Source organism: Oncorhynchus keta, chromosome 25, assembly GCF_023373465.1.
Source record: "Oncorhynchus keta strain PuntledgeMale-10-30-2019 chromosome 25, Oket_V2, whole genome shotgun sequence".
NCBI lineage: Eukaryota > Metazoa > Chordata > Actinopteri > Salmoniformes > Salmonidae > Oncorhynchus > Oncorhynchus keta.
Window position 1 is genome coordinate 29251692 of NC_068445.1, and position 144179 is coordinate 29395870.

At 42.0% G+C, this 144179-nt stretch overlaps 3 protein-coding genes across 16 annotated transcripts; all 3 read right to left on the minus strand.

Annotated features, from left to right (window-relative positions):
- Nucleotides 1–42948: 42948 nt before the first annotated feature.
- Nucleotides 42949–90815, minus strand: LOC118358503 (lysyl oxidase homolog 2B). Its single transcript, XM_035736402.2, has 14 exons — nucleotides 90642–90815; nucleotides 87404–87805; nucleotides 86861–87036; nucleotides 66116–66327; nucleotides 63185–63401; nucleotides 58520–58703; nucleotides 55794–55945; nucleotides 55456–55623; nucleotides 48762–48927; nucleotides 48161–48401; nucleotides 46546–46661; nucleotides 46122–46258; nucleotides 44469–44580; nucleotides 42949–43757 (listed from the first exon to the last, which is right to left on the minus strand). Exons 2-14 carry the CDS (start codon nucleotides 87762–87764, stop codon nucleotides 43687–43689), a joined length of 2313 nt encoding a protein of 770 aa, XP_035592295.1. The 5' UTR covers nucleotides 87765–87805; nucleotides 90642–90815; the 3' UTR covers nucleotides 42949–43686.
- Nucleotides 90816–91125: 310 nt separating this feature from the next.
- On the minus strand, nucleotides 91126–106431 carry LOC118358504 (lysosomal membrane ascorbate-dependent ferrireductase CYB561A3). 7 transcript variants are annotated; one of them, XM_035736405.2, is made up of 7 exons: nucleotides 106313–106427; nucleotides 104495–104645; nucleotides 103581–103788; nucleotides 96310–96518; nucleotides 95969–96123; nucleotides 93630–93798; nucleotides 91126–93305 (listed from the first exon to the last, which is right to left on the minus strand). In XM_035736405.2, exons 2-7 carry the CDS (start codon nucleotides 104630–104632, stop codon nucleotides 93282–93284), a joined length of 903 nt encoding a protein of 300 aa, XP_035592298.1. In that variant the 5' UTR covers nucleotides 104633–104645; nucleotides 106313–106427; the 3' UTR covers nucleotides 91126–93281. The 7 variants fall into 7 exon arrangements, with proteins under 7 accessions (XP_035592298.1, XP_035592297.1, XP_035592296.1 ...); XM_035736404.2 differs by lacking the exon at nucleotides 106313–106427 and adding an exon at nucleotides 106044–106217; XM_035736403.2 differs by lacking the exon at nucleotides 106313–106427 and adding an exon at nucleotides 106058–106216.
- Nucleotides 106432–122046: 15615 nt separating this feature from the next.
- LOC118358506 (tumor necrosis factor receptor superfamily member 10B-like) lies at nucleotides 122047–139392 on the minus strand. Of its 8 annotated transcripts, XR_004820471.2 has the most exons (12): nucleotides 139188–139389; nucleotides 127498–127660; nucleotides 127060–127188; nucleotides 126801–126912; nucleotides 126531–126640; nucleotides 126258–126344; nucleotides 125938–125978; nucleotides 125464–125730; nucleotides 123984–124017; nucleotides 122856–123863; nucleotides 122639–122735; nucleotides 122047–122288 (listed from the first exon to the last, which is right to left on the minus strand). XR_004820471.2 is itself a non-coding variant. In XM_035736416.2 (10 exons), the coding sequence occupies exons 1-10, from the start codon at nucleotides 139233–139235 to the stop codon at nucleotides 123571–123573; spliced, it is 1116 nt and encodes a 371-aa protein (XP_035592309.1). In that variant the 5' UTR covers nucleotides 139236–139392; the 3' UTR covers nucleotides 122047–123570. The 8 variants fall into 8 exon arrangements, 5 of the variants coding, with proteins under 5 accessions (XP_035592309.1, XP_035592308.1, XP_035592307.1 ...); XR_004820469.2 differs by having other exon boundaries at nucleotides 122047–122735; XR_004820470.2 differs by having other exon boundaries at nucleotides 122639–123863.
- Nucleotides 139393–144179: the final 4787 nt, after the last annotated feature.

Consider the following 144179-nt stretch of genomic DNA (forward strand, 5'->3'; position numbering starts at 1 on the left):
AGTGCCGTGATGCCCTGGACCAGAGCTAGTTGGAAAATGTAGAAAATTCACTCAAACTCTGATTCATTTTTTCCTATCATGCTTACTGTGAATATAAGATTAATAAAGTCTATCTATAAATTTGATAGCAAATTAGATATTTTGGGTTTATTATTCCCATAATTTTTTTTTATCAATTTGCTGGCCAGGAACCTTGTGAATTGGATAACTTGTATATGGACACATTAGTAGCAGTACTCAGCTACTAATCACTAAAGATGGAGCATAATTGAATTTTAAATTGTTTTGTATCAAATTGTATTATCTAACTTGTTCTTGGTGTTATTTTTCTTAATGAATGTGTGAGGCAGATTGCAAGATGAGCTGCTAGCTAGCTGGCTAACCATTTTGACAAATGCAAATTTTAACTAGCTAGCTAGATAGTCAGCTAGTTAATCAACACATTGATAACTTAATTATGCTTCTGTTGTTCTTGAAGTTGAGTTAGCAAATTAAATGTGCGGTACCACTTTAAATCTGATGAAACAATAATACATTCCCTCATTCCTCTGTCTTCTTTTGAGTTTGAAGTTGAAAATGTTTCACCCTAATAACTATTCACGTATTAGCTACAATGCAATGTCAGTGATTCATTGGCCCACCTTGTAGATAATTGTAGGGTAGAGAACTTAGACAAGTCAGCATATGAGAGTAGATATTTAATTGTGGGTTTGATTGTGTTTGCACACTTTAGCTTATCAAAACTCTTAGGACAGAGTTAAATGCCCCTTATCTAAGCCTGTATATGCATACTTTACAATAACACTATAGTTAGCTAGATAGCGTAAGCTAGTTAGTTTTAGTCATGATGAAGGCTGAAGCATTTCATGAGGGTAAGGAGGCTTATATAAAATTAAGCATAGCGGTAGCTCTTATTTAGCATTTTCTGGTCCTCATTCCTATTTTCGGAATGCTATGTTGAGAACAAAACATATAAGCTGTTTGTTGGTGCTTGATTTAAAGTTGTAGTTTTAACCAACCTTTGTGTGTCAAACTTTTACACACACACACACACACACACACACACACACACACACACACACACACACACACACACACACACACACACACACACACACACACACACACACACACACACACACACACGGAAGCACTTCATAAACTATATTAGCCTATTCCTCTTCTCAGGCATGTTAAAGCAAATAGATTTTTCCTTCAGAAAAAAATAACACTGAAATGGCTATAGCTAGCTACTCCTACTCTCCCAGCAATTAAATCATAATTGCTTGGATAAATCATGATAACCTAGCTAGATAAACATGTCAGATTAGAGTTGATGTTATCTGCTGTCTGAGGAATAGCCAGAGACCTGTGTTAAAACAGCTTGTCAGAGTGATGGATTATCACATAATAGCTGTAGGGCCTAAATCTTAAATGGAAGACAGACAAAGTTAGTTTATGTATTTTGAGGACATTTTATCCGTAACCAAACAAAGTTGTGATGAGCATAATAGATCATATAGGCTGTATCCTGTTCCTAATATGTATGCTTCAGTAGTCGAAGACACTGACTTACTGTACGGTTTATGAAGGATCACAAATTATATCCTGTTAGCACAGCACGCTGTAGGTTAATCATGAATCAGAGGCTATGTCCCAAACGGCACCCCATTCCCTATGTAGTGCACAAATTTTACCAGGGCCCAAATAGGGCACTATAAAGGGAATAGGGTGCCACCTGGAATGTAAAAAAAAAGCAAGCCATCCCTCCTACTCCACGGTGGTAGATGGTCTCCCAGTCTGGTAGTGGTTTCCATTATAAAACCGGATAGGATTATGAATGATTAACGTTAGCTGTCCTAATTCATTGTCTTCACTTCATAGATCAGTGTTTCATGTCATATGTTTCCTTGTTCATACTATTGTTTAAGCATAGCCTAGTCTTATTCGTGATGCATAGGCTACATATTTTGTTTTCAACTGTGCTCCATTTGTTAACATTCATTATTTATTAGTGTTCCTGTGCAAGATAAAACAAGCTTCATAGCAGACCGAGTCCACACTGTAATGTAATCTTTGCAACAGGAAACTACAATCTGTTTTTCATTCTGACAAAAATGGCAGCCATGTTATTAGATGGCAGCTATGTTATTAAATGGCAGCCATGTTATTAGATGGCAGCTATGTTATTAAATGGAAGCCATGTTATTAGATGGCAGCTATGTTATTAAATGGCAATGTTAAGATGGCAGCTATGTTATTAAATGGCATGTTATTAGATTAGTTATGGCAGCCATGTTATTAGATTATGTTATTAAATGGCAGCCATGTTATTAGATGGCAGCTATGTTAAATGGAAGCCATGTTATTAGATGGCAGCTATGTTATTAAATGGCAGCCATGTTATTAGATGGCAGCTATGTTATTAAATGGCAGCCATGTTATTAGATGGCAGCTATGTTATTAAATGGCAGCCATGTTATTAGATGGCAGCTATGTTATTAAATGGCAGCCATGTTATTAGATGGCAGCTATGTTATTAAATGGCAGCCATGTTATTAGATGGCAGCTATGTTATGAAATGGAAGCCATGTTATTTTGTAAACATAATAGGTTAATCAGTTAATCAAATAAATGAGGCTTATTGATATGGTTGTTGTTCCTGCTAATTCATGCAATAGATGTTAAATAATTAGACTATTAGGGCTAAATCATTTGTTTGTGGTAGAAATCCAAATTGCCTGGTGTGTACATCTCAAATCAAATCAAAGTTATTTGTCACATACACATGGTTAGCAGATGTTAATGCGAATGAAGCGAAATGCTTGTGCTTCTAGTTCCGACAATGCAGTAATAACCAACGAGTAATCTAACCTAACAATTCCAAAACTACTTCCTTATACACACAAGTGTAAAGGGATAAAGAATATGTACATTACATTTACATTTACATTTAAGTCATTTAGCAGACGCTCTTATCCAGAGCGACTTACAAATTGGTGCATTCACCTTATGACATCCAGTGGAACAGCCACTTTACAATAGTGCATCTAAATCTTTTAAGGGGGGGGGGGGGTGAGAAGGATTACTTTATCCTATCCTAGGTATTACTTAAAGAGGTGGGGTTTCAGGTGTCTCCGGAAGGTGGTGATTGACTCCGCTGTCCTGGCATCGTGAGGGAGTTTGTTCCACCATTGGGGGGCCAGAGCAGCGAACAGTTTTGACTGGGCTGAGCGGGAACTGTACTTCCTCAGTGGTAGGGAGGCGAGCAGGCCAGAGGTGGATGAACGCAGTGCCCTTGTTTGGGTGTAGGGCCTGATCAGAGCCTGGAGGTACTGAGGTGCCGTTCCCCTCACAGCTCCGTAGGCAAGCACCATGGTCTTGTAGCGGATGCGAGCTTCAACTATGTACATAAAGATATATGAATGAGTGATGGTACAGAACGGCATAGGCAAGATGCAGTAGATGGTATCGAGTACAGTATATACATATGAGATGAGTAATGTAGGGTATGTAAACAAAGTGGCATAGTTTGAAGTGGCTAGTGATACATGTATTACATAAAGATGCAGTAGATGATATAGAGTACAGTATATACATATACATATGAGTTGAGTAATGTAGGGTATGTAAACATTATATTAAGTAGCATTGTTTAAAGTGGCTAGTGATATATTTTTACATCAATTTCCATCAATTCCCATTATTAAAGTGGCTGGAGTTGAGTCAGTGTGTTGGCAGCAGCCACTCAATGTTAGTGGTGGCTGTTTAACAGTCTGATGGCCTTGAGATAGAAGCTGTTTTTCAGTCTATCGGTCCCTGCTTTGATGCACCTGTTACTGACCTCGCCTTCTGGATGATAGCGGGGTGAACGAGCAGTGGCTCGGGTGGTTGTTGTCCTTGATGATCTTTATGGCCTTCCTGTGACATCGGGTGGTGTAGGTGTCCTGGAGGGCAGGTAGTTTGCCCCCGGTGATGCGTTGTGCAGACCTCACTACCCTCTGGAGAGCCTTACAGTTGTGGGCGGAGCAGTTGCCGTACCAGGTGGTGATACAGCCCGACAGGATGCTCTCGATTGTGCATCTATAGAAGTTTGTGAGTGCTTTTGGTGACAAGCCGAATTTCTTCAGCCTCCTGAGGTTGAAGAGGCGCTGCTGTGCCTTCTTCACAATGCTGTTTGTGTAGGTGGACCAATTCATTTTGTCTGTGATGGGTACGCCGAGGAACTTAAAACTTACTACCCTCTCCACTACTGTCACATCGATGTGGATAGCGGGGTGCTCCCTCTGATGTTTCCTGAAGTCCACAATCATCTCCTTTATTTTGTTGACGTTGAGTGTGATGTTATTTTCCTGACACCACACTCTGAGGGCCCTCACTTCCTGGGTAGGCCGTCTCATCATTGTTGGTAATCAAGCCTACCACTGTAGTGTCATCCGCAAACTTGATGATTGAGTTGGAGGCGTGCATAGCCACGCAGTCGTGGGTGAACAGGGAGTACAGGAGAGGTCTCAGAACGCACCCTTGTGGGGCCCCAGTGTTGACGATCAGCGGGGTTGAGATGTTGTTTACCTACCCTCACCACCTGGGGGCGGCCCGGGTGGATCTAGGCTGTCAACTATGTGTGCGATCTAGTCCTAAACATGTATTCATTATGTGTTAAATCCTCACTGAGCTCTTCAAACTAAAGCAAGTTTGCCCTCTCCTTCCTTCCTTCCTTCCTTCCTTCCTTCCTTCCTTCCTTCCTTCCTTCCTCACTTCCTTATTGACTTCCTTCTAGACTCACAGCTTGCAGGATATGAGGCGGGCAGGCAGCTACTGCTGCCAAAGTGTTCATCCAGTGAGAGTACAACAGTGGCACTGTCTGCCATTTCCAGAACATGTTCCCTTCTGAACTTGAGAACAGGCTACGCTATAGCACTCTGATAGCACTGTGATCACAATAAATACGATTGCATGGACATGGGTCCAGGGTCCATATCTAAGCATCTCAGAGTAGAACATTGGTCATAAGTGCTCAGAATATCTATTTTACTCCTACTCTTATGAGTAAAAATAAAAGATATGCATGAAGCCTTTTTTAGTCATAAGTCCAACCTAGTTAGCTGATATTTAGGAGACCTCATGAGGTTAAGAGTTAACAGCATGTGTCTTGATAATAGAAAAATTCAGTCAGGAAGTCAGTGGATGCAATTGCTTTGGAGTTGTTCAAATAATATGTTTATATTTCTATATGATCAATCCATTAATAATCTAGGGTTACATGTAGCATAATCTCTTTTTTCATACGAGGCCTATTTCACATGATATGCCTAAATACTTTTTGCCACTAGGCTAATAAATAAACATATTTTCAAATATTTAATGACCTACATCATGTTATTTCATGTTATCATTTTGGAGCACGACATCACGTTGTTAAAAGAAAGATGCCTAAATTAGGCATGCCTATAAATTGGTCAATTAAAGGCCCTTGACTTTTTTCACATTTTGTTACGTTACAACCGTATTCTAAAATTGATTAAATAGTTTTTTTCCCCTCATCGGTCTACACACAATAACCCATAATGACAAAGCAAAAACAGGTTTTTAGAAATGTTTGCAAATGTATTAAAAAAAACTGATATCACGTTTACATAAGTATTCAAACCATTTCCTTAGTACTTTGTTGAAGCACAATTCAAAGTGTTTGAATACTTATGTAAATAAGGTATTTCAGTTTTTTTTATTTTATGAATTGCTTCCATTTCTTAAAACATGTTTTTGGTTTGTCATTATGGGGTATTGTGTGTAGATTAATGAGGGAAAAAAATATTTAATCAATTTTAGAATAAGGCTGTAATGCAACAAAATGTGCAAAATGTCAAGGGGTCTAAATACTTTCTGAATGCACTGTATGTTAACTTTGATTGTGTTAGATGAAAATAATAGACCTTCCAAACGTTGTCTGCAACGTCATTGGCAAGTGACTTGATGTACTGTGCCAAATCTATTTAGAGTTGTTAAAGGGGAGTGTGTTGACTATTGTATTATTGTAAAAATTCAGCTTTTAACAACCCTCAGAATTGGTTAAAACAAAGGTTATGCATGCCAATGGTTTGGGAATGAGTAAGAGTCTGCAACATTATTGTGTTAGGTAAAACATTTTACAAATGCAACATTTGATGTACAGTCACGTACAGTGTCTTCAGAAAATATTCAGACCCCTTGACTTTTTCCACATTTTGTTACATTATAGCTTTATTCTAAAATGTATTAAATAGTTTTTCACCCTCATCAGTCAACAGACAATACCCCATAATGAAAATCAAAAACAGGTTTTTAGAAATGTTCTCAAATGTATATGGATATCACATTTACATAAGTATTCAGAACCTTTACTCTGAAAATCCTCTCAAGCTCTGTCAGGCTGGATGTGGAGCGTCGCGCCACAGCTATTTTCAGATCTCTCCAGAGATGTTCGATCAGATTCAAGTCCGGGCTCTGGCTGGGCCACTCAAGGACATGCTTAGACTTGTCCTGAAGCCACTCCTGCGTTGTCTTGGCTGTGTGATTAGGGTTGTTGTCCTGTTGGAAGGTGAACCTTCGCCCCAGTCTGAGGTCCTGAACGCTGTGTAGCAGGTTTTCATCAAGGATCTCTCTGTACTTTGCACTGTTCATCTTTCCCTCGATCCTGACTAGTCACCCTGTCTCTGCCATTGAAAAACCTCCCCACAACAGGATGCTGCCACCACCATGCTTCACAGTAGGGATGGTGTCAGGTTTCCTCCAGATGTGACCCTTGGCATTCATGCAAAATAGTTAAAATGTGGTTTCATCAGACCAGAGAATCTTGTTTCTCATGGTCTGAGAGTCCTTTAGGTGTCTCTTGGCAAACTCCAAGCGGGCTGTGATGCGCCTTTTACCGAGGAGTGGCTTCCATCTGGTCACTCTACCATAAATGCCTAATTGATGGAGTGTTGCAGAGATGATTGTCCTTCTGGAAGGTTCTCCCATCTCCACAGAGGAACTCTGTAGCTCTGTCAGAGTGACCATCGGGTTCTTGGTCACCTCCATGACCAAGGCCCTTCTCCCCCGATTGCTCAGTTTGGTTGAGTCTTGGTGGTTCCAAACTTCTTCCATTTAAAAATGATGGAGGCCACTGTGTTCTTGGGGACCTTCAATGCTGCAGACATTTTTTGGTACCCTTTCCCAGATCTGTGCCTCAACACAACCCTGTCTCGGAGCTCTACAGACAATTCCTTCGACCTCGTGGCTTGGTTTTCGCTCTGACATGCACTGTCAACTGTGGGACCTTACTTAGTGTGTGCCTTTCCAAAACATGTCCAATCAATTGAATTTACCACAGATGGACTCCAATCAAGTTGTAAAACATCTCAAGGATGATCAATGGAAACAGGATTCACCTGAGCTCAATTTCGTCTGTATAAGCTATTTCAGTTTTTTTAAACTAAATGTGCAGAAATGTCTAAAAAACTGTTTTTGCTTTGTCATAATGGGGTATTTTGTGTACATTGATGACAGGGAAATTTGATTTAATCCATTTTAGAATAAGGCTGTAACATAACAAAATGTGGAAAAAGGGAAGGGGTCTGAATACTTTCCGAATGCACTGTACACAGTGGGAGTCTGAAGCGTGCTATAAAGTTCACAGCTGGTGATGCCTCATTGCCATTGTTTTTTTCCCCATTTGCAAAAATGTCAACGAGCGTCATCACTAGCTTTCCTTTGCGGTACATAAAGCTGTCGTGATTGCCAGCTGAGAAACTTTTATGACTTGCTTTTACTCCTGGCTCAGAGTGTGTTTGAGCAGTATTTTAACATCATCCTTTAACCTACTCTGAGCTGGGAGGTTTTGTAGTCTTAAAACAGGTTTTAACAGGATTCCTAGGACTTTTTTCTGAGATTCTTTGTGGATACGGGCCCTGATCCTAGATCAGCACTCCTACTCTGAGATGCTTGATACCTACGGCCCCTGATCTGCTAAGGCTCCTGCTGGTCAGACCCATTTGCTCTATAAATCATTTTGAGACACATAACATGTTTATGTCCCGTGTCCAGCTCCTCTGTTCTCCTGCTTTTAGTTAGTGCCTTGTGGGGCTTTGTAGACTAGGCGCCGAACACGCCAAGAAGTGCCGCTGATGACTCCAATGCACTCTTCACTGATCTGGTCTTTATCCTCAGTTGAACTGTCACACTTGAGAGCAGAAACTGGTTTGAAAAACAGGATTTGGTAATAATCCAGGGAATGGAGTGAAGCAGGTCCATGTGGATAAACACTTCTGCTATATGCCCACATTAAAGAATGTGCAGCGAGCTAAATGGTTAGAGCAGAGTTCACAGGACAAAAACATTTTTCTTGCCATGCATGTGCCACATGAAAAAGGTAGCTTTAGAACACAGCTTTGTGGTTTAATGGCACTTCCCTCTTGATTGGGTGGTCTCTCTTTAGCACACTTTTTTTCCCTGTAGGATGCACTACACATGCCACTGCTGAAGAAATACAGCGTGCTACTCCTCAGGGAGTCCATCCACAGCTACAGTGCCTCATCATAAAACCTTAACAACATTTCTCTCATCCCCTTGCTAGCAGTATATCATAGGAATTGTAATGGCAAACTTTTTAAGTGAGCTTGTAATTTTTTATACAGTCATATTTATTTCACCAGATTTTATTTTTCTTCCTTTTTTTCAGATGTCCAAGTGACAAAATACCAAATGCATAAATTCATAAAATACTTTATTTTATTCAACTTTTGGATCCATGTTGGTCTTTTATCTGAAATAGATCATGGGGCAGAACATTTTGTTGATGATTTCCACCTCTATTGAAGAATATTGACTTATTATTAAATGTTATTTTCTATTCCAAGGTTTAGTACAAGAACATGTCTGGCGAAGCTCTAAGCATTCAGTGTATTTGGCAGGTAGCGAGCCTGACCAGCCAAGGACAATAAAATAAATTGGTAATGCTGTCAAATTTTCTCCACATCCCCTTTCCCTTTAATTTTCCTTATTCACATATCTACAGTAGATCGCTTGACACAAAGTAGGCTAAATAACATGTTTAAGATGGTATCTATCCTCAGAAACTCCTATCGTAGCACACTCTTATCCTAAAGCCTGTGTGCCGTACACTTTTTAATGTTCAAATTACTGCATCCAACGTAATGGAAATATGTTCAGTCGAAGGAGAAATGTGGTTTGAATCCTAGCCTTTAGATGGGAAATTAGAGGGAGAACAAAGACTCCTCACGGCGGGCACCAAACATGCCTAAGACAACTGATCTGTTGGCGCTTGTTGTTACATTCCTTGGGCAGTGGGTGCATGGGAACATAACTTGGAGGCTGTTCAGAGGCCCGAAAGGCCTGGCTGCTCTCCTCATCTGGTCTGGTTTGCAGGACACTGCAAGTCCCCTCTCTTATTTGTGTCCCAAATGGCACCCTATTCCCTATATAGTGCAATACATACTGTGCTAACTGAATAAAAAAAACAAATGAAACAAATATTTTCCACAATTGTTCTACATATGATAATAGGATTATTACACCTACTTATTAACAAACATAACTTTTTAACATGATAATCAAAATATAGTGTACTATGAGCGCAGCATTAATTAATAAATTAATAACATGAGTTTCTATTTTACCATTATGAGTTCTTAAGTAACCTAAGTAATTTATTCAGGCAGCTATAGGCTGCAAATGCAATAGGTAGCTTATGATTCTGTAATTATGTATAAGTAGGCTTTATCATTATTATAATATAAATTATAAGCCAAAGTGCCTTAAAATGTAACACATACCAATTGCAAGGTGCAGCCTGTGTCCAAAACATTGGAGTCTGGTCCAGTCATTCAACGTGATGACCTTTACCACATTTGCACCGATATCGTTATGCACCCTTGCTGCTACTTATTCAGATCGGCTAAAGCTTCTCATCAATAAAGTGTTCTGTAAAATGAATGTAGGGCTCGGTTGTTCTACTGGACCAAATGTTCGTTGTAGTCACGTAATAGTCAACATGTGAGCTCCTTCAACTTCTCCCTAGAGTCCAATGAACTCTCGGGATTCCCCAGAGTCCAATGAACTTGTGGATACCATTTGTATGTCTGTGTCCAGTATGAAGGAAGTTAGAGGTAGTTTTGCAAACCAATGCTAACTAGCGTTTATGCAATGACTGGAAGTCTATGGGTATACCCATGGACATCCGGTCCTTGTGCTAATGATAGTTAGCAATTGCTCTCGCGCTAGTAAGCAACATCCTTCAAACTGCACACAGAGACATAAAAATGGTATCCACGACTTCATCTTACTCTGGGGAATCCTGAAGTATGCATTTAAGGGAGAAGTTGAAGGAGCTCACATGTTTACTATGCTGCTGCTACTCTCTGTTAGTATCCATGCATCGTCACTTTAATAACTATACCTACATGGACATATTACCTCAATTACCTCGACACCGGTGCCCCCGCACATTGACTCTGTACCGGTACACTCCTGTATATACAGTGCCATGCGAAAGTATTTGGCCCCCTTGAACTTTGCGACCTTTTGCCACATTTCAGGCTTCAAACATAAAGATATAAAACTGTATTTTTTTTGTGAAGAATCAACAACAAGTGGGACACAATCATGAGGTAGAACACCATTTATTGGATATTTCACACTTTTTTAACAAATCAAAAACTGAAAAATTGGGCGTGCAAAATTATTCAGCCCCCTTAAGTTAATACTTTGTAGCGCCACCTTTTGCTGCGATTACAGCTGTAAGTCGCTTGGGGTATGTCTCTATCAGTTTTGCACATCGAGAGACTGACATTTTTTCCCATTCCTCCTTGCAAAACAGCTCGAGCTCAGTGAGGTTGGATAGAGAGCATTTGTGAACAGCAGTTTTCAGTTCTTTCCACAGATTCTCGATTGGATTCAGGTCTGGACTTTGACTTGGCCATTCTAACACCTGGATATGTTTATTTTTGAACCATTCCATTGTAGATTTTGCTTTATGTTTTGGATCATTGTCTTGTTGGAAGACAAATCTCCGTCCCAGTCTCAGGTCTTTTGCAGACAGGTTTTCTTCCAGAATGGTCCTGTATTTGGCTCCATCCATCTTCCCATCAATTTTAACCATCTTCCCTGTCCCTGCTGAAGAAAAGCAGGCCCAAACCATGATGCTGCCACCACCATGTTTGACAGTGGGGATGGTGTTCACGGTGATGAGCTGTGTTGCTTTTATGCCAAACATAACGTTTTGCATTGTTGCCAAAAAGTTCAATTTTGGTTTCTTCTGACCAGAGCACCTTCTTCCACATGTTTGGTGTGTCTCCCAGGTGGCTTGTGGCAAACTTTAAACAACACTTTTTATGGATATCTTTAAGAAATTGCTTTCTTCTTGCCACTCTTCCATAAAGGCCAGATTTGTGCAATATACGACTGATTGTTGTCCTATGGACAGAGTCTCCCACCTCAGCTGTAGATCTCTGCAGTTCATTCAGAGTGATCATGGGCCTCTTGGCTGCATTTCTGATCAGTCTTCTCCTTGTATGAGCTGAAAGTTTAGAGGGACGGCCAGGTCTTGGTAGATTTGCAGTGGGCTGATACTCCTTCCATTTCAATATTATCGCTTGCACAGTGCTCCTTGGGATGTTGAAAGCTTGGGAAATCTTTTTGTATCCAAATCCGGCTTTAAACTTCTTTACAGCAGTATCTCGGACCTGCCTGGTGTGTTCCTTGTTCTTCATGATGCTCTCTGCGCTTTTAACGGACCTCTGCAACTATCACAGTGCAGGTGCATTTATACGGAGACTTGATTACACACAGGTGGATTGTAGTTATCATCATTAGTCATTTAGGTCAACATTGGATCATTCAGAGATCCTCACTGAACTTCTGGAGAGAGTTTGCTGCACTGAAAGACTATGGTGGTATGTGGTCTTGTGAATGTTAACCCTTTTTAAAGGCCTTACTCACATCGGCTACGAGGAATTAGATCAAACAATTATCTGGAACAGCAGGTACTCTCATCCATGGTTCAGTGTTGCTTTCCTCGAAGCGAGCATAGAAGGCATTTAGCTCGTCTGGTAGGCTCATGTCACTGGGAAGCTTGCGGCTGGGTTTTGTTTTGTAATCTGTGAAAGTTTGCACGCCCTGCCACATCTGTTGAGCATCAGAGCCGGCATACTAGGATTTAATCTTAGTCCTGTTTTGACTTTTTCATGGATCGTTGGAGGTCGTAGTGGGATTTCTTATAAGTGTCCAGATTAGTGTCCCACTACCTTGAAAGCAGCAGCTCTAGCCTTTAGCTCAGTGTGGATGGTGCCTATAATCCATGGCTTCTGGTTGAGATATGTACGTACTGTCACCGCGGGGACAATGCAATGCATGTATTAATGAAGCTCGTGACTGATGTGTTAAACTCCTCAATGCTATCAGATGAATCACGGGATATATTCCAGTCCAGTAGCAAAACAGTCCTGTAGCTTAGCATTGGCTTCATTAGATCACTTCTGTGTTGAGCGTCACTGGTACTTCCTGTTTGAATTTTGCTTGTAATCGGGAGGATAGAGTTATGGTCATATTTGCCAAATGGAGGGCTAGGGAGAGCTTTGTATGAGTTTTTGTGTGTGGAGTAATGGTGATCTAGAGTTTTGTTGCCTCCTAAAACGGATTTCAGTTTCCCTGCTTTAAAATCCCCGGCCACTAGGAGTGTTATCAAGGATAACTCTCTTGATAAATAGTATGGTCTGCAGCTTATCATGTGGTATTCCAAAATCTCAATACTTCCTTAACATTTGAGATCGCGCACCAGCTGATAACAAAGAGACACGAACCTCCCGCTTAACCTTACCTGAAGCTGTCATTTGGTCTTGACAGGCCTGGTCCGGATGGAGCAGCAAGTCCAGAGCTTCTGACTCGTTGAAATCAAAATCTTAATCCAAATCAAGGTTAGTGATCGCTGTTTTGATGTCCAGAATCTGTTTTTTTGGTCATATGAAATGAGGGTGGAAATATCATGTAAAACAAAAGTTAAGATCAGTGTAAAAAAAAGACACAAAATGGCCAGGAGCCCATAAGACGGCAGCTATCCACTGCAGTGCCATCTTCATCGCGTTACAACATTTTTACGTTTGAAGTAAATGTCGTAGTTGTACATTGTCGGTGAAAATCACTACAATAAATGTTCTTTAGCTGTCACCCTGGCCTGATGTTGGCTACACTATCTAGCTACTTCCCTTTTCTTAGTGCTGCCAGTGGGAGAAAATTACATTGCCAAGTGTTGTAGTGTTGTTGGCTTGCAGCGCAAACTCTCCACATTGAGCAGTGTAGACTGTATGACGGTGACAACAGATGGTTACTACCAATATTACAAGTTATTTTTCATGAAGGCTGCTTTCCTACTAAAAATAAAATCAAGTGGGGTGGAACAATTTGGAGATTTGGAGACCAAATCCAGATGGTGATCAATATTACAAGTAATTTCTCCCTCATCAAAAAATAAACATCACGTTCTTGTGCAAGTTTCGACGAGCACCATGCTGTTGCCAGCTAGACAGCATAAACTAGCTGGGAAGGACAGCAAGGGTTTATCAGGACCGAATCCATTCGTTTCTACACTCGCCTGCAGGCGTATCCGTATAGCCTCTCCTCACCAGCATCTAACTGCGGGCTATAAGTAGGGACGCTTGTGATTCACCAGTATGTGCATGCTATGCAAAGAGTGAGAGAGGTTGCTTGTGATTGGTCTGCATGCCCTGTGCATGTAAAGTGTGAATAAACAGAGTCTAGCACATCTCATTGGAGGAGGTACCGTATAGTTTTTGTTGTATTTTCATTTATCAGACACACTTATCCTGAGTGATTTACAGTAGTGAGCACATAGATTTTCATCTTTTCATACTGGTCCCCTGTGGGAATCAAACCCACAACCCTGGCATTGCAAGGGCCATGGTCTACCATCTGAGCCACATTGGACAGTGGTATAAATTTTAAAAACATTCAATTTTCACCTAAAATCTTTTGTAGCTCAGGCCCTGAAGCAAGGGTGTGCATATTCTTGGTACCATTTGAAAGGAAACACTTTTTAAGTATGTGGAAATGTGAATTGAATGTATGAGAATATAACACAATCGATTTGGTAGAATATAGTATATACAAAGACAAAAACAGTACAACATTTTTCTACACCATCTTTGAAATGCAACAGAAAGGTCCCAACTCTAGCCATCACTCTGGTTGTAAGTCCGATGGTGTCCACAAGATGGCAGCAGTGTATGTGCAAAGTGTCAGATGGATAACTTGAAGTATGAGCAAACTACATGACATTTAGTGTGAAGTCACCCAGGTACATTTGGCCGAATCGTGAAGGAGACATTTACATTTACATTACATTTTTCTGAAAGAATATCGTCAAATCTGTCTACTTGGACTTTGATTTAGCTTTCCAGTATTAGTAGCCATATTATAAGTTCAACATTTGCAAAACACCCAGTTTTCATGACTTCATAACTCTCCATATTCTTATAATTTTTGTCCAAAAGGAAAAGGCTTGCTGTCGCATAAGGTTAGCAGCAACATCTTGCGACAGATACAGGGTTCCCGTAAAGCCCAACTCTTGGCTATCTAGCTATCATTGTTTGACCCCGATTGGTGCTTATTTGACAAAGTTACAGTCAATCAAGTGAAAACTGCCCGCGTCATCGGCGTGCTTTGAAGCCGTCGCTCTCTGACCAAATTTGGTGTCCTATAGGATAAACTACACTCCTAATGATATGGAGAAGTCTGGTTACGTTCTAGGATCTCTGAGGAATAAATACAAACGTGATTTGACTGGTTGAAACAACGTTTAGGGTTAGATTTTCACAGATTGCTTTCTTTGCAAATTGAATGAGTGAAAATACAAAATCGATCGTGCATGCTATATGGACCTTTTTAGGATATGACAAAACAAGTCTTCATGTTATCTCTGGGACCCTTTGGATGATAAATCAGAGCAACATTTCAGAATGTAAATATACATTTCACCGTCAGAGGTGAATTTATCACACCTATCACATTGTAAAAAGTGTTTTGTTATTAGGAGCTCTCCTCAAACAATAGCATGGCATTTGTTTGCAGTAATAGGTACTGTAAATTGGACAGTGCACTTACATTAATAAGAATTTAAGTGTTCAGCCGATATGAGACACTTATATGTACCGACATTTGTTTTTTCTCTCAAATCTGCAATTGTAACAAACGACGCTGCATGATTTACAACTGTCCCGTTGATGGGACTCGTATCCCTAATTAACAGGGATAGGCGTGTGTCAAAAAAAGGAGAAAATCGCAGCCTGGCTATTGGCTATTGCACATGTCAATATAGCAATTTCGATCTGAATTATATTAATCCTGTAGCCCTAGTGCACAATATAGGTGATAGGGTGCTATTTGGGACGCAACCTCAGTCTCTTACATTTACATTTACATTTAAGTCATTTAGCAGACGCTCTTATCCAGAGCGACTTACAAATTGGTGCATACACCTTATGACAACCAGTGGAACAGCCACTTGCATCTAAATCTTGTTGGGGGAGAAGGGGGTGAGAAGGATTACTTACCCATACTTACCCTATCCTAGGTATTCCTTGAAGAGGTGGGGTTTCAGGTGTCTCCGGAAGGTGGTGATTGACTCCGCTGTCCTGGCGTCGTGAGGGAGTTTGTTCCACCATTGGGGGCCAGAGCAGCGAACAGTTTTGACTGGGCTGAGCGGGAACTGTACTTCCTCAGTGGTAGGGAGGCGAGCAGGCCAGAGGTGGATGAACGCAGTGCCCTTGTTTGGGTGTAGGGCCTGATCAGAGCCTGGAGGTACTGAGGTGCCGTTCCCCTCACAGCTCCGTGGGCGAGCACCATGGTCTTGTAGCGGATGCGAGCTTCAACTGGAAGCCAGTGGAGAGAGCGGAGGAGCGGGGTGACGTGAGAGAACTTGGGAAGGTTGAACACCAGACGGGCTGCGGCGTTCTGGATGAGTTGTAGGGTTTAATGGCACAGGCAGGAGCCCAGCCAACAGCGAGTTGCAGTAATCAAGACGGGAGATGACAAGTGCCTGGATTAGGACCTGCGCCGCTTCCTGTGTGAGGCAGGGTCGGTACTCTGCGGATGTTGTAGAGCATGAACCTACAGGAACGGGACACCGCCTTGATGTTAGTTGAGAACGTCAGGGTGTTGTCCAGGATCACGCCAAGGTTCTTAGCGCTCTGGGAGGAGGACACAATGGAGTTGTCAACCGTGATGGCGAGATCATGGAACGGGCAGTCCTTCCCCGGGAGGAAGAGGAGCTCCGTCTTGCTGAGGTTCAGCTTGAGGTGGTGATCCGTCATCCACACTGATATGTCTGCCAGGCATGCAGAGATGCGATTCGCCACCTGGTCATCAGAAGGGGGAAAGGAGAAGATTAATTGTGTGTCGTCTGCATAGCAATGATAGGAGAGACCATGTGAGGTTATGACAGAGCCAAGTGACTTGGTGTATAGCGAGAATAAGAGAGGGCCTAGAACAGAGCCCTGGGGGACACCAGTGGTGAGAGCGCGTGGTGAGGAGACAGATTCTCGCCACGCCACCTGGTAGGAGCGACCTGTCAGGTAGGACGCAATCCAAGCGTGGGCCGCGCCGGAGATGCCCAACTCGGAGAGGGTGGAGAGGAGGATCTGATGGTTCACAGTATCGAAGGCAGCCGATAGGTCTAGAAGGATGAGAGCAGAGGAGAGAGAGTTAGCTTTAGCAGTGCGGAGCGCCTCCGTGATACAGAGAAGAGCAGTCTCAGTTGAATGACTAGTCTTGAAACCTGACTGATTTGGATCAAGAAGGTCATTCTGAGAGAGATAGCGGTAGAGCTGGCCAAGGACGGCACGCTCAAGAGTTTTGGAGAGAAAAGAGAGAAGGGATACTGGTCTGTAGTTGTTGACATCGGAGGGATCGAGTGTAGGTTTTTTCAGAAGGGGTGCAACTCTCGCTCTCTTGAAGACGGGAGGGACGTAGCCAGCGGTCAGGGATGAGTTGATGAGAGAGGTGAGGTAAGGGAGAAGGTCTCCGGAAATGGTCTGGAGAAGAGAGGAGGGGATAGGGTCAAGCGGGCAGGTTGTTGGGCGGCCGGCCGTCACAAGACGCGAGATTTCATCTGGAGAGAGAGGGGAGAAAGAGGTCAGAGCATAGGGTAGGGCAGTGTGAGCAGAACCAGCGGTGTCGTTTGACTTAGCAAACGAGGATCGGATGTCATCGACCTTCTTTTCAAAATGGTTGACGAAGTCATCTGCAGAGAGGGAGGAGGGAGGGGGGAGGATTCAGGAGGGAGGAGAAGGTGGCAAAGAGCTTCCTAGGGTTAGAGGCAGATGCTTGGAATTTAGAATGGTAGAAAGTGGCTTTAGCAGCAGAGACAGAGGAGGAAAATGTAGAGAGGAGGGAGTGAAAGGATGCCAGGTCCGCAGGGGAGGCGAGTTTTCCTCCATTTCCGCTCGGCTGCCCGGAGCCCTGTTCTGTGAGCTCGCAATGAGTCGTCGAGCCACGGAGGCGGGAGGGGAGGACCGAGCCGGCCTGGAGGATAGGGGACATAGGGAGTCAAAGGATGCAGTAAGGGAGGAGAGGAGGGTTGAGGAGGCAGAATCAGGAGATAGGTTGGAGAAAGTTTGAGCAGAGGGAAGAGAAGATAGGATGGAAGAGGAGAGAGTAGCGGGGGAGAGAGAGCGAAGGTTGGGACGGCGCGATACCATCCGAGTAGGGGCAGTGTGGGAAGTGTTGGATGAGAGCGAGAGGGAAAAGGATACAAGGTAGTGGTCGGAGACTTGGAGGGGAGTTGCAATGAGGTTAGTGGAAGAACAGCATCTAGTAAAGATGAGGTCAAGCGTATTGCCTGCCTTGTGAGTAGGGGGAAGGTGAGAGGGTGAGGTCAAAAGAGGAGAGGAGTGGAAAGAAGGAGGCAGAGAGGAATGAGTCAAAGGTAGACGTGGGGAGGTTAAAGTCGCCCAGAACTGTGAGAGGTGAGCCGTCCTCAGGAAAGGAGCTTATCAAGGCATCAAGCTCATTGATGAACTCTCCGAGGGAACCTGGAGGGCGATAAATGATAAGGATGTTAAGCTTGAAAGGGCTGGTAACTGTGACAGCATGGAATTCAAAGGAGGCAAAAGACAGATGGGTAAGGGGAGAAAGAGAGAAAGACCACTTGGGAGAGATGAGGATCCCGGTGCCACCACCCCGCTGACCAGAAGCTCTCGGGGTGTGCGAGAACACGTGGGCGGACGAGGAGAGAGCAGTAGGAGTAGCAGTGTTATCTGTGGTGATCCATGTTTCCGTCAGTGCCAAGAAGTCAAGGGACTGGAGGGAGGCATAGGCTGAGATGAACTCTGCCTTGTTGGCCGCAGATTGGCAGTTCCAGAGGCTACCAGAGACCTGGAACTCCACGTGGGTCGTGCGCGCAGGGACCACCAGGTTAGGGTGGTCGCGGCCACGCGGTGTGGAGCGTTTGTATGGTCTGTGCAGAGAGAGAGAACAGGGATAGACAGACACATAGTTGACAGGCTACAGAAAAGGCTACGCTAATGCAAGGAAATTGGAATGACAAGCGGACTACACGTCTCGAATGTTCAGAAAGTTAAGCTTACGTAGCAAGAATCTTATTGACTAAAATGATTAAAATGATACAGTACTGCTAAAGTAGGCTAGCTGGCAGTAGCTGCGTTGTTGACACTACACTAATCAAGTCGTTCCGTTGAGTGTAATAATTTCTACAGTGCTGCTATTCGGGGGCTAGCTGGCTAGCTAGCAGTGTTGTTTACGTTACGTTGAGTTAAAAGAACGACAATAGCTGGCTAGCTAACCTAGGAAATCGCTCTAGACTACACAATTATCTTTGAAACAAAGACGGCTATGTAGCTAGCTATGTAGCTAGCTACGGTCAAACAAATCAAACCGTTGTACTGTAATGAAATGAAAATGTGATACTACCTGTGAATGCGACCGGGTTGTTGAGTTCTATTCAGTAGACGTTGGCTAGCTGTTAGCTGTTAGCTGTTGGCTAGCTAGCAGAGTCTCCTACGTTAAGGACGACAAATAGCTGGCTAGCGAACCTCAGTGAATTAAGATAATCACTCCAAGGCTACACACACTAAACTACACAATTATCTTGGAAACAAAGACAGCTCTTCAATGGGCCTGCTCAGGAGACCAGATTGGAGACTCGCACTGACAGTCTTCACTACTTCCAGTGGTCCAACACCCTTTGGCCTAACCTGGCATGATGAGTTTATGTTAGCCTCCCCTTATTTTCACTCTGTATGTAATTAGGGAGTGTGATTGCTTGAACTCTGTCAGAGCCACATTGCATCTCTCATATCAGCAACACCTATCATCACTGGTTTGATGGAAACCTTGGGAAAGTTTTTTTTACTATGCTAGTCTCTGCCAGTAGATAAGGAGAGATTCCTCACTAGAGGTTTTGGTGTGTCGTGCAGGGGTATGAAGTGAAAACATGTGGTGAGCACAAGGCCAAGGCATCCTAATTATTTTGGGAGGCTTGGCCAATAGTGTGCAGGGATTGCTGCATTCTCTGATTCAATAGATTCTGGGAATCAAGCCACTCATTTATCCCAAGGATGAATATAATGGAAAAATTGTACTTGCCATTTGTTAGATATCTAAAACTCCATTTCATCATTTAAAATAGAAAAATACATCACTTGCTTACTAGCCTGATTGCCTTCCCTTAGAGCTCACCATATGTATCATCTTCAAGGGTACAGATTTTGATTTATCATGGGACGGGTTGCTTCCCAAATGGCTCCCTATACAGTGCCTTCGGAAAGTAGACCCCTTGACTTTTTCCACATTTTGTTACGTTACAGCCTTAATCTAAAATTGATTAAATACATTTTTTTCCTCATGAAACTACACAGAAAACCTCATAATGACAAAGCAAAAAATGTTTTTTGACTTTTTTAAGTGTAGAAATTTGCAACTGTATTAAAACGTCTTTGGGATATGGGGCAGTATTTTCACATCCGGATAAAAAGTGTGTCCAAAGTAAACGGCCTGCTACTCTGGCTCAGAAGCCAGGATATGCATATTATTAGTCGATTTGGATAGAAAACACTCTGAAGTTTCTAAAAGTGTTTGAATGATGTCTGTGAGTATAACAGAACTTATTTGGCAGGCGAAACCCAGAGGACAAACCATCCACAAATATATTTTGAGGTCACTCTATTTTTCAATGGGTTTCATTGGTAATCTAGAATTCTTTCTAAGGCAGGGGCTTGCAGTTCCCATTGCTTCCACTGGATGTCAACAGTCTTTAGAAATTGGTTGAGGTTTTTCCTTTGTGTAATGAAGAAGTACGGCCATCCAGAACGAGGGTAACTTGAAGTGTACTGTTAGATAGAGGCGCATGACCAGAAATGCTCGCTACACATTGTTATCATCCTGTATTGAACGCCGTTTATGCCATCTTCAATGTTATCGATTATTTACGTTAAAAAATACATAAAGTTGTATTACAAAGGTAGTTTGTAATGTTTGGACAATGCTTACAGGTAACTTTTGAGATATTTTGTATTCACGTTGCGCAAGTTGGAACCAGTGTTTTTCTGGATCAAACGCGCCAAATAAATGGACATTTTGGATATACATCGATGGAATTAATCGAACAAAAGGACCATTTGTGATGTTTATGGGACATATTGGAGTGCCAACAGAAGATGCTCGTCAAAGGTAAGGCATGAATTATATTTTTATTTCTGCGTTTTGTGTCGCACCTGCAGGGTTGAAATATGCTTTTCTCTCTTTGTTTACTGCTATCCTCAAATAATAGCATTGTTTGCTTTCGCCATAAAGCATTTTTGAAATCTGACACATTGGCTGGATTTACAACAAGTGTAGCCTTAATATGGTATATTGAATGTGTGATTTCATCAAAGTTAAATTTTTATAGTAATTTATTTGAATTTGGCGCTCTGCATTTTCACTGGATGTTGGCTAGGTGGGACACTACCGTCCCACATATCCCAGAGAGGTTATTAACAAGAAAAAACAGAAATACCTTATTTACATAGTATTCAAACCCTTTGCTATGAGACTCGAAATTGAGATCAGATGATCCTGTTTCCATTGAGATGTTTCTACAACTTGATTTGAGTCCACCTGAGGTAAACTCAATTGATTGGACATGATTTGGAAAGGCACGCACCTATCTATATAAGGTCCCACAGTTGACAGTGCATATCAGAGAACAAACCAAGCCATGAGATCAACGGAATTGCCTGTAGAGCTCTGAGACAGGATTGTGTCGAGGCACAGATCTGGAGAAGGGCACTAAAAACTTTATGCAGCATTGAAGGTTCTCCAAGAACACAGTCACCTCCATTCTTAAATGGAAGAATTATGGAATCGCCAATACTCTTCCTAGAGCTGGCCTCCCTGCCAAACTGAGCAATCGGGGGAGAAGGGCCTTGGTCAGGGAGGTGACCAAGAACATGATGGTCACTCTGATAGAGCTCCTGAGTTCCTCTGTGGAACACACTCAAGAACTTCCAGAAGCTAACCAGCTAGCTAGCTACAAGCTACTTAGTCATTGTTATTTTTTTAACCTGGATAACACTCGCCAGTCCAGCCCCCCTGCCCCATCCACCGCTGCCCCCTGGACTCTGATCACTTGGCTACATAGCTGATGCACGCTGGACTGTCCATTAATCACGGTACTCCATTCTGCTTGTTTGTTTTATCTGTCGGCCCCGTTGCCTAGTCAATGCCATTTTACCTGCTGTTGTTATGCTAGCTGATTAGCTGTTGTCTCACCCACTGTTTTAGCTAGCTTTCCCAATTCAACACCTGTGATTACTGTATGCCTCGCTGTATGTCTCTCTCAAATGTCAATATGCCTTGTATACTGTTGCTCAGGTTAGTTATCATTGTTTTAGTTCACTATGGAGCCCCTAGTCCCACTCCTCATACCCCCTGATACCTCCTTTGTCCCACCTCCCACATATGCGGTGACCTCACCCATTACAACCAGCATGTCCAGAGATAAAACCTCTCTCATCATCACCCAGTGCCTGGGCTTACCTCCGCCATACCCGCACCCCACCATACCCCTGTCTGCGCATTATGCCCTGAATATATTCTACCATGCTCAGAAACCTGCTCCTCTTATTCTCTGTCCCCAACGCTCTAGGCGACCAGTTTTGATAGCCCTTAGCCGCACCCTCATACTACTCCTTCTCTGTTCCGAGGGTGATGTGGAGGTAAACCCAGGCCCTGCATGTCCCCAGGCACCCTCATTTGTTGACTTCTGCGATCGAAAAAGCCTTGGTTTCATGCATGTCAACATCAGAAGCCTCCTCCCTAAGTTTGTTTTACTTTAGCACACTCTGCTAACCCTGATGTCCTTGCCGTGTCTGAATCCTGGCTCAGGAAGGCCACCAAAAATTCAGAGATTTCCATACCCAACTATAACATCTTACGTCAAGATAGAACTGCTAAAGGGGGAGGAGTTGCAGTCTACTGCAGAGATAGCCTGCAAAGTAATGTCATACTTTCCAGGTCCATACCCAAACAGTTCGAACTACTAATTCTGAAAATTACTCTCTCCAGAAATAAGTCTCTCACTGTTGCCGCCTGCTACCGACCCCCCTCAGCTCCCAGCTGTGCCCTGGACACCATTTGTGAATTGATTGCCCCCCATCTAGCTTCAGAGTTTGTTCTGTTAGGTGACCTAAACTGGGATATGCTTAACACCCCGGCAGTCCTACAATCTAAGCTAGATGCCCTCAATCTCACACAAATCATCAAGGAACCCACCAGGTACAACCCTAACTCTGTAAGCAAGGGCACCCTCATAGACGTCATCCTGACCAACTGGCCCTCCAAATACACCTCCGCTGTCTTCAACCAGGATCTCAGCGACCACTGCCTCATTGCCTGTATCCGCTACGGTGCCGCAGTCAAACGACCACCCTCATCACTGTCAAACGCTCCCTAAAACACTTCTGTGAGCAGGCCTTTCTAATCGACCTGGCCCGTGTATCCTGGAAGGACATTGACCTCATCCCGTCAGTTGAGGATGCCTGGTCATTCTTTAAAAGTAACTTCCTCACCATTTTAGATAAGCATGCTCCGTTCAAAAATGCAGAACTAAGAACAGATACAGCCCTTGGTTCACTCCAGACCTGACTGCCCTCGACCAGCACAAAAACATCCTGTGGCGGACTGCAATAGCATCGAACAGTCCCCGCGATATGCAACTGTTCAGGGAAGTCAGGAACCAATACACGCAGTCAGTCAGGAAAGCTAAGGCCAGCTTCTTCAGGCAGAAGTTTGCATCCTGTAGCTCCAACTCCAAAAGTTCTGGGACACTGTGAAGTCCATGGAGAACAAGAGCACCTCCTCCCAGCTGCCCACTGCACTGAGGCTAGGGAACACGGTCACCACCGACAAATCCATGATTATCGAAAACTTCAACAAGCAATTCTCAACGGCTGGCCATGCCTTCCGCCTGGCTACTCCTACCTCGGCCAACAGCTCCGGCCCCCCGCAGCTCCTCGCCCAAGCCTCTCCAGGTTCTCCTTTACCCAAATCCAGATAGCAGATGTTCTGAAAGAGCTGCAAAACCTGGACCCGTATAAATCAGCTGGGCTTGACAATCTGGACCCTCTATTTCTGAAACTATCCGCCGCCATTGTCGCAACCCCTATTACCAGCCTGTTCAACCTCTCTTTCATATCGTCTGAGATCCCCAAGGATTGGAAAACTGCCGCAGTCATCCCCCTCTTCAAAGGGGGAGACACCCTGGACCCAAACTGTTACAGACCTATATCCATCCTGCCCTGCCTATCTAAGGTCTTCGAAAGCCAAGTCAACAAACAGGTCACTGACCATCTCGAATCCCACCGTACCTTCTCCGCTCTGCAATCTGGTCACGGGTGCACCTCAGCCACACTCAAGGTACTAAACGACATCATAACCGCCATCGATAAAAGACAGTACTTCATCGACCTTGCCAAGGCTTTCGACTCTGTCAATCACCATATTCTTATTGGCAGACTCAGTAGCCTCGGTTTTTCGGATGACTGCCTTGCCTGGTTCACCAATTACTTTGCAGACAGAGTTCAGTGTGTCAAATCGGAGGGCATGTTGTCCGGTCCTCTGGCAGTCTCTATGGGGGTGCCACAGGGTTCAATTCTCGGGCTGACTCTTTTCTCTGTATATATCAATGATGTTGCTCTTGCTGCGGGCGATTCCCTGATCCACCTCTACGCAGACGACACCATTGTATACACTTTCGGCCCGTCATTGGACACTGTGCTATCTAACCTCCAATCGAGCTTCAATGCCATACAACACTCCTTCCGTGGCCTCCAACTGCTCTTAAACGCTAGTAAAACCAAATGCATGCTTTTCAACCGATCGCTGCCTGCACCCGCATGCCCGACTAGCATCACCACACTGGATGGTTCCGACCTTGAATATGTGGACACCTATAAGTACCTAGGTGTCTGGCTAGACTGCAAACTCTCCTTCCAGACCCATATCAAACATCTCCAATCGCAAATCAAATCAAGAATCGGCTTTCTATTCCGCAACAAAGCCTCCTTCACTCATGCTGCCAAGCTTACCCTAGTAAAACTGACTATCCTACCGATCCTCGACTTCGGCGACGTCATCTACAAAATTGCTTCCAACACTCTTCTCAGCAAACTGGATGCAGTTTATCACAGTGCCATCCGTTTTGTCACTAAAGCACCTTATACTACCCACCACTGCGACTTGTATGCTCTAGTCGGCTGGCCCTCGCTACATATTCGTCGCCAGACCCACTGGCTCCAGGTCATCTACAAGGCCATGCTAGGCAAAGCTCCGCCTTATCTCAGCTCACTGGTCACGATGGCAACACCCATCCGTAGCACGCGCTCCAGCAGGTGTATCTCATTGATCATCCCTAAAGCCAACACCTCATTTGGCCGCCTTTCGTTCCAGTACTCTGCTGCCTGTGACTGGAACGAATTGCAAAAATCGCTGAAGTTGGAGACTTTTATCTCCCTCACCAACTTCAAACATCAGCTAGCTGAGCAGCTAACCGATCGCTGCAGCTGTACATAATCTATTGGTAAATAGCACACCCATTTTCACCTACCTCATCCCCACAGTTTTTATTTATTTACTTTTCTGCTCTTTTGCACACCAATATCTCTACCTGTACATGATCATCTGATCATTTATCACTCCAGTGTTAATCTGCAATATTGTAATTATTTGCCTACCTCCTCATGCCTTTTGCACACATTGTATATAGACTCCCCTTTTTTCTCTGTGTTATTGACTTGTTAATTGTTTACTCCATGTGTAACTCTGTGTTGTCTGTTCACACTGCTATGCTTTATCTTGGCCAGGTCGCAGTTGCAAATGAGAACCTGTTCTCAACTAGCCTACCTGGTTAAATAAAGGTGAAATAAAAAAAAATAAAAAATAAAAAATGGGAGAAACTTCCAGAAGGAGTACTATCCCTGCAGCACTCCACCAATAAGGCCTTTATGGTAGAGTGGCCAGACGGAAGTCACTCCTCAGTAAAAGGCACATGACAGCCAGCTTGGAGTTTGCCAAAAAGGCACCTAAAGACTATCAGACCATGAGAAGCAACATTCGCTTGTCTTATGAAACCAAGATTGAACTCTTTGCTCTGAATGCCAAGTGTCACGTCTGGCGGAAACCTGGCACCAACCCTACTGTGAAGTATGGTGATGGCAGCATCATGCTGTGGAGATGTTTTTCAGAGGCAGGGACTGGGAGACTTGAGGGAAAGATGAACGGAGCAAAGTATAGAGAGATCCTTGATGAAAACCTGCTCCAGAGTGCTCAGAACCTCAGACTGGGGTGAAGGTTCACCTTCCAGCAGAACCATGACCCTTAGCACACAGCCAAGACAATGCAGGAGTGGCTTCGGGAGAAGTCTCTGAAAGTCCTTGAGTCATTCCCAAGAAGACTTGAGGTTCTAATCACTGCCAAAGGTGCTTCAACAATGTACTGAATAAAGGGTCTAAATACTTACGTAAATATAATATTTCCTTCTCTTTTTTTTTGCAAAAATGTCTAAAAACCTGTTTTTACTTTGTCGGTATGGCGTATTGTGTGTAGGTTGATGAGGGGAAAAAAACCTCTAATACATTTTAGATTAAGGCTGTAACAGTACAGTGCACTACTAACTACTAGCTGGTCAAAAGTAGTGCACTACATTATGAATAGGGTGCTATTTGAGAAACAACTTTTTTTCAATTGTGGTTGGTGTTTCAGATTGATAAGCAGCAGTTTGTTGAGACTGAGGACATTGAACAACTCGTATGCTGTGGCAGAGATGCTGGGAGGCTCGTCGCACCTGGAGGGCTGTCTGGCCTGCCTCACAGCTCACATCATCTTCCTCTGTATGGAGACACAGTACAAGAGGGTGGGGGACCCTCACCCATCCACACAACATGGGTTGTAAAATATGCTAACTTTCCCCAGATTCCCAGGTTTTTCCAGATATCGAGATTGGAAGTACAAACTACTGACTACTGTAAGTCGGTCTGGATAAGAGTGTCAGCAACAACAACAAAAATATTACATGAATCAGAAGGGAATGAGAAGGAAATGTGGAATCCTTCAAGGATTTCTGGAAATCCTGGGAATTTTGAGACACAAAACAGAATTCTGCAACCCTGCATGCTACTTAATGTATGCTGACAACAAAGCTCCACCAAGTAGAGCCAATGTACTTTAAAAAATGTTTTGTAGCTATCCAATTTAGATTGAGGACAAACAGATTTAATAGATTTTAGAGTTGGAAAGAAAGGCCCCCTCATAGAAATTGCTTGAAATTAAGGGGTATTTTGTTCCCACACTGAAGGTCTTTATCGCTGTCATGTAATCCATCAAGAAATTTGATCAATGGTTTTTATCATCATGTTGCAATTTAGTAAGTCTGAATTAGGAGAAAGGAACCCAAATCAGTACAGTAAAGGGAACATGAGATGTGAGGCATTGATATTAATATAATCACCTTTATGATATACAGTCAGTTAAAATGGCAGCGAGTAGTGCAGCTCTAACAGTAGAGCCCAAACAAGCAGATATAGACGATCTGATTTTAAATGTGATTTAAAATGTACCTCTTTAGTAATTTAGCAAGACGCTCTTATCCAGAGCGACTTATAGTATACTATTACTACACAAATGCCTTTCTCAGATCCAGCTCTACCGGTTGGCACAGACAACCATATAGGATTTGATTTATTCCTGTGATCCATTGATTCAGACTCCTCGTGGGAGTCATAAAGGGGCTTACATGTTAACGTCATCCTACCTGGAAATAATGTGGAGACTTGGTCATGTGCCTAAAGGAAATCCTAGTGGGAAAATAGATCATTGTAATTTAGGAGGATAAATGCTATTCCTCTTGGCCAGTCCTACGCATGTAATGGGACCCCAATAAGAGATATGGGTCACGTCCCAATAATCTCTCCATCCTCCTGAAGTGTGCACTTGTTTACTACACCCAACAAATGTAAAAGTTTTAGATTGGTGTAATGAAAGTGTGTGCCTGCCTGCCCCTGCACCTGTTTCAATGGGGCCTGCTACCCCACGGGGTCTTCTCCTCACTGACCCTCTAGCGAGCCACTCTCTCTCTCTTTTCCCAGGGGGAAAAAATGCTCCGGCAGAAAACGAAGTATTCTGATTGTATAAAACGGTCTGAGAGAGGAGGTTCTCAGATTTCTGTAGGTATACATTGTATTTCACAAATCAAAATTTTGAGGTCAGTAGCAACTATTTTACAAAGAAGATATTAGATATGGCTTTGAGATCCTCGAGCACGTGAAATACGCATTGGCCATTGCATTGGGCAGTAGGATACAACTTCAACGTTGTTTTTGGAACATTACATGTAATACATGGCTACTAGCAGTGGGTATTACATTTAGAGTTAGTGATCTAGCTAATGTGTTTAAAGTTTCCACTTTCTCAGGTGGTGAATTAGCCCCAAATAAATTGGCCTATGATATTAGATCACAAAAAGATGTAGGCAAATTCATCTCTATTAAAAATAGTTTTTAAAATTGGAAAATTCTAGGGCCCTATTTTAACAGTAAAATACAACAATACCTTGTTTATTAAATACCATATCGGTAGTCTATTACACTTTTTAATAAAGCACAGTGAATTACTTTATAGACTATAGTAATAATATACCATTTAGCAGATGCTTTTATCCAAAGCGACGTAGTCATTGCGTGCCTACATTTTATGTTTGGATGGTCCCAAGAATCTAACCCACTATCCTGGCGTTGCAAGCACCATGCTCTACCAACTGAACTACTGATTTTTTCTATTGTGACACCGCATTTATTTTTTTGTGCTACCAAATCATGGGCTGGTGCCACCAACTGAAAACCAGGTGAAAATCTTAGTTTGGAGCCCTGGGCTAGCTAGAGGGAATGTCCATATGCCAGTCATTTTCTTTCAAATCCATGAAGTGAACAAGTGCACACTTTGGGAGAAAGGTGAGATTATTAGGAAGCAACCCATGGGCTCTCGTATATTGGTGAAATATTGTTATATACTGTATGTCTCAGCATTAAGACTCCTTTATGGCCTATCAGATAGCTGGTTGCATAGGCCTACAAAGTACAACCTACATCCCAAAAAAGGCCCAATAAGGCTCATTATATTAGAGACTGTATCGCCCCCTAATGAAAATAAAGTGACAGGGACTTTGTGAAATTGTCCATCACTGTTTTCCTAGACGGAAAAGGAGTCGTAATGGAGAGCATCTATGCGGCTTGGCTGTAAATCGACATTTGACAAAGTGATTTATATGAATCTGGTACCATAGAAAAGTTATAGTACACAATGTACAGGAATAAGTGTGTCATTGGTGTTCCAATCTCATCTGGATTTCTATTCGACCAGACAGGTTTGATATGGGATGATTTGAACCATTGGCTTGATTTTATATTTTATGAGGGCTCATAAAGATAGAAGTCAAGATTAATGATTTGAAATGACTTCTTAACTGAGCACACCTAAAAGATTAACTACAGTAAATTTGGCAAAATGTACATCATAAGTTGATTATTATTATGTATTTTTTGCATTTTAGCTAACCCTAATCCTTTTCCTAACCTTAATCTGATTCTCCTAACCTGCTCTGTTATTTATCCTAACCTGCTGCGTAAGTTCTCCGAAACCTGCTCCAAAAAGTCAAGTCTGACAAAAGCTTGATACAGTACCTTCTAGCCACGAACCTCCTTCCTGTCCACTTAGAACATGAGGGGGTGAGGTCAAGGTTGAGAGAGACACAAGTCTACTCTCCTTATTGGTGAAAGGAAATTCTCCAGCTTGAAAATAAAGTTGGCAATCTTCCAACATGGAATAATTTAACTGAAACTATGTATAGCAAGGAAAGTTATAAAATTGAAAATGTTTTATTTTGTCTCTTTTCAGCTTTTGAAGAAGATTGCCAAATTCATCCAGGAGCAGAATGGTAAGATCTATGCCACACGAGGTCTTCTCCTCATCAACCCTATTGAGAGAGGCCTCAGAGGAGTATCCTTCTACACCAAGCAGTTTTATGGACATCAAAGCAACATGTCTATTTTTGAAAGGAGACTCCGACTGTCCCAAATGGCACCCTACTGTATTAAGGCTACTACTTTGTAAGGTAGTGCACCATATAGGAAATGGTGCCTATTGGGATGCAGTCTCAATACGTGCTAGGGACACAGGGTAAACCAGTTACTCTTAGCCAATAGAAAAAACACTATTTAGAATTTGTATTCTGCTTTTTTTCAGTACCCACAGAAAACTTGGCCATTTGAGGGCATTTCGAAACGCCTTCAATGCGTTCGCCTTCATTAAGTCTGTCAGAAATGGTTTACCTTGCAGATGTAAACACAGAAATACAAGCTGCTTGTATTACAATAACAGCACAATGAGTTGGGTGATGCAGCCTGATATTGGATGTTAAAGTCGGGGCTGGGCTAGCTCCATATTGATGTGTGGTGCAGTGCTAGCTAGCTAGTTTCACAGTGACCTGCTGCCGATGTGCGACCGAGTGGTTATGTGATATTACCACAGATGCATCCCAAATAGCACCCTATTCTCTTTACAGTGCACGACTTTTGACCAGAGCCCCATAAGGAATAGGGTGCCATTTGGGACACATACCCAGAGCACTGTGTGGTATGCTCCCCTCCAGAACCCCTTCCTGCCTGCCTGTGAATGGAAACCAGGAGTCTGGACAGCTCACAGAAAACCTAGTGGTACCCTGTAATAACCCTGTATATTTAATCCATTTCATCTGCATTAAATCATAGGGTGCAGAAACAGTCTCTGTTCTCCAAGTGTGTGGGGTGCAGCCTGAGTGACTGACTCAACATCCAAATTAATTGTACAGAGGGCTGGGGCAGGCAGTGAAATATGACTGAAATTGTTTGCAGCTGAGGACCTCCTCCTCTTGTATGATTTCATTACCTGCATCCTAAATGGAACCCTAATCCCTATATAGTGCACTACTTTTGACCAGAGCTCCATAGACTCTGGTCGAAAGTAGCGAACTATAGGATAGGGTGTCATTTCTGAAATAGACCTTGGCTTTATGGAGACCTCCTGGATTATTTCTCCAGCACTGCAGAGCGTCTGATTTTGGCCTGGAAGCGGCAGGGAGAGCAGAGTGGAGATGGACAGAAATGTTACACCTGCCCTGTTTTTCCTCCATGCCCTCTCAATGCACCCAAACAAATGAGATGTCTGCATTTTCTAATATCTGATATGAAGACTTGACTATTGCTGCCCAAGTACAGTATGTGTCTGTTGATGTACATTTTTAGAGGAATTTTGCAATGCCTTTAAATATTGTACTTTAACTGTACATAAGTAACCATCTTTGAAGACAGTAGCCTGGACAGATAAAATCTACAATACTGTGGTGAGTTTCTATAGAAGCATTTCTTTGCCCAAACTCAATTGGAAATTAAATGGGAAATGGGAAAATCACAAATCAATATCATGTTGGCAATTCCTTTTCCTAAATGTGAATGCATTTTCTGTGACAAAATTGTGATTGAAATGCAAAATAAGATATTGCATGATCATTTTCATGATTGAGTACGCATAGTGTCACGTTCCGACCTTAGTTCTTTTGTTTTGTCTTTGTTTTATTATTGTCAGGGTGTGAGTTAGGTGGGTTGTCTATGTTCGTTTTTCTACGTTGTGTTTTGTGTTTGGCCTGGTATGGTTCTCAATTAGAGGCAGATGTCGTTAGTTGTCTCTGATTGAGAATCATACTTAGGTAGCCTTAATTTCGTTTGATATTTAATTTCCATGGTATTATCCAGTACAACACTGACACATTTAAAAATGAAATGTAAATGCTTAAATGACAAATCATTTATCATGTTTGCCATTTAATTTCCCTGTTGTGATTGCATAAATAGTTATGCAAATTATATATTTCCCCTACTCTGTGTGGTTTAAGACTGTCAATATTCAAATAATCAATTAAATGTTTTATATGCCATATAGTTTCCTAATTTCCTCGTTCAACCTGTGTTGATTGTCAATCGAACACTGTGGGTGGCGTTTCGGTAACGTGAGGCAGAAGAGGTTGCCTGTGTTGCTGGCAACAGTTACTTTCGGTCGTAGCTGTGTCGATGTGATGCGTTTTTTGGCTGACCCGGCAACAACAGCCAGTGTGAAACCCCGCAGAAGAAGAAGAAGAACAGAACGTGTTGCAAAGAGTTTGTGGGAGGAGACGATAAAGCTCAGTGGAGGGGACACGGGAGACACTAATAGCTAGTTAATATGGCAAATTGGCTATTATAGGTAGCTAGCTACCGATAGGTTAGATAGCTTGCTATTAGCCTAGGAGCATTCAGACGCAGAACAATGAGCCAGATATTTCACCAGATGTATGAGTGTGAAGCATCCGGTTGGTGTTTCCACTCTACCAAATATGGTGATGAGAGGAAGCCCAGTTGCCGGCAGTGGGAGAATATGGAGCGAGATGGATTTTGGCAGACGTGCTATTTTCACAATACAGTTTTCTGTTCCCAAAAATAGAATCTGTTACTAACAGAGTGGATTAAGTTTTGTGGATCTTACCCTTTCCAAAGTAAAAAAACAATTGCGTTCTTTAGGAGTGCAAGGGCGAATTGAGTTATTGCATATGCTCACTTCACAGAGTAGGCGTTCCCCAATAGAAATTCTCCGGAATCTACACACAATACCCCATAATGACAAAGCAAAAACAGGTTTTTAGAAATGTTTGCAAATTTACTAAAAATAAAAAACAGAAATAACTTATTTACATTTCTGCAGCATTGAAGGTCCCCAATAACATAGTGGCTTCCATCATTCTGAAATGGAAGAAGTTTGGAACCACCAATACTTTTCCTAGAGCTTGCCACCCTGCCAAACTGAGCAATTGGGGGAGAAGTCTTTGGTCAGGGAGGTAATCAATAACCTGATGGTCACTCCGACAGAGCTCTAGAGTTCCTCTGTGGAGATGGGAGAATCTTCCAGAAGGACAACCATCTCTGCAGCATTCCACCAGACAGACGGAAGCCACTCCTCAGTAAAAGGCACATGACAGTCCGCTTGAATTTAGCCAAAAGGCACCTAAAGGACTCTCAGACCATGAGATTCTCTGGTCTGGTGAAACCAAGATTCAATTCTTTGGCCTGAATGCCAAGCATCACATCTGGAGGAAACCTGTCACCCTCCCTATGGTGAAGCATGGTGGTGGCAGCATCATGCTGTGGGGATGTTTTTTAGCGGCAGGGACTGGGAGACTAGTCAGGATTAAGGGAAAGATGACCGGATGACTCGAATGTAATTGCTGCAAAAGTGCTTCAACAAAGTACTGGGGAAAGGGTCTGAACACGTATGTAAATGTGATATCATTTAAAAAAAAAAAAATTAGTAAACATTTCTAAATATTTTTTTCTATGTCATTATGGGGTATTGTGTGTAGATTCAGTGAATAAAAAAGATTGCACATCTGTGCTGTTTGGGAGCGATGTTAGACTGCATATCATTGTTTCCTCTTCAGAGTGCACTGTGCACAAGTAATATATTGTAGAATTTCACTTGACCGTGAGTTCCACAAGTTTTTTTAAATAAAAATGATGTGTGTGTATTTACAGTATCAGGGATGGGTATCTTTGATGGGGTTGGGGCCACAAAAAAGTGGACCTCATCATGATGAGTGGCTCATGGGTCTGCGTGCAAGGAGTGACAGCACATACACTGATTTGATTTGGCTTCATTCTCTCGTTGATACATTTCACACCTTCCCAATCCAGACCAAAAGACATTTAAGTTACACACACGAGGACTCAGAAAATTGTAAAGGAATAACATTAGGAAACAAGAATATCAACCTACAGCGGTCAAATTATTTATAAGTAGAAGCAAGCACCAACAGCTTAAGAAAATGTGTGAAACACACGTGAAAACAGAATTATGATAATAATATTGGGAATATATCTATGATTAAAAAAAAGAGAATGGAATATAATTGGATAAATATCCAAAAAGACGAGTTGAGTTGCAACCACCAATCGTGTGTGGATCGCTATTTCTAAAATCAATATGGACAGCGCCTGGTGCTGAATGTTAAATTGGCTAATTTACTAACAAGACTTTGTTGGCACACTAAGAAATAAGAGGTAGGCTTACCAGTTTGACAGATGCAATTATGCCTTCCTAAAATATAGTTGCTCCCCTTTTTGCCCTCAAAACACTCTCAATTCGTCGGGGCATGAACAATACAAGGTGTCGAAAGCGTTCCACAGGGATACTGGCACATGTTGACCCCAATGCTTCCCACAGTTCTATCATGTTGGCTGGATGTCCTTTGGGTGGTTGACCATTCTTGATACACACGAGAAACAATTGAGCGTGAAAAACCCAGCAACGTTGCAGTTGACACACACCGGTGTGTGTGTCACAATTCTCATTTGCAGTTTAGAATTCATTTTATTTTCGTCACAATTCATGGTGTCACAACAAGGAAATGAAATGGCAAACATAAGAAATGTATGTGTTGTACTAGATAGTACCATGGAAATGACATTTTTGGGCATTTCAATTTGAATTTTGTCACAAATGCATACCCATTTAGGGAAAGGAATTGCAAAAATGCTATTGATTTATCATTTAACCATTACAATTTAAGATTGAATTATGTCACTCATAGGCATCCATAAGGTTTAAGACACAGTCATGCCACACAGGATGTGTACAACAGATTCCATATGGGCAATTGTACGGGTAATAGAGGGATGCTGAGACTCAGATTCTTCACTTTAAAATGTTTGTCAAAGAAAAAAACTATGTTTGCAAAGTTAACAATTTACATTTTCTATAAAAAACACATTACTTGAAGAACAGTGCAGATGAAAATGGTGCCTTCACTCTGTTACCAAACTTTGCATCTGCACTGTTCCTCAAGTAAATGTTTTTTGTACTATTTTCTGTGGAAATTCTTAAAAGTAGTCATTGTGCATAGAATTGCCCATATGCCTGTCCTCATAGTCTTTCTGCACTGCGTACCAAATTACTCTGTAGCAATCGAATACCATCGAAAACTGCTCAATGGGAGAAATCTAAAAGTATCTGTGAGTAGTGAGACTGCGTGAGAGCAATTTCTGTAATCTAATGAGGGATAGAAACATGTGGCATGTTATTGAATTGAAATATGGCTGGTCTTGCTTTCCAAGACTGACATTATATTTTTCCTCGTTCACCTCATGATGTAACTAAATCTAGAAAATCTTTGAGACCATGTTATTGCTCCAGAGCAATTTGTATTTACTCTCCTGCTGTGCAGTTCCCATCTTACTCTGTTTTATATTGGTGGAATCATATGACAGTATTACAGCCATTCTGACAGCACAGTGTTTTTGTCCCAAGATTTTCAAGAGCACTAAAAATCATGTCTTGAATCTATTTATCTCACTCAAGCACATCTTTAAGGCTTGTGTAAGTTATTGCATATCACAAAGAACATAATTTTTCCATTGAGATCCCAACCCATTTTCATCAACAAGTGTCATGTTGTGAAACGGTTTACTAACTCATAATGACAACATCTCAACGGAGTGTTTTTCAACACTCAGTCAGGCCTAACCCAAAGTGTGTCTGTGAGTGTTCTGCCTGTAGAGAGAGACATCGTTTTTAATTCAGACCCCTTTACTTTTTACACATTTTGTTACACACAGGAAACAGGCACTGTACGCCATTTAGCAGACACTTTAATCCATACGTATGGGTGGCTCTGGGAATTTAACCCACAATCCTGGCGTTTCAAGCCCCATGCCCTACCAACTGAGCCATACAAGACCACATAGCCCTATTTGTTCATCGGGTGCTGGTGCAGACCTGGTCCTGGTGGAACAAAGTGCACACACAGCTTATTATTTTCATTAGAAATTCCTGCCAGGCACCTCTGTACATACACATGTCTTTGTAAAGGAATGTAAACTGCTCTTTTATAAGTAGCTGTTGAGAGGGGTGTCCGTTGGACCGTTGCCATGTTCAAAGAAAGTATAAACCACTCTTAGCAAAGGGAATGTGTTTGTGCTGTTTCAGTCATACATTATTTTATGCTCACTGGACAGTGTTGCAATAGTGTCGTCCCGCTGCTCTGCTGCATGCTCGTTCCTGCTTCTCTAGCAGAGCAGAAGGCCCTCAGTGGACCTGCCGTGGAATTTCACCGTTCGGGGGGGAAGTGTGTGATGAACGGTCCTCTGGCGTAATTGCTCCAGACCGCAGTGTAGGAAAACAGACCTTGAGCAGTTAATGGATTGAAAAATGTGTAATTAACAGACGACCGTGCCGTGTCTATTTCCCCATGCTGCCTCTCCTGTTCCACCACAGTATTGTCGAGGAAAAAGACCAATGCCCTGGGTGGTTTCCTGGTGTCAACCTGCCAAAATGCTGATCGCTTTAGAAACCTGTCAGATGTGAATATGGTAAAATAAAGATACATGTAATGAAATACTTGATAGTTGAGGAGTTTTCTCAGAACAGCTTTAAAATAACCGAATGGCTTTGATATAACCAACATTTATTTGTCCCTGTTGCACCCCAGTATCCCTACTTGCACATCATCATCTGCACATCTATCACTCGAGTGTTAATGCTAAATTGTAATTATTTCACCTCTATGGCCTATTTAATGCCTTTACCTCCCTACTATTGTACATTTGCACACACTGTACATAGATTTTTTTCTATTGTATTATTGACTGTACGTTTGGTTATGTGTAATTCTGTGTTGTTGTTTTTGTCGCACTGCTTTACTTTATCTTGACCAGGTCGCATAAAATAAAATAAATTGTATAATAGAGTCAGTTAATAAATAGTGGTTGAGCACGGTGATGTGTGAGGTGTAGTTGTGTGATGGTGATGTCAATAGTGTGTGATTAGAGCTATAGAGATGAGAGTAGCTAGCTAACTGACATTTGTTTGACATATCCCCAAAAAGACAGAAAAGTTTCACTACCTGCTGTTTAGGGGGCTTTTTTTCACTGAGCTTTTCTTACATTTAGCAGATCCCAAGCTGTCTGGACTAGAGCCCTGAGGAGGCCGGGGCTGGTTTCATCTGGTTCTGTCACAGCATCACCTGGTCTTGGGTGGGTGGGTCCACCTCCACACCTCCAGACTGAGGACCACCTGAACCTTCAGCCGGCTGAACCTCATACTAGCCCTCCTGGCTCCCATTCTGACTACTGTGTCTCTACAATCTCCCCTGTACTCTTCTCCCTTGTACTGTTCTATACTCCACTTTACTAACTCAGCTACAGTAAATTATGCTGGGGACATTATACAGAACAACATTTAAATCCCATCGTAAAGTGAGAGAAAATGGGATTTGACAATTAGGATGTTTCTGTAATGCATCCCCTTACTCCTACTTCTCTAGTTTTAAACTCAGTTTCCTATCATGTACATTATGCTGGGGCCGTAGTACAGAACAAAATCTTAAATTATGTCCTTAAGTGAAATAAGATAAGCTAGAATATGACAGTTAGGAAAGTTATATGTCCCCTGACTCCTAATCCTCTAAAATGTATTTTCTCTCTCTGTATTCATGCATTCTACTTGCATGTTGCGTCAATGCTCAGATGTTTATTTTGTCAAATGTACCTGTGCCATGCATAGTGTTTGTTTTGTGTCTGCTGTTCAGTTTACCATGCATTAATTGACTTGTGTGTATGTGTGTGGGTAGGCTATGTATGCACATTTGATTCCCTCAGCGTTAGGCTCAGAAGTGTTGTCTCCAATGCCTGTAGTTGCTGTGCAGATTGCCTCAGTCAGTTCAGTGGGTTCAGGGCAGGTGCATCTTAGCATCACAGGTGGCTGGTGGCACCTTCATTGGGGAGGATGGGCTCATAGTAATGGCTGGAACAGAATTAATAGCATGGTATCAAGCCTGGTTTCCATGTGTTTGATACAATTCCATTCACTCCATTCTAGCCATTATTATGAGGCACCCTCCCCTCACCAGCCTCCTGTGCTTAGCATACTATCCTAGCAGCCATATTATTTAGATTATCCTAATTTGTGCTCACTTTACTCTATAAACTTGACAGCAAGCAAGTTAAAAACCTAAGATGATTGTTAACATCTCCAACTTCTTGATTTCTTTGTTCTTGTATTGATCGAGTGTATGAAAGATGGACATTAGATTGATAATATTTTTGCTAATGATATAGAGATGCAATCACCATATGACGGTTGAATATGACATTGCTCAGTGGAACTACATCCATTTCATAGCGATTCCTATAGAATGTCAAATGCTGAGGTTATTTAGACTGAAATCTCAACGTTTCCCTGTTAGTGCTATATTATTGATAATCTAACACTACAAATTCTTTAACTATAGATTTTATGGAATGTTTTGAGGGTAGGTAATAATGAAAGATATAACTAAGTCATTCACATCAACCATCCTCATTTATTGCAAATAGAATTGAATTGTATTCTTAAAATGACGATGTTGACCAACATGAAAATGTATTTAAACTGTCCTTTTTAACTTTACTGTTTAGTTTGATAAATTAGTATACCTTTTATGTTATTTTTTTAAAGTTGAAATGCATACTGTTTCTTAACTTGTGAATTGCATCACAATAAATCAAACGTGTACATCTTCTATACCTGGATGCTGCCAAAAGTTAATCTAGATTTTTTTACATTTACATTACATTTACATTTAAGTCATTTAGCAGACGCTCTTATCCAGAGCGACTTACAAATTGGTGCATTCACCTTATGACATCCAGTGGAACAGCCACTTTACAATAGTGCATCTAAATATTTTAAGGGGGGTGAGAAGGATTACTTTATCCTATCCTAGGTATTCCTTAAAGAGGTGGGGTTTCAGGTGTCTCCGGAAGGTGGTGATTGACTCCGCTGTCCTGGCGTCGTGAGGGAGTGTGTTCCACCATTGGGGAGCCAGAGCAGCGAACAGTTTTGACTGGGCTGAGCGGGAACTGTACTTCCTCAGTGGTAGGGAGGCGAGTAGGCCAGAGGTGGATGAACGCAGTGCCCTTGTTTGGGTGTAGGGCCTGATCAGAGCCTGGAGGTACTGAGGTGCCGTTCCCCTCACAGCTCCGTAGGCAAGCACCATGGTCTTGTAGCGGATGCGAGCTTCAACTGGAAGCCAGTGGAGAGAGCGGAGGAGCGGGGTGACGTGAGAGAACTTGGGAAGGTTGAACACCAGACGGGCTGCGGCGTTCTGGATGAGTTGTAGGGGTTTAATGGCACAGGCAGGGAGCCCAGCCAACAGCGAGTTGCAGTAATCCAGACGGGAGATGACAAGTGCCTGGATTAGGACCTGCGCCGCTTCCTGTGTGAGGCAGGGTCGTACTCTGCGGATGTTGTAGAGCATGAACCTACAGGAACGGGCCACCGCCTTGATGTTAGTTGAGAACGACAGGGTGTTGTCCAGGATCACGCCAAGGTTCTTAGCGTTCTGGGAGGAGGACACAATGGAGTTGTCAACCGTGATGGCGAGATCATGGAACGGGCAGTCCTTCCCGGGAGGAAGAGCAGCTCCGTCTTGCCGAGGTTCAGCTTGAGGTGGTGATCCGTCATCCACACTGATATGTCTGCCAGACATGCAGAGATGCGATTCGCCACCTGGTCATCAGAAGGGGGAAAGGAGAAGATTAATTGTGTGTCGTCTGCATAGCAATGATAGGAGAGACCATGTGAGGTTATGACAGAGCCAAGTGACTTGGTGTATAGCGAGAATAGGAGAGGGCCTAGAACAGAGCCCTGGGGGACACCAGTGGTGAGAGCGCGTGGTGAGGAGACAGATTCTCGCCACGCCACCTGGTAGGAGCGACCTGTCAGGTAGGACGCAATCCAAGCGTGGGCCGCGCCGGAGATGCCCAACTCGGAGAGGGTGGAGAGGAGGATCTGATGGTTCACAGTATCGAAGGCAGCCGATAGGTCTAGAAGGATGAGAGCAGAGGAGAGAGAGTTAGCTTTAGCAGTGCGGAGCGCCTCCGTGATACAGAGAAGAGCAGTCTCAGTTGAATGACTAGTCTTGAAACCTGACTGATTTGGATCAAGAAGGTCATTCTGAGAGAGATAGGGGGAGAGCTGGCCAAGGACGGCACGTTCAAGAGTTTTGGAGAGAAAAGAAAGAAGGGATACTGGTCTGTAGTTGTTGACATCGGAGGGATCGAGTGTAGGTTTTTTCAGAAGGGGTGCAACTCTCGCTCTCTTGAAGACGGAAGGGACGTAGCCAGCGGTCAGGGATGAGTTGATGAGCGAGGTGAGGTAAGGGAGAAGGTCTCCGGAAATGGTCTGGAGAAGAGAGGAGGGGATAGGGTCGAGCGGGCAGGTTGTTGGGCGGACGGCCGTCACAAGACGCGAGATTTCATCTGGAGAGAGAGGGGAGAAAGAGGTCAGAGCACAGGGTAGGGCAGTGTGAGCAGAACCAGCGGTGTCGTTTGACTTAGCAAACGAGGATCGGATGTCGTCGACCTTCTTTTCAAAATGGTTGACGAAGTAATCTGCAGAGAGGGAGGAGGGGGGGGAGGGGGAGGAGGATTCAGGAGGGAGGAGAAGGTGGCAAAGAGCTTCCTAGGGTTAGAGGCAGATGCTTGGAATTTAGAGTGGTAGAAAGTGGCTTTAGCAGCAGAGACAGAGGAGGAAAATGTAGAGAGGAGGGAGCGAAAGGATGTGTCCCCTTAACCGGACACAGACTGTAATCTGTAATAGAAATGTTATCTGTAAATTGACATCATGTCGTTAAATAGATTTTGGGATAGAATATTGGTCTGAGATCAGCCCTCCTCTTCATCCATACACTAATAACATAGATGGACTAAAACTGGTTCCACACAGACTGTGTGCGTACAGATGTCAAATCAAATCAAATCAAATTTATTTATATAGCCCTTCGTACATCAGCTGATATCTCAAAGTGCTGTACAGAAACCCAGCCTAAAACCCCAAACAGCAAACAATGCAGGTGTAAAAGCACGACCAGATGTCTGGTCAGAGTGTAATTTAGAGAGGAAAAGTTGCAACCTAGGGTTGGTAAAACATCAGGACTTTCCAGATAGCTGTTTTCAGTTCCAGGTAATATTTTCTCTTGTCAACAAGAGTTATAGAAGAGCACCAGCACTAATAAATCTCACTGAAAATAGTAGTATTTCTCTCTGTTAAACTAAACATTCACAGAAAAGTCATTCTGGGTATAATTAAGGAAGTGGAGAGAGATTTCTAGTAAGATTTTAAAAAGGGACACAGCTACGGCTCTGGTCAAAAGTAGTGCACTACATAGGGAATAGGGTGCAATTTGGCACGCAAACACAGAACCTTCCCATGAGCTCTGTCGTAACTCTTGACTAAGAGCCCATCACCTGTTCTGGTTCCCTGTCCTCTCCCAAGCCGAGCCAGAAAAAGAGACTGCTGAACCATATCCCCTCTAGTTTTAGCTCGCACATCCTCTATTCAGCCATGCCTCAAACATAATTCGATCTCCCTTCAACCTTTAATCACATGAATGCAGCTCTTTGTTACCTCATAGAGTAGAAGGAGATTTTCTCTTGCCCAAGCATGTCTAGTCAAACGAATGTCTGTCGTTAGCCACTCAGTCTCAAGTTGCCCGTGACATTCTCCTCCTGGTGGCACAGCATAGTAGGTGGTCATCCTTCCCCGGCCACAAAACAAGACCCTCAGCCGTGTGAGGAGTGTGGTTAGTCTGTGTGTCTTGTTGGACATGTGTGTGTCTGTGTGGACTACAGTATATCAGAGGAATGGGTGGTCTTGGTAGTTGGAAGGGGATTAGACAAACACTTGGATACTAAAAACTAAAACAGTCAGAGGGTGATAGGTGTGGAGTTTATGGTCCTGGATGAATCACATCTTCCATGATAGTAGGCTATGCATGGCTGGGGCTAAATTCAGTATCTATATCTGCGTCCCAAATGGCACCCTATTCCCTTTTTAGTGCACAAGGCTTTTGACCAGGGCCCATGGAGCTCTAGTCAAAAGTAGTTAATTATATAGGGAACAGGGTGCCATTTGGGGCACAACCTATGCTTGAGACCTGGAGCATTTGTCTTAACTGTGAAGCAGCTTGTCAGGTTTTCTTAACAGCCCTGTTCCTGGGGGTGCTGGAGATAAATCTTACTAGACCCGAGTAATGCAGGGCTGCTTACATTTGCACAGGAGACAGTCCTAACAGAGTAATGAGGCCTGGATTTACTCCGACCAATGTCAACGGGACGTCCATCTCTCTCTAATTTTCCCTGAAAGCAGTCACCCAGTGAACAGCTCCAAACGCAATGCATACCATGCTCCTACAAAGCTTGTCATTTGGAGTAGCTTGCTCCAGAAAGTCCAGAACTTTTGTAGTACGTCAAACTCGTTCTGTCATTTGCTTTATGGACTATGACCTCTTTATGTGTGGCACAATGCACACATAACTCTAACAAATGGCAAGGAAGCATAAATGAAAGAGTTAAACTAGTTGTGAGAATGTTGCTTATGCCACACTAAAACAAATTCACTCCTGTTGAAGTAATTCAGAATTCGGATGTTAAGGACATCCCTTGGTCATACTGTAGAAATGATAGGAAAGTCAATAGAGCAGTGAAGAACAAACTGTAATGACTATAAATGACCAGAGGGTGGAGATCATATATCAATGAGAATGATAGAGGCCTCTGGTGGCCAGAAGGCCACATTAGTCCTCTCTATCTCTGTATATACCCAACTGTAGTAGACTACTGCTTTACGGTACACTGCCAAATCACTACCCTAAAGTAAAACAACCAGAAGATGGCAGCAAATTCAAGGGCTGAGGAAATCAAGCACAGCGTGTGATCATGAGGATGGTGGCATAAGGCATAACTTACATCTGGGTGGCAGATAGCAGTTAAGAGTGCTGAGCCAGTAACGGAAAGGTAACTGGTTCGAATCCCTGAGCCGACTAGGTAAAAATAATTGTCTGTGCCCTTGAGCAAAGCACTTAACCCTCATTGCTCCTGTAAATTGCTCTGGATAACAACATCTGCTAAATTACCAAATATCTGAATATCCAACCAACAACTTAGATTTGTTTGCTTTAATATAGTTATCAAACAAAGGACATTATGGATTTTTACACTCCATTCAAGTATACAGTTAGCATAACATACTGTAGCCATTCAGCTGTCACTGTACTGTACCCTCATAAAACAGAGGATGACAGTTTGGTAGCACCATTATTTTTCTAAAGTACAAAAAGTACACATTATTGTACAAAAAAAAAATGAAAGGAAAAAGGGAAAAAATGTAATTAAAATCCCTGACTTTTACAACAATAAGTTACTAATATGTTTGATGAGATTGTTTGTGAATGTTGAAAAGGAAACATATGCATGAGAAAATAAAAAAGACTTTATTTCTCTCAATATAAGGCACTGAGGGGCATTAGTTGTATCCCTCCATTTTAACTACCGTACTACCGCCACTACTGTTGTGGTGTGGAGTGGACTAATGTCTGCCATTTGGTCACAGTTTTTACATTGGAAAAGGAACTTCTCAGGCACTTGGGACGGGTACTGGGGTTGAATACAGATGTCAGAATGGGAAACATGACAGAATAACTTAAAGATAGAGCGTGTTGACCATAGAAATCTATACCACAGACTAAAAGATTGGTGAGGGTAACAACCTTGTACTTCAAAATAATGACATCTACATTTCCAAAGAAAAATAAAATTAGAAGACAGGTGAAATTACTACATCACAGGACATCTGTTTGTTAAACACTTCACAACAACAATGCACTTACTGGCAGTTAGTTATTGGATCCTAATGTATTGCATTGTACTATACTGTGTCCTCAATACTCATCGTCATTAAGCTACTTAGAGAGTAGCCTATATGAGGCCCTTACTTTATAAAGAAAATCTATTATTAGATCATGATCAATGAAGTCTGTAGTATTCCCAAATATGTCCTTGTTCATAGTTCAAGAACGATTTTTGTCAGAGATATTCAACCTCTGCGGAAATTACCTTTGACCTTTGAATGTTCTATCATTTATCTAGTGGTTGGGGACATTTTGGCAGTTTCTTTGTGGTGGTGATGGTTGCTCTGTTCTTCTCTTCCATCCTTTTACCTGTGGGTCACCTGGTTGTTCAGTAGCCCAGGGAAGGACTCCTCAGTCTCAGTGCTTAACGATCCACCTGAACAGGAAAGGGACAAATGGTCAACATTTAAAAACGGCTCAACGCTTTACACTTTCAAATCAAAGTTTGCCAGACGTTTTTTCGATTACTAAAGTAGTGTAATGTCAAGATGAAACCAAGTCCCACGGCATCAGTTGAAGGGCAACTCCGCCACTTTTCAACCTCATGAATTATCTCCAGTACCAAACCAGTGTCTAAATATGTGAAAAGGGTGTATTTTTATGATCTGTAGTAAAATTATAAGAAGATTGGTCCTAAACAATGCTTGTCTGTGACATCATAGGGTAGGATTAAAAGGAAGAAAAGCAGTGATTTTCAAAACCTTCAAGTTTCTAGCCAGAGGGAGGGTATTTTCTTGCTCCCCAAGTCACCGCGAATCTCATAGTGTTTGAAAATCACTCTTTGTTGTAACTTTTGATGATGTCATCTGGTAGAATGTATTTTTTTCTACAAAACCGTGTTCACATACTATGTAGACACTGGTTTGGTGCTGGAGATAATGAATATGAACTTGGCCTTTAACATCCAGCAACTGTATACACCTCCTGCACAAATGAATGGCTGGATCTATACATCTTAACATTAGTCTACTTGTGAGGTCTGCAAACATCCAACTTTCATTTATGAAAGGGGTTGCGGAACAATGGCAGTAACACATAATTTCTGAGGTAAAACAGTCACACAAATTGTGGCACATCATTGTCTTACCATTATGACAGCTGTACATCCATATACGGTGGCCGTCGTATCTACATCTACACTTCATTAAGTTGTTGGAGTAGTCGGACTCAGGCACCTCATAGTTAGGGTTAATAAAAACCTGTTGGAGAGAGCAAAATGCTGTGAATCATTATCCAACACAAAGAATGGAAATGAACATTGATAATTATAGTTAGGGTGGTGTAGGTGTCCTGGAATGTGGTTACGGGATTTAGGGAATTTAATACATATGGAAAAGATTTGATTACAATACCTCCAATAGAAGTCCAATGTTTTATAAAATATGGCAGCCGATACTGGATAAATGGTCTAGTCCCGCTTCATAACTGGGTTGACGATCTGCTGCTACTCTGTGCTGTACTCCACTCAATATTTATTTTTGGGCTTAACTACACTGCTTGTAATGACTATATGCTGTCTTCTAATACATGTACCACCTAATAGGATTTAGTTTTATTTTGTGTATGTGTGAGTTAAGTTTTGTTTTGTCCTCTAAATTGGCCATCCCATTCAACAGTACAATGAATGTCAATGTTTGTATTACTGTCTTTTTTATTAGATTTTTTATTGTAAAATAATAAACATATTATAAAAATGTAAAAAAGATAATCATAGTTAGGGTTAGGGTTGTATTTTTTGCTCAGTTGAATGAAAAAAACTCTATATGCATTTTTCATTTGTCCAATAAAATGTATTAATTCACTTTATTGGACCTCAATCGATAACATAGGATAATAGTGTAGAGGAATGACCTTGGTTGCGTCCCTAATGGCACTACTTACGGGCCCTGGGATATATAGGGAAGTGAGGTCTGCACAACGCATCACCGGGGGCAAACTACCTGCCCTCCAGGACACCTACACCACCCAATGTCACAGGAAGGCCATAAAGATCATCAAGGACATCAACCACCCGAGCCACTGCCTGTTCACCCCGCTATCATCCAGAAGGCGAGGTCAGTACAGGTGCATCAAAGCTGGAACCGAGAGACTGAAAAACAGCTTCTATCTCAAGGCCATCAGACTGTTAAACAGCCACCACTAACATTGAGTGGCTGCTGCCAACACACTGACTCAACTCCAGCCACTTTAATAATGGGAATTGATGGGAATTGATGTAAAATATATCACTAGCCACTTTAAACAATGCTACTTAATATAATGTTTACATACCCTACATTATTTATCTCATATGTACTATATATCATATATATATACTGTACTCTATATCATCTACTGCATCTTTATGTAATACATGTATCACTAGCCACTTTAACTATGCCACTTTGTTTACATACTCATCTCATATGTATATACTGTACTCGATACCATCTACTGCATCTTGCCTATGCCGCTCTGTACCATCACTCATTCATATATCTTTATGTACATATTCTTTATCCCTTTACACTTGTGTGTATAAGGTAGTAGTTTTGGAATTTTTAGCTAGATTACTCGTTGGTTATTACTGCATTGTCGGAACTAGAAGCACAAGCATTTCGCTACACTCACATTAACATCTGCTAACCATGTGTATGTGACAAATAACATTTGATTTGATTTGATTTGGAATAGGGTGTCATTTAGGACGCACTCCTTCACTGGAAAGACTTTAAGTACCGTAAGCAGAAAGGTAATTTACCTGGAATATGTAATCTCCGGGCTTGATGTCTGTGATGTCAATCCACTGGCAGTCAATATCATGTCTGTACGTATCCCAGCAGCCAACAGTGATGCCTTGCTCTCCAAAGTTGGCACACTCGTATCTTTTCTCAATACCTGTCAAGATGACAATAAATCAAAGTTAATCAAAGTACATACAATGGCACAGAATCTTTTGTGAGTGAAAGAGCATGTTGAGCTATTGCTCAGGCTGTATTATATATGTGCTATGCAAGGAGTGAGGAACACTAGGTAGACAAGATAGTATAGGTAGCTAGTCTGTCTGTGTCCCAAATGGAACCCTATTCATTATAGAGTGGATTACTTTTGACCAGGGCCTTATGGACTCTATGTAAAGTATAGAGTGCCATTAGGGACACACATTTATTTATCCAGACTCTTACCCTCTTCACAGTCAGTGTCCTCCAGACAGAAGCTTGCCTTGTGTCCCTCTGCCACCTTGGTGCCGTTAAGGCTGAGCAGGTCATAGTGGGTGAATACCTCCATGCTGTGGTAGTGCCTGGGCACAGTGAGAAAGAGAGAGACACTTCATTTATAAATAGACCTGCCATCTACTGTAGAGTCTATTATATTCTCTCTGAAGCAGATATGTTTTTATACAAGAGCGAGAGACTGTTGAAACATATGGCACTAAGGCAGACACTAAGAAACCCAAAATAAACATTTGCTTTCAAAATTGTATATGTTTAGCGATTCAGATTATATGCATAATCCCACAGGCACTGAGGGTTTTATTTGTGTAAAACTGGTGACTGTGTGAAGCTGCCGACATTGCGCAGTTCACCCAATGCTTTGACAGAAAACATCTGAGACGTTTCAGTCCGTGGCCAATTACAGGGCAGCGAACGTATGGAAATGGAAAATGGCTCAAGAACGGAGATATCTAGTTCAGTAGAACGTTCCCTTAATGTCAGTCTCCTATAAAAAGACAACTAGGTAGTCATGGTGACCGACAACTATGAGGTAAAATACACTCAGTGACCAGTTTATTAGGTACACCACCCAGTTCACGAAAATGAATCGTTCCTACAGACAGTGAGTCACGTAGTCGTGGCTTGCTTTATAAAGCAAGCAGACAGGCATTGAGGCCAAGCAAGCAGACAGGCATCGCGGCGTTCAGTTACTGTTTGATTAAACGATAGAACGGGCAAAACAAGTGATCTAAGTGACTTTAAGAGTTGTATGATCATTGATGCCAGGCGTGCCGGATCCAGTATCTCAGAAACGGGTGGCCTCCTCCTGGGATTTTCACACATGACAGTGTCTAGGGTTTACAGAGATGCCAGGTGTGCAACAAACAAAAAACATCCAGTCAGCGGCAGTCCTGCGGGAGACAACAGCTCGTTGCACGAGAGAGGTCGAATGAGAATGGCAAGAATCGTGCAAGCTAACAGGCGGGCCACAAACAGAAAAATAACAGCGCACTACAACAGTGGTGTGCAGAACGGCATCACGGAATGCACAACCCGTCAATGCTTGTCACAGATGGGCTATTGTAGCCACACCGGGTTACACTCCTATCAGCTAAAAACAAGAAGCGGCTCAAGTGGGCAAGCGATCACCAACACTGGAAAATTGATGAGTGGGAAAACATTGCCTGGTCTGATGAATCCCAGTTCCTGTTGAGTCAGGATTTGGTGCAAGTAGCATGAGTCCATGGATCCATCCTACCAGGAATCCACGGTATTGGTGTGGGGAATGTTTTCCTGGAACCCTTTAAGTCCCTTGATATCAATTGCGCAAAGAACAATTCCGACAGCTTGTAGAGTCTATGCCCTATAGAATTGCGTCTGTTCTGGAGGCAAAGGGGGGTCCGACCCGGTACTAGATGGGTGTACCTAATAAACTGTAAACTGAGTATATATCACCATATTAAACAAATAATACAATTCTAGCCTGGATAACATTGCGCATAGCCCTGGGCTAACAACATGCTGTGTGAACAAAGCATATCTTTCAATTTCACAAACAAACAGGAAGGGCCATGGAGCAACTTGCCTATGGCAGTCATGCCACACCCAGGAGTGGCGTCCAGCCTTGGGTCTGAAGTCTGACTGTCCGTTGTTGTGGATCTGGGAGGAGAAGCGCAGCAGGCGGCGGTAGGAGTTGGCAGGGGTCTTGCTGGAGGTGGTGGATAGGCAGTTCTCTTCATAAGCACACTGCAGCATGAACATGGGCCTGTCCTCCATATAGGTGGTCTGCTCCACTACCTGGGGGCTCAGGACCAGGTCAGGGGCCGCTGAGGGGGAGAGCAGGGAGGGAAGAGGGAGAGAGAGAGAGTGGTTAAAAATGTGAGCATACTTCATCATTACAATGTTACAGTTATTATAGTTATTATCTTATAAAAAGGCCAGGACTGACAAATACATGTTTTGGTATTCAACCATTATTATCAGCATTCAATGAAAGGGATCTAGTACTGGTAGACTACTGAGAGGGAAAGGCAATAGGAGTGCTCTTATGCAGCATGAATGAGGTTTTGGCCACACCACATCAAAGGATAATTATAAAGATAGTGTAAACAGAAAAGTAGCAAATCTGATGTTGAAGAAAGGTACATATTACTTCACATATTTTGTTAGTGTAACAAGCCCCTTACTCTCTGAGCAGGAGACTCCGGCGGCGTTGCGTCCTCCTCCTTTAGGACAGGTGAGGTGAGCTCCGTGGTGCAGGCAGTGGGATAGGGACATCTCCGTGCCAGAACATCTCACCCCACTCATCACCACAGGGTCAGCACTAACCTCTCCAGGCCAGTACCACGTCTCCTAAAGGACATGGACACAACATGACAGAGGTCAGGCATGCTTTTTATTAGACAGAGAATTAGCGGAACTTGTCCTAGGTTATGTGTTTGTTATGCAATTGTATTATTACATGTTATCAGTGCTTTCAGAAAGTATTCAGACCCTTTGACCTTTTCCACATGTTACATTACAGCCTAACGCTAAAATTGATTAAATTAAAATTTTCTTATCAATCTACACACTTAATGAAAGCGAAAAACAGGTTTTTGGACATTTTTGCAAATGTATAAAAAACAGAAATACCTTATTTACATAAGCATTCAGACCCTTTGCTGTGAGACTCAAAATTGAGCTCAGGTGCATCCTGTTTCCATTGATCATCCTTGATATGTTTCTACAACTTGATTGGAGTCCACCTGTGGTAAATCTAATTCATTGGCCATGATTTGGAAAGGCACACACCTGTCCTACAGTTGACAGTGCATGTCAGAGCAAAAACCAAGACATGAGGTCGAAGGAATTCTCAGTAGACAGGATCGTGTAGAGAAAAGGGGGAAGGGTACCAAAACATTTCTGTAGTATTGAAGGTCCGTCCCCAAGAACACAGTGGCCTCTATAAAATGGAAGAAGGTTGTAATCACCAAGAATCTTCCTAGAACTGACCGACCGTCCAAACTGAAAAATTGCAGGAGAATGTCCTTGGTCACGGAGGTGACCAAAAACGGTCACCCTGACAGAGCTCCAGAGTTCCCCTGTGGAGATGGGAGAACCTTCCAGAAGGACAACTATCTCTGCAGCACTCCACCAATCAGGCCTTTATGGTAGAGTGGCCAGACAGAAGCCACTCCTCAGTAAAAGGCACATGACAGCCCGCTTGGAGTTTGTCAAAAGGCACCTAAAGGACTCTCAGACCAAGATTCTCTGGTCTGAAGAAATCAAGATTGAACTCTTTGGACTGAATGCCAAGTGTCACGTCTGGAATAAACATGGCAACATCTCTACGGTGAAGCACCATCCCTATGGTGAACATCATGCTGTGAGGATGTTTTTCAGTGGCAGGGTCTGGGGAAGATGAACGGAGCAAAGTACAGAGAGATCCTTGATGAAAACCTGCTCCAGAGTGCTCAGGACCTCAGACTGTGGTGAAGTTTTACCTTCCAACAGGACAACAATCCTAAGCACACAGCGAAGACAAAGCAGGAGTGGCTTCGGGACAAGTCTCTGAATGTCCCAGCCAGAGCTCGGACTAGAACCAGATCGAACATCTCTGGAGAGACCTGAAAAAAGTTGGGCAGTGACGCTCCCCATCCAACCTGATAAAGCTTGAGAGGATCTGCATAGAAGAATGGGAGAAACTCCAAATACAGGTGTGCCAAGCTTGTAGCGTCATACCCAAGAAGTCTCGCAGCTGTAATCGCTGCCAAAGGTGCTTCAATAAGGGGGTCTGAAAATGTATGTAAATGTGATATTTAATTCATTACATTTGTTTTATATACATTTGCAAACATTTTTAAAAACCTGTTTTTTCTTTGTCATTATGGGATAGTGTGTAGATTGATGAGGGGGGGAAAAACTATTTAATCCATTTTAGAATAAGGCTGTAATGTAACAAAATGTGGAAAAAGGGAAGGGGTATGAATATTTTCAGAATGCACTGTATAATGGTGTTAGAACAATATACTGGTAGGATTCAAATTCACAATGGATTCAAGGTAGCAACAAATAAGCAAAACTATTTTTCTACTAACCACAAGAGGGGGCAGGCAGCCTGTTCATTATCTCTCTAGCTGTATTTAGTAGTGTCACTATTACTTTATTTTGTCCCTCAGACAGAGGCGTCATGCCCATTTGGGCACAGTTTTTGGTCCCATGTTTCATGAGCTGAAATGAAAGATCCCAGAAAATGTTCATATGCACAAGAGCCGTATTTCTCTCAAATTGTGTGCACAAATTAGTTTACATCCCGGTTAGTGAGCATTTCTCCTTTGCCAAGATAATCCATCCACCTGACAGGTGTGGCATATCAAGAAGCTGATTAAACAGCATGATAATTACACAGGTGCACCTTGTACTGGGGACAATAAAAGGCCCCAGCACAAATGTGCAGTTTTGTCACACAACACAATGCGACAGTCTCAAGTTGAGGGAGTGTGCAATTGGCATGTTGACTGCAGGAATGTCAGCCAGAGCTGTTGCCAGATAATTGAATGTTAATTTCTCTATCATAAGCCACCTCCAATGTTGTTTCAGAGAATTTGATAGTACGTCCAATCGACTTCACAACCGCAGACCCACGTTTTTGGCGTCGTGTGGGTGAGCTATTTGCGAAGAGTGCCCCATGGTGGTGATGTGGTTATGGTATGGGCAGGCATAAGCTATGGACAACGAACACAATTGCCTTTTAGTGATGGCAATTTGAATGCACAGAGATACTATGACGAGATCCCGAGGCCCATTGTGAGGTCCATATTTCTAAAGGTATCTCTGACCAACAGACACATATCTATATTTCCAGTCATGTGAAATCAATAGATCAGTGTCTAATGAATGTATTTAAATTGACTGAATTCCCTTACATGAACTGTAACTCAGTCAAATATTTGAAATTGCTGCATGTTGCATTTATATCATTGTTCAGTTTATACAGTACTAGTCAAAAGTTTGGACACCACTACTCATTCAATGGTTTTGCTTTATTTTTTACTATTTTCTAGATTATAGTATAACAGTGAAGACATCAAAACTATGAAATAACACATATGGAATCATGAAGTAACCAAAAAAGTGTTAAATAAATCAAAATATATTTTATATTTTGATTCTTCAAAGTTTCCACCCTTTGCCTTGACAGCTTTGCACACTCTTGGCATTCTCTCAGCCAGCTTCACCTGGAATGCTTTTCCAACAGTCTTGAAGGAGTTCCCACATATACTGAGCACTTGTTGGCTGCTTTTACTTCACTCTGCGGTCCAACTCATCCCAAACCATCTCAATTGGGTTGAGTTTGGGTGATTGTAGCCCTTACACATCCTGGATGTGGGCTTTGGGCCATTGTCCTGTTGAAAAACAAATGACGGGGCATCCTGCGTGGCACAGTGGTCTAAGGTACTGCATTGCAGTTGCTAGCTGTGCCACTAGAGATCCTGATTCGAGTCCGGGCTCTGTCGCAGCACATTTGGCCCAGCGTTGTTCGGGTTAGGGGAGGGTTTGGCCGGCAGGGATGTCCTTGTCCAATCGCGCTCTAGCAACTCCTGTGGCGGGCCAGGCGCATGCACTCTAACACATTGGTGTGGTTGGCTTCCGGGTTAAGCAGGCATTGTGTCAAGAAGCTGTGCGGCTTGGTTGGGTCACAAAGACATAGCGGTTGAAACAAAAAATCGCGGATCTGGACTCATCAGGCCAAAGGACAGATTTCCACCGGTCTAATGTCCATTGCTCATGTTTCTTGGCCCAAGAAAGTCTCTTCTTATTAGTCACCTTTGGTAGTGGTTTCTTTACAGAAATTATACCATGTCTCCTCTGAACAGTGTATGTTGAAATGTGTCTGTTACTTGAGACATTTATTTGGGCTGCAATCTGAGGTGCAGCAGAGGTAACTCTGGGTCTTCCTTTCCTGTGGCGGTCCTCATGAGCCAGTTTCATCATAGCACTTGATGGTTTTTGCGACTGCACCTGAAGAAACTTTCAAAGTTCTTGAAATGTTCTCTATTGACTGACCTTCATGTCTTAAGGTAATGATGGGCGTGTTGTTTCTCTTCACATATTTGAGCTGTTCTTGCCATAATATGGACTTGGTCTTTTACCAAATAGGGCTATCTTCGGTATACTTTGTCACAACACAACTGATTGGCTAAAATGCATTGAGAAGTTAAGAAATCCCACAAATTAACTTTTAACAAGGCACACCTGTTAATTGAAATGCATTCCAGGTGACTAATTCATTAGCTGGTTGAGAGAATACCAAGAGTGTGCAAAGCTGTCATCAAGGCAAATGGTGGCTACTTTAGTCTTCACTATTATTCTACAATGTAGAAAATAGTAAAAATAAAGAAAAACCCTGGGATGAGTAGGTGTGTCCAAACTGTTGACTAGTACTGTATATATAGGAGGTCAGCATCCCGGAGTCAGTTCTTCACTGTTGATGTTGAGATTGGTGTTTTGCAGGTACTATTTAATGAAGCTGCCAGTTGAGGACTTGTGAGGTGTCTGTTTTTCACCGGGGCCTCCCACTCTTTCTATTTCTGGTTAGAGTTCTGTGAAGGGAGTAGTACACAGTGTTGTACAAGATCTTCAGTTTCTTGGCAATTTCTCGCATGGAATAGCTTTCATTTCTCAGAACAAGAATAGACTGATGAGTTTCATAAGAAAGTTCCTTGTACTCAAATCAAATCCACAAATGCTGATGCTCCAGATACTCAACTAGTCTAAAGAATGCCAGTTGTATTGCTTCTTTAATCAGATCAACAGTTTTCAGCTGTGCTATCATAATTGCAAAAGGGTTTTCTAATGATCAATTAGCCTTTGAAATTATAAACTTGGATTAGCTAACACAACGTGCCATTGAAACACAGGAGTGATGGTTGCTGATAATGGGCCCCTGTAGATATTCCATAAAATAATCTGCCGTTTCCAGCTACAATAGTAATTTACAACATTAACAATGTCTACACTGTATTTCTGATCGATTTGATGTTATTTTAATGGACAAAATGTTTTGCCTTTCTTTCAAAAACAATAACATTTCTCAGTGACCCCAAACTTTTGAACGGTAGTGAATATATTAAAAGATTTTGTTGATGTTGTTTCTGTGTAATACTACTAGCAACCTAGCCATTTTATGAATTTGGCTTTAGCTAGCCCAGTTAGGTTCCCAATGAGGTAGTAGAGTCACTATCAGCTGTATCACTACTACCTCATAACTAGCTCCCAAGAAGCCATTTCAGACTATCATCAAGTTAGAGTAGCTAGCTTGTCTAATTATCTTAGCTGACATGGTTGGTAGACTTTAGAAAAGCAAGCAATAACTAAATGTACTGAATAAGACTCACATTCCTTTCAATCTTTTTTCCCAGAGGCATAGAATCATATGTAGTTTCTTTAATAAAAAAATAATCACAAGTCAGGAAGATACAGACAGCTCACAATGTATGCTTAGATATTCAGAAAGATATATATATATACATATGGAATCAAGCATAATGGTTATAGCTCTGAAGTGCAGACTAAAGCTGACGTACTTTGTGCACCCACAGATTATTTGGGTGCATGACACCCCTGCCCTTAGATATCCTTGTAGTGTAGCCATCACAAATATTAAAACAACCTACAGTCTACGAAATAGATAAGCTTTCAATGTATTCATATTAAACTGCTATTCAGTAGTCATTCCTCTGCTTCGAGGTAAACTAGACAGCCTACAATAACATATTGTCCCTACATTGCAATTTCCACTCATACATCTCTGGTTTGAAAGCAATATAATTTCTACTACTCAAAGGTTTACAGATATTTTCCAAACCAACTATTACTGTTATCAAGCAGTCTTGCAAAACCATTTGCTCCAACAAATACTCTTCTGTCTGACTGGAAGGTCTCCTTACTGCTTTGCAGGTGGAAACAGTTTACAGAAACAGTTCACAAAAAGAGTTCACAGTCCTACATCAGTGAGAGTTACTGTATATTTCACCCTTGGCAACTACAGACACACACTAACACACTTATATTTACAGCACTGACTGAAGGCCCTAATTTGGGAAAGCTCTAATTTGGGATGGCAATGACGTAAAAAAGACCATGGAACAGCCATAAATATTACCTCCTTGGCAATTATAATTGTCAGTACACAGAATTTTTTCAATTCCAAAATCTAATTCCAACCAAACTACTAAAAACACACCTTTCACAGAGTGAAAACCCACACTTCAATATCTTCCCAGTCTGGTGTGACTCTGCTCAACGCAGTCGGTACAGTTTGTGAGGTTGGTGGTGTCAATAAAACATCAAGGAGCCAAGGAACATCATTAAAGTATCAATGATTCCTGTAATTATACGAGATTATAACGAACAACACGAGAACATTTTGCACTTAATCAAAGCAGATTTTTATTTGAGTCTGTGTCTGGTAGGTAGTTGCGTGATCTTATTTTGACACACAGATCTGGAACTAGCCCTTCTAAGAACAGTAATCTTATCTACCTTCTGCCCGTAACACGCCAAGATACTTTACCCCTGAATTACCACTTCCACCTCTGTTACGTCATAGTCTGGAATAGGATAGAAACACATAAACCTTTTTTCCCTTCGGGCCCAAACTTTTACTCACTGTAAACAGCAGTCATTGTTTTGCCTGCTTCAACCTGTATGTCTAGATCATACACGTAAGAGAGAGGCCTCCTATTCCATCCATTAATTAAATATGAATGTGTAACTGTACTGTAATGCTGCTGAGAGACCTGCTGCATGTTTGGTCGTAAACGTCGTCAAAGCAGGAATTTGTTCTTAATTGATTTACCTGTATAAATAAAGGTTAAATAAATAAATGATTCTCACCTGGAAGGCATTACTGGCGAAGCCCAGGCCTAGCTGTCTGCATACCACCATGGCCTCCATGGTTCCCCAGCCATCACTGCACACCGTGCCCCACACCAAGGAGCCGTTCCTCTCCACCAACGCCTCCACGCGCCCCTCGTATGGGTTACGCCCCCCACTCAGACGCAGCTGCACAGAGAGAGACACAACACAGGAGAGATCTTTAGCTAATATCACACACAGAGCAATAGGAATACTATAAGATTCTACATCATTATTCATCAACCAATGACTGAGACAAAAAAAGAAGAAGAATGTTTATTGATGATGATTTATGGTTTATCAAGTTGAGCACTCACCCTCTCCTGGAAGCCCATGGCTGGAACGTTACACGTGACGGCTGCATCTTCCTCATGGCTACAGCCCAAAGACTCCTTGTTGAAGAAACACTCTGTGATGGACTTCTCAAACCCAGAGCACTTCACCTCATTCATATGGACTGGGCCCATACCTGGGAAACAGGAACAGAGGAAGAATACTGGTAAGAGCCGGGCCAAGTAGGGTTAGGTTGCATTGACAACACATTTAGCACATTCTGTCTAATTACATTCATCTGTCTAATACATAATGGAGCATGTTAACAGGGAATAAATGGAACCATAGAAAACCTAAGTCAGAGATTCAGTGTGTCAGTTCACAACCTCTGTACATTATGTTTTTTATCTGTGTTCCATGATAGAAGTTCTATCTGTGACTTATTTTCCTGGAATCCTTAGTTACAGGGACAGTGTTCTTTCCTCCTTGACAGTAAATCATGTTGGAAATTGTTTTTCCAAAAGGAACAACCAGTCCAGAATTCTTGCTCTCTGCGTCCCAAAAAAGGCACCCTATATAGTACACTACTTTTGACCAGATGCAACATAGGGCTCTGGTCAAAAGTAGTGCTTTACGTGGGGGAATAGGGTGCCATTTGAGACAGCCGCTGTCTGCTGTTTCCATGTTCCATAATGTGCCATTATCCTGGAATTTACTACTCCTTTCCAGTCTCACGCCTGGGTGGACTAGCTTGCAGATGAAACAATTAATAGCTGTACCTATTTGGAAAACAGCAGTGTGCAATTCCTTTCAACACTGTTATAGGGGTATATTATGGGAAACACAGTAACAAGAAAATATACCATCTACTTCAGCACATCAGACACTTCAGTCTCACTCAAAACAGGTAAATTATTTAAAGACAGAGTTACTGTAACCTACATGCAGATCTGCTGACTACATAGTTTTGACAAGAAGAGAGTCAGTGATACATATATGGGGGGGTACATGCCTCAGTTATTGATTAAGCCCTCCATTTGGCTCATAGAGTAAAAGAAGAAACACCATGGTAACCAATATCCCCGTAAGTAACACTGAGTTAGAGGACATTTTACAGTCACACTGTAATGACTCTCGTGGGTTGAAGAAGGAAACCAAGGTTCATGATTCATGATTTTTTATAATCTGAACACCGCAACAAAATAACAAAGTATAAAAAAAACAAAAGCGCACAGTTCTGTCAGGCAACAAAACAGCTAAACAGAAAATAACTCCCCTCAAAACCCAAATGGAAAATCAAAACTATTATATGATCCCCAATCAGAGACAACGATAGACAGCTGCCTCTGATTGGGAACCACACATGGCAAAAACAACAAAGAAATTGAAAACATAGAAACAGAAAACCTAGAATGCCCACCCTAATCACACCCTGACCTAACCAAAAATAGAGAAATAAAAGGCTCTCTAAGGTCAGGGCGTGACACACACACCCACAAACCAGGACTTACAGGAATGCACCCCATAATTAGGAAAACCGGTCAATAAAGTGAAGGTCCTCTTTTGGGCAGGGCCCATGTCCCTCGAGGGGAAGGTTGAGGCCTTCCAAACTGATAAGGGAGTTGATACATTATGTACTCTTTATATATAGTATTTCTCTCTACTACAGCCTTTCAGTACTGGAATATAGGAAGTATGGGCTTGCATTGTTCGTCTCTGTCACGACTTCTGCCGAAGTTGGTGCCTCTCCTTGTTCGGGCGGCGTTCGGCGGTCGACGTCACTGGCTTTCTAGCCTCCACCGATCTACATTTCTTTTTCCATTTGTTTTGTCCGTATTGTACACACCTGGTTCCCATTACGTTTGAATTATTTCCCTATTTAACCCTCTGGATCCATCATGGTTTTGTGCGTGTTTATTGTTGTCAGTTGTCTCGTTTATGTGATTCTGGATTTTCGTCCTCCTTGTTGGAAGATTATTTTTGAGTAAAGTTTCTATTATTACTCATCTCTGTGTCCTGCGCCTGACTCCGCCTTACCCACATCACCTAGACTCTGGGCCTTTATTCAGAAAGCGTCAGAGTAGGAATGCTGATCTAGGAACAGGTCCCCCTTTTCCATTTTGAGATCATTATGATCTCAAAGGACAAACTGATCCTAATTCAACGCTTCTACTCTGTGAAGCTTTATGAATATATTACATTTCAATATCCCAGCCAGTTCCGGACCTCCAGGGGGGTTCCTATTGTTCAAGTCAAGGTGAATTAGTGTGGGGCTTAAAGAGTCCGCAAAGAAGGGATAGTATTACAGACTATGATATCTTTTGGACATGTTCCCTTTGTAACATTTGGTGCGCAGATGTAGCTCTACACTACACAACTGAGCTGTTCATATTCATTTTTCTTTATATTTCAGGAATTCAAGTGGTTATCCTATTGGTACTCGAGCTTTGTGCAGTTATGCCCATGTTTCTTGATTGACTGTTGATTGAGAACGGTGAATCAAACCAAATATTTCTCATACAACTGCTCGAAAAGAAGAGACCAGAAAAACCTCCTTGACCTCAGTCATTCTGATTTTGATTACTTCTGTAATAAGAATTATGTGTATTGTTAATCTATCCAAGGCCTTCTACATAGATGAAATATTCAAATAGTCGACTTCATCTTCAGCCAAGTCAACTGCAAGACGGACCAATATGTTGGCCTGCCCATCATGTACTTGTCCAGATGTAGTATTGTTGTTATAAGAAAGACTGATTCTAATCCCTACCCTGTCCAAGCCGACCACCAGACAAGGCCTCCTTGGCACTCCCGAAGCCCAGTTCTCGACACACCACTGTGGCTGACAGCAGGCTCCAGTTATCATCACAGATGGTTCCCCATTCGCCGTTCTTCAGCACCTCCACACGACCTTCCCCTACGATGGCGCCACCTCGCAGACGCACCAACGGTTGCTGCAGGAACAAGAGAGAGATCACTCATAGTAAGGCTGAGTTATTCAAACACTCAAAGCAAGCTATTATGTTGCATTAACTAACAATGAAACATGAAAGACAATAGGTGGGTTTTCAAGACTATAGAATGTCAGGTTATTATGCCTTATTGGTCCGGTAAGCAGAATTACAGAGTTCAACTTTCTATAAATGAATGACTCTTGAGCCTGAGAAATATATAACTAATATATAACTAGAGGGGGCCATCCATAAAGAGTTACAAAACTCTGTTTTGAGTTGGCTCTTTCCAAGATGTTCAGAGAAGCTAGAAGGGTGGAATGAAGACTGTGAGGCTACAGACTGGGTGGCATCACATTTACACAGCAGGTAAATGTTACTCCCATTAATGGTTTTGGCAAATTGGAAGTGTTTAATTTAACAAGGGGATACACGAGTAGCATAACTGTATCTTATTTAAATGGATTTGTAATTACAAACAGCAATGCACAGGTGTTTTCATGCAGTTTAGGATTGGCTCTGCTTTGTGGTTTGTGTTCCCATTCCAAAATAGGAAACTATAACATATATTTATTCCCAGTGCAAGAATATTCGAAATAGGTATCTAAAATAAATTTAAAAAAATACCAAAACCATCATAAAATGTGTACATATCCAAAAGCAGTAAGTATTTGGGTATTTCTTAGGTGGCACTTGAAGAGGGAAAAAGGTTTTAGAAAAGGGGATTAACACAATCTGAAGCCAAGCAAGGACAGGAATGGCATTCTGAAATATACACTACTGTTAAAAAGTTTGGGGTTACTTAGAAATGTTCTTGTTTTTGAAAGAAAAACACATTTTTTGTCCATTAAAATAACATCAAAATGATCAGAAATACAGTGTAGACATTGTTAATGTCGTAAATGACTAATGTAGCTGAAAACGTCTGTTTTTATATGGAATATCTACATAGGCGTACAGAGGTCCATTATCAGCAACCATCCCTCCTGTGTTCCAATGGCACGTTGTGTTAGCTAATCCAAGTTAATCATTTTAAAAGGCTAACTGATCATTAGAAAACCCTTTTGCAATTATGTTAGCACAGCTGAAAACTGTTGATCTGATTAAAGAAGCAATAAAACTGGCCTTCTTTAGACTAGTTGAGTATCTGGAGCATCAGCATTTGTGGGTTAGAGTACAGGCTCAAAATGTCAAGAAACAAAGACCTTTCTTCTGAAACTCATCAGTCTATTCCTGTTCTGAGAAATTAAAGCTATTCCATGCGAGAAATTGCCAAGAAACGGAAGCTCTTGTACAACGCTGTGTTCTACTCCCTTCACAGAACAGCGCAAACTGACTCTAACTAGAATAGAAAGAGGAGTGGGAGGCCCCGGTGCACAACCGAGCAAGAGGACAAGTACATTAGCGTGTCTAGTTTGAGAAACAGACGCCTCACAATTCCTCAACTTGCAGCTTCATTAAATAGTACCCGCAAAACACCAGTCTCGACGCCAACAGTGAAGAGGCGACTCCGGGATGAGTTCCTCTGTCAAGTGTCTGTGTTCTTTTGCCCATGTTAATCTTGTGTTTTTATTGGCAAGTCTGAGATATGGCTTTTTCTTTGCAGCTCTGCCTAGATGGCCAGCATCCTGGAGTCACCTCATCACTTTTGAAGAGAGCAGGGAGGCAGGGAGGCCTACACTACAGCACTTGCTATGCAAAATAGAGGTGGGAGAAAGGGTGAAATAGAGGAAAGAGAGAGAGGGAGAAGGTAAAATGGTGGGTGGAGAAAGAGGGTGAAATGAGAGAGAGAGAGAGAGAGAGAGGGAGAGAAAGAGCGAGAGAGAGAGCCAGAGAGAGTAAAATGAGAGAGAGAGAAATGAGAGAGAGAGAGAGAGAGAGAGAGAGAGAGAGAGAGAGAGAGAGAGAGAGAGAAGAAATAGAGAGAGAAATAGAGAGAGAGTGAGAGAGAAATGAGAGTGAGTGAAATGAGAGAGAGAGAGAGAGAGAGAGAGAGAGAGAGAGAGAGAGAGAGAGAGAGAGAGAGAGAGAGAGAGAGAGAGAGAGAGAGAGAGAGAAAAAATAGAGAGAGACATAGGGAGAGTGAAATGAGAGAGAGAGAGAGAGAGAGAGAGAGAGAGAGAGAGAGAGAGAGAGAGAGAGAGAGCACAGCACAGCACAACCTTGCCATTGAGAAAGGTAGACACATCTCCTGACTAAATGTAAAACATGTAAAACAATTAGTGTGACATTTCCCCAAATTTGAAAACCTTATTCAAGGTTTCAAAGACCTCTCTGATGAGAATAAGCTACCTGTCCTGTTGAGGGAGGATGCAGAGAGCTGTGGGTTGGCAGCGCACTACATTGCTGCCTGCCATAAGATGAGAAACAGTGTCTGCTGTCTGCACATGTCCTCTACTGTATGCTTAGAGGACATGAGAGAAATGAGAGAGAGAGAGAGAGAGAGACAGAGAGGGTGAAATAGAGGAGAGAGAGGGTGCAATAGAGGTGAGAGACAGAGAGGGTGAAATAGAAGAGAAAGGGTGAAATAGAAGAGAGAGAGTGTGAAATAGAGGAGGGGGAGAGGGTGAAATAAAGGATTAGATCACAGCCAGAGAAAATATCTGTTAGTGCGGACTCCCACAAGATGTTTTCATGGACGAGCATGCATTAACTACTACCCACAGATCTTGAGTCCATGATGAATCACTTATACTAATATTCAAACCATCTGCAGATGGGCTTCACAAAGCATTGAGTGTCAGAGTAACAGTAACGCATCTCAGAAAACCCCATTGTCTATCGATCTCCCACAGGATTCATCAGATCAGAGATAAAATAGCCCACTCAGTTTTACAGTATGTAGTTAAACCCCCACAGCTACAGTACCAGTCAAAAGTTTGGACACACCTACTCATTAAAGGGCGTTTTCTTTATTTTTGTAAAAAAAATTCTACATTGTAGAAAAATAGTAAAGACATCAAAATAACACATATGGAATCATGTAAACAATAGTAACCAAAAAAGTCTTAAACAAATCTAAATATATTTTATATTTTGATTTTTCAAAGTTGCCAACCTTTGCATTGATGACAGCTTTGCACACTCTTGGCATTATCTCAACCAGCTTCACCTGGAATGCTTTTCCAACAGGCTTGAAGGAGTTGCCACATATGCTGAGCACTTGTTGGCTGCTTGTCCTTCATTCTGTGGTCCAACTCATGTCAAACCATCTCAATTGGGTTGCGGCCAGGTGATTGTGGAGGCCAGGTCATCTGATGCAGATCTCCATCAATTAAGTGTGCCTTGAATTCTAAAAAGATTACTAACAGTGTCACCAGAAAAACACCCCCACACTTCCTCCTCCATGCTTCACGGTGGGAACCACAGATGCGGAGATGATCCGTTAACCTACTCTGAGTCTCACAAAGCCATGGCGGTTGGTACCAAAAATCTCAAATGTGGACTCATCAGACCAAAGGACAGATTTCTACCAGTCTAATGTCCATTGCTTGTGTTTCTTGGCCCAAGCAAGTCTCTTCTTATTATTGGTGTCCTTTAGTAGTGGTTTCTTTGCTGCAATTTGACCATGAAGGCCTGATTCACGCAGTCTCCTCTGAACAGTTGATGTTGAGATGTGTCTCTTACTCTTACTTGAACTCTATGAAGCATTTATTTGGGCTGCAATTTCTGAGGCTGGTAACTCTAATGAACTTATCCTCTGCAGCAGAGGTAACTCTGCGTCTTCCTTTCCTGTGGCTGTCCTCATGAGAGCCAGTTTCATCATAGCGCTTGATGGTTTTGCGACTGCACTTGAAGAAACTTGAACTTGAACTTTTCCATATTGACTGACCATCATGTCTTAAAGTAATTATGGACTGTCGTTTCTCTTTGCTTATTTGAGCTGTTCTTGCTATAATATGGACTTAGTCTTTTACCAAATAGGGTTATCTTCTGTATACCACCCCTACCTTGTCACAACACAACTGATTGGCTCAAATGCATTAAGAAGTTAAGAAATTCCACAAATGAACTTTTACAAGGCACATCTGTTAATTGAAATGCATTCCAGGTGATTACCTCATGAAGCTGGTTGAGAGAATGCCAAGAGTGTGCAAAGCTGTCATCAAGGCAAAGAGTGGCTACTATTTGGTTAACACTCTTTTGGTTACTACATGATTCCATATGTTTTATTTCATAGTTTTGATGTCTTCACTATTATTCTACAATGTAGAAAATAATCAAAAGAAAATAAAACCCTTGAATGAGTAGGTGTGTCCAAACTTTTGACTGGTACTGTATTTTCCCTACCTATGTTTTATTTTCCATAACCAGGCAGTGGCACAACATAAATCAGTCCAATTCCAAAGAGGGTGACAGAATCATAGAAATATAATCACTAGAACATGCATCCCCATTCAAGTCAATAGATCTGGCAATATCTGCTCTATTGATTATATTTATATGGACAGAATGCATTGGTTTAGTGAGTCCATGGTGCCTACCTCCTGCCTGAAGGCCTTTCTGAAGCCAGTCATGGGGGTTGGGGAGAAGGCTCTTCCTGGCACACAGCTGACAACCACAGGTGTGCCCCCTCCACATGTGCTGTTGGCCTTCGCTGCCACGGCATGGCCCAGCTTGCAGCTCGACAGGTGCGCCTCATTTCCAGTGCAGTTGACTGAGTAGTCCCAATAATTGGGCTTTCTCCTGCTAGCAAACATCCTGAGAACACAGGGAAAAAATATAGTAGTCAAATAATAACACATTTTAGACAGACATTTCATTCAATATTTACACAAGGCTGCAATCCCGTTTTCCCTAACACCTACTGTACATACAGCATTAACTGTATGTAGTCAACTTGTTGCTAAATACTGCTAAAGACTCATATCTCTCTATCTAACTTTAAGCACCAGCTCACAGATCACTGCACCTGTACATAGCCCATCTGTAAATAGCCCTTCCAACTACCTCATCCCCATACTGTTATTATTATTTTTTTGCTCCTTTGCACCCCAGTATCTCTACTTGCACATTCATCTTCTGAACATCTATCACTCCAGTGTTTAATTGCTAAATTGTAATTATTTCGCCTATTTATTGCGTTACCTCCCTTACCTCATTTGCACACACTGTATATAGACTTTTCTATTGTGTTATTGACTGTATGTTTGTTTATTCCATGTGTAACTCTGTGTTGTTGTTTGTGTCACACTGCTTTGCTTTATCTTGGTCAGGTCATAGTTGTAAATGAGAACTTGTTCTCCACTGGCCTACATGGTTAAATAAATGTGAAATCAAATAAAAAATAAAAATAACAGCGCTAGTCCGATAACAAAGGGTTCAGTATTAGGCTACAGGTGTGCCTGTTTAGTCTGGGATGTGAACAACAGGTGATTGAGGTCGTCCAGGCATGCAGGGATGTTAATTCATTCCTTTACTTTTCAATGGTGAGCCAACCAACGTGTTTAATGAACGTTTATGGCAGCACAGCCTGTCCTTGTCCTGTCTCTTCATCACATGTCTTAGAGGTGTACATGAAAGCAGATTAAAGAGGACGGGAGGAGACACACACACACAGCATTTGTTTTCCATTTGGAACCTGGATAAAAGAACATTGCGGATCACTGTCCGGAACCCATCCAAAGCCTGCGTTCTAAGCCTCTGAATCTGCGGGGGGACATACAGAAGTTGTGAGTGAAGGATGGATAAATAGAACTCAGGGGAAAAAAGCATCTTGATCCGTTCAAATGTGTTCAAGCAGCAGCTGTGAAGGTTCAACCAAGTAAAAACTGAACATGGTAGGAGCGGTAGGAGCTGTAAACTCAAAAAATATTACATAAGTCACATTAGGCAATTGGAACAGTGATCTATTGTTACTTTTCATCAGCTTGAAAGTTTGCGCGTGCTACCAAAAATTTGCTTTTGAAATGATTACATACCACAGCACACATAAACCATTGAAAAGCACAGATGACGTCTACTAAATCCTATGCTCTCCAAATAATTTGGAATATGCTAAGCGGGCCAACAGAGGCATTTGAACAGAGACCAAGTTTGGATTATGAAAGAACTGTAGACCTTGGCTGTCTGCCGCCGCCTGGACCAAACGGCAGACTATAAAAACACATTCTGCACGTTTCATAAGTTTCAAGCTGTTGCATGCCGGCAGTCACGTAGATGGAAAGTAGGGTGCTGCTGTACTGTGGTTACCTAAGCAGAGGAAACTTCTCTCCCTCTCTACCATGAATGAGACAGTACATTCAAGGATGGCTTCAGAGCTAGAGACAAGGTCTCAAGGTTTGAAGTGATTAATTAACTGCTGGCTATTCCTCTGCAGGTTTCCACGTGTAAATAAGAGTTAGATCCTTCCCCAGCCCAGTCAGTACCGCATTACAACTACTTTAAGGAATGCACCGATCCTGGTTATATACATACGAAGGGGGGAGGGGTTACTTAAGTTCTATGAGAGTGTTTGATGTGAAGCAGAATAAAGAAAGTTTCTGTAGAATTCAGCGTTATTGCTCTGTATTAGGGCAAATATGTTCTGTATGCAATATATAAGTCAAACAGCAAAGATCAAAAAGATTTATCCACCACGGTAGGGTAAGAAGCTCAAAGTTCTGATGAGTTGTCAGTCTGTTGAATAACAGCCTGAACTTTCAGTAGCATAGTGGGGTCATAGTTTTCACAATGGGAGAACTCTGAGTTGACATCCCTCTCCAGTGTTTAAGTGTCAAGGTGTCTGTGTAATGTGTACCAAGAATGAATCTTGACTGAGATAAGGTATGGGTCTGTCAACGGCTTGTTGCCATGGGCCTGGGAGAGTAACTGTCCATGGTACATCGCCTCCCCAGGCTTAATACATCTGAAGATGAATAAAGGGCTGTGCCTGACCAAACCAAACAAGTTTACATAATACGATTTATGTACAGCAGAGGAGGCTGGTGGGAGGAGCTTTAGGAGGAAGGGCTCATTGTATTGGCTGGAATGGATTAAATGGAAGTCAAGCATGTGGTTTCCATATGTTTGATATGTTTAATACGATTCCATTTGTTCCATTCCAGCCATTACAATGAGCCAATCCTCCTATAGCTACTCCTACCAGCCTCCTCTGATGTACAGTAGTGTCCTGTCCAGGGGGTGTACTTGTACATCCAGCTGCCTCACACTACAGAAACAGGAGATAGGGCAGGAGTCTATGTGCCATTCTGGCATGGACAAAGCTTACTTACTTATGTTTACAGTAGTCCTGCTCCATAACACTCCAGTAAAATGGAACCTGCTGCTGCCACTGCCCATCCATAGAGACACATATAGTATTCCTTTCTACACTCTCATCCCTTTCATCAAAGAATGGCAGGAGTGCATTGTGGCCTTAATTCCCATAGAGGACCAAGAGGATTCAGTTAAACAAAGACCCATCCCTCACTCACTTGTAGACTCTGGCATTGTACTTCCTCTCTCCGGGGAAACCGAACATGCCACAGATAACTCTGCTGTTGTGCTTCGTCCACTCCGCATCACAGATCTGCTTCCATTTCCCCCCGTCCTTCACCTCCACGTAGCCCTCTGTCACAGGGACACGCTTGCGGTATGACGATAGAATGGCCCGGATACGCACATCCTCCACTTGAATGTTTAAACTCTGTGAAGAAAAATGTGGTATGATTCATTTCACATGAATAGGCCAAGTCGTCTCTTCCTCTGCGGTCCTCTATGGTCCTCTCTTCCTCACTGCTCTCTTACTTATTTATCTGGAAATAATCGCTCCAAACGTCTCTGCATATAGCCATATAATGAATGTAAGGCACTCACCCTCCGGCACCAACCCCACGACATTGCATTCCCTTTTAAAGCCTCTCCAGCTTACCCAAACATTTTTACAATCCTATCACCTAGTGAATCACAGGCCAGACCCAGCTGTGCTACAACTGCTTGGCTTTTGAACAAGGATATCAAAGGAGTGGCCATGGCAACTCATACAACACTTTCTAGTCATGTTTTAAAGGGTGTCACTGGACAGATGCTGGTAGGTGACGAAGATCCAGTTTGGGATCAAAAGTTGGCCTATATAAACACTTTCGGAGCATTATGCAAGATTTACTTTTTGATCCCAGTCGTGAAAATCCAGATACTTTAATTTACTGTAATATCACAAGAATATTGTTGAACTTGCTGAACCGTCTGTGGTGGATTTGACATGCTGACTTGCCTGGGCTGTTATCTCATCCCCTGAAAGCATTACCTGATCAATACCACATAATTTCAAAGGCAATGAGTCTATCCATCTGTCTACATGTCTGTCTTTGTCAAAAAAAGTCATGTGGAGACCTTCCTCTGTGAAGCCTGATGGGGTTTGAACAAACAGCCTCTCTCCTAAAGACCCAGCCCACATTCCTGTGCTACGTGACAGTGCAGGCCATGGGAGAAGAGAGGAGGCAAGATGAGAACTGGCGGATGGATATTTGCTTGTCTCAGCAGATGGGCTTGTGGATGGGCTGGCTGAGACACATATCAAACCCAGCCCCTGTCCTGTCAGACCTGAAGTCAGTGGCTTTGTCTCAAATTGCACCCTATAGCCCATAGGGGTCTGAACAAAAAATTGTGCATTATATAGGGATTAGGGTGCCATTTGGGACAGAGACAGTTAGACCTCCAAACGTTCAATAATGAAAAGGAAGGTTTTCCTGAAATGGCATCATACATCAGTCCACAGGATGAAAGCGAACCACAGAGAAACTGTAAATGTTCAGTCTGCTCTTCATTAACTATTTTTATCCGCAGATGATCGCATTAACCAGCGAGTGGAAGGATGAGATCCAGCATGTTGAGCTATCTGTGGGGGTTCAACCCTGGGACATGATCATTTAGAGAACTGTGGTGATAGTGACCTTGTCTGTATTTAGGATCTCTAGTAGAATACTGTAGTGTACTTTGATTTTAAAAAGTCTGCACAATAAAGATCAAATGAAACTGGTTGTGCTACAGTTGTGTGTTTCTTACATCATAACAGGGTCTTTCAGCAATAATGTGTTCATCTTATTCTTAATGGTGGAAAAATACCATTCAGAGCAAGATCCCCAAAATGTAGACCTGGCTGCAAGCAGGGTCTTTGCAATCAACACACATTATTTTTACTTATCAACTCCTCCAAAACCAGGGGCACAACTTTCACTGGGGACAGGAGGGACATGATTCCCTCCACATTCTGAAATTGCATTTTTGTCTCCCCCAGTTTATGAATCAATGTACTGTGATACAAAAAGCGGCATTGTGTGCTTTAGGATCATTCGGACACCTCAGAGAGGTTGGGTAGGTTGTTTGGTGGTATCAACCACCTGGGTTTAGGACCGTGCGGACACCACAGAGTGTGAGAGCAGAGGCAGCTGTTGTCTGTGTGTGTTGTGCTTTTTCTCAGAGTTGTAAAAGCAAGCAGAGCAGAAACTGGCTACTCTTTATTTAATGTATGTAGCTGACAAGGTAACTGCTGTTTAACTTAACAGGGGAAGAAAAGTATTTATTCACAATGTTGAACATGTAATGTAACTAACATGAAATGTTAGCTAATGCATGAGCTACATGTTTCATCCACTCTCAACTGAAGTTCTGTCTGAAGTGAATGAACTAGCTAGCTAGCTAGTAGCTACCACAGTCAGTTCAGCTCTAGCCTCTAGTTTTCTGTCAGGTAGCAGAATCTAACAAATCACATTTTATTTGTCACATGCGCCGAATACAACAGGTGTATGGAAATGTTTTGTAGCCTTTGTTTTGTCCTATTTCAACAGAAGTAAATTAAATTGGCTAGTTTTCGCCAGTTGACAAACCATTGGCGCTAGCCAGAAGTTGGCTAACGTTAGCAAGCTAGTCAGCTAGCTCACTAACTTTAGCTATTCTTTTTGCAACAATTACACTAGTCTAGACCTGAATCAAACGATGAAAACAGTGGCCAAACGATTGAAGACCGATATTCTGACGTTTTTTGACAGCACAATGTGATTTTGTTTTCAATATAGCAATGTAACGTTATTGATTGGTCAGTTTCCATAGATAATTCCCTACTTTTCTCACTGACACGGTATAAACAACTCTACAGACTTCTCTGTCATGATGCACAGTTGCTACACAACAGTATGCTCATCATGCCTTACCATGATCAAATAGTGACAGGTGTCCCAGCAGGGTTAGCCAGTCAGGGAAGAGCAGTCTACAGAGCTCTGGGGAGTTTTACAGTATGTTATAACAACCAGTGAATGGATACAAAGTTCCATCTTGAGTTGATGGGTAGGCTACAGTCTGGTATCTGGGAATAATGGTTATTTCAATTATTGAACCATTGATTCTATTCTTGGATAATATAATGTATAAATTTACACCAAGGTAATTATTTGTCATGCCCCTTCTGAGCAGGATCTGATGGTAACTGGGGTCTCAGCAGGGTAATGCAACCGGGTGGGGTGGGGGGGGGGCTAGGCGCAGGATGGAGCAATCCATCTTTATTGTTTGCAAGTAAAAAGAGCTTTTTGGTGTTCGCCAAAAGGCATGTGGGAGACTGCCCAACATATGGAAGAAGGTACTCTGGTCAGATGAGAAAAAATGTAGCTTTTTGGCCATCAAGGAAACCGCTATGTCTGGCGCAAACCCAACACCTCTCATCACCCTGAGAACATCATCCTCACAGTAAAACATAGTGTTGGCAGCATCATGCTGTGGGAATGTTTTTCATTGGCAGGGGTTGGGAAACTGGTCAGAATTGAAGGAATGATGGATGGCAGTAAATACAGGGAAATTCTTGAGGGAAACCTGTTTCAATCTTCCAGCGATTTGAGACTGGTAAAGAGGTTCACCTTCCAGCAGGACAATGACCCTAAGCATACTACTAAAGCAACACTCAAGGGCTTTAAGGGGAAATATTTAAATGTCTTGAAATGGCCTAGTGAAAGCCCAGACCTCAATCCAATTGAGAATCTGTGGTATGATTTAAAGATTGCTGTACACCAGCGGAACCCATCCAACTTGAAGGAGCAGTTTTTCATTGAAGAATGGGCAACAATCCCAGTGGCTAGATGTGCCAAGATTATAGAGGCATACCTCAAGAGACTTCCAGTTGTAATTGCTGAAAAAGGTGGCTCTACAAAGTATTGACATTGGGGGGGGGTGAATAGTTATGCATGCTCACGTTTTCTGTTTTTTTGTCTTATGTCTTGTTTGTTTCACAATAAAATATATATCTTCAAATTGGTAGGCATGTTGTGTAAATCAAATTATACAAACCCCCCAAAAAATAAATTTTAATTCCAGGTTGTAAGGCAACAAAATAGGAAAAATGCAAAGGGGGGGTGAATGCTTTCTCAGCTGTAGTTAAACCTAAAAGACTTATACAGAAAGAACCCAGTCAGTTATCAAAATATATGATTCTGAAAACCCCCCTTTTAATGTGAAAGAGAGGAGTGAACTTGTTTCACCATCTTAAACTCACATGGCAAACCAACCTCCCCATTCCCTCCTTGTCACTTGGCATCCAACCCTTTCTAATTATTGATTTCTTGTTTAGAGTTCAGGACTACACGTGCATCGATGCCTAGTTCAAATGACTAGAAAATAAATGCCTGTTGATTGCGACGGTGGTGTGGTAGAAAAGTAGAAACACAGCAGCAGCCGGTGAGATACTTCTAACATAAGTGGCTTGTTTCTATGCACTCTGGGGAAAGGGATTCCAGAAATTGGCAGCAGGGGGAGGAAGGTGCAGAAGATGGAAAAGCCATTAGTGGGATGCATCTTTGAGGAGGTAGAGAGAGAAGCAGAGGAGAGGAAGCTGGTGGGCCCTCTGTCGGTCTCAACTAAGCCCTGAATCACTCTGAGACCACTTCTCCAGAAGGAGACATAGGTACAAGTGGTAAACCGATACATTCTTATGGAAAACACTGAGGCAGTGGAACAGCATTATGTCATTGTTGCTGTCATCCAGAATCAATTAGGTCATCCATGATGGCTATATATCTATATACTGATGTTTAATTTGAATGTTAATGAGACAGGAATACCTACACGTTTATGTCCATAAAAGATAACCTTTCTGCCCCTGACTGCTCCATGAATTCAATGCAGTGCATTTGTAGGCCTACTATTGGTAGGTGAAGAGATTGTCATTCAGCTAAACAACTTAAAAGAGGTCCCTTGGAATGAGACCGGCGTCAGTGGGTCATTCTTACCCTCCGGGCTTGTATTTGAAGTTGAGCCTGTCAACGTATTGTCTGATGTCAAACAATGAGCTATCTTATGTATAGACCACAGGACTGAAGAATCAGCCATGGTCCAGCTGGAAAGCAAAAATATCCCCACAATGGCTAACATTCATGATTCCCGTATGTGTGAGGTTTATTATGTAGGCTACAATAGTCCATTCCCAGAATCATACACTAGAAAGTGAGTTCTGGGCATTAGTTCTAAAATGAACAAATGATGCTACCCTTGAGAAATTAACAAAAATATGTATATCAAAACCAACTGAAACCAAGAAGACATTGCAATGAAACATGACTAAAAATAAATGCATAAGTCATATTTCAAGTGTCCCTTGCACTGACAGTACTCAGGCGCAATACTCTTTATGACGTGGTTGCCAGTTTGGAGCATTTGACAATGGTGTGACTTAGTGTGTCGACTTTAATGAACATACTTCTCATCATCTCAGGCCAGAATGTGACCTCAAGCCTCTACTAGAACACGGTACTAATGCCAGCAATAACAACGCCCACGGAGCCTACAGCATATGGTTCCAATAGAAATCATGAAGTACATTCACTTCTAACAGAAATCCCTATAGATCCTAGTAGTCAAACTGGGTTACATAGAAATTCCAAGTGAGAGAACAAACCAATGGGAAAAAAATGGATGTATCAACAACGTTGTTTTCACCTCATTTAAATAAAAAAAATCTGTGGTCCTTCTGTGGCTCAGTTGGTAGAGCATGGCGCTTGTAACGCCAGGGTAGTGGGTTCGATTCCCGGGACCACCCATACGTAGAATGTATGCACACATGACTGTAAGTCGCTTTGGATAAAAGCGTCAGCTAAATGGCATATATTATTATTATTATTATTATTATGTGATGACGTTGAATCAACGTTGGAAAACTGATTGGATATGCAAAAAGTCGTCATCGTTATTTTTTCACCCAACTTTTAAACTAAATCCATTGTCATTGTAATTTTTTGTTGATTTCATATTAAATTCACATAAGTTGACAACTCACTCAACCAAATGTAAATCAAATAAAAATAGTCATTGAACAGGCGTCTGTGCCTAGAGGGAAATCATTTCTCCAACATCACAACAGTATTTTGCTGAAGTTACTTCCTGGCATAAAGTTTGCTAAGATGTTTGTTGATATCATGTTTGCCACAGAGTGACCACTCCCTCCCTGGGCTTGTGTTTCAATATCACATGTGCTGTGCTCACCAGGCCTGCACTGTTTGGGTGCTGATAATTCTTTGAGCCACAACACAAATGGATGATTATCTCTGTCCTGAAACAGTGTTTATAGTGTGGCAGTGAATGATGTCATGTACCTCATGTCTCTATTCCACTTTTTTCAGCTCCTTAGATGCCATTAAAAGAGCCTTTCGACAAAGTGGATACAGATGTTCCACAACACCTTCACAAATCCTGAAAAACTACAGTTTAACTTATTTGTTTATTAAAATAAAGAAGGCTATTCTTTTTAGTTTAATTTAAGTTTCAGAAAAACTAGTTTAACTTGGCAGAAAATCTCCCTAACTATCATTCTGTGGCATGTATAAATTAGAGACACAGAAGTTCATGGTTTGTGCCAAACTGGCACCAACTCACACAATGACTGTAAAAACCACTTCTGCCAAGGCTTGAAGTTGTTAGAGCAACGCGTTGTTAGAGACTGAGGGCTTTATAATATAATGTGTAGAGAGGGTAAACAAAACTTTCTATTCAGTTGAGTTATAATGTAGGAATGTTGTCCCCTGCAGGGTGTGGACTTTAATCTGCAGTTGTGACATGACCAGAAAACAGTTATGTGAGAAGTTAATTAAATTGTTCAAATTAAATCAAATTACTTTTTCAACCCCACATTAATCAAGTTCATGGTGCCTTTCCCATTAGGCTTTACATTGCACTTTATAGAACCCTACTATGATGACAAGGCTAGAATATAGAGGAGAACATGGATGGTTTGACCTTAAAGCTGGAATGCTTAATGGTGAAGCAGTCACTTCCATTTGCAATATTACAACACAGAAGTTTTCCCCTCTGACATCATTGCACGCATAATAGAAAAGCGCAGAATGTACCATGCTGTGTGACGCTTGGCAACAAAAACAATAACAACTGTGGTGGGGCGGCCAGTGGCGCTATTTCCCTCTACAGCGGAATCTATCTATAAGCCTAAGGGGAAAAACTGAGAGGAGGAAGATAAAATAAACTATTGCTTTGTGTGTGTGTGTGTGTGTGTGTGTGTGTGTGTGTGTGTGTGTGTGTGTGTGTGTGTGTGTGTGTGTGTGTGTGTGTGTGTGTGTGTGTGTGTGTGTGTGTGTGTGTGTGTGTGTGTGTGTGTGTGTGTGTGTGTGTGTGTGTGTGTGTGAGTGCATGCGTGCGTGCGAGATAGGCAGACATGGCTCTCAAGAGAAGACAGGCTATGTGCTCACTGCCCACAAAATGAGGTGGAAACTGAGCTGCACTTCCTAACCTCCTGCCCAATGTATGACCATATTAGAGATACATATTTCCCCCAGATCACACAGATCCACAAAGAATTCGAAAACAAATCCAATTTTGAAAAACTCCCATTTCTACTGGGTGAAATTCCACAGTGTGCCATCACAGCAGCAAGATTTGTGACCTGTTGCCACGAGAAAAGGGCAACCAGTGAAGAACAAACACCATTGTAAATACAACCCATATTTATGCTTATTTATTTTATCTTGTGTCCTTTAACTATTTGTACATTGTATATATATATATATATATATATATATATATATATATATATATATATATATATATATAATATGACATTTGTAATGTCTTTACTGTTTTGAAACTTCTGTATGTGTAATGTTTACTGTTCATTTTTGTTGTTTTTCACCTTATATATTCACTTTGTACGTTGTCTACCTCACTTGCTTTGGCAATGTTAACACATGTTTCCCATGCCAATAAAGCCCTTGAATTGAATTGAATTGAATTGAGAGAGAGAGAGAGAGAGAGAGAGAGAGAGAGAGAGAGAGAGAGAGAGAGAGAGAGAGAGAGAGAGAGAGAGAGAGAGAGAGAGAGAGAGAGAGAGAGAGAGAGAAAGAGAGAAAAAAAGAGAGAGAAAGAGAGAAAAAAAGAGAGAGGCAGACAGACAGACAGACAGACAGACAGACAGACAGACAGACAGACAGACAGACAGACAGACAGACAGACAGACAGACTTAAAGCCAGAGACAAGGGGAGAGACCTGCTCTGGCACAGTACCCCTGCCTCCCCATAGACTCCCAGTTTCCCAGCCCCGACTCATATAACAGGATGATAGGACATTCCTCCAAAACAAAAGAGTGAAAACTAATGAAGGTACATACATCAAAGTTGGGCAAGGCTTTGTTTCAAGGTGTGTTATCACATAAATCAACTAACTACAGTAAAGATCTTTTCATCTAAACTTTTGAAAAAAGAGCAATGTTCCCCAGTCCTTTATGATGAAGCACCATTAAACCATACTTTACTTTATATCACTTTAATAAACCTCAATTAACCACCTTAATGGTGATGTATTTACATGGATGTTTCAACAACAGAAATTTGAACCAAAGAATAAACTTGTTTCAAGTTGTGTTCCGTATAATTTCTAAGAGCCCACAGTATGCTGTTTGTTCCTCACCGAGGATGCAGAGAGATGAATAAATCTCAAATATTTCCTCCTGAAATTCTCCTGCAATGGAACACATTGGTGTCTACATAAAGTCTGCATTGATAAAAGCTGCTCACTAGTTAGCCATGAATGACCTGCATAAACACTGAGGAATGCTCAATGTTGAAAGTTGGTTAGAGCAGTATGTACCCTAATGCATGTGCTTGATCACAGGTCAGACAACCACACAAACCTCACTTCTGAATCATGTCTATACAGCCACCTCTATTTACAAGCTGAAATGATGTGAGAGGATATTACTAAGGATAATAGAGAGGGACAGATGTTGCTCCTGACCTTTTCATGACCTAACTTGGAAAAACTCTGGGCGTTAATCTTAAAATGCTCTATGCCAAACAACCTTAAGGACATGACTGAAAAGAATGTGTGTGTGATAAACACATGAGGAACAGAACATTTATATTTATATAATAACAGTCTTAATGGAAAGCACACGGTAACTTCTCAGAAGAGCACTGGATGTCCTTTACTGTTGTTTTAAAGTGCAGATGACTGAGACACAATGCCACTAAAACTGCAATCCATACAAACCCATAAACTGCACAGCCCACAAAGCAAATTCAGTTCACATGCTATGGGTATTTTCCAGAGTTATAATTAAACTTGGTTACTTGAAACAGAAACTTAGAAAGAAGTGCAAGTGTACTAAAAACAAGACATTCACAGAGGAATCGGACAAAATATGCCCTAAGAAGCCAAAGGTAGGTGACACATGCATGCAAGCTTCAGGTTTCAACACTCTCCTAAGTCTTTGAAACATTTCCTTTGTGGTTCCTTTGTGGTCGACTGGCCAGCAATTACCCTGAAGTCATCGCAAGTGTCCCACAATGAAAGGGCAACAGTCTCTAAAATGTCTCTAAAATGTAGGCGGAAATGTTCTCACCCCAAGCACCTACTTTGAGTCCCCATACCTCTCATCATCCCCCACCACAGTATCACACTAGTATGTCGTCATGCCTAACATTAGACAGTGTACGTCCCAAGTGGCACCCTATTCCCTCTATATGACACTACTTTTGATGGGCCCTGATCAAAAGTAGTGCACTATAAAGGCAGTAGGGTGCGATTTGGGATAAAGCCAAGTGTAACCTCAAACTGAAGCTGTGAGTCACCACCACCATCAAATGACTGTTTCCAGATGATAAGGTAAAGGGAAGTCTCCATTAAGTCTGTGCCTGCGCTCAAATGGTAGCCTATTCTCTACTCAGTGCACTACTTTTTATCAGAACCCTATGAGCCCTGGTCAAAAATAGTGCACTACATAGGGAATAGGGTTCCATTTGGAACATAACCTGTGTGTGTGGAGGGCTTTGCCTCAGCCTGACTGTGTTTTACATTGCTTCTGTGTGGAGCTAACTCGGCGTGCCCCACATCTCAGTGAATGGAAAAGATGAGCCTGATATTCTCTCAGTGAATATCACAGCTTGAGACATCACAAAGAGCTGAAGGCGGACTCCAGATGTCTGGACCTCTACAGCGCAGCTCTTTGGAGCATTATAATCTCTACCTTTTGTCTTTATAAACCTCACCAGAGGAAGTGAACTGGAGCCATTCTTCCTCATATTGTCCCATTACAGGAATTGAATAGCATTGGAATTTGCAAACTGTGTACGGTCACTTCTCTGAAAAGATAACCAAAGTGGTGGTCCTTCTGTAGCTCAGTTGGTAGAGCATGGCGCTTGTAATGCCAGGGTAGTGGGTTCGATTCCCGGGACCACCCATACGTAGAATGTATGCACACATGACTGTAAGTCGCTTTGGATAAAAGCGTCTGCTAAATGGCATATATATTATTGAGGATGTTCAGCTATGGTGTGGGCCAGGGGCGCAACTTTGGTTTTAGAAGTGTGGGGGACATAATATATAAATATATATATACAGTACCAGTCAAAAGTTTGGACACCTACTCATTCAACCGTTTTTCTATATTTTTACTATTTTATACATATTAGAATAATAGTGAAGACATCAAAACTATGAAATAACACATATGGAATCATATAGTAACCAAAAAAGTCTTAAAAAACAAAAAAGTCTCAAAAAAGTCTTAATTTTGTATTTGAGATTCATCAAAGTAACCACCCCTTTGCCTTGATGACAGCTTTGCACACTCTTGGCATTCTCTCAACCATCTTCATGAGGTAGACACCTGGATTGCATTTCAATTAACAGATGTGCCTTGTTAAAAGTTCATTTGTAGAATTTCTTTCCTTCTTAATGCGTTTGAGCCAATCAGTTGTCTTGCGACAAAATAGGGGTGGTAAACGGAAGATAGCCCTATTTGGTAAATGGCCGAGTCCACATTATGCCAAGAACAGCTCAAATATGCAAAGATTAATGATAGTCCATAATTACTTGAAGTTATGAAGGTCAGTCAATGCGGAACATTTCAAGAACTTTGAACGTTTCTTCAAGTGCAGTCGCAAGAACCATCCAGCACTATGATGAAACTGGCTCACATGAGGACAACCACAGGAAAGGAAGACCCAGAGTTGCCTCTGATACAGAGGATAAGAGTTAGTTACCAGCCTTAGAAATTGGAGCCCAAATAAATGCTTCACAGAGTTCAAGTAACAGACACATCTCAAGATCGACTGTTCAGAAGAGACTGCGTGAATCAGGCCTTCATGGTTTAATTTCTGCAAAGAAACCATTACTTAACGACAACAATAATAAGAAGAGACTTGCTACGGCCAAGAAACACAAGCAACTGACATTAGACCAGTGGAAATCTGTCCTTTTGTCTGATGAGTCCAAATTTGAGATTTTTGCTTCTACCCACAGCGTCTTTGTGAAACGCGGAGTAGGTGAATGGATGATCTCCACATGTGTAGTTCCCACCGTGAAGCATGGAGGAGGAGGTGTGATGGTGCTTTGTTGGTGACACTGTCTGTGATTTATTTACACACTTAACCAGCATTGCTACCACAGAATTCTGCAGCGACATGCCATCCCATCTGGTTTGGACTTAATGGGACGATCATTTGCTTTTCGACTGGACAATGATGCAACACACCTCCAGGCTGTGTAATGGCTATTTGACCAAGAAGGAGAGTGATGGAGTGCTGCATCAGATGACCTGGCCTCCACAATCCCTTGACCTTAATCCAATTGAGATGATTTGGTATGAGTTGGACAGCAGAGGGAAGGAAAAGCAGCCAACAAGTGCTCAGCATATGTGGGAACTGCTTCAAGACTGTGGGAAAAGCATTCCAGGTGAAGCTGGTTGAGAGAATGTCAAGCGTGTGCAAAGCTGTCATCAAGGCAAAGGGTGGCTACTTTGATGAATCTATAATGTAAAATATAATTTGACACAATGTAGAAAATAGTAAAAATAGGTGTCCAAACTTTTGACTGGTACTGTGTATATATATATATATATTTATCCATTTGGATAAATAATCCAAACAGTCTACCCGACCACTCAGGGGCGTCCGCATGGTCCTAAAGCACACTGTTGCCTCATTTTGTATCACATTCCAATGAAAAATGGGGCAGGGACAAAAATGCAATTTAAGAATGTCCCCCTATCCCCCCTGTCCCCAGTCCTGGTGGGGCCATACTTGCGGAAACTAGAAAAAGTTTAAGTGCAAGGTTAAGTTTAGGCATCAGCAAATTAATATCATTGACATAGTGTCACGTGATATAATGCTACATTGTAGCTGATCCCATCAGATAAGCTGGCACACGTTAGGCCTAAGTTAACCTCACAAGGTGGCAGTGATTATTTCCTGTAACAAATTCCTCAGCAGTCTATCAAACTTTTTCTCCACAAACCAATGTAATTTCTTAAAACAGGTCAACTCGACCACCAGAGGGATACATGTAAACCTTGAATTTGGAGGTGTCAGTCATCGTTGGAGTCAAATAGAGACATGATTTGAGCTGACTCTCCTGGAGAGTGCTGGTCTGCAATAACTCATAAAATTGGAATGTGAACTCTTGAGGGCCTGCAGTGAGTGAGCGGAACAACACATAACACTCTGCCTTTGGTGGCAATTAGCTGCAGGCTTTTATGCAAAGGGGAGGTGTAATCCTGAATGGTGATTGGTTAAAAGTGCATTCCAGCTGGTGTCTATTCCACAAGTTGCCAACGGCTAAATCTATGACATTAAAATGCTCTTTTTACACTGTTCCATCTGACTGTGCAATCCACGGTCTCATCAGCCAAGGCAGGGAAGTTATAAACTGGATCTCCATTATAAAATGCACCTAAACATTATCTTGCAATTCTTTTAGACTAATATTTAGTTTTCAACAGTGGAGATTAGTATAAACCTTGCTGTCTGTCTGTCCGACATTTGCAACATTGTTTCAATACTCAAATTCGATCTCCATCTGTCCCAAAGTAATGAACGTGTAGGGGTCGGGAGTCGTGACGAAAGAGAGAGGCAGGCAAAGTTTCTCAGCCAGTCGAAATTATGAATCAGCAACCATCATTTTTATAGATATATACAAAGAAATGTAAATTGATAAAAGGTAAAACTAAAGTCTGGCTAGTTTGCAGTCTTTCCAGCTTCAGATTGAAGCCAACCTTACTTTGCTACCTGACAACTTTACGTTTTTTACTTTTTAATTACCGTTTATATTTTTGTTTTTTCCCTCAACTTTTTTTTTCATTCAACTTTTTCACTCCGGACGCTTTATCTGGACATGGTTCGTCAGGACCTCCTTAGCCGAAGCTAAGTAGTAACATTAACATGATGCCTTCTAATTGCAGTCACTGTAGTCATAATATACAGGTGAACGATCGCCTTACGGTGATGATAGCTGTGCTACAAGCCCAGCTTCAGACGCAATCGTTAGGCAAGTGTAATTTCATTGTAGGAAAGGATAAAACAGCATCTGTGCCACCAGTAAGTACAGATAGTAACGTTAGTATGAATCCCCTCGCACGGTCCCCGCAGCCGGACAACTTTCTCACGGTTTCTGGAGGGAAATGCTGTAGGAATGCTCAACTGGTGTCGCTCATTCAGCCGACAGAAACTTTCAACCGCTTTTCCCCATTAAGCAAAGAGTCGGAGTCAGAGGTTGAGCCTTCTCTTGTCTTTACTCCTCCCGTTACGGGGTCTGAGACGCCAAAGCTTCCCACCATTAGCTCTGACAAATTGCAAACTCTAGTCATTGGTGACTCCATTACCCGCAGTATTATAATTAAAACGAATCATCCAGCGATCATACACTGTTTACCAGGGGGCAGGGCTACCGACGTTAAGGCTAATCTGAAGATGGTGCTGGCTAAAGCTAAAACTGGCAAGTGTAGAGAGTATAGCGATATTGTTATCCACGTCGGCAGCAACGATGTTAGGATGAAACAGTCAGAGATCACCAAGCGCAACATAGCTTCAGCGTGTAAATCAGCTAGAAAGATGTGTCGGCATCGAGTAATTGTCTCTGGCCCCCTCCCAGTTAGGGGGAGTGATGAGCTCTACAGCAGAGTCTCACAACTCAATCGCTGGTTGAAAACTGTTTTCTGCCCCTCCCAAAAGATAGAATTTGTAGATAATTGGCCCTCTTTCTGGGACCAACAAACAGGATCAAGCCTGACCTGCTGAGGAGTGACGGACTCCATCCTAGCTGGAGGGGTGCTCTCATCTTATCTACCAACATAGACAGGGCTCTAACTCCTCTACCTCCACAATGAAATAGGGTGCAGGCCAGGCAGCAAGCAGGCTGTTAGCCAGCCTGCCAGCATAGTGGAGTCTGCCACTAGCACAGTCAGTGTAGTCAGCTCAGCTATCCTCATTGAGGCCATGTCTGTGCCTCGACCTAGGTTGGGCAAAACTAAACATGGCGGTGTTCACCTTAGCAATCTCACTTGGATAAAGACCTCCTCCATTCCTGTCATTATTGAAAGAGATCATGATACCTCACATCTCAAAATAGGGGCTACTTAATGTTAGATCCCTTACGTCAAAGGCAATTATAGTCAATGAACTAATCACTGATCATAATCTTGTTGTGATTGGCCTGACTGAAACATGGCTTAAGCCTGATGGATTTACTGTTTTAAATGAGGCCTCACCTCCTGGCTACACTAGTGACCATATCCCCCCGTGCATCCCGCAAAGGCGGAGGTGTTGCAAACATTTACGATAGCAAATTTCAATTTACAAAAAAAAAAAAGTTTTCGTCTTTCGAGCTTCTAGTCATGAAATCTATGCAGCCTACTCAATCACTTTTTTATAGCTACTGTTTACAGGCCTCCTGGGCCATATACAGCGTTCCTCATTGAGTTCCCTGAATTCCTATCGGACCTCGTAGTCATAGCAGATAATATTCTAATCTTTGGTGACTTTAATATTCACATGGAAAAGTCCACAGACCCACTCCAAAAGGCTTTCGGAGCCATCATCGACTCAGTGGGTTTTGTCCAATATGTCTCTGGACCTACTCACTGTCACAGTCATACTCTGGACCTAGTTTTGTCCCATGGTATAAATGTTGTGGATCTTAATGTTTTTCCTCATAATCCTGGACTATCGGACCACCATTTTATTACGTTTACATTTGCAACAAATAATCTGCTCAGACCCCATCAAGAAACATAAAAAATTGTGCTATAAATTCACAGACAACACAAACATTCCTTGATGTCCTTCCAGACTCCCTCTGTCTACCCAAGGATGCCAAAGGACAAAAATCAGTTAACCACCTAACTGAGGAACTCAATTTAACCTTGTGCAATACCCTAGATGCAGTTGCACCCCTAAAAACTAAAAACATTTCTCATGAGAAACTGTCTCCCTGGTATACAGAAAATACCCGAGCTCTGAAGCAAGCTTCCAGAAAATTGGAACGGAAGTCTTCCGAATAGCTTGGAAAGAGAGTACCGTGCAGAATCGAAGAGCCCTTTATGCTGCTCGATCATCCTATTTCTCCAACTTAATTGAGGAAAATAAGAACAATCTGACATTTATTTTTGATACTGTCGCAAAGCTAACTAAAAAGCAGCATTCCCCAAGAGAGGATGCCTTTCACTTTAGCAGTGATAAATTCATTAACTTCTTTGAGGAAAAGATCATTATTAGAAAGCAAATTACGGACTCCTCTTTAAATCTGCATTTTCCTTCAAAGCTCAGTTGTCCTGAGTCTGCACAACTCTGCCAGGACCTAGGATCAAGAGAGACGCTCAAGTGTTTTAGTACTATATCTCTTGACACAATGATGAAAATAATCATGGCCTCTAAACCTTCAAGCTGCATACTGGACCCTATTCCAACTAAACTACTGAAAGAGCTGCTTCCTGTGCTTGGCCCTCCTATGTTGAACATAATAAACGGCTCTCTATCCACCGGATGTGTACCAAACTCACTAAAAGTGGCAGTAATAAAGCCTCTCTTGAAAAAGTCAAACCTTGACCCAGAAAATATAAAAAAATATCGGCCTATAACGAATATTCAGTTCCTCTCAAAAATTTTAGAAAAGGCTGTTGCGCAGCCACTCACTGCCTTCCTGAAGACAAACAATGTATACAAAATGCTTCAGTCTGGTTTTAGACCCCATCATAGCACTGAGACTGCTCCTATGAAGGTGGTAAATGACCTTTTAATGGCATCAGACCGAGGCTCTGCATCTGTCCTCGTGCTCCAAGACCTTAGTGCTGCTTTTGATACCATCAATCACCACATTCTTTTGGGGAGATTGGAAACCCAAATTGGTCTACACGGACAAGTTCTGGCCTGGTTCAGATCTTATCTGTCGGAAAGATATCAGTTTGTCTCTGTGAATGGTTTGTCCTCTGACAAATCAGCTGTAAATGTCGGTGTTCCTCAAGGTTCCGTTTTAGGACCACTATTGTTTTCACTATATATTTTACCTCTTGGGGATGTCATTCGAAAACATAATGTAAACTTTCACTGCTATGCGGATGACACACAGCTGTACATTTCAATGAAACATGGTGAGGCCCCAAAATTGCCCTCGCTAGAAGCATGTGTTTCAGACATAAGGAAGTGGATGGCTGCAAACTTTCTACTTTTAAACTCGGACAAAACAGAGATGCTTGTTCTAGGTCCCAAGAAACAAAGAGATCTTCAGTTGAATCTGACAATTAATCTTAATGGTTGTACAGTCGTCTCGAATAAAACTGTGAAGGACCTTGGCGTTACTCTGGAACCTGATCTCTCTTTTGAAGAACATATCAAGACTGTTTCAAGGACAGCTTTTTTCCATCTACGTAACATTGCAAAAATCTGAAACTTTCTGTCCAAAAATGATGCAGAAAAATTAATCCATGCTTTTGTCACTTCTAGGTTAGACTACTGCAACGCTCTACTTTCCGGCTACCCGGATAATGCACTAAATAAACTTCAGTTAGTGCTAAATATGGCTGCTAGAACCCTGACTAGAACCAAAAAAATTGATCATATTACTCTAGTGCTAGCCTCCCTACACTGGCTTCCTGTCAAGGCAAGGGCTGATTTCAAGGTTTTACTGCTAACCTACAAAGCATTACATGGGCTTGCTCCTACCTATCTCTCTGATTTGGTCCTGCCGTACATACCTACACGTACGCTATGGTCACAAGACGCAGGCCTCCTAATTGTCCCTAGAATTTCTAAGCAAACAGCTGGAGGCAGGGCTTTCTCCTATTGAGCTCCATCTTTATGGAATGGTCTGCCTACCCATGTGAGAGATGCAAACTCGGTCTTAACCTTTAAGTCTTTACTGAAGACTCATCTCTTCAGTGGGTCATATGATTGTGTGTAGTCTGGCCCAGGAGTGTGAAGGTGAACGGAAAGGCTCTGGAGCAACGAACTGCCCTTGCTGTCTCTGCCTGGTTGGTTCCCCTCTTTCCACTGGGATTCTCTACCTCTAACCCTATTACAGGGGCTGAGTCACTGGCTTACGAGGGCTCTTTCATACCGTCCCTAGGAGGGGAGCGCCACTTGAGTGGGTTGTCACTGATGTGATCTTCCTGTCTGGGTTGGCGCCCCCCCTTGGGTTGTGCCGTGGCGGAGATCTTTGTGGGCTATACTCGGCCTTGTCTCAGGATGGTAAGTTGGTGGTTGAAGATATCCCTCTAGTGGTGTGAGGGCTGTGCTTTGGCAAAGTGGGTGGGGTTATATCCTTCCTGTTTGGCCCTGTCCGGGGGTGTCCTCGGATGGGGCCACAGTGTCTCCTGTCCCCTCCTGTCTCAGCCTCCAGTATTTATGCTGCAGTAGTTTATGTGTCGGGGGGCTAGGGTCAGTTTGTTATATCTGGAGTACTTCTCCTGTCCTATTCGGTGTCCTGTGTGAATCTAAGTGTGCGTTCTCTAATTCTCTCCTTCTCTCTTTCTTTCTCTCTCTCGGAGGACCTGAGCCCTAGGACCATGCCCCAGGACTACCTGACATGATGACTCCTTGCTGTCCCCAGTCCACCTGGCCATGCTGCTGCTCCAGTTTCAACTGTTCTGCCTTACTATTATTCAACCATGCTGGTCATTTATGAACATTTGAACATCTTGGCCACGTTCTGTTATAATCTCCACCCGGCACAGCCAGAAGAGGACTGGCCACCCCACATATGCTCTGTCTAATTCTTCTTTCTTTCTCTCTCTCGGAGGACCTGAGCCCTAGGACCGTGCCCCAGGACTACCTGACATGATGGCTCCTTGCTGTCCCCAGTCCACCTGACTGTGCTGCTGCTCCAGTTTCAACTGTTCTGCCTTATTATTATTTGACCATGCTGGTCATTTATGAACATCTTGGTCATGTTCTGTTATAATCTCTACCCGGCACAGCCAGAAGAGGACTGGCCACCCCACATAGCCCGGTTCCTCTCTAGGTTTCTTCCTAGGTTTTGGCCTTTCTAGGGAGTTTTTCCTAGCCACCGTGCTTTTACACCTGCATTGTTTGCTGTTTGGGGTTTTAGGCTGGGTTTCTGTACAGCACTTTGAGATATCAGCTGATGTACGAAGGGCTATATAAATAAATTTGATTTGATTTGATTTGATCCTGACAGGTTGCATCACTGCCTGGTATGGCAACTGCTCGGCCTCCGACGCACGCCACTACAAAGGGTAGTGCGAACGACCCAGTACATCACTTGGACCAAGCTTCCTGCCATCCAGGACCTCTATACCAGGTGATGTCAGAGGAAGGCCCTGAAAATTGTCAAAGACTCCAGCCACCCTAGTCATAAAATGTTCTCTCTGCTACCACACGTCAAGCGGTACTGGAGCGCCATGTCTAGGTCCAAGAGGCTTCTAAACAACTTCTGCCCCCAAGCAATAAGACTCCTGAACATCTCTGTTGTCATCTATGCATAGTCACTTTAACTAAGTCTACCTACATGTACATACTACCTCAAATAACCGGTGCACCCGCACATTGACTCTGTTCTGGCAACCCCCTGTATATATTGTTATTTTTTTACTGCTCCTCTTTAATTACTTGTTAGTTTTACCTCTTATTCTTATCCATATTGTTGAAACTGTACTGTCGGTTAAGGACTAGTAAGTAAGCATTTCATGTGACTAATAACATTTGATTTGATTTGATTGACCCGTTGTATAAAAGTGATAATGCCCTCGAAGCCGGTGTTTGGAGGATATATAGGCATATATACAGTTGAAGTCGGAAGTTTACATACACCTTAGCCAAATACATTTAAACTCAGTTTTCATTTCCTGACATTTAATCTTAGTAAAATGTTCCTGTCTTAGGTCAGTTAGGATCACCACTTTATTTTAAGAATGTGAAATGTCAGAATAATAGTAGAGATAATGATTTATTTCAGCTTTAATTTCTTCCATCACATTCCCAGTGGGTCAGAAGTTTACATACACTAAATTAGTATATGGTAGCATTGCCTTTAAATTGTTTAACTTGGGTCCAACGTTTCGGGTAGACTTCTACAAGCTTCCCAGAATAAGTTGGGTGAATTTTGGCCCATTCCTCCTGACAGAGCTGGTGTAACTGAGTCAGGTTTGTAGGCATCCTTGCTCGCACACGTTTTTTCAGTTCTGCCCACACATTTTCTATAGGATTGAGGTCAGGGCTTTGTGATGGCCACTCCAATACCTTGACTTTGTTGTCCTTAAGCCATTTTGCCACAATTTGGAAGTATGCTTGTCCATTTGGAAGACCCATTTGCGACCAAGTTTTAGCTTCCTGACTGATGTCTTGAGATGCTACTTCAATATATCCACATCATTTTCTCCCTCGTGATGCCATCTATTTTGTGAAGTGCAGCATTCCCTCCTGCAGCAAAGCACCCCCACAACATGATGCTGCCACCCCCATGCTTCACGGTTGGGATGGTGTTCTTCGGCTTGCAAGCCTCTCCCTTTTTCCTCCAAACATAACAGTGGTCATTATGGCCAAACAGTTCTATTTGTGTTTCATCAGACCAGAGGACATTTCTCCAAAAAGTACGATCTTTGTCGCCATGTGCAGTTGCAAACTGTATTCTGGCTTTTTTATGGTGGTTTTCGAGCAAAAAAAAAAAAAGTGAAATAATCTGTCTGTAAACAATTATTGGAAATTGCACAAAGTAGATGTCCTAACCGAATTGCCAAAACTATAGTTTTTTAACAATACATTTTTGGAGTGGTTGAAAAACGACTTTTAATGACTCCAACCTAAGTGTATGTAAACTTCCGACTTCAACTCTGAATAACACCAGTGCCAATTTTTCTTACAAACACCGGCTTCTCAGGCATTATCACTTAAATAAGACATACCACTATGAGGTGATGAATGAACCCTTTAGGAGCCCAGTAGGTATGAGGTATGAGTTAGTAGATATAATTAGTTAGTTTGTTTCTGGTAGCCCAAGTTTCACTGAAAAATGTATTGTGGGCTTCTGCACTTTACTTTGAAGTCATTATTGGGTTCAAGCTGTGATTTTGGCTGGACACTTTTTTTGAAAGCCACGTGTACTACTTATGTCAAAAGGTGTGTCTGCACAGAACAGCTCAATAATAAAAAGACCAGCTGTGAGGGCCTTCTTGGATGAGGAGTCAAGAGCCAAATGTTCTGGAACATTGCAGTGCAAGAATCTCAGTCAACAACAATGTCAACCAAAGCCTCTTCGGGGCCATTTCCTGGACACAGATTAAGCCTAGTCCTAGAATTTTGTATTTTTATCACCCAACTTTTAACCTAAATCCAATGATGTCGTGGCATTTTTTGGTTGATTTCACATTGAATTCACGTTAGTTGACAACTTAACCAAATGTAAATCAAAAGTGGGTTTGTAGTGGGTTTGTAGTAGGTTTTAGTGGGTTGGTAGTAGGCAGGTTGTTTACCTCCACATTATTGGCCATGGTGTTGATGAATTTAAATCCTGGAATCCTTTTGTCGCTGCACACCACGCCCACGTCCTCTGTGTGCTTGCAGTCGGAGACGCCGATCCCGTTGGACATGCACAGTGCCAGGGTCTTCTCTTTCCCAGTGCACTGGACATTGTCAAACCAGATGCGCCCTGAAAAAAAGCAGGATTCTCAACACATTGTAGATACATCAAGACCTCCGTAGGGAGGAACCTTTTTTCACCTGACCAGTGGTAGCTAGCGAGGCCAAACAGCCAAGCAAATTTGGCAAAGTGACTGGACACAGGCAGTAATTCTGCTGCTGAGTTGTACACTCACTCCCTTATCCCTACCGTATCTCCGCTATAGATGTGGATTATTTATTTTGGTGAAAGATGAGTCAGAATGTATTGTAAAAGCTTCACCGGAAAAATTGCTTAACATTGGCCAATAAAACACATCCCTGAAAATAGAGTCAATTATTTCCCATTTCATTACACACATGCATAATGGGTTGATGTGTAATAGAAGACATTTTACCTTCTCCTTTCCCATATTTAGAGGACGGAGACCAGGAGACAGCCTCCAGGTAGCCCAACTCCCTGCACACCACCTGGGCAGAGTGAATAGAGAAGTCGTCATCACAGACCGTACCCCACTCGCCTTCATAGAAAACCTCCACGCGCCCCTCGTTGTGCTTGCGCTTATCCCCCGCCAAACGCAGCTGTATCCTAGGTGTGTCAGGTGGCAGCTCCGGGGCAGTGTACTGCTCCTGCTCTGGCTCTGGGTAGCCCTGTGGATAGCCGTGTGGGTAGCCTAGTTGTTCATACTGGGCTCGACACAGCTTTAACAGGCCCAGCAGGATGGTGAAGCAGTAGGGGAGCGACCACGGGGCCAGCATGGTGGTGTCTGTCAAGTCAGACAGTAGACTGAAGAGGTTATCTGTGGGAGAGTAGAGAGTAGGAAAATAACATTACTCATAAAAATAAAATAAATCCTTTGGCTACTTTGTCATGTTTTTTTACTGGGAGACTGGTGGTTGGAATTCAGCTAAAGAAGTACCCTACATTCAAAGTATTACAGTGACACTGATTGAGGCCATTATTAAGTGGAGGAACAGAGTTGTGGCATGATGTCATCATGAGGTATGGAGTCACAGAGAAAAACACTGATTTACAGCATGTCCTGACTCCTGCTCCGAGGTGCCCCTTGGAGCCTTGTGAGTCAGTAACAAAGAGCATTTAAACACACAAATGTACATCTGTAGATCACATAGCCTATCCTTAGACCTGAGCAATAGTGTCTAAATCAAGTTATGGTCTTATAACCAGTATCAATTACATTCAAAGATATGTATGACAGATGGTTTTAATCAAACAGCATAACTCCTTTTAAGACTGCTGAAACATTTCACACAAAGCACTGAGCCAATGAACAATAAAGTGGCTTTCAAATTATGTAAACTAAAGGCTGTCTGTCTGGAAGTTGAAGCTGGATCTTTCTATTTGCCAGCATCTTTCTTTTTCCCTCGCTGTGACGTGGCAGTTGGTTACACAAGTTACAAAACATAGATGTTACAAAATCAAGCCCAACAGCTGGCATTAAGCCCACCGGGTGTGCATCTCCCCACAACGGCACATAGGCGACATAACCAGGCTGATGTTTTCTTTAAACCACATGGATAAAGATCCACACATATGTGATCTGGAATATAGGATACAGATATAGATATAGAACCTCTATCTTTCTTTAAACTCAATCCTGCTTCAGCACTCTAAGATTAAGATTTAGGGTCTCAAAGTGGAACACAGACAGTACAGAATCACAAAGTAGTTCGCAGAGCAAATATAAGGTAAAGATTCAAAAGTATAAGATGGACCACCCCATGAAATGGTGACCTCTTGGATCAAACAGAAGTCTCCTGGCAACAGCGAATCAAACAAGGTATTCAGGAAGCTCTGGCTCCCTTTGGTCTTAAGTAAAAACCAATATGTCCAGGCGGAGAAACTCAACACATCAGCATCTATCGACAAACTAGAACGCTTCTTTTACTGCTTTTAAAAAAGAAAGACATTAATTCCATGATGAGACATAGAAGAATGGCACACTTGTCTTTTCTATCTCCTCATGTTTCACCGTGAGACAGCTAGACACATAACTACCACTGACTAGGGACAGCAGGGCATCTGGGTCAAAGGGAGGAGGTTCCGGGGTCAATATGTCAGGTCAGAACAAAGAGTTAGAGACTTCCTAATATCTTGCTCAGACCGTTAGACTGTTTAGAACGAACTGGATCATTCTAGATAGAAGAAGTCTGTCTTATCATGCATGGATGGCGATCGAATACTCTATAAATGCATTATACATATGCAGCTCATAGAAAGTGTTACCAAACCATCAACTTGAATAGTTATTTCACGGTTCCTTCTAGGTCAAGACAGTAAAGTAGAATCAAGTCAGAGAACTCCTGGCACATGCCTTTTTTTTTCTTTTTCTTTTACAGGTAACTGCCCAAATAAAGTAAACACCAAAGTGACTTGATTTTTTATTTATTTTACTAGGAAAGTCAGTTAAGAACAAATTCTTATTTTCAATGACGGCCTAGGAACAGTGGGTTAACTGCCTGTTCAGGGGCAGAATGACAGATTTGTACCTTGTCAGCTCGGGATTTGAACTTGCAACCTTTCGGTTACTAGTCCAACGCTCTAACCACTAGGCTACCCTGCCGCCCCCCTTGATAAGGTGTTAGGCCACCAGGAGCTGCCAGAACAGCTACAATGCTCCTTGGCATAGATTCTACAAGTGTCTGGAACTATTGGAGGGATGCGACACCATTCTTCCATGAGAAATTCCATAATTTGGGGTTTTAATTATGTGGAAAAAGCTGTCTCAGGCGTGTTCAATTGGGTTGAGATCTGATGACTAACACACACACACACACACACTATGGTCCTTTGAGACCCCTCTTTCAAAGTTACTGAGATATCTTCTTCTAGCCATGGTAGACAAAACAATGGGCAGCAATCTTTATATGTGACCCTATTAGCATGATAGAACTCAGAAACCACACCTGTGTGGAAGCACCTGCTTTTAATATACTATGTATCCATTTACTCAAGTGTTTCCTTTATTTTAGCAATTACCTGTACATGACAGAGGAGCACATCCAGGTAATAATACACAATATAGCCATATAACATTCTCTGCAACCTAATTACATAGCTACTATAGGCTATAGAGACTGAAAGCACGTATCGTCATTGGCAAGAGTGAGAAATCAGCTTGCAATCATGAAGTCCACAAAAGCAAAACACATGTATCTCCTCCTGTAGTCTACTGCATCTAAGCTGTAGTTGAAACACTGTGCACCCTACAGCGCACCCGGCACCAACATATCACAAACCCCACAACTATCCACACCTGGCATAATTTATATCAGAGATCACACAATGATGACATCGTCCTTGTTTGGGAACCATATAAAACAAACTGCGGTGAATTCCATCTCAGTAATATCCTACATTATTACAGGCAAATAGAAACTTCTATAAGAATTTGGTACAAATAAGACATACCGTTCAAGCAGATCAACATGAAATCAAACTGCATTTGGTTATATGTGGTGTGGCATATAAGGATACAGCTTAAACACCTAATTTTACATGACAATCTCAAAGTCCAAATGTCAAACACATTTTTTTCCAATAATATCCTTAAATAATTGTTGAATTAACCAATTTTTCAAGTTATTTCCAAATACTTTGAAAAAAAATCTCACCACAGACGATTAAAAAAAATCCTCTTGATCCTTTATTGAAACCTATAGATGGCTGTCTAATATCATGCCCAAGTCCCAAAATCGTCGCTTTACTCCCCAAAGATTGCTGTGTGCCTTACGGATGTTTTACCCCTCTAAACTTTCACTCCCACATGCAGTTTCAATGCCGCCTTCGACCAAATTACGCCTTGTGCAACTGCCCAGTAACGCCCACTGCTGAAATGACCTCATCGATGGCCCGAGCGCTGAAATTGGAATAGCCTGAATTCCAATGGATTTGGAGCGACACCGGGGACGCGATAGCATCGCAGAAGGGCAGCAAAAAATTATCCTAGGTCAATAGGGTCCGGTGCCTCTCAACAACCATCTTGCTTTTGTGCCACATTGGTAATTTCGGCACACAGAACCAAAAAGCACACCCTTGTCATGAATTGAGTGTATACATGTATGGTAACACTGTGACATTCAGAAAGCAAAGATATACTTGTGATCAAATGTTTATTTTGTAATAATAGTCAGCAAACATGAATACAAACAAACATAAATACATACTAAATGAAGCTACACCACCACCCCCCCATCCCAATCCCACCCAAGGACCAAATTAAATAACAGATCCACATACTTTGTGTAACATTTTGCTCTTGTATAGCCTAGCCTACTATATCTCAAATGTCTTGTAGCCCGCAAAACACACATGTGCTATTGCGCACCACTATCAATTTAGTGTGATATTTGCTCTCTACACTGAATCCTTGATACTGCTGCCACCATGTGAAAAACATATAGCCCAAATTAATATTTTGGAATTTTTATTTAACAAGGTAAATTGACCGAGAACACATTTTCATTTACAGCAACAACCTGGGGAGTAGTTACAGGGGAGAGGAGATGAATGAGCCAATTGTAAACTGGGGATGATTAGGTGACCATGATGGTATGTGGGCCAGATTGGGAATTTAGCCAGGACACCAGGGTTAACATCCCTACTCTTATGATATGTTCCATGGGATCTTTAGTGACCACAGACACCCATTTAACAACCCATCCGAAAGACAGCACCCTACACAGGGCAATGTCCCCAATCACTGCCCTGGGGCATTGGTATATATATATATTTCTTTTTACCAAGGGGTGCCTCCTACTGGCCCTCCAACACCACTTCCAGCAGCATCTGGTCTCCTTTCCAGGGACCAAACCTGCTTAGCTTCAGAAACAAGCCAGCAGTGGGATGTAGGGTGGTATGCTGCTGGCCATATAGGCCTAGCTGTAGCTTTCTCTAAGAACACAACATATTGTTTGTGTGGCCAAACACTGAATGGTCAATATAAAGAATTGAAATGAGCATTGAACAGATTCCAAAATCCCAGACTGTAGCTTTAATGATGAGGCTACAGCCTAAATTGCATGCACAACAGGAATGGCAGTCACAAAGACCTGCTGAAATACTGTGTTATCTTTGAGTATATCATACTTTATTCATTAAAAAATAAGGCAGCGATGTAAAATCTACTATTTAATACATTTATAAAACGTATATCTTGATGGGACACATATTATTGCTTACAACACTGTCATGACCAGGGCCAGCACTAGCCTTTTGGGGGCCCTAAGCAAGATTTGCTTGGGGGGAGCTCCACCTCGCAGCCAAAAGATTACTGTGGTCCCATCTTGACAGCGGAGAGAAACATTTTTAAGTTTGAAAGTAAATTTCATGCAATTCTACTCATTTTGCCATGGGACAGAGAGAAACATTTGCAGTTTACCAGCTGATTTTCAGCAATTTTACACATTTTGCCCTGACTTATGCCATGTTAAAGGGACACTTTGGGATTTTGACACCGAGGCCCTTTATCGACTTCCCCAGAGTCAGATGAACTTCTTGACACCATTTTAATGTCTCTGTGTGCGGCTTGAAGGAAGTTGCTAACTAGCGCTATTGCAATGTCTAACTAGCGTTAGCGCAATGACTGGTGGCCTATTGGTATCTGCTAGCATGCCAGCAGATAGCACAATAACTGGAAGTTTATGGGTAACGCTAGTTAGCATTGGCTTGCGAAACTACCTCTAGCCTGCCTCATACCGGACACAGAACCATAAAAATGGTATCCACAAGTTCATCTGACTCTGGAGAAGTAGATAAAGGGCCTCATTGCCGAAATCCCGAAGTATCACTTCAATATGATATCTGAGTGAGAATGACTAACAAAATCAATGTAAGCGCCCTGGAGTTCATGGCCCCTTGGCATGTGCCCTGCATGCCGAGTCAGTAATCTGGCCATGATTACTACAATGTTTAGATAGCTGGCTAGACTAACTTACCAATCAAAACAGTTTTAGCTGACATTGGCTAATTCAGTGACTGTCCGTGTCTGATATAAGAGAAAAACTGCTGATGCAATAACACATTTTAAAATTGTACCTAGTGTGTTTTACTATATTAACTCTCAACAGTAAGTTCAGACCCCCAAGTGGCCAGGGGCCCTTATGCCCAGGGTTGGCCCTGGTCCTAGGACATTCAACATCTCATTATTTGCTTAAGGCAACTTTGGACCCAGCAGGTGCAGATAACATTTGTGGATAGCTTGCATAGTATGGTTAGCGGCTGAGAGCGGGTTTGAAGCCTCCTCATCTCTTCTATTAGCTGTCGTCTTGAAGCAGTGGCTGCATGTGGAAACATTCAATTTGTTAAAAACACAAAGGAGTTGAATACATCTGTGAATACACTTTCACCTAGTATGAATATGGTATTGAGAAAAAAAAAGGCATTTTCAGATGTCATTCAAATAATGAATTTGTTTTAGACCAAACAGGGTTTATAACCATTTCGCAACAAAAAAATGCAAACAGCTATGAAGATAATACAGCTCTATCTGCATACATAGTATGGGACAAATCTGTTCCGATTTTTACACATCATATTCAGTGCTGTACTCGGTCAGGACATCTGACTTGGCAACATTACATCAGAAGGTTTGTTGCACTCACACTGTAGCCCAGGTCTTCACTTCGAGGCTCTGGTCGCTGCCATTTCTGATTGGACAGAATCTTCAGGACGACCAATCCAAAGGCTACAATCAAGACTCCTAACGAGTTGGCAACCAATGCCTCAGGTGGCAGGTTACCATATGGCATTGTTCCATTGGTGGTTCCTTTCCTGAAGAAAGAATCAACAACACTTCGTACACCGTTTGAATAATATTGTCCAACACAGGTTGATGTCCTTTTTGTCTTTAGCTATATTATGGAAATATGTGTATAAAGAGTACATTGTTTCCAACTCAATAAAAAAATATACATTTTTTTTCCCCAAATGACAACCTATTCCCTAGTACAATATTTCTCAATCCTGTTCCTTGGGATTCAAAGGGGTGCACATGTTAGTTTTTTCCCTAGCACTAACATACAGTGCCTTTGGAAAGTATTCAGACCCATTGACTTTTTCCACATTGGATAAAATTGTTTTTTTCCCCTCATCAACCTACACACAATACCCCATAACGACAAAGCAAAAACAGGTTTTTCGATTTTTTTGCAATAGTATATATATATATATATAAAAGAAATGCAAATTTCACATTTACATAAGCCTTCAGACCCTTTACTCCAACCCGATTACAGCCTCGCGTCTTCTTTTCTTTGCTACAAGCTTGGTACACCTATATTTGGGGAGTTTCTCCCATTTGTCTCTGCAGATCCTCTCAAGCTCTGTCAAGTTGGATGGGGAGCGACACTGCACAGGTATATTCAGGTCTCTCCAGAGATGTTAGATCTTGTTCAAATCTGGGCTCTGGCTGGGCTACTCAAGGACATTCAGAGACTTGCCCCGAAGCCACTCCTGCATTGTCTTGGCTGTGTGCTTAGGGTTGTTGTCCTGTTGGAAGATAAACCCTTTTCCCAGTCTGAGGTCCTGAGCGCTCTGGATCAGGATTTAATCAGGGATCTCTCTGTACTTTGCTCTGTTAAACTTTCCCTCAACCCTGACTAGTCTCCCAGTCTCTGAAAATTATCCCCACAGAATGATGATGCTACCACCATGCTTCACCGTAGGGACGGTGCCAGGTTTCCTCCAGAAGTGAAGCTTGGCATTCAGGCCAAAGAGTTCAATCATGGTTTCATCAGACCAGAGAATCTTGTCTCTCATGGTCTGAGAGTGTTCAGGTGCCTTTTGGCAAAATCCAAGCGGGCTGTCATGTGCCTTTTACTGAAGAGTGGCTTCTGTCTGGCCACTCTACCATAAAGGCCTGATTGGTGGAGTGCTGCCGAGATGGCTGTCCTTCTGGAAGGCTCTCGCATCTCCACAGAGGAACTGTGGAGCTTTGTCAGAGTGACCATCGGGTTCTTGGTCACCAACCTGACCAAGGCTCTTCTCCACCGATTGCTTTGGCCAGCTCAAGGAAGAGTCTTGATGGTTCCAAACTTCTTCCACTTAAGAATGATGGAGGCCACTATGTTCTTGGGGACCTTCAATGTTGAAGACATTTTTTGGTACCCTTCCCCAGATCTGTGCCTCGACAAAATCCTGTCTTAGAGCTATACGGACACTTCCTTTGACCACATGGCTTGGTTTTTGCTCTAACATGAACTGTCAACTGTGGGTCCTTATATAGACAGGTGAGTGCCTTTCCAAATTATGTCCAATCAATTGAATTTAAAACAGCTGGAATCCAATCAAGTTATAGAAACATCTCAAGGATGATCAATGGAAACAGGATGCACCTAAGCTCAATTTCAAGTCTCATAGCAAAGGGTCTGAATAATTATGTAAATAAAGTATTTCAGTTTTTAATTTCTAATGCATTTGTAAAACATTCTAAGACCCTGTTTTCTACTTTGTGTGCAGATTGATGAGGAACAAATGTAATTTAATCAATTTTAGAATAAGTCTATAAGGTAAAAAATGTGGAAAAAGTCAAGGGGTCTGAATACTTTCAGAATGCACTGTACATGATTGAAATCAAAGGCTTGAATGAAATGTTAGCACTTCCCCAAAAAATGTGAAACACTGCCCTAGTGTACTGCTTTTCACCTATGAGGCCTAGTCAAAAGTATTGCACAACACTCTTAGAAGAAAAGGAGCTATCTAGAACCTGAAAGGGTTCTTCGGCTGTCCCCATAGCATAACCCTTTTCAGTTCAAGGTAGAAAGAACCCTTTTGGATTCCATGTTCATTTCAACAGAGGGTTCTACATGGAACCCAACAGGGTTCTACGTGGAACCAAAAAGGGTTATCCTATGGGGACAACCGAAGAACCCTTTTCGAACCCTTTTTTCTAAGAGTGTATAGTGAATAGGGTGCTATTTGAGATGCAGCCAATGTCTCTTACAGTGCAAAGAAGAGCTTCTCGTTGATCCCTGAAATGCAGGATACAATGCTGAGTATCAGTATGCAGCCTCCCATCCACACATGGGCAGGCTTAAGCAGCTTGCGGAACAACATGGGTGAGCAGGGTAGGAGGAAGCCAGCAAGGCCCATCACCCACTGAAAACAAAACATATGTCACCATCTCACAGCCATAGAAAGTGGCATTACGACTTTAACAATCATCATACATGCCAAGTACGACATAATACGTTTAGGCCATTATATGGCGTAATATGAGCTGACAATTATTTTTAAGACAATGCCGTTTTAATTTGTGTGCTGGCAGTGGCAGATATACTAAACCTGAGTGGTGAAGAGTGCTGTAGTGCAAATGCCAATCCAGCTGTGCAAGGAGTAGAGGTTGGGAGTGCTGTTGGTGTGGTGGAAGTCAAACACAGCACAGAGGCCAAGGATGGAGCAGAGCAGGGCCAGGAGCATGACACCAGCATGCAGCAGTTTCCAGGGCAGCTTATTCTGCCCCCATGTGAGGGGAATGCGGTACAACACCGCTCCTAGAGATAAGACAGGTAAAGACACAAAAATGTAAAAAGGTCACCACTCACTTTACTTGGATATCAGCTGCAATTGAAGCTTTGTTTTAATTGTCTTTCTCTCATGTATACAGTACACCAGGGCTATTCAACTATATTCTTACAGGGGCCAGATATTTTCCATAAGCGATTATTCTTTGGAAGAACTGTATAAACTGTAGAAAAAAGCAACACACAAACACACCAATAAAGCACTTATCTTAAAATTGAATGTTGCTAAAAGTAATTACGAAAGAAGTGGAAGGCGCTCAACCAACTAAGTTGAGGTGCAACCAAAATATAATAATCATTGAAAAGGAAAAGCACAACTAGGGCTGTAGCGGTCACGAAATTTCATCAGCCTGTGATTGTCAAGCAAATAACTGTGGGTATCATGGTAATTGACAGTAAATTAACAAACACATTTCACATCTCAGGGCTTCCAAATATAGCCTACAAGACATTTTTAAAAGTCTAATAAATCCATGTAATATAGCCTACACCTTCACAATAATTCCATTATTTATTTTAGACAGGTCTAAAGACGCATGATTTTAAGAAAATGTAGTCTATTTCAGAAGAAAAGAACAGCATACTCTGAATTGTCCTTATGTTAGGTCCTGATGTGGCTATGCCAAATGGTTGTGGGCTACACTAGTTCATTTAGAAGACAAGATTTCCTTAAAATTCAGTTTCATTACCTTATAGTATGAAGAATACAATTGAACAAAGCTGAATAAAATATAAATATTTTCTCCAAACGATTTGAGGGAGTGCGCACATGCGGCTATTCTGCGTTGAGTGGTTAACAAATATATAGGTACCCCTTATATGCTACATTTAGAGTTATTCATGTAAATTTACTTGTTCTACAAACGTTGGGCTATATGTTTACATGTTTTTATTCATTGTAAAGCTGCACGATGAGACGCTAATGATGATTTGAAAAATGTAACTTGAAAGGCATAAGCTCTTTTTTGCGCAGGCTGTACACACTCCAATAGTCTCTCATTCACAATTTGACAAGCACTTCATAATGCATCGACTTTCATGGCGCCATCCCCTTGCTGCCGTTTTACTGTCTCCTAACCAATTGTGCTATTGTGTGTGTTTTTTCACGTTATTTGTAACTTATTTTGTACATACCGTTTCTGCCACCTTCTCTTATGACTGAAAAGAGCTTCAAGATATCAGGACAGCGATTACTCACCTCGTACTGGAGGAAGATTTTTTTAATGAGTCGAATGCGAAGGATTTACTTCAGACAACCAAACAAGGCCCTCATCCCCATCATTCACAGGAGAAAGAGACAGAGATATCGGGACATAGGTTGGGGTGCCTTGTATGGATCCTACGGCAATTGGATAATCTGCCTTTACCATCAGTCCTATTAGCCAACGTACAATCATTGGATAACAAAATAGATGAACTAGGATCACATATACAGTGGCAAGAAAAAGTATGTGAACCCTTTGGAATTACCTGGATGTCTGCATAAATTTGACATACAATTTGATCTGATCTTCATCTAAGTCACAACAATAGACAAACATAGTGTGCTTAAACTAATAACACACAAATTATTGTATTTTTCTTGTCTATATTGTATACATTGTTTAAACATTCACAGTGTAGGTTGGAAAAAGTATGTGAACACCTAGGCTAATGACTTCTCCAAAAGCTCATTGGAATCAGGAGTCAACTAACCTGGAATCGAATCAATGAGATGAGATTGGAGATTTTGGTTAGAGCTGCCCTGCCCCCCAAAAAAGACTCACAAAATTTGTGTTTGCTATTCACAAGAAGCATTGCCTGATGTAAACCATGACTCGAACAAAAGACACTCCAGAAGACCTAATATTAAGAATTGCTGCCTTGCATAAAGCTGTAAAGGGTTACAAAAGTATCTCTAAAAGTCAGTCCACAGGAGAAATTTCAGCCCTGTTGCTACTGTCCCAAGGAGAGGCCGTCCTGCAAAGATGACTACAAGAGCACAGCGCACAATGCTCAATGAGGTTAAGAAGAATCCTAGAGTGTCAGCTAAAGACTTACAGAAATCTCTGGAACATGCTAACATCTCTGTTGACGAGTCTACAATTCTGCTTACAAGCAAATTTAAAGCTGTAAGCACCAGTGACTAAGGTAAATAAAGAAGTGGTCAGATGACGTAGATACTAAGATACAGGACTGTTTTGTAAGCACAGACTGGAATATGTTCTGGGATTCTTCCAGTGGCATTGAGGAGTACACCACATCAGTCACTGGCTTCATCAATAAGTGCATCAATGACGTCATCCCCACAGTGACTGTACGTACATACCCCAACCAAAAGCCATGGATTACAGGCAACATTCGCACTGAGCTAAAGGGTAGAGCTGCTGCTTTCAAGGAGTGGGACTCTAACTCGGAAGCGTATGATAAATCCCGCTATGCCCTCCGACGAACTATCAAAAAGGCAAAGTGTCAAAACAGGATTAAGATTGAATCGTATTACACCGGCTCTGACGCACGTTGGATGTGGCAGGGCTGGCAAACTATTACAGACTACAAAGGGAAGCACAGCTGCGAGCTGCCCAGTGACACAAGCCTACCAGATGAGCTAAATTACTTCTATGCGCACTTCGAGGAGAGCAACACTGAAACATGCATGAGAGCATCAGCTGTTCCGGACTGTGTGATCACACTCTCCGTCTCAATAGGTCAACATTCACAAGGCAGCAGGGCCAGACGGATTACCAGGATGTGTACTCCGAGCATGCGCTGACCAACTGGCAAGTGTCTTCACTGACATTTTCAATCTCTCCTTGACTGAGTCTGTAATACCAACATATTTCAAGCAGACCACCATAGTCCCTGTGCCCAAGAACACTAAGGTAACATGCCTACATGACTACCGACCCGTAGCACTCACGTCTGTAACCATGAAGTGCTTTGAAAGGCTGGTCATGGCTCATATCAACACCATTATCCCACAAACCCTAGATCCACTCCAATTTGCATCCCGCCTCAACAGATCCACAGATGATGCAATCTCTATTGCACTCCACACTGCCCGTTCCCACCTGGACAAAAGGAACACCTATGTGAGAATGCTATTCATTGACTACAGCTCAGCGTTAACACCATAGTGCCCTGAAAGCTCAACACTAAGCTCACAACAGCCTGATTACCGACCACGATGAGACAGCCTATAGGGAGATCAGAGACCTGGCCGTGTAGTGCCAGGATAACAGCCTCTTCCTCAATATGATCAGGACAAAGGAGATGATTGTGGACTACAGGAAATGGAGGACTGAGCACACCCCCATTCTCATCAACGGGGCTGTAGTGGAGCAGGTTGAGAGCTTCAATTTCCTTGGCGTCCACATCACCAACAAACTATCATGGTCCAAACACACCAAGACAGTCGTGAAGAGGGCACGACGAAGACTATTCAATCTCAGGAGTCTGAAAAGATTTGGCATTGGTCCTCAGATCCTCAAAAAGTTCTACAGCTGCACCATCGAGAGCATCCTGACTGGTTGCACCACTGCCTGGAATGGCAACTGCTCAGCCTCCGACCGCAAGGCACTACAGAGGGTAGTGCATACGACCCAGTACATTGCTGGGTCCAAGCTTCCCGCCATCCAGGACCTCTATACCAGGCGGTGTCAGAGGAAGGCCCTAAAAATTGTCAAAGACTCCAGCCACCCTAGTCATAGACCGTTCTCTCTGCTACCGCATGGCAAGCGGTACCGAAGTCTAGGTCCAAAAGGCTTCTAAACAGCTTCTACCCCCAAGCCATAAGACTCCTGAACAGGTAATGGCTACCCTGACTATTTGCATTGCCCCCCCACACTCCTGCTACTCTGTTTATTATCTATGCATAGTCACTAACTCTACCGACATGTACATTTGACCTCAATTACCTCTACTAACTTGTGCCCCGGCACATTGACTCTGTACCAGTATCCTGTGTATATAGCCTCGCTAATGTTATTTTACTGCTGCTCTTTAATTATTTGTTATTTTACATTTTTTATTTAATACTTATTTTTCTTAAAACTGCATTGCTGGTTAAGGGCTTGTAAGTAAGCATTTCACTGTAAGGTCTATTTGGCGCATGTGACAAATAAATACAAATTGATTTATAGTGGAGTGGTAATGCGCGTGCTAGCAGTTGCTCCCGATGCCACTTGGGTACACTGCAGCATACACCGAGAGGCTCTTGCTACCAAGAGAAAGCCTGAACGCTTGAAAGACGTTTTGGACACTACAGTGAAAATGGTTGACCTTGTTCAAGCAAGGCCCCTGAACTCTCGTGTATTTTCTGCACTATACAATGACATGGGCAGCGACCATGTAACGCTTTAACAACATACAGAAGTGCGCTAGTTATCAAGGGGCAATGTATTGACACATTGTTTTTAATTGAAAGACGAGCTTCAAGTTTTGACCACCGCTTGCATGATGACGAGTTTCTCACAATACTGGCCTATCTGGGTGATGTTTTTTCTCACCTGAATGATCTGAATCTAGGATTACAGGGACTCTCCACAACTATATTCAATGTGTGGGACAAAATTGAGGCTATGATTATGAAGTTGGAGCTCTTCTCTGTCTGCATTAACAAGGACAACACACAGGTATTTGCATCATTGTATGATTTTTTTGTGTGCAAATTAACTCAAGCTTATGGACAATGTCAAATGTGATATAGCGAAGCACCTGAGTGAGTTGGGTGCACAATTACGCAGGTACTTTCCCTAAACTGATGACACCAACAACTGGATTATCCCTTTCATGCCCTGCCTCCATTCCACTTACCGCTATCTGAACTAGAGAGCCTCATCAAAATTGCAACAAGCGTTTCTGTGAAAATGTAATACAATCAGAAGCCACTGCCAGATTTCTGTATCCTGCCTTGGCAAATCGCGCTGTTAAGACACTGATGCCCTTTGCAACCACGTACCTATGTGAGAGTGGATTGTCGGCCATCACTAGCATGAAAACTACATACAGGCACAGACTGTGTGTGGAAAATGATTTAAAACAGACTCTTCCCAATACAACCCAACATTGCAGAGTTATGAGCATCCTTTCAAGCACACCCTTCTCATTAACCTGTGGCGAGTTATTCACAATTTTCGATGAAAAAATAAGGTTTTATATGTAAGATGGTTAAATAAAGAGCAAAATCATTGATTATTATTATATTATTATTTGTGCCCTGGTGCTATGAGAGCTCTTTGTCACTTCCACTAGCCGGGTTGTGACAAAAACTCACACTCATTCTTATGTTTAATAAATGTATCGTATAGTGTGTGTGTGTGGCAGGCTTACAATGACTGCAAAAAAATAACATTTGAGAGTGCGCTGACCCTAGTGCTAGAGGGGTTGCACAGCTGAAGGTTGAATGTTTGAAGGGGTACAGGACTATAAAACGTTTGGGACCCACTGGGCTAGGCTACATGAGGTGGCGACTATGATTAGAAAATGTTGGAAAAAAAGGCTTTGTTTCTTATGCCGGGTATCATTCACAAGTGATAATATATAATTCACCAGTGATAGGCTAATATTGTTACCCATCAGACTATTCTTGATTTAATATTGTCTTTACATACACTAAGTAATATATGTGTGACATTTGTTTTTATTTAGAATGGACCATTATCATGCACCTGTATCGAAAAAAAACATGTAATCTAAGCACTTAAATAGCGAATGGAGGATGCTATTCCCCATTATTTATTTTCATGCCAGCCAGGTAAGCTATACTCCTGTTGTAAAGAGAAGCAATGTGCTTAATATTAGGAAAGTTTAGAAATAAATATAGTAGTCTATAGAAAGCTGATGGTATCCTCGTCTTTTTATTTATGGCCATCACTCTATAGAAATGTTGCGCAACATGAGCTCACGGGCTCTCATGAAGTGTTTGATGGGATTTTGATTACAGGGACAATAGAGTGCTGAGTACCAGACCGTTACCAAGTTTGGTAATGACCAGCAGCAGCATTAGAGCTTGGAGAAGCCTAATAACCATGTCTAAATGGTCATGTGGAATTTGACTACCTTCATGACTTGTGACCGCCAGTGTGGCGGTAATACGGTCACCGCAACAGCCATAGGCACAATGCTTGCGCTCACCATTTTTTTAAAACAACTATTAAAAGTAATTAGGTCATTTTAAAATTATCTGAAAACTATGCATCTCAATAAATAACACAAGGGTGTGTCAAATCAGGTAATGCCAAATTCCAGTCTGAAGGAAGTATGCTTTGAATTCATTTCCCCCAGTCATTAGATGTTTTTCTGTCACGCTCCCTTCTAATGATTCCTTGTGAGCATCAGAGAGGGAAACAGAAGGCACGTATTTGTTCCTGAGAGTCGTATCTTTTAGAAATGGGGTCATATTGTGTAGATTAAACTGTTCAAACGCTTGAGCCAAATTCATATGAAGAAAACATTATCCATATAGGCGCTAGACTGCAAAGAAATCACATTTTGGCACTGAATATCAGATTTTGGCAATGATTTTTTTGCAGATCATTTATTAATGTTCAGAATTGATCAAAGGGCCAGTCTAAATGAATAAACAGCCCGGATCTGGCCCGCAGGCCTCCAGTTGAATATCCCTGCAGTACACTGTCAACGTGGTTAAGTTCTTGACATGCCTACGGTGCAAGGGAAAGACGAGAAGGGAGCAGCGAAGGAAGTTAAGGTGACTTTATTTAGCTTTCTATATGCCGAAACACCAGCACAGAACATCTTCATATCCTACATAACATTATATATCCAAACATGAATCATTCATTGCGATTGAAATGCTTTCAGTTCTTATTTCCAATTCATGTCTGAGACACATTCATCTGCATCAACAAGGGAATGTGAAACCACTTGATTGTAGTTTCACTACAACTGACTAAGCCACTCACCTACATAACAAACCCCCATACATAACACAAAGTATCCAAACCTGAGACAGTCATTGTAATTAAAAAAACATAAAGTTCTCATTTGCCTGCACCAAAGACTGGAAGTAAAAGCACTTCCTGAGCCACTCACCATTGCCGTAGAGCACGACCAGACCTGTGACCATCAGGACAGGGTGCCAGTTAAACTGAAGAGCCGAGCCATCCCAGGCAAAGCCACCACGCCACTGGGAGTTCCAGATGGATACAAACACCACACAGGCGATCCCCAGGCACAGGCACAGCAGGTAGCAGAAGTAGAAAGACACAATGGATCTCATCCTGGTAGAACAATCTGCAAGCTAGTTTGAGAACACAAGAAAAAAATGGAAAGAAAGTTATTTAATGGAATTGCATGGTTACAGAAGTCTGGACATTTTCAAAGTAGGAATAAACCTCCACTCGAGAGGTGTGAAGCAGGTCAAATGGACAATAAAAGCCTAGGCTATACACTAAAAACATACGTACAGTTTGTCCTCACTATCTTGTCTCACCGTCAACACAAAATGAGCAAGATAAGACAACTAAAGTGTGATTCAGTTTCTGTTCTACTTCTGTGTCTAGTGGCTTGAAAAATCCCTAAATGGTTTCTGACCAAAATCAGTTGGGTCTAAATACCTTAATGTTGCTACCTACGTATGATGCTGCATTCATAACCAAGTGGGGTGGTGGTAATTACCAGTTGTGAAGTCGTAAATATGAGTTGGAGGCATTCACATGCTTTGAACTCATTGAGAAAAGTCGATTGGCCAATGGCAAAAAAGCTGCGTCAACATTAACTAAGAGTACAGCTATCATGCAAGCAAACAAATTATAGTGTTAAAAAAAACATTAATAGACTGTTATAAATAATGTTTTGTTGTTGCATTTAACAGCCCGAAATACAGTTGAAGGCCATTTTCTTAATATGTGACAGAGTTGGAGGACCGTTCAACTGGATTCTTCCCAGTTGTATGTGGTAAATATCACCTTCCCACTTGGTTATGAACGCAGCATTAGGCTACTCACAATGGCCCTTGATTTCAGTTCCTTTTTCATTGTGTCAACTGCTAACTCGCTTCCACATTCCATTGTCTCATTCCACTGGCTTAGGGGTAAGCACTCAGATGGGGTTGAACAGGTGTTAGGTGGGGTAGAGTCATGCATGTGGTCAGGTGCCCTAAATGAAAATAGTAAGGTATCACACATCGCATCATTGTATCTGTCCCATTGTGGTGTCTGTGAGTGCACAGGCAGTGTCATTTAGGCCATCCGCATTTTGAAATAATCTATTTTCTTCTTCTAATGCTTCTATAAGTTGGCAACAAGGGCCTGGGTTCCGGCCTAGAAGCACGGTTTCGACTGCTCATACAGTTTTGCTTCGATACGGCAGTTTAACCGACGCCCGGCCCAGAAAGACAATTTGCATAGACAGCAACATAGAGAAGTCATATTTGAAAATTCCTAATCAGAAACTTTGGACATTGCCTTTGTGCACAAAACTTCCAATGAATTATTAAAATAATCGTCGCTGATGCCTATTTTTTTCCCCATCACACACATCCGAACATATTAACATTTTATATTCATCCAATGTCTGCCATGTTTTTGGATGACGTAGTTTCTGCTCTCTGTGCATACTGAGTGCTAGTGCGCATGTGAACCGGATGCAACCCAGATATAGACAGTCCATGAACGGACCGAGGTATAATTCATTATCATGAGTAGATTAACTTGAAAACAACGGTCGAACATATTGGACACAATCTCCAGTTCTTATTATATATCAGTGGTTGGCAAACAAACTGAAAAATTGCACACTTTGAACAGGTATAAAGTCAAGGTTGGTGATTTACTGCCACCTGCAGTTATGGAATGTTTCCACATGCATATAATTCATTATCTGATCCATCCTGATGACATCATGTGATCCTTTCTTAACCCATAGGAAATCCCACCCAGTTGATTACAACAAAATGGTTGAAGTCCTCAATGCTGCTGCCCATGCTAACACAAGCTTTAGGACACTAGAGTCCTTCATCTATCTCTATGGCATCACATCCATGATGCTTTGTGGGTAAATTGTGACGACTTAACTATAAATAATACGTAGGCCTTGCTAGTTATTTATGATGCAAGGTTATTTGAAAATCAGTTATTCAGCAGTTGCATGCACTGTCGAACAAGCCCAGTTTCTATCCAAAATGGAACCACTTTTGACGAGAGACCGTACTTCCATTGAGTATGGATTATGTCTAAACAAAACTAAGGGCTTTTTAACCCTGGGGATATCAAACAGGTCTCACAAGAAAAATACTAGCTATCTATGCACCGTCACCCTGAGATTGCCTACCTTAGAATACAGTGAGAATATTGTATGCAACACATCCAGAAGCCACATATGATATAAATCATAGTACACATATCGGTAAAAAACTAAAAACGGGAAATATATTGTCAAAGACACATGCCACAAACTGAACAGAAATACATTCTAGCTAGCTAACAAAGATGTTGTTGATTGACCCGAGTTCATGAGTACACAAAACGTTAGCTATAGTAAGTTTTTAAGTTTTACCTAGCTCTTCCTACCTATCTTAAGATTCTTCCATATCAGCTTAGATCGGGATAATTAAATACTAACTATAATCATTGCCAAATGTTGTAAAGTTTAGAAATACATGATATTCAATCAGCACAAAAACGGCTGCTGGTGTTTATTACAAGTCACATTTCCTTATTGACCTCGCAAGGCATGATGGGAAATGTATTATAGGCTACAAACGATAAACTGTGTGCCCGAACTGCCATAGTAGCCAACAACAACAGTGTCGTGTTGCATTGAACCTTTCTGTTGAAAATCTCTCTGTTGCTTGTATTATTGTAGTAGAGTTAAAACGGTTATTCCATCAAACTTCGAATTATTAGAATAGTACACAACGCAGAACAGATCAACCAGGTTGAGGGTCATGGCCAAAGCCCACCAACAGGAATATTCCAAGTTCAGACAGAAGGGGGGAGTCAGACCTTTACTTTTGGTCTCTATTTTTAATTGTTGCGCAACTGGTGATGCCTGTTGGTGTTAAGTAGGCAGCTACAGTAGCTGAATGATGTTAACATCTTCGGGTTTTATTTCTCTAAATGTATTAAATGTCACCTACTAACACCCTGGTACTACCCGTAGCTCCCGTTCTCCTCAGTCCAAGGAACACAGAGAAACATGTGTTGCAAATGACTCCTTTGTAGAAGTCCATAAAGTGAAATAAATAAAACATCCCAAGGTTAATGCTGTAGATATTGTTATAAGGGTGTTTCAGACTATTGCAACACGTAACTTTCAGAGTTTTACTGTTATTAATATAGTTTACAGAGTGCGAAAATTGTTCTAGCATGCCTTTCTGTGATGCAGACGATTAGCTGGGCTGGTGATGGTGTTGCATTATTTCTTTTTTTATTTCACCTTTATTTAACCAGGTAAGGCAAGTTGAAAACAAGTTCTCATTTACAATTGCGACCTGGCCAAGATAAAGCAAAGCAGTTCGACACGAACAACAACACAGAGTTACACATGGAGTAAAACAAACATACAGTCAATAATACAGTAGAAAAATGAGTCTATATACAATGTGAGCAAATGAGGTGAGATAAGGGAGGTAAAGAAGGCCATGGTGGCGAAGTAAATACAATATAACAAGTAAAAAATAAAAATAAACACTGATTTAGATTTGCAGTGGAAGAATGTGCAAAGTAGAGATCGAAATAATGGGGGTGCAAATGAGCACAATAAATAAATACAGTAGGGGGAGAGGTAGTTGTTTGGGCTAGATTATAGATGGGCTATGTACAGGTGCAGTAATCTGTGAGCTGCTCTGACAGCTGGTGCTTAAAGCTTGTAAGTGTTTCCAGTTTCAGAGATTTTTGCAGTTCGTTCCAGTCATTGGCAGCAGAGAACTGGAAGGCGAGGCGGCCAAAGTAAGAATTGGTTTTGGGGGTGACCAGAGAGATATACCTGCTGGAGCGCGTGCTACAGGTGGGTGCTGCTATGGTGACCAGTGAGGTGAGATAAGGGAGGACTTTACCTAGCATGGTCTTATAGATGACCTGGAGCCAGTGGATTTGGCGACGAGTATGAAGCGAGGGCCAGCCAACGAGAGCGTACAGGTCGCAGTGGTGGGTAGTATATGGGGCTTTGGTGACAGAACGGATGGCACTGTGATAGACTGCATCCAATTTATTGAGTAGGGTATTGGAGGCTATTTTGTAAATGACGTTGCCGAAGTCGAGGATCGGTAGGATGGTCAGTTTTACAAGGGTATGTTTGGCAGCACGAGTGAAGGATGCTTTGTTGCGAAATAGGAAGCCAATTCTAGATTTAACTTTGGATTGGAGATGTTTGATGTGAGTCTGGAAGGAGAGCTTACAGTCTAACCAGACACCTAGGTATTTGTAGTTGTCCACATATTCTAAGACAGAACTGTCCAGAGTAGTGACGTTGGACAGGCGGGCAGGTGCAGGCAGCGATCGGTTGAAGAGCATGCATTTAGTTTTACTTGTATTTAAGAGCCATTGGAGGCCACGGAAGGAGAGTTGTAATGGAATTGAAGCTCGTCTGGAGGGTTGTTAACACAGAGTCCAACGAAGGGCCAGAAGTATACAGAATGGCCCGGACAACAGGCCCTCTGATTTGACACACTGAACTCTATCAGAGAAATAGTTGGTGAACCAGGCGAGGCAATCATTTGAGAAACCAATGCTATCTAGTCTGCCGATGAGGATGTGGTGATTGACAGAGTCGAAAGCCTTGGCCAGGTCAATGAACACGGCTGCACAGTATTGTTTCTTATCGATGGCAGTTAAGATATCGTTTAGGACCTTGAGCGTGGCTGAGGTGCACCCATGACCAGTTCTGAAACCAGATTGCATTGCGGAGAAGGTATGGCGGCATTCGAAGTGGTCAGTAATCTGTTTGTTGACTTGGCTATCGAAGACCTTAGAAAGGCAGGGTAGGATAGATATAGGTCTGTAGCAGTTTGGGTCAAGAGTGTCCCCCCCTTTGAAGAGGATGACCGCAGCTGCTTTCCAATCTTTGGGAATCTCAGATGACACGAAAGAGAGGTTGAACAGGCTAGTAATAGGGGTTGCAACAATTTCGGCAGATCATTTTAGAAAGAAAGGGTCCAGATTGTCTAGCCCAGCTGATTTTTATGGGTCCAGATTTTGCAGCTCTTTCAAAACATCAGGATTTGGGAGAAGGAGAAATGGGGAAGGCGAGTTGCTGTAGGGGGTGGCAGTGCTGTTGACCGGGGTAGGGGTAGCCAGGTGGAAAGCATGGCCAGCCATAGAAAAATGCTTATTGAAATTCTCAATTATAGTGGATTTATCGGTAGTGATAGTATTTCCTATCCTCAGTGCAGTGGGCAGCTGGGAGATGTAGTGTAGATTATGGGTGTAGATTATGGGAGATGTAGTTTTGGCCCTCTTAGGTCAGAATGGGATAAAGGCGTTTTCACGTTGTAACTTGTTTGTGTTGCAGTGTTTTTGTACATGAGTTGTTGTATTTTGGTACTGAAGCACCTAGCAATGTATTGCGGATGTGAGACAGGATATGTGTCTTTACCTTTCTTCATGCTCCTGTGGAGAACAACTTGTCAGATGGTGCATTGGAGACTAATGTGTTCCTCTCCTGTCTTTTCACAATACTTTTGCAGATCAACATAAAAGCCCAAAAGACAGCCGTGGTGTCTCTCTTCATTTCTTGGTTCTCCTGTAGTACATAAGAGACCCGCTACATTATGAAGCCAATATCAATGATATAAATAATCATGGCAAAAAAACTTTGGAGTACTTTAACCTGTCTAGAACTGGGGTGCGCCAACAGCCAATGAAACTGCAGGGAGCCAAATACGAATCAACAGAAATCTCATGAATCAAATGTCTCAAACATACAAGTATTAGGCACCATTTTAACCTCTCTAGGGTAGGTGAGATGCTAACGTCCCACCAGGCCAACATCCGGTGAAACTGCAGAGCGCTAACATTCTAAATACACCACTTGTTATAGTAAACATTCTTGTATATAAATGTATCTTACATCATTTAAAAGATGAATGTCTTATTAATCCAGCCGCTGTGTCCGATTTCAAAAAGGCTTTACTGCGAAAGCAAACCATGTGATTTTCTGAGGACAGCAAGTATTACTAGCATTTTCCAACCAAGCATTAGCGTCACGAAAGTCAGAAATAACAATAAAATAATTCACTTACCTTTAAAGATCTTCCTCTGGTGGCAATGCCAAGTGTCCTAACTACACAGTGAATGTTTGTTTTGTTTGATAAGAACCAATTTTATAGCCTAACCCGAAACATTTGTAAACCACTTGCGTCGTGATTTCCGTCTTATTCAACTAATTACACACACTAAACAAACGTTTTCCAGTCATGGTTGATTTCATTGCAATCCTCTGGTTGTTACTAACACAACCATACTTGATGGTTCTTTTCCCGGGACGTATTGACCTAAACAAACGGATTTGAAGACACCAATCAATGACCTCATTGCGCACCAATGGTAGGACCGGTCTATCATTGATTGACTGTATTTTGGCCCAATGACCACTGATCATCTTGAAATCTAGCTTGGAAGATAGCCAATGAGCTGAGGTAAACGGCAATATGTAATGGTTATACGTTCGAAGACCTGCCTTTGTCGTAAACTCTGGCGTAAAAGAGGTTCATTCGCCATTGCAAATTCTACTTGACGGAACCACGAGTGTTACGCATAGCACTACATAGTTAATAGCATTTTCAGCAAGTTTATATATTTAAATGATGGTGAATGAATCAGGAAAAGCTAAAACAAAGTCTAGGTATACAGATTTAACCCAAATTATAGAGGAAATTGATAGAGAAAGCGAGACTGAGTTGCTTCAGCACCTTCTGTCGCCTCTGCTCCAGCCAGTGGTGTTCACCTGCCCAGATTCATCTCTGCAGGCATGAATGTGCCTCAGGGCAAAAAGGGCAGAGTAGGGAGACGTCGTTGTGCCCTTTGCCACAGGAAATACCCCATCACCTGCACCACCTGTTCAGTAATCCTCTGCCATGGCACCAGCAGCACAATATTGTGTAGAAGCCTGAGGGTCTTCACAATATTGTACATAAAAAACGTGTAAATAGTTACCCTTGTTATTTGTTTATGTTTAATTATTATTTTTTAAATATATTTTTTGGGGGTGTGTTAGAATAGCATGTATGTATTTTGTATATTGTTCTTTCCTTCAAAATGTATCACTGTACCAATTTGGCCACTTGGGTACATTTGTGTGAGACACCTGGGTGACTTCATGCTCAATGTCATGTAGCTCGCTCATTTTTGAAGTTATCTGTCTAAACCTTTGCTCAGCAATTGTTGCCATCTTATGTTCTTCATTCAGATCATCCCCAGCATCCTATCTGTATGTTTGGCTGTCCTTGTTCATTTGAAAGATGATGCAGCAACAATAAAAAAAAACTGAAAACGTATGTTTATTTCCTTGTATTTTCTTCGACCAGATCTATTGTGTTATATTCTCCTACATTCAATTCACATTACCACACAATTCAGAGTGTTTCCTTTCAAATGATACCAAGAAAATTCATATCTTTGCTTCTGGGCCTGAGCTACAGCCAGATAGATTAGGGTATGTTTTAAGGCAGAAATTGAGAAGAAGGGTGGATACACCAAAGAAGTTAAAGATAAAATTCTCGTTAATCCAGCCACAGTGTCTGATTTCAAAAATGCTTTACAGCGAAAGCTCCACAAACGATTATGTTAGGTCACCACCAAGCCGCAGAAAAACCCAGCCATTTTTCCAGCCAAAGAGAGGAGTCACAAAAAGCACAAATAGAGATAAAATTAATCACTAACCTTTGATGATCTTCATCAGATGACACTCATAGGACTTTATGTTACACAATACATGTAAGTTTTGTTTGATAACGTGCATATTTATATAAAAAAATCTAATTTTACATTGGCGTGTTACATTCAGTAGTTCTAAAACTTGCGGTGATTGTGTAGAGAGCCACGTGAATTCACAGAAATACTCAAGTGTTATGCATGGAACTTTAGATTTTTATTTTTATTTATTTCACATTTATTTAACCAGGTAGGCAAGTTGAGAACAAGTTCTCATTTACAATTGCGACCTGGCCAAGATAAAGCAAAGCAGTTCGACAGATACAACGACACAGAGTTACACATGGAGTAAAACAAACATACAGTCAATAATACAGTATAAACAAGTCTATATACAATGTGTAAAGGCAAAAAAGGCCATGGTGGCAAAGTAAATGCAATATAGCAAGTAAAACACTGGAATGGTAGTTTTGCAATGGAAGAATGTGCAAAGTAGAAATAAAAACAATGGGGTGCAAAGGAGCAAAATAAATAAATTAATTAAATACAGTTGGGAAAGAGGTAGTTGTTTGGGCTAAATTATAGGTGGGCTATGTACAGGTGCAGTAATCTGTGAGCTGCTCTGACAGTTGGTGCTTAAAGCTAGTGAGGGAGATAAGTGTTTCCAGTTTCAGAGATTTGTGTAGTTCGTTCCAGTCATTGGCAGCAGAGAACTGGAAGGAGAGGCAGCCAAAGAAAGAATTGGTTTTGGGGGTGACCAGAGAGATATACCTACTGTGCTACAGGTGGGAGATGCTATGGTGACCAGCGAGCTGAGATAAGGGGGGACTTTACCTAGCAGAGTCTTGTAGATGACATGGAGCCAGTGGGTTTGGCGACGAGTATGAAGCGAGGGCCAGCCAACGAGAGCGTACAGGTCGCAATGGTGGGTAGTATATGGGGCTTAGGTGACAAAACGGATTGCACTGTGATAGACTGCATCCAATTTGTTGAGTAGGGTATTGGAGGCTATTTTGTAAATGACATCGCTAATGTCGAGGATTGGTAGGATGGTCAGTTTTACAAGGGTATGTTTGGCAGCATGAGTGAAGGATGCTTTGTTGCGAAATAGGAAGCCAATTCTAGATTTAACTTTGGATTGGAGATGTTTGATATGGGTCTGGAAGGAGAGTTTACAGTCTATCAAGACACCTAACTATTTGTAGTTGTCCACGTATTCTAAGTCAGAGCCGTCCAGAGTAGTGATGTTGGACAGGCGGGTAGGTGCAGGTAGCGATCGGTTGAAGAGCATGCATTTAGTTTTACTTGTATTTAAGAGCAATTGGAGGCCACGGAAGGAGAGTTGTATGGCATTGAAGCTTGCCTGGAGTGTTGTTAACACAGTGTCCAAAGAAGGGCCAGAAGTATACAGAATGGTGTCGTCTGCGTAGAGGTGGATCAGAGACTCACCAGCAGCAAGAGCGACCTCATTGATGTATACAGAGAAGAGAATCGGTCCAAGAATTGAACCCTGTGGCACCCCCATAGAGACTGCCAGAGGTCCGGACAGCAGACCCTCCAATTTGACACACTGAACTCTATCAGAGAAGTAGTTGGTGAACCAGGCGAGGCAATCATTTGAGAAACCAAGGCTGTCGAGTCTACCGATGAGGATGTGGTGATTGACAGAGACGAAAGCCTTGGCCAGATCAATGAATACAGCTGCACAGTAATGTTTCTTATCGATGGCGGTTAAGATATTGTTTAGGACCTTGAGCGTGGCTGAGGTGCACCCATGACCAGCTCTGAAACCAGATTGCATAGCAGAGAAGGTATGGTGAGATTCGAAATGGTTGGTAATCTGTTTGTTGACTTGGCTTTCGAAGACCTTAGAAAGGCATGGTAGGATAGATATAGGTCTGTAGCAGTTTGGGTCAAGAGTGTCCCCCCCCCCCTTTGAAGAGGGGGATGACCGCAGCTGCTTTCCAATCTTTAGGAATCTCAGAAGACACGGAAGAGAGGTTGAAAAAGGCTAGTAATAGGGGTGGCAACAATTTCGGCAGATAATTTTAGAAAGAAAGGGTCCAGATTGTCTAGCCCGGCTGATTTGTAGGGGTCCAGATTTTGCAGCTCTATCAGAACATCAGCTGAACGGATTTGGGAGAAGAAGAAATGGGGAAGGCTTGGGCGAGTTGCTGTTGGGGGTGCAGTGCTGTTGACCGGGGTAGGAGTAGCCAGGTGGAAAGCATGGCCAGCCGTAGAAAAATGCTTATTGAAATTCTCAATTATGGTGGATTTGTCAGTGGTGACAGTGTTTCCTATCTTCAGTGCAGTGGGCAGCTGGGAGGAGGTGTTCTTATTCTCCATGGACTTTACAGTGTCCCAGAACTTTTTTGAGATAGTGTTGCAGGAAGCAAATTTCTGCTTGAAAAAGCTAGCCTTGGCTTTTCTAACTGCCTGTGTATAATGGTTTCTAGCTTCCCTGAACAGCTGCATATCACGGGGCTGTTCGATGCTAATGCAGAACGCCATAGGATGTTTTTGTGTTGGTTAAGGGCAGTCAGGTCTGGGGAGAACCAAGGGCTATATCTGTTCCTGGTTCTACATTTCTTGAATGGGACATGTTTGTTTAAGATGGTTAGGAAGGCATTTAAAAAAAAATCCAGGCATCCTCTACTGACGGGATGAGATCAATATCCTTCCAGGATACCCCGGCCAGGTCGATTAGAAAGGCCTGCTCGCTGAAGTGTTTCAGGGAGCATTTTACAGTGATGAGTGGAGGTCGTTTGACCGCTGACCCATTACGGATGCAGGCAATGAGGCAGTGATCGCTGAGATCTTGGTTGAAGACAGCAGAGGTGTATTTAGAGGGGCAGTTGGTTAGGATGATATCTATGAGAGTGCCCGTGTTTAAGGCTTTGGGGAGGTACCTGGTAGGTTCATTGATCATTTGTGTGAGATTGAGGGCATCAAGTTTAGATTGTAGGATGGCTGGGGTGTTAAGCATGTTCCAGTTTAGGTTGCCTAGCAGCACGAGTTCTGAAGATAGATGGGGTGCAATCAGTTCACATATGGTGTCCAGAGCACAGCTGGGGGCAGAGGGTAGTCTATAGCAGGCGGCAACGGTGAGAGACTTGTTTTTAGAGAGGTGGATTTTTAAAAGTAGAAGTTCAAATTGTTTGGGTACAGACCTGGATAGTAGGACAGAACTCTGCAGGCTATCTTTGCAGTAGATTGCAACACCGCCCCCTTTGGCAGTTCTAACTTGTCTGAAAATGTTGTAGTTTGGAATTAAAATTTCAGAATTTTTCCTAAACCAGGATTCAGACACAGCTAGAACATCCGGGTTGGCAGAGTGTGCTAAAGCAGGGAATAGAACAAACTTAGGGAGGAGGCTTCTAATGTTAACATGCATGAAACCAAGACTATTACGGTTACAGTCGTCAAAAGAGAGCGCCTGGGGAATAGGAGTGGAGATAGGCACTGCAGGGCCTGGATTCACCTCTACATCGCCAGAGGAACATAGGAGGAGTAGAATAAGGGTGCAGCTAAAAGCAATAAGAATTGGTCGTCTAGAACATCTGGAACAGAGTGTAAAAGGAGGTTTCTGGGGGCGATAAAATAGCATCAAGGTATAATGTACAGGCAAAGATATGGTGGGATGTGAATACAGTGGAGGTAAACCTAGGCATTGAGTGATGAAGAGAGAGATATTGTCTCTAGAAACATCATTGAAACCAGGAGATGTCATTGCATGTGTGGGTGGTGGAACTAATAGGTTGGATAAGGTATAGTGAGAAGGACTAGAGGCTCTACAGTGAAATAAGCCAATAAACACTAACCAGAACAGCAATGGACAAGACATATTGACATTAAGGAGAGGCATGCTTAGTCGAGTGATCAAAAGGGTCCAGTGAGTGGAGAGGTTGGTTGGGGGTCACGGCGATTTAGACAGCTAGCCAGGCCATCGGTAGCAAGCTAGCCTAGGATGGAGCTCTGTTATTAGCCACCTCTTGCATTCCGTCAGTAGATTAGTGGCGTTCCGTGTGGTAGAGGGGAGTAATCCAAATCACACAACAACAACAAAAATAAAAACAATAGATATAGTTATAGAGACCCAAGAAGAAAACATAATAATAATTCAAATAAATAAATTGTCCGATTGTCTATTCAGATAGCAGCCGGTAAGACAGCTAACGGTTAGCAGGCCGCAGATGAGCATTCAGGTAACGTCGCGACGGAGGAGCCAGCCGGATAACTCCTTCGGGTAGATAACGTCGGCAGTCCAGTTGTGAAGGCCCGGTGGGGCTCCGCGTAGGCAGTAAAATGGGTCCGGATAGGTGACTGCAGCCCAGGAGTGATTGATGGAACTCAGGAGTGATTGACGGAGCTGACTAGCTCCGGAATAATTGATGTTTGCTCCGGAATCGACGAAAGCCGATAGTCAAACGGATAGCAGCTAGCTAGCTGTGAGATCCAGGTATGAATGTCCAGAGAGCAGTTGAAATCCAGGGACATGGAGAGAAAAATTGGTCCGGTATGTTCCGTTCCGAGCCGCGCTGCGCCGTACAAAACTGGTGATAGATTTTCGAGCTAAAGGATAGCTGATGACCACAAACCGTGGTTAGCTGAATACTAACGATTTGCCAGTAAAGAAGCTAACTAGCTTCTGAACTAGCTTCTGATTAGCTTCTGGATTAGCTTCTGGGCTAGCTTCTGGCTAGCTCCTGGCTAGCTTCTGGCTAGTTTCTGGCTAGCTTCTTGGAGTTTCTGGCTAGCTTCTTGGAGGATTACAGATTTGAGGTAAATAATACTTTTTTATAAATATAAATTGGTGAGGCGGGTTGCAGGAGAGTGTTTTGAAGATGAGTTGATGGAAAATAAAAATAAAATGTACGTGAAAAAAAAGTTGTAAATATATATATATACGGGACACGACAAGACGAGGACAAAAGACGTCTGAACTGCTATGCCATCTTGGATTACACTTCTTCTTATTGCAACCGCTGTGTCAGAATTCAAAAATACTTTGTGGACAAAGCATAATCTGAGTACGGCGCTCAGAGCCCAAACCAACCAAAATAAATATCCGCCATGTTGCGCAGTCAACCTTAGTCAAAAATATCCTTTTAAATATTCACTTACCTTTGATGATCTTCATCAGAATGCACTCCCAGGAATCGCAGTTCCACATTAAATGTTTGTTTTGTTCGATAATGTTCATCATTTATGTCCAAATAGCTTCTTTTGTTAGGGCGTTTGGTAAACAAATCCAAACGCGCGTTCAGGTCCAGTCGGACAAAAAGTTCCAAAAGTAATATTACAGGTCGAAGAAACTTGTCAAACTAAGTATAGAATCAATCTTTAGGATGTTTTTATCATAAATGTTCAATAATGTTCCAACCGGAGAATTCCATTGTCTTTAGAAAAGCAATGGAATGAGAGATACCTCTCATGTGAACTCGCGTGACTGAGAACGAGGCTGCTGCCAGACCCCTTAGTCAAACAGCTCTCATTTGCTCCCACTTCATAGTAGAAGCCTGAAACAACGTTCTAAAGACGGTTGACATCTAGTGTAAGCCTTAGGAAGTGCAAAATAACCCATATCCCACTGTGTATTTGATAGGGGCTGAGCTCAAAAACTACAAACCTCAGATTTCCCACTCCCTGTTTGGATTTTTTCTCAGGTTTTTGCCTGCCATATGAGTTCTGTTATACTCACAGACATCATTCAAGCAGTTTTAGAAACTTCAGAGTGTTTTCTATCCAATACTAATAATAATAATATGCATATATTAGCAACTGGGACTGAGTAGGAGGCAGTTTACTCTGGGCACGCTATTCATCCAAAAGTGAAAATGCTGCCCCCTATCCCAAAGAAGTTAATTAACAGGTGCATGTTTATCAATAATTGGAAGAAGCCATTTCATAAATTCATCAAGTGCAGCGTCTGGATGCTCCTCATTAATCACATCAGACCACAAATATTTTTATTATCATCCACATAAGAGTCACAGCAAAATCTTTTGTATGATCTCTTATACATTATTTTAAGCCCAGCTATTAGAACTTTGGCTTTCCTGGATATAGCCACTATATTGTGATCACTGCATCCAATGGGTACGGATACAGCTTTAGAACAAAGTTCTACAGCATTAGTAAAAGTGTGATCGATAAATGTGGATGATCTTGTTCCTGTAGTGTTTGTAAACACCCTGGTAGGTTGATTAATAACCTGAACCAGATTACAGGTACTGGTTACAGTAAGAAGAATCTCTTGAGCTCTTGAGACGAAGCTCTTGAGTGGACAGCTTGATGAAAACCAGTCAATATCCAGGTCCCCAAGAAACATCACATACACTATCAAGCATCTCACACATATTATTTACATACTGACTGTTTGCACTTTGTGGCCTATAGCAACACCCCACAAGAAAAGCTATAGATGTGCCAAGGTAACCTGCAACCACAACACTTCAATAACACTTGACGTAAGATCTTATCCAAGCATTACAGGGATATGGCTCTGAATATTTTCAGCAACACCTCCCCCATAATAATTTCTGTCTCGTCTATAGATGTTACATCCTTGTATTACTACTGATGTATCATCAATTGAATTATTTGGGCAGCAGCGTAGCCTAGTGGTTAGAGCGTTGAACTAGTAACCAGAAGGTTGCGAGTTCAAACCCCCGAGCTGACAAGGTACAAATCTGCTGTTCTGCCCCTGAACAGGCAGTTAACCCCCAGGCTGTCATTGAAATTAAGAATGTGTTCTTAACTGACTTGCCTGGTTAAATAAAATTAAAATGTAAAAAATCTAAGTGAGTCTCAGAAATGGATAATATAGGAATGTTATCTGGTGTTAGCACGTTATTGATTTCATTAACCTTATTTCTAAGGCTACATATATTAATATGGGCTATTTTCAGCACTTTCCTGGGAAACTTATCAGAGAGAAATAATACTGAAAAGAGCAAACAAAACAAGAGAAAAAAATATACATTCAGCAGTCCAGTAATCAATTGGTGTGTGTGTGTGTGTGTGTGTGTGTGTGTGTGTGTGTGTGTGTGTGTTCTGCGGGGTTGAAGCTACGAACCCATAGGCTTGGCTCTCTCATCCTTTCCAGGCTTCTGGGAGGGAGGGTAGACAATGAGCCTGTCATAGCGGATGTAAGCAATGTATTCACGTGCTCTGGCTGCTTTCATGGGTGGGATCAGTTCTTTCCTTTTCTAGCACACAGCTTCAGGCCTTCATGGTCGAATTGCTGAAAAGAAACCACTACTAAAGGACACCAATAAGAAGAAGAGACTTGCTTGGGCCAGGAAACACAAGCGAAGAACATTAGACCGGTGGAATGATGGATGGCACTAAATACAGCGAAATTCTTGAGGGAAAACTGTTTCAGTCTTCCAGAGATTTGAGACTGGGACGGAGGTTCATCTTTCAGCATTACATACTGCTAAAGCAACACTCGAGTGTTTTAAGGGGAAACATTTAAATGTCTTGGAATGGCCGAGTCAAAGCCCAGACCTCAATCCAATTGAGAATCTGTGGTATGACTTAAAGATTTCTGTACACCAGCGGAACCCATCCAACTTGAAGGATAAGTTTTACCTTGAAGAATGAGCAAAAATTCCAGTGGCTAGATGTGCCAAGCTTATAGAGACATACCTCAAGAGACTTGCAGCTGTAATTGCTGCAAAAGGTGGCTCTACAAAGCATTGACTTTGGGGGGGTGAATAGTTATGCACAGTAAAGTTTTCTGATATTTTTTGTCTTATTTCTTGTTTGTTTCAGAATTAAAAATATTTTGCATCTTCAAAGTGGTAGGCTTCTTGTGTAAATCAAACGATACAAACCGACCAAAAATGTATTTTAATTCCAGGTTGTAAGGCAACAAAATAGGAAAAATGCAAAAGGGGGTGAATACTTTCGCAAGCCACTGTATCTACTAAACCTAGCCCTATCCCTAACTCTCAACTTACTCCTTACCCTAGCTCTAACCCTTATTATAAACCTAACCGTACCCACATTTTTACATTAGCCAACAGTTGCTTATCAAAAGATAACAGTTTGTTGATAGTGATGAACTATCCAGACTATCCAAATAAAGTGTGACCAGACATCTGAGGATGAGAAGGATCATATTGAACAGCGTAGACATACATTAAGTATACAAAACATTATGAACACCTTTCTTTCCTTTACATAGATTGTCCAGGTAAATCTAGGTGAAAGCTATGCTCACTTATTGATGTAACTTGTTATTAAATCCACTTCAATCAGTGTAGATGAAGGGGAGGAGAGGTTAAAGGAGGATTTCCAAGCCTTGAGACATGGATTGTGTGTGTGCCATTCAGAGGGTGAAAAGGCAAGACAAAATATTTAAGTGCCTTTGAACGGGGTGTGGTAGTTGGTGCCAGGCACACCGTTTTGTGTCAAGAACTGCAACTCTGGGTTTTTCACGCTCAACAGTTTCCTGTGTTTATCAAGAATGATCCATATCAAGAATATGCAACTCAATATTAGGAAGGTGTTCTTAATATGTTGTGCACTCAGTGTAGACTCATCTTAGCTGCCTCCATGTGTGGGGATTGATTCATTGTACAGGTTTAAAGAGATATTCAGATAGAATTCTTGTTCATAATGAAGATAATGTTACAGATTCTTCTTATCTCCAAGCTCCTGGAAATGCTATTACTGACTCCGCAACAAATACATTACTGGCTAAGCCATATGGAGACAGTAAAGATGGAAAAACTGTCGAAGTCAATGATAAACCAATGAGTTTCTTACCAGAAAATACAGATGAAATTGGTAATTCACATAAATATAAAGGTAGAGACCAACAGGTGGAAAATGCAACTCATGAAGAAATTACCAAACCTAATAGTCTCAAATTATTACAGCTCATTACTAACATACGTGAGTAGAATGACACCTTTAAAAGTGCAGAAGAACAGTCACTTTTATTATTTTGTTGGAAAGATGAGGCAAGCTGGGGATTCCAAATAACAAAAGCAGATTAGTATCCAAGAATCTGAAGAAAACCCACCCCTTCTCCCAACATCAAAAACAGACTAATTGGAAAACATTTTAAACAACCATCCGCAAACACAGGAAGTAGTCTCCATGTGTAATGGACTCAGGAGGGTCTGGAGCTGTGGCTTGGCTGACTTGCCCCAGTTCCACAGCTTTGGTTTTGCTGTGAGGAGGATGTGCTCTCCTGTTGCTCAGTTCCTGTTGCCACTGACACATGGGTAGGAATATTCCCTGTAGCTACAGACACACGTGTAGGGTCATTCCCTGTAGCTACAGACACATGTGTAGGGTCATTCCCTTTAGCTAAAGACACATAGGTAGAATCATTACCTTTAGCTACAGACACACGGGTAGGGTCATTCCCTGTAGCTACAGACACCCGAGTAAGGTACCCTGTAGCTAGACACATGGGTAGTTTCATTCCCTGTTGCTACAGACACATGGGTAGAATCATTCCCTATAGCTATAGACACCCGGGTAGGGTCATTCCCTGTAGCTAGACACCCAGGTAGGTTCATTCCCTGTAGCTTGACACCCGGGTAAGGTCATTCCTTGTAGCTACAGACACATGGGCAGGGTCATTCCCTGTTGCTACAGACACATGGGTAGAATCATTCCCTGTAGGAAACTGTGTGCCACTGCCACCTGCTGGACTATCACATGTTCTGAGAAGACAACAGCTCTGAGAAAAGACATTATTCTGAGAATAAACATCACTGTTCGAAGACACATCACTCTGCCTATTTCTGTTTTCTCTCCGGGATGGTCTTGCCTCTGTGTTGGTGGTTCCTGAAGCTCACCAATCTCCTGGCTTTGCACAATGTAATGCCAGTCAGCTGGATGAGCTGCCTGGCGGTGCAGCAGTTTAAGTCAAATTATGTGTTGTTTGCCATCCTCACACCAAGTACAGGTGCTGAGTCCAGGCTTGCTTCTATTGTTGAGGTGTGGTGGTCTTACCAGTACTTTTTACAGCCGCTGAAGCGTCACCCAGGTGGGTGCTGATCTACAGAGGAGTTGTGACTATCGAAAATGACAAGGTGCCCGATGAAGAGCTCCGGGGCCTGTCTGTCAGATGTCTTTACCTCCCTGCCTGGCTGTACCATCTATGCTCCCTCCTCTCAAGACAGAAGATAAGAAGTTGAGAAAGGTATTAAAGCTGTGGATGACCATCACCCAAGAACTACATTTGTTTTGTGAAAGTATTTTGTTTTCCTTTTTAAAAGCAACTTTGAGATTCAACATGTAATTGAAAGAGCTACCTATACAAAATAAATCTATTATTATGACAATTTATTGATTCAGAATGACCTTTTGGAATAACATACATCAAAGAACATGTCAACAGAACAATCCATGATTGGGCGGCAGCGTAGCCTAGTGGTTAGAGCGTTGGACTAGTAACCGGAAGGTTGCGAGTTCAAACCCCCGAGCTGACAAGGTACAAATCTGTCGTTCTGCCCCTGAACAGGCAGTTAACCCACTGTTCCCAGGCCGTCATTGAAAATAAGAATATGTTCTTAACTGACTTGCCTGGTTAAATAAAGGTAAAAAAAATAATAATAAATTAAATTCTCTCTCTGATGTCAAAAAGCATACTCGAGTGATATCCACGTGAAACATTTGAGTGATATTTGGTGCTAGTTAGACATATTTAGAAAAGGGCATAACATTTAAATTTTAATAGAATATTTATTTCAAAACTGACACATTTTAGTATTTAGTTGTAAAGAACAGCGACATACAATAATAAATATTGACATACATCATGTGTGAAATGTTATATTAAAAATGACACTGGCAAGGCAACTGCACTTTGGATTCAACTCAAGAAAATATTCTGTAAACGGTAACAGAGGACATATGAAGAAAATACTTGAATTTTAGTGAAACTGTCTTGAGGGGCAATCTGTGAAGACAAGAACATAGCTAACAATGTAGAGAGAAGATTGTCTTTTGCAATCATGAGAGACTAACCTCACTCATTTCATCAACATTAAAAAGGCCATGCTAAATACTAAATCACTAAATACAGTGAACAGTACTACAGGCTGGGAATAGCAGCTCATCATTAGACAGCAGACGACTAGATTATTTCCATAGATAGCGCCACCTAGTGGAAACTACCTGCTCTGATCAACATTGCCCATTTACAAATACCAAATGGTCAATGCCATTTTAAACACTTGGTTACACTGAAACATCCTTCAAATAAATCAAAATCTGTAAAAAATAAAATAAAAACAAGACTCAACATACATTTTTTGCTTAAGGAGCAACTGGAACTTTGGCATTATCATCAGTGTTAAGACAGAACTTTGTAGCAATATCGTGGACAGTGACAGCATTTCATTTCCTGATGAAGTCAAATTGAGAAAGAAGTATCAAGGTTCATCATCAATACAAATAAACAACCACAACAACCAATAAATTGCTCTACAATACCAAAATATATAGTTTTAAATCTCATAATTACCTGTATTTTTTGATCATGTGTAAATAGGGGTATTACATTCATTGCCAACTCTTCAAGAGACACCACTGGAGTACTTTCCAAATGCCACCCTATTTCCTATATAGTGCATTGCTTTTGAACAGAGCCCTGGTCAAAAATAATAGGGATCCATCTGGGAAGCAGCCCTGGTGTTTAAAATACAGTCAGGCCAGTCCATGCCTTGATCAGTGCATTCCATAATGGCCCGATCACTATGCAATACGTCAGCGTAGACAACATCCGGTGTATATTATCCCGTTCCCTTACAGCAGTGTTTCCCAGCTCCAGTCCTCCAGTAACTCCAAAAGCACACATTTTTGCTGTAGTCCATTACAAACTCACCTGATTCAACTGATTGAGGGCTTGATGATTAGTTGACAAGTTGAATCAGGTGTGCTTGTTCAGGGCAAAAACAGAAATGTGTGCCATTAGGGGTACTGGAGGACTGAGGTTCTGAAACACTACTCTAAACATCCACCACCAGCTCTAGTCACTAGCTAGTGCATAGGCTAACAGTTCACTGTGTGAAACTGTACAGAGGAAATGACTCAACAGCAAGCCAATAGGCCTGTCACAGCAAGTACCTGGGATCATTTAACGACACACATATGGCTCAGTTCTGACTCATACTGAACATCTCATCCAAGTATTTTTGTATTTTCCCCATAACTCCGTAGAAGCAGGCATACATTCACAATTAATTTTCTGCATATTCATAATAACCATTTTCAATGGCTTTTGAAATAATATTTTCTGCTGATAACCTTTGGCCAAAATAAAGTAACGCTTTGATTAGGTCATTCATGTCAGCGTCCATGCCCACCTTCTCCAACCATACTTTCAACAGTTCATAGACTCGATCTTCAGGATGAAGGTGCGCAGAGCTTTTTATAGCATTGTCAGTGAGTCCGATGTGCCTGAAGAATCTGTTATGGTAGTGAACATCCAGCTCTTCAAAAAGTTCAAAACTTTTCTTCAAGGACTCATCACCTGAAAACAAAAAGGCATGTCAAAGCCCACCATTCAATAGTGTATTATCATCTTAGGATAAATCTTATTTTATGTTATTAACTAGTCTAAAACCATAAAATATAGAGGGTATACTCTCACCATTCAAAGGAACCAGTTTTATGAGGACATTTTCCTAAAATAAATACAAATAAAGAAACATGGTCAGTTATGAATCCTAAAACAGAAGTCTGGCTCCTTAATTAGGCCTGTGCACTAGCTCTGAAGTTAACTCTTAGAGGGTCATGCAGGAGGGTAGGTGAAAGACCTCTACAACAGCTCTGGGCTTCTTGTCTCTGCCCTTAGTCCCTTCCTTGACCCTGCATGTGAATCTATAAATCACATTTACAATGCCTTCAGAAAGTATTGACACCCCTTGACATTTTCTACATTTGGTTGTGTTACAGCCTGAATTGAAAATGGATTAAACTTTGTCACTGGCCAAAACAAAATACTTCCCACATTATAGGGTGTTTCAAAACATGTTTTGTGCAAATTAATTAAAAAAAGAAAATCTGAAAGCATTCAACCCCTTTGCAAGCCTAAATAAGTTCAGAAATAAAAATGTGCTCAACTCACATAATAAGTCGCATGGACTTACTCCATGTGCAATCAAAGTGTTTAACATGATTTTTGAATGACTACCTTACCTCTATACCCCACACATACAGATAATTGTAAGGTCCCTCTGTCGAGCAGTGAATTTCAAACACAGATTCAACCACAAAGACCAGGGAGGTTTTCCAATGCTTCGCAAAGGGCACCTATTGCTAGTTAGGTAAATAATAAAAGCAAAAAAGCAAACACTGAATATCCCTTTGAAGATGGTGGAGTTATTCATTACACTTTGGATGGTGTATCAAGACACCCAGTCACTACAAAGATACAGGTGTCCTTTCTAACTCAGCTTGAACTATTGTGAAAATAATAATGTGCAAATATTGGAAAATCCAGGTGTGGAAATATCTTAGAGACTTACAGCTGTAGTCGGACTCAGGGGTGTCTCATGTAAATGAGATATGTCTGTATTTCATTTTTTATAAATTAGCAAACATTTCTAAAAACATGTTTTCACTTTGTCATTATGGGGTATTGTGTGTAGCTGGATGAGAGAGAAAAATGGATTTAATCCATTTAGAATTCAGGCTGTAACACAACAAAATGTGGAATAAGTCAAAGGGTCTGAATACTTTCTGAAGGCACTGTTTGTGCTTGGGCATTAGCAATAGTTCAGCAAATCTTCAAAAACATGTCTAAAAATGCACACTAGAAAAGACTGGTGACCGACCTAGTAAGTCTTCGTCAAGATGGTGCAAGGGGAGTAGCACTACTTCAAAATGGGTGGTTAAGTGTCCATTTGACCGTAAGATTAATTATTAAGGGTGTGTACTAATGCTATCATACATCAGACAACTGTGGCTTTCAACAAACAGTAAGTTAATGGAGCAGAGAATAGAAAGTAAGACCAGATCCAGAATAGGATGAGTACTAAATTAACTATAAGGATGGAGTTAGAAAAGAGTTTGGGGGAAGACAGGGGAAGGTAAGTTAGCCTGAGCATGACCAGAGCAGCTGCTCTCACCCCAGCAGAAGAGCCAGGCTGCCTCTTGGCCGAAGGGCTGGGAAGCGGGGAGGATCTGGGGAGGGGGGCTGAGGGTAGTGCAGACAGACTGGACTGGGAGGAGTTGGTGGTGTTGGGGAGACTGTCACCCAGTCCATTGTCCTCATCCTCTGAGGCTTTGGCACCCACCGCCTGGGTCTGCTCCAGCAAGGGATAGAGCTGTGTGTCATCCAGCACAGCATTCTGGTTGTTCTGCCTCTCCTCAATTGACCTGTTATTTTGATCATCCTGCAAAATATGAAAAATTATGTTGTCTAATGAGGAACATTTTTTGCTGTTCGTTTTTGGTCCGTTTGCCATGTTCTCACAAAATGTGTGTAATTTTATCAGCTCATCTCTCAGTAATTTTATCAGAATTAATCAAATTCGATATGCAGTGCTGATTGAGTGACACTGTGAATGTGAAAATAACATTTGAATGAGTGACTGACGCACCACCACAACTTTTAGCGTCCCACTGGTATTATTCTGGGTGTCTGGAACAGAGGAAAAGTGACTCAGACACGGCACTTTACATTCAGATACAATATTGACTGTTCTGTTGACAGCCTTAAGACGCAGTGAGCTTCAAAGCTTTGAGGCTGTGTCCTCTGGATGGCACCCCATTCTCTTTATAGTGCACTACTTTTGACCAGGGCATATAGGGCTCTGGCCAAAAGTAGTACACTATATATGGAATAGGGTGCTATTTGGAACACAACCTGAGCCTTCACTATTGAAAACAAAGGTATTTATTTTATATAAAATGACCTTACCTGTCCTTTTAAAGAGCTTTCGCCTCATCCAATAGACACCGGCAAGTGCAGCAGTGATACCCAGTACTGCCACCACGATCACAACTACTGTTTCCATAGAGAAAATTGTCACAACCACATCCCTCTGCTGTTTTCCAAATTAGCAGTTTGCTGTTTGAATCCCAGATTGTCCTTTTATACTCAGAAAGTCAATTATCAAATACATTCAACATTAATAATATTTACAAAAATAACGACACAACAGAGCATGCAGCAAGGTGATGTATGCTGTACCTGGGCCTGGCGTTTTACCTGAGATGGTGCTGGATGTGGGTAGTCTGGTCTCACAGACCGTGTTGGACGTAGTGGTGCAGTTCTTCACCCTCACCTCATTGTTTTTACATCTGGGAGAAGAGGAGGGTTTCAACAAAAATACATTTTAAAAATAAAAAGATATGGAATGTGTAAGGTGAACATTCTTCATTTTGTAATGTTTAATGATAATCTAATGGAAGTTAGCTTGTCAAGTATCAGTGAGTATGCTCAAATATTCTATGGACCTACCTTGAGCACTTTTTGCACACCTCACAGGCTTGGTCAGGGGCACAGAAATACCCTGGTTTACACTGGCACTCTGTGTTCTGAGTGATGGTGCATGTCTTTGTGGTTACCTGATCTGTGACAGGAACACAGAGTTTGGCATGTTGAAGACACAAAGAGCATGGCCTGCATTCAGAAAGCATCACAGAGTAGAACTCCTGATGTCGGCTCTGTTTTGTCATTCATTTTAAATGGCATAACGCCATCGTCAAATAGAATTTACCTGAGCGACACTTAGTGCACTTTAAGCACTGTGGCAGTCCGTTATCATGCTCTGTGTATGTGTCGAGGTCACAGTCCTCACATGTTCCTTTCTCCAAGGTACCCGTGCAGTACGCTTTGACATATTTACCTGAGGCCATAGAGAAACAACAGTTGTCTACCTGTACATAAAGCAGACACTTGACGGTCAACTGAATATTCATTACTGTAGCCATATAACCGGAGTCATTACAAGGTCAAACTTGCTTCAGTAGTTCCCATTATGGATTTCAGCTTGTGACTAGCTAAGTCCCAAATAGCACCCTATTCCCTATATAGTACACTACTTTAGACCAAGGCCCATAGGGCTCTGGTCGCAGGTAGTGCACTATATAAGGAATAGCATAGGGTACCATTTCGGATGCATACACTGTGGATCTCAAATCTTCATTTGTCTCACCAGCTGGGCAATTCAAACAGCAGATGTTGTCATGTGGGTACTCCAGGTTTTCCCTGCATGAGATGTCCCGCTGTTTCCTGTTCCTGACGCTGCCTCCTGTCTGTGTCAACTCAAGGCCAGATTGAGCTGCTGCCATGGGGTTGAGGGCCCAGATGAGGACAACCTTAGATAAAGATGAACAGCTTGTATTAAAAAAAACACACTGTCATCCAGTTGTCCCCTTGTTTCCTGGAGACAGCCATAGCATCTAAGCAAAGTGTAATCAAAGTGGGTTAGCAAATCTGCATTTTAGAGCTAGTTATTTATTTTCTCACAATATGGCATTATCAAATCTAACTTTTTTTGTCATATGCACAGGAAACAGTGTAGTCTCCACAGTACAATGACATTATTGACTTTACAACAAAACCGGGAATATCTCTAGGTTCCATATTAATGAGTAACCAGGGAAGGGCAAAATCACAATCCCAGAATATTTTGGAGATCATCCAAACCTTGTTAGCAAAGCAATTTCTTAGCTTTTGTACATACAGAGCTCCTTGTTCAAATGACACCATAGTTTGCAACACTTAGGACCAATATAATTTCATTCCTCATCACACCACTGACTCTCTAGCAAAACAAATACAAAGTTCAGCTGCTATGGAAGAGGGGAAGCAATAAATGGGAATTTCCATCAACGGCCATATTGGAGACGGCTCATACATTTTTTTATTTTTTTATTTACCTTTATTTAACCAGGCAAGTCAGTTAAGAACACATTCTTATTTTCAATGACGGCCTGGGAACAGTGGGTTAACTGCCTGTTCAGGGGCAGAACGACAGATTGTGTACCTTGTCAGCTCGGGGGGTTTGAACTCGCAACCTTCCGGTTACTAGTGCAACCGCTCTAACCTCTAGGCTACGCTGCCACTTAAATATTCAGACATGGTTGAATACTAATATGCCATTTAATGTGATGTGTAGAAAATGAGACATCGGCAAGTTGCCAGTCATTGAGAATATGGTTATTTTAGGCTGCATTTAAAAGCACCCCAATCCTGATCTCTTGCTATTAATTGGGAAGAGATCAGAATTGGGATGCCTCTATATGCAGCCTCTTACACAGTGAACATGGAAGATATGTTAAACCCTTTCTTTCTTATCCCTGTCACTTCAACTATAAGTGAAGCAAGCCTAATGATTAGTAATTTCTGTAGTTACACAAACATGATTTTGAAACTGTTCCAATGGGTTCAAATTAATCTCCAAGCAGACACATGCTGAATTAATAAGATCACTGACAAATAATGTTGCCAGTGTAAATATGAGGTAGAAATGTTCTACAGCCTAGGTCTTCATATGGCTGAACTAGGCCTGTGTGTGTACTGTATTTATCAGCTAAAGACAAATAAGGACGGTGTTTGCAATTTCCCCATTAATCCCTTTGGAACTGCCGCTGAGTCACAAGATACATGGGCACACCCAATTTAGTAACTTGTATTCACCTGTACATTACAGTGGAGTATGTCCAAATATGGCCTTCCTACAAACCTGCTGAACAAATTAAAACCCAAGCACATTCCAGACAAGATGCTACGTGACAGCTAGACAGAATAATAAACTGGATGATTCGAACCCTGAATCCTGATTGGCCGACAGCCGTGGTATATCAGACCGCATACCATGGGTATGACAAAACATGTACATACTTCTCTAATTACGTTGGTAACCAGTTTATAATAGCAATAAGGCACCTCAATGGTTTGTGATGTATGGCCAATATACCACAGCTAAGGGCTATATCCAGGCACTCAGCTTTGCATCGTACGTAAGAAGAGCCCTTAGCCGTGTTATATTAGCCATATACAGATGAAGTCGGAAGTTTACATACACTTAGGTTGGAGTCATTAAAACTTGTTTTTCAACCAAACCATACATTTTGTTAACAAACTATAGTTTTGGCAAGTTGATTATGACATCTACTTTGTGCATGACACAATACATTTTTCCAACAATTGTTTAGAGACAGATTAATTCACTTAATCACAATTCCAGTGGGTCAGAAGTTTACATACACAGCTTGGAAAATTCCAGAAAATTATGTCATGGCTTAAGAAGCTTCTGATAGGCTAATTGACATCATTTGAATCAATTGAAGGTGTACCTGTGGTAGTATTTCAATGCCTAACTTCAAACTCAGTGCCTCTTTGCTTGACATCATGGGAAAATCAAAACAAATCAGCTAAGACCTCAGAAAAAACATTGTAGACCTCCACAAGTCTGGTTCATCCTTGGGAGCAAATCCAAATGCCTGAAGGTACCACGTTCATCTGTACAAACAATAGTACGTAAGAATTTAACACCATGGGACCACACAGCCGTCATACCGCTCAGGAAGGAGACTCATTCTGTGTCTTAGAGATGAACGTGCTGTGGTGCAAAAAGTGCAAATCAATCCCAGAACAACAGCAAAGGACCTTGTGAAGATGCTGTAGGAATCAGGTACAAAAGTATCTATAGCCATAGTAAAACGAGTTCTAGTTTGCAATTGCACATGGGGACAAAGATCATACTTTTTGAAGAAATGTCCTCTGGTCTGATGAAACAAAAATAGAACTGTTTGGCCATAATGACCATCGTTATGTTCGGAGGAAAAAGGGGGAAGCTTGCAAGCCGAAGAACACCATCCCAACCATGAAGCATGGGGGTGGCAGCATCATGTTGTGGGGGTGCTTTGCTGCAGGAGGGACTGGTGCACTTCACAAAATTGATGGCATCATAAGGAAAGAAAATGATGTGGATATATAGAAGCAACATCTCAAGACATCAGTCAGGAAGTTAAAGCTTGGTTGCAAATGGGTCTTTCAAATGGACAATTGAGTGTATGTACACTTTTGAACCACTGGGAATGTGATGAAAGAAATAAAAACTGAAATACATAATTCTCTCTAATATTATTCTGACATTTCACATTCTTAAATAAAGTGGTGATCCTAACGGACCTAAAACAGGGAATTTTTACTAGGATTAAATGTCAGGAATTGTGAAAAACTGAGTTTAACCTCTTGGGTAGGGGGCAGTATTTTCACGTCCGGATGAAAATCGTGCCCAAAGTAAACTGCCTGTTACTCAGACCCAGAAGCTAAGATATGCAGATAATGGTAGATTTGGATAGAAAACACTAAAGTTTCTAAAACTGTTAAAATTATGTCTATGAGTATAACAGAACTGATATGACAGGTGAAACCCAGAGGACAGCCCCCCCTCCCCCCCCAACACGGGTTTCAATGGCTGTCACTTTTATTATAAGGCAAAATTCTCCCAGATTGCAGTTCCTCGGGCTTCCACTAGATGTCAACAGTCTTTAGAAAGAGTTTCATGCTGGTTTTTGGAAAAATGAGCCAGAAATTGTAGTTTTTCTAGGTGGCTCTCATTTTGGCTGTAGTGTTTCCAAGCGAGTGGAAGAAGACAATAACGAGTCGTAAATTTTGTTTATTTACGTATTAGGGTACCTAAGGTTTGATTATAAACGTTGTTTGACTTGTTTGGAAAAGTTTATTAGTAACGTTTGGGATTAATTTTGTATGCATTTTGATGGAGCGAAACTGGGTGGACTATTGACGGAAGCGCGCCAGCTAAAATTAGTTTTTATGGATATAAAGGACATTATCGAACAAAATGACAATTTGTGATGTATCTGGGACCTTTTGGAGTGCCAGCAGAAGAAGATCATCAAAGGTAAGGCATTTATTATAATCGCCATTTCTGACTTGTGGTGCACCTGCCTGGTTGAAATATGTTTTTCATGCTTTTGTATGCGGGGCGCTGTCTTCAGATAATCGCATGGTGTGCTTTCGCCGTAAAGATTTTTTGAAATCTGATCCAGCGACTGGATTAAAGAAGTTAAGCTTTATTTTGATGTATTATACTTTTGATTTTATGCATATGAATATTTATAATTCTGTAGTTTGAATTTTGAGCACTGCAATTTCACCGGTTGGCGGCCAGGTGGGACATAAGTTAAATGTATTTGGCTAAAGTGTATGTAAACTTCCGACTTCAACTGTATATGAATGTCAGCATGTATTCTTTCTGTATATAATAGCATCCTGTCAGGCTGTATCACCGCCCGCAACTGCAGTGGTCTCCAGAGGGTGGTGCGGTCTGCCACGGCCTGTTCACCCCGCTATCATCCAGAAGGCGAGGTCAGTAGAGGTGCATGAAAGCTGGGACCGAGATACTGAAAAACAACTTCTCTCAAGGCTATCAGACTGTTAAATAGCCATCACTAGCCGGCTTCCACCCGGTTATGCAACCCTGCGACTGCCCTATATACATAGACTTGGATTCACTGGCCACTTTAATAATGGAACACTAGTCACTTTAATAATGTTTACATAATGCTTTAGTCATCTCATATGTATATACTGTATTCTATTCTATGTTAGTCAATACCACTGACATTGCTCGATCTAATATTTATAATTTCCATTCTTTTACTTTTAGATTTGTGTATTGTTGTGAATTGTTAGATATTACTGCACTGTTGGAGTTAGGAACACAAGCATTTCACTACACCACCAATAACATCCGCTAAATATGTGCATGTGACCACTAAACTTTGATTTGATGATTCTGCCAGTGTCTTTGTGCAAAGATGAGGGTCGCTAGACTTCAATGTTCATAGTATTGACGTCAGACGGAAGAACAGAGGACACAGATGATTATTGTATCGTGTGAAACTTTCAGACTTTCTGATGTTGTGGGATTCTCTCTGGTGTTTACAGAACATTGGTGCTGTGAGATTAGGATATCAGGACCTGCTTAGACAAAACAATTGTAGCAGTAGAACAAAGGATTCCAATGTAAGAGAAGAAAATGAGCTGTTATTGACAGAGAGGTTTGGAACAGTCCTTTTTATTTTATTAACTCAATTTACCGCCTGGTGACGGCACCATGGAAGGCCAAAACTCCATCCCACCAAAACAGGCTGAAATTTCAGGCAGTCTATTCAAACAGCTCTTAAACTAAAAGGGCATTATCATAATTTTCACAATATTATTCCAACCTCATATAGTACAGCATACAATATTTGACGGTATGATGGTATTTGACGATATTTTATGTTTTTGGATAATAAAAGTTCTAAATATGCTTTATGAGAAGTTCATGACCATAGGGTGGCAACACAAATTACAAGTGATTTCAAAATGGGGCTTTCTCCATCTATACTGTTCAATCCAACTTCAAACAAAGATCATTTTCATAATTTTAATCAATTTCTGCACTTTTATTAGAAATGTCCACACTGTGCCACGCAGCATGACATGGGCAAAAAAAATCTAAGCCCATATAATTGGTGAACTGTTGGAATCACGGAAAATATTGATTATTCTTATTCTATAGTTGGAATATAGTGGGCTGCAACTTGAATATATTGTTGTTTGACATGATAATGAATGAATAAGCCAGGGAGGAATTATTGACAGGGTTGGTCAGTGTTTCCAGGAGACCATAATTAGATGTTACCCTTTCCATGATCCTTGTGAAAGCTATGATCCCTTATTGATGTCACTTTTTGAATCCACTTAAAACCAGTGTAGATGAAGGGGAGGACACAGGTTGAAGAAGGATTTCTAAGGCTTGAGACATTGATTGTGTATGTGTACCATTCAGAGGGTGAATGGGCAAGACAAAATATGTAAGTGCCTTTGAACAGTGTAGTAGGTGCCAGGCTCACCGGTTTGAGTATGTAAAGAACTGCAATGCTGCTGGGTTTTTCATACTCAACAGTGACCCGTGTGTATCAAGAATGGTCCACCACCCATGTCCCTGTGAATTGAGGCTGTTCTGAGGGCAACTCAGTATTAAGAAGGTGTAACTCATGTTTGGTATACTCAGTGTATATAAAACACAGGAAATTACGTTTTGACTCCCCTGGGGCTTTAAGCCATAAGGTTTATTTATTTTAAATGTAGTTCTATCCTTGTGATGCAGGCCCACTTCTACATTCATGTTGTGTATTATCTAACATTCGATCTGGTTGGATCCGAGGAAGAGGAAAGGGGATACCTACTCAGTTGCACAACTGAATGCATTCAAACAAAATACAGCTATTTTCTTTCATTTTGCAGTTGCTTCTGCTTTAGCCGCTAATAAAATACAAAAACTATACAGGCCTACTTTTGAGAAGGCACTGAGGCTAATAAACAAGTATTATTGAGTACAACCTCAACTGATTTAAATCCTTCATAAATTAGTAAATAGGATCAGTGACAAACAATGTCATATATTAGAAACATTCTCCTGCCATGAAAGCTTAATAACTTGACCCACATTTGTGATAATAACACATGTGGTAGTGTCAGAGATATACAACCTCCTACAGCACAATATAACAACTGATGCAAACATCTTGAACTTTAAACACATTTGCTTGAGTTGTACCCCAGAGGCTGTATACAGTGCATTCGGAAAGTATTCAGATCCCTTACCTTTTTCCACATTGTTACATTGCAGCCCGATTCTAAAATGTATTAATTTGTCCCCCCTTCAATCTACACTACAGCCTGATTCTAAAATGTATTAATTTTAATCTACACAATACCCTATAATGACATAGCAACAACAGGTTTGTAGAAGTTTTAGCAAAATTAAACCCTGGAAATATCACATTTAAATAAGTATCTAGACCCTTTATTCAGTACTTTAGGGCACCTTTGGCAGCAATTACAGTCTCAAGTCTTCTTGGGTATGACGCTACAAGCTTGGCACACCTGTATTTGGGAATTTCTCCCAATCTTTTCTGCAGATCCTCTCAAGCGCTGTCAGGTTGATTGGGGAGCGCCGCTGCACAGCTATTTTCAGGTCTTTCCAGAGATGTTCCATAGGGTTCAAATCCGGGCTCTTGCTGGACCACTCAAGGACATTCAGAGACTTGTCCCGAAACCACTCCTGCGTTGTCTTGGCTGTGTGGTTAGGGTCGTTGTCTTGTTGGAAAGTGAACCGTCGCCCTGGTTGACTCAAATGAAGTTGTAGAAACATCAAGGATGACCAATGGAAACAGGATGCACCTGAGCTCAATTTCAAGTCCCATATCAAAATGTCTCAATATTTATGTAAATAAGATATTTCTGTCTTTTATTTTTAATACATCTGGCAAACATTTCTCAAAATCTGTTTTCACTTTGTCATTATGGGGTATTGTGTGTAGATTGATGAGAAAAAGGATAAAATATGAACGGAGCAAAGTGAAGACAGAATTTTGATCACAACCTGCTCCAGAGCGGACAACGGCCCTAAGCACACAGCCAAGACAACGGCCCTAAGCACACAGCCAAGACAACGGCCCAAAACACACAGCCAAAACAACGGCCCAAAACACACAGCCAAAACAACGGCCCAAAACACACAGCCAAGACAACGGCCCTAAGCACACAGCCAAGACAACGGCCCTAAGCACACAGCCAAGACAACGGCCCTAAGCACACAGCCAAGACAACGGCCCAAAACACACAGCCAAAACAACGGCCCAAAACACACAGCCAAGACAGCGGCCCTAAGCACACAGCCAAGACAATGGCCCTAAGCACACAGCCAAGACAACGGCCCAAAACACACAGCCAAAACAACGGCCCAAAACACACAGCCAAGACAGCGGCCCTAACCACACAGCCAAGACAGCGGCCCTAACCACACAGACAAGACAGCGGCCCTAACCACACATCCAAGACAACAGCCCTAAGCACACAGCCAAGACAGCGGCCCTAAGCACACAGCGGACCTAAGCACACAGCCAAGACAACGGCCCTAAGCACACAACGGCCCTAAGCACACAGCGGCCCTAAGCACACAGCCAAGACAACGGCCCTAAGCACACAGCCAAGACAACGGCCCTAAGCACACAGCCAAGACAACGGCCCAAAACACACAGCCAAGACAGCGGCCCTAACCACACAGCCAAGACAGCGGCCCTAACCACACAGCCAAGACAGCGGCCCTAACCACACAGACAAGACAGCGGCCCTAACCACACATCCAAGACAACGGCCCTAACCACACATCCAAGACAACGGCCCTAACCACACATCCAAGACAACGGCCCTAAGCACACAGCCAAGACAACGACCCTGGGCACACAGCCAAGACAACGGCCCTAAGCACACATCCAAGACAACGGCCCTAAGCACACAGCCAAGACAACGGCCCTAAGCACACAGCCAAGACAACGGCCCTAACCACACAGACAAGACAGCGGCCCTAACCACACATCCAAGACAACGGCCCTAAGCACACAGCCAAGACAACGACCTAACCACACATCCAAGACAACGGCCCTAAGCACACAGCCAAGACAACGGCCCTAAGCACACAGCCAAGACAACGGCCCTAAGCACACAGCCAAGACAACGGCCCTAACCACACATCCAAGACAACGGCCCTAAGCACACAGCCAAGACAACGACCCTGGGCACACAGCCAAGACAACGGCCCTAAGCACACAGCCAAGAGAACGGCCCTAAGCACACAGCCAAGACAACGGCCCTAAGCACACAGCCAAGACAACGGCCTCTATGCACACAGCCAAGACAACGGCCCTAAGCACACAGCCAAGACAACGGCCCTAAGCACACAGCCAAGACAACGGCCTCTATGCACACAGCCAAGACAACGGCCCTAAGCACACAGCCAAGACAACGGCCCTAAGCACACAGCCAAGACAACGGCCCTAAGCACACAGCCAAGACAACGGCCCTAGGCACACAGCCAAGACAACGGCCCTAAGCACACAGCCAAGAGAACGGCCCTAAGCACACAGCCAAGACAACGGCCCTAAGCACACAGCCAAGACAACGGCCTCTATGCACACAGCCAAGACAACGGCCCTAAGCACACAGCCAAGACAACGGCCCTAAGCACACAGCCAAGACAACGGCCCTAAGCACACAGCCAAGACAACGGCCCTAAGCACACAGCCAAGACAACAGCCCTAAGTACACAGCCAAGACAACGACCCTGGGCACACAGCCAAGACAATGACCCTAAGCACACAGCCAAGACAACGGCTCTAAGCACACAGCCAAGACAACGAAGGAGCGGCTTCGTGACAAGTCTCTCAAAGTCCTTGAGTGCCCCAGCCAGAGCCCGGACTTGAACCTGATCTAACATCTCTGAAGAGACCTGAAAATAGATGTGCAGCGACGCTCCCCATCCAACCTGACAGAGCTTGAGACGATCTGCAGAGAAGAATGGGGGAAAACTCCCCAGGTGTGCCAAGCTTGTAGCGCCATACCCAAGAAGACTTAAGGCTGTAATCACTACCAAAGGTGCCCCAACAAAGTACTGAATAAAGGGTCTGAATACTTATGTAAATGTGATATTTCTATAAAAAAAGTGTAATCAATAAGCAAAAATGTCTAAATACCATTTTTTTGCTTTGTCATTATGGGGTATTGTATGTAGGTTGATGAAGGGAAAATAACAATTGGATCAATTTTAGAAAAAGGCTGTAGCGTAACAAAATGTGGAAAAAGTCAAGGGGTCTGAATACTTTTCAAATGCACTGAACATCAACCTTCTCAGAGTGGGAGTGCTAATCTAAAAACAGTTTAGCCTTTTAAGATCTTAATGAATAAGATCGCATGGATAGGGGGAGTTCACCATTCCTGCTCTGAGATGCTTGATAACTAGTCTCCCTAGGCCGATGGGAAGTCTGTGATTTCCGTGACTTGATGATAGCTGTGGCCACAGAGCTGGACCTGTGCCCCTTTAGTAGGTAATCAGATTCATCACTTTTCACAAGTAGATCATAATGGTTAGTTATTTTACACAGAACACAAGATGACATGTTTCCCCCTAGTAGATATTCTACAACCTTGTTCCCTGTAAAAAGATATCCTTTAATTTCAACTCTAATTAACTGGTATGTTGTTTCCATTTTTCAACAGGTGCACACCTGGGAAATAAAATATAGGCATAGACTACCGTATGGAGCAGCCACCTCATTGTAATATATAACATTTTAAGCACGAGGTACACAAACTGCACAACTTTAAGGGCATATCAGAGAGTATGTACAGCAGTGTTCTAGAATATTGGACCGTCAGCATTTATACTTGTCTAATTTCTGGAGATGCGTTCAGAAATCTACATTTTCAAAATGCAGATCATTAACAAAAATAAAAAACTTTTAAACCATTTCATGTGTTTTATATTGCTTGCAATGAAATAAAGCTACTTTTGCTAAAACTATGCATGGTCATCATATTTATCATGTTTATCATAGAAAGAGTGTAGCCAGCTACATTTCCTAATGTTTTGCATGAAGTTAATCTTGCATTTTACCTGAGAAAAGTACTGGAGAAAAGTACACTGAACAAAAATATAAATGCAACATGCAATAATTTCCAAGATTTTACTGAGTTACAGTTCATATAAGGAAATCAGTCCATTGAAATAAATATATTAGGCCCTAATCTATGGATTTCACATGACTGGGCAGGGGTGCAGCCATGGGTGGGCTTTGGAAGGCATATGTCCACCCACTGGGGAGCCAGGCCAAGCCGAATGACTTTTTCCCAAAAAATGGCTTTATTACAGACACAAATACTCCTCAGACGATCCCATAGGTGAAGAAGCCAGATGTGCAGGTCCTAGGCTGACATGGTTACACGCGATATGCGGTTGAGGCCAGTTGAACACACTGCCAAATTCTCTAAAATAACATTATGGTACAGAAATTAACATTCGATTCTCTGGCAACAGCTCTGGTGGACATTCCTACGATGCTCACTAACAGGGATGTAAACAAAATTCTGCAAAAAAAATGTAAGAGAAATAAGCTTTTTGTGCATATGAAACATTTCTGAGGTCTTATTTCAGCTCATGAAACCAAAACTTTACATGTGGAGTTTATATTTTTGTTCAGAGTAACTGCACATCAGTCTGAGCGCTGTCTGCTAATAGAATGCCTGTTTATGTATCCTCATCTAAGTGGAGAAGTGCAACTGAAGCACATAATATGTCTGATGCCAAGCAGAAATGACAATAAGAATTTTAGATCTGCATTTACAAAACGCAGCAAGACATTTCTTATATATAAAAATCTCCGTGTGAACTGTCAAGACACCTAAATGAATAGCGGAAATGTCTGCCACCTGGATACCTGTTGGTTGGGAGTTGTGGATTCTGGATGTGTGACCCCCGTGTATGGTGGTCACAGAGCCGAGTGCCTGTCACAACTATCGCATCTCAGCGACGATGATTTACTCGATATTTCACAATGGGACGCCGGACTAAGCATGCGGCTCTGAGACCAAAATTCCCAACCAACGCGTCCTCTATTCATTTGAATGTGTTGACAGTTGGAGAAATTGCTTGAGCTGCGCTGAGAATTAAACACTGCTGTGCATATGTGTACACGTTTGGTACTATGATAGGCCCTTCAGTCAAGCAGTAGGCTACACCGGCTTCAACCGGCGCCACACAAAAATGTCACACCTTTATGAGGCCCTTGGCATGTTTACGCGACATTCTTTCTGCCCGACCACATGGCGCATCGATTCTGAAGATTTATTTTCATCTTAGAATATATTTGGATCGAAATTAGGGCAACATGCTACGTGCAGTGTGTGAACAATGTTCCCAGTCAATTTGATCCCACCGACCGACACAAGTGTCGCGTGAAGAAAAAAAAAGAAGAAACTTACCATCAAATGTATATAGCTCATACTCAAAAGTGGCGTTGAGAGAACCATTATCCGATTATACTCAACAGTGGTGTACACATCCCAGTTGAGAGAACCAGCACCAGATATTATACTTTTTTTTCTCGCGGAGCAAAAGTTTAGCCAACTCTCCTCATGAGAGAACTTTCCAGATGACGATTGCGCAGTCTCCGTCACGCCCCTTTAGTCAATAGATTATCTAGGTAAATCCCAATTTAACCTTGTCCTCTATCCTAGACACTGTTTTTGTCTATAGAAATGTCTAAAATAAAGTGTAAATAGGCCTCGATGCCTAATACTTGTTCCATTATTATTATTATCATCCACAGAATTAAAGGATGCTTTTTGGGATAACTTGATACATGTTTAATTACAGTATAAATGCAAATATAAAACATAATATGGATTGAGTTATTGAATATGTCTTATTCCATATATCATACACTGGAGTTAAAGAGTATATATAAACCATTAAAAATGCGGTTTTAGTTGGGGAAAACCCACTTTGTAAAATGTATAGGATTACAAGGCACACAACATTATCAATGTGGAAAACGCTCTTTCTGTGTGTGTCAGTTTGACATTATCTTTACAACAGTTGTCTGCTCTGTTGAGATACAGTATCTCTAGTCTCTCACGCAGACACGGCCATATAGTCACAGGAAGGGGAGGGTTAAACGGACTCATTTGCTCAGAAAGAGAGGAATTTCATACTCACATAAGAGTGTTGGGGCTCATGAACAAGTACAACTAACAGTGAACTGTGAAACTACACTAACCTGTTCAACCTCGTCTACTGATATAATTATGTGTGGATGGTTTAGATCACATTTAAGTATATTTTTGACCTATTTAGTTCATATATCAAATTCAATATTAATATTTACAATGAAAGTTAAAAATAATAATACAGGATGGATAGGTGCATCAAACGCTCTGCCGCAGGTGTCATACCTATAGTAGCCTATACTGTCTGAATCCAACACAGCCACACATTGTACAGAACATTTTTAGTTTTGCTGATATTTTTACCTGTTACCTTAGCAACCTGCTCATGGGGTTATTAAATGCTATAACCTGAAACTGACCAGACAGCGGGTCATAAAGCATTTCTTGATGAGCATTAATAGGCCATACTGTATTCTACAACAGTATATCCATAGTCTATTCCTTTAGAAATGTGCAATCCTTAGAGCAAGAAAGCCATTGTTCATATACAGTGCATTCGAAAGTATTCAGACCCCTTTACTTTTTCCACTTTTGTTACATCACAGCCTTATTCTAAAATTGATTAAATTGTTTTTTTTACCCTCATCTATCTACACACAATACCCCATAATGACAAAACAATTTTTTACCTCATTTTTGCAAATATATATATATAAAAAAACTGAATTACTTCACTTACAGTTGAAGTCGGAAGTTTACATACACCTTAGCCAAATACATTTAAACTCAGTTTCACAATTCCTGACATTTAATCCCAGTAAAAATTCCCTGTCAGTTAGATTCACCACTTTATTATAAGAATGTGAAATGTCAAAATAATTGTAGAGAGAATTATTTATTTCAGCTTTTGTTTCTTTCATCGCATTCCCCGTGGGTCAGAAGTTTACATACACTCAATTAGTATTTGGTAGCATTGCCTTTAAATTGTTTCACTTGGGTCAAAGATTTCAGGGAGCCTTCCACAAGCTTCCCACAAAGCTGGTGCAACTGAGTCAGGTTTGCAGGCCTCCTTGCGCGCACACGCTTTTTCAGTTCTGTACACAGATTGTCTATAGGATTGAGGTCAGGGCTTTGTAATGGCCACATCAATACCTTGACTTTGTTGTCCTTAAGCCATTTTGCCACAACTTTGGAAGTATGCTTGGGGTCATTGTCCATTTGGAAGACTCACTTGCGACCAAGCTTTAACTTCCTTACTGATGTCTTGAGATGTTGCTTCAATATATCCACATAATTTTCTTTCCTCATGATGCCATCTACTTTGTGAAGTGCACCAGTCCCTCCTGCAGCAAAGCACTCCCACAACATGATGCTGCCACCCCTGTGCTTCACGGTTGGGATGGTGTCCTTTGGCTTGCAAGCCTCCCCCTTTCTCATCCAAACATAACGATGGTCATTATGGCCAAACATTTCTACTTTTGTTTCATCAGACCAGAGGACATTTCTCCAAAAAGTACGATCTTTGTCCCCATGTGCAGTTGCAAACCGTAGTCTGGCTTTTTTATGGTGGTTTTGGAGCAGTGGCTTCTTCCTTGCTGAGCGGCCTTTCAGGTTATGTTGATATAGGACTCGTTTTACTGTGGATATAGATATTTTGCACCTGTTTCCTCCAGCATGTTCACAAGGTACTTTGCGGTTCTGGGATTGATTTGTACATTTCGCACCAAAGTGCGTTCATCTCTAGGAAACAGAACACGTCTCCTTCTTGGGTGGTATGATGGCTGCGTGGTCCCGTGGTGTTTATACTTGCATACTATTGTTTGTACAGATGAACGTGTTACCTTCAGGCGTTTGGAAAATGCTCCCAAGGATGAACCAGACTTGTGGAGGTCTACAAATTGTTTTTCTGAGGTTTTAGCTGATTTCTTTTGATTTAACCATGATGTCAAGCAAAGAGTCACTGAGTTTGAAGGTAGGCCTTGAAATACATCCACATGTACACCTCCAATTGACTCAAAATATGTCAATTATCAGAAGCTTCTAAAGCCGTGACATCATTTTCTGGCACAGTCAACTTAGTGTATGTAAACTCATGACTCGCTGGATTTGTGATACAGTGAATTATAAATCAAATAATCTGTCTGTAAGCAATTGTTGGAAAAATTACTTGTGTCATGCACAAAGTAGATGTCCTAACCGACTTGCCAAAACTATAGTTTGTTAACAAGAAATTTGTGGAGTGGTTGAAAAACGAGTTTTATGTGCACGTCAACTTCCTACTTCAACTGTACATACGTGTTCAGACTCTTTACTCAGTACTTTGCTGAAGCACCTTGGCAGCGATTACAGCCTTGAGTCTTCTTGGGTATGATGCTACAAGCTTGGCACACCTGTAATTGGGGAGATTCGCCCATTCTTCTCTGCATATCCTCTCAAGCTCTGTTGGGTTGTATGTGGAGCATTGCTTCACAGCTATTTTTAGCTATTTTTAGCTCTCCAGAGATGTTCGATGAGCTCAAGTCCGGAACACTCAAGGACACTCAAGGACATTCCGAGACTTCTCCAGAAGCCACTCCCGCGTTGTCTTGGCTGTGTGCTTAGGGTCATTGTCCTGTTGGAAGGTGAACCTTCACCCCAGTCTCAGGTCCTGAGCGCTCTGGAGCAGATTTTTATCAAGGATCTCTCTGTACTTTGCTCCGTTCATCTTTCCCTCGATCCTGACTAGTATCCCAGTCCCTGCCTCTGAAAATCAGCAGAAAAAGTATGAATGCTGCCACCACCATGCTTCACCGTAGGGATGGTGCCAGGTTTTCCAGACGTGACGCTTGGCACTCAGGCCAATGAGTTCAATCTTGGTTTCATCAAACCAGTGAATCTTATTTTTCATGGTCTGAGAGACTTTTAGGTGCCTTTTGCAAACTCCAAGCGGACTGTCATGTGCCTTTTACTGAGAAGTGGGTTCCGTCTGACCAATGTACCAGAAAAGCGGCAGGTAGCCTCGTGGTTGGAGCGTTGGACTAGTAACCGAAAGGTTGCAAGATCGAGTCCCCAAGCTGACAAGGTCAAATCTGTCGTTCTTCCCCTCAACAAGGCAGTTAACCCACTGTTCCTAGGCCGTCATCGAAAGTAAGAATTTGTTCTTAAATGACTTGCCTAGTTAAATAAAGGTAAACATTTTTTTTAAAGCCTGATTGGTGGAGCGCTGCAGAGATGGTTGTCCTTCTAGAAGTTTCTCCCATCTCAACAGAGGAAGGCTGGAGCTCTGTCAGTGACCAACGGGTTCTTGGTCACCTCCCTTACCAAGGCCCTTCTCCGATTGCTCAGTTGGGAGCGGGCGGCCAGCTCTAGGAAGAGTCTTGGTGGTTCCAAACTTCTTCCATTTAAGAATGATGGCAGCCACTGTGTTCTTGGGGACATTCAATGCTGCAGAAACATTTTTCGTACCCTTCCCCAGATCTGTGTCTCAACACAATCCTGTCTCGGCACTCTTCGGAAAATTCCTTCAACGTCATGGCTTGGTTTTTGCTCTGACACGCACTGTGGGTCCTTATAGAGACAGGTGTGTGCCTTTCCAACTCATCTCCAATCAATTGAATTTACCACAGGTGGACTTCAATCAAGCTGTAGAAACATAGCAAGGATGATCAATGGAAACAGGATGCACCTGAGTTACATTTTTAGTCTCATAGCAAAGGGTCTGAATACTTATGTAAATACATTTTTTTTTTAAGTTTTTAAATAAATGAGCAAAAATGTCTAAAAATCTGTTTTCGCTTTGTCATTATGGGGTATTGTGTATACATTATTACATTTGTTTTGGTACTTTTACCACTATTTGTTATATCCAATTGGTCGTGAGTCTTTTCCCATCGCTACAACTCCCCTAAAGACTCGGGAGAGGCGAAGATCAAGAGCCATGCTTCCTGCCGAACTGCACTGCTTTTTGACACACTGCTCGCTTAACCCAGAAGACAGTTGCACCAATGTGTCAGAGGAAACACTGTCCAGCTGGTGACCGAAGTCAGCTCGCAGGTGCCCGGCCTGTCGCGATGGGACAAGGAAATCCCAGCCGGCCAAACCCTCCCCTAACCCAGACAGCGCTGGGCCAATTGTTCGCCGCTTCAAGGTCACGGCCAGCTCTGACACAGCCCGAGATCAAACCCGGGTCTGTAGTGACACCTCAAGCACCATGATGCCATGTCCTAGACCGCTGCGCCACTCCGGAGGCATGTGTTGATTAACATTTTTAGAAATGTGGAAAAATTCAAGGCGTCTGAGTACTTTCCGAATGCACTGTAGATCTAA

Coding starts and splice junctions, on each gene's coding strand:
- LOC118358506 (XM_035736411.2), bottom strand. CDS start 139,235: ATGGTTCTCTCAACGCCACTTTTGAGTATGAGCTATATACATTTGATG. Junction 126,913..127,059: donor GTGCACTAAGTGTCGCTCAG/GTAAATTCTATT, acceptor TTCCTGTCACAG/ATCAGGTAACCACAAAGACA. Junction 124,018..125,463: donor AGCCTGGCTCTTCTGCTGGG/GTGAGAGCAGCT, acceptor TATTTATTTTAG/GAAAATGTCCTCATAAAACT.
- LOC118358504 (XM_035736405.2), bottom strand. CDS start 104,632: ATGCATGACTCTACCCCACCTAACACCTGTTCAACCCCATCTGAGTGC. Junction 96,124..96,309: donor CAGCACTCTTCACCACTCAG/GTTTAGTATATC, acceptor TTTTGTTTTCAG/TGGGTGATGGGCCTTGCTGG. Junction 93,306..93,629: donor GTGAAGACCTGGGCTACAGT/GTGAGTGCAACA, acceptor TTCCACATGCAG/CCACTGCTTCAAGACGACAG.
- LOC118358503 (XM_035736402.2), bottom strand. CDS start 87,764: ATGCTGGCCCCGTGGTCGCTCCCCTACTGCTTCACCATCCTGCTGGGC. Junction 66,328..86,860: donor CCATGGCCAATAATGTGGAG/GTAAACAACCTG, acceptor TTTTCTTCACAG/AGTTTAAACATTCAAGTGGA. Junction 44,581..46,121: donor CCGGAGATTACATATTCCAG/GTAAATTACCTT, acceptor TCTCTCCAACAG/GTTTTTATTAACCCTAACTA.